This window comes from Stegostoma tigrinum, chromosome 2, assembly GCF_030684315.1.
Source record: "Stegostoma tigrinum isolate sSteTig4 chromosome 2, sSteTig4.hap1, whole genome shotgun sequence".
NCBI classification, from domain to species: domain Eukaryota; kingdom Metazoa; phylum Chordata; class Chondrichthyes; order Orectolobiformes; family Stegostomatidae; genus Stegostoma; species Stegostoma tigrinum.
The window spans coordinates 60167516-60308987 of NC_081355.1; the positions used below are offsets into that span (position 1 = coordinate 60167516).

The 141472-nt window shown below is 41.7% G+C and overlaps 3 protein-coding genes across 7 annotated transcripts in view; 1 reads left to right on the forward strand and 2 right to left on the reverse strand.

Annotated features, from left to right (window-relative positions):
- The window catches only part of LOC125465700 (secernin-1-like), a 191589-nt gene extending 190319 nt beyond the window's left edge, over positions 1-1270 (reverse strand). Inside the window, exon 1 of the mRNA XM_048559439.2 lies at positions 1056-1270. The gene's annotated coding sequence lies outside the window, so the exon portion shown is untranslated. The remainder of the gene's footprint in view (positions 1-1055) is intronic.
- Positions 1271-15629: 14359 nt separating this feature from the next.
- Positions 15630-34594, reverse strand: fkbp14 (FKBP prolyl isomerase 14). Its single transcript, XM_048562202.2, has 4 exons — positions 34254-34594; positions 28387-28538; positions 25463-25590; positions 15630-21681 (listed from the first exon to the last, which is right to left on the reverse strand). The coding sequence occupies exons 1-4, from the start codon at positions 34457-34459 to the stop codon at positions 21523-21525; spliced, it is 645 nt and encodes a 214-aa protein (XP_048418159.1). The 5' UTR covers positions 34460-34594; the 3' UTR covers positions 15630-21522.
- Positions 34595-34845: 251 nt separating this feature from the next.
- Positions 34846-102987, forward strand: plekha8 (pleckstrin homology domain containing, family A (phosphoinositide binding specific) member 8). Of its 5 annotated transcripts, none has more exons than XM_048561506.1 (14): positions 34846-35015; positions 42478-42594; positions 45951-46106; positions 53293-53426; positions 69742-69894; positions 73733-73773; positions 74654-74790; positions 76228-76411; positions 77553-77638; positions 83069-83127; positions 83274-83404; positions 88075-88145; positions 101019-101080; positions 101178-102987. In XM_048561506.1, the coding sequence occupies exons 1-14, from the start codon at positions 34976-34978 to the stop codon at positions 101373-101375; spliced, it is 1569 nt and encodes a 522-aa protein (XP_048417463.1). In that variant the 5' UTR covers positions 34846-34975; the 3' UTR covers positions 101376-102987. The 5 variants fall into 5 exon arrangements, with proteins under 5 accessions (XP_048417463.1, XP_048417474.1, XP_048417492.1 ...); XM_048561517.1 differs by having other exon boundaries at positions 74657-74790; XM_048561525.1 differs by lacking the exon at positions 34846-35015 and adding an exon at positions 36467-36485.
- The last annotated feature ends 38485 nt before the right edge of the window (positions 102988-141472 follow it).

A 141472-nucleotide genomic window follows, 5' to 3' on the forward strand; every position in this document is an offset into this window, starting at 1 on the left:
AAAGGGGGAGGGGGGAAGGGGGAGGGGGGAAGGGGGAGGTGGGGAGGGGGGGGGAGACGTGGGGGGGAGACGGTGGGGGGGAGACGGTGGGGGGGAGACGGGGGGGGGGATGGGGGGATGGGGGGGATGGGGGGGATGGGGGGGAGGGGGGGGAGACGGGGGGGGGAGACGGGGGGGGGAGACGTGGGGGGGGGGGAGACGTGGGGGGGGGAGACGTGGGGGGGGGGAGACGTGGGGGGGGGAGACGTGGGGGGGGGGGAGACGGGGGGGGGGGAGACGGGGGGGGGGGGGAGACGGGGGGGGGGGGGGAGACGGGGAGGGGGGGAGACGGGGGGGGGAGGGGGGGAGACGGTGGGGGGGAAAAGGGGGGGGAATGTGGGGGGGAAGAGGTGGGGGAATGTGGGGGGGAGGGGGGCTGAGAGAGCGGGGCGGGGAAGTGGGAAGGTGTGCAGACCGGAGTTCGGGATGGGGATGGTGTTTCAAGGCTAAAACTAGACAGGGAAGGTTGTCGGGGCGGGGAGAGGACTGCGAGTTGGCGGCTTGGAGGGGGAAGAGGACCTCCGGGGTTGTGGGGCGCGGGTGTTGGAGGGGAAGAGGACCGGGGACGGGAGCCCGGGGGAGGAGTGGGCAGTGTAGGGAAGGAGATGCGCTCCGGGGCTGCCTGTGCGGCCACACCGTAGCGAGTGGAGAGTGGGGGCACCTGTGGGTTGCTGTGAACGGGGCTGTGACCAAGGTCAGGCTGACACCCAACGGGTCGGTGCACAACAATCTCGTTCTTTTTCCTTGCTCCAGCCTGTGACAGGATCCACCCAAACTCGGGATGCAGCAAAAGGCAGAGAAACCCTGCCGCTCACTGTCTGGCGAAAGACAAAAACCTGACACTGCATGGCGACAGTCTCCCCATCCCTAACCATCTTAGGCTGGTCTCGGAGAGAATGCCCAGCTCCCCTGCACTTTGCCAACACAAACCAGCTGCGTTCCCTGTGGGTTGAGGGGTCTGGGGTGGGGTGATATGGAAGGACCTCCTCCGCCTGTACGACAGGGCTGCCCCTTACCTGAGCTCCTGGCAGTCTCTATAGCTCTTGGTCATGTGACCGCAGCATCTGAGTGCGGACGAGACAATGCAACACGGCCAGAGCCGAAGAAATGGTTCTCTGTTTATTCCCGAGCTGCCCCCTTCAATATAGCGGTGCTCTTTCCCCCGTTCATCAAAAGTATCCAGTCGGCGTTCAAGGGGAGGTGCTCTCGACGCCGGAGCGTTGCTGATTACTTAAAACAGACAGCAACTTATTCCACGTCCTGCAGCGCCGTCTGCTGAATGAGCTCGTTTGGAACAATAGGACTCTGCTAATGTAACTTCACTGTTTAATAATATCTCCGCTGCTTAATTAAGGAGCTGGTAGAGAGATAGCGCGGAATGATAGACCAGTTAGCTTGACGTCTGTGGTAGGGTAAAATACAAGAGTCCGTTATAAAAGATGTAACAGCAGGGCACTTTGAAAATAGTGACAGCATTGAACAGTCAGCATGGATTTAGGAAAGGGAAATCAAACTGGATGTTTTCGAGGGTGTAATTTGTAGAGTTTAAGGAGGAAAATGTCGTTTACTTGGATTTTCAGAAAGCGTCAATAAGTTTCCACAAAAGAAATTTTAGAATGCAAAGTTAAAATTTATGGATAAGTGATAATGGGAACTGCGGATGCTGGAGAATCCAAGATAACAAATTGTGGAGCTGGACGAACACAGTAGGCCAAGCAGCATTTTAGGAATAAATGGGTTGTTTTCTGAGTGTTAAACAGTGACCAGTGGGGTACTGCAGGGATCAGTGCTTGGACCCGAGCGATTCACAATATATATTTATTATTTAGATGTGGAAACTAAACGTAATATCTCCAGGAGATAGTATCCTCAGGAGTAGCTGAGGAAGGGTCACCGGACCAGAAGTGTTAACTCTGTTTTCTCCTTCACAGATGCTGCCAGCCCTGCTGAGCTTTTCCAGCAGCTTTGTTTTTGTTCATAATATCTCCAAGTTTGCAAAGGTGGGTGGGAGGATGAGCTAAGAAGGATGCAAAATTTGTGATTTGGATAGGTTGAGTGGCAGATGAAGTACAATATGGATAAATATGATTAAAAACTGAAAAAAAAACTGCTGACTCTGGAAATCAGAAACACAAACAGAAATTTCTGGAAAAGCGCAGCAAGTCTGGCAGCATCTGTGGAGTGAAATCAAAGTTAACATTTCAAGTTCAGTTACTATTCCTCAGAATTCTGGAGATAAATAGATAGATGTGAGATTATCCACATTGGCAGCAAAAACAGGAAGGTGGATTAGTATCTGAATTGCAATAGATTGGGAAAGAGGAATGATTAGCAATGTGACCTGGGTGTCATTGTATACCAGACACTGAAAGTGAGTATGTAGGTGCAGCAGGGAGTAAAGAAGGCAAATAGTATGGTGACCTTCATAGCAAGAGGATTTGGAGCACAGGAGCAGGGATGTCTTACTGCAACTATTGAGGGTCTTGGTGAGAACACACTTGAAGTATTGTGTGCAATTTTTGTCTCCTTATCTGAGGATGTTCTTGCTAGTGAGGCAGTGCACCAAAAGTTTACCAGACTGGTTCCTGGAATGGGAAGAGAAACTGAATGGGCCAGGACTATATTTACTAGAGTTTAAAAGAATCTCATAGAAACGTATGGAATTTTAACAGGTCCAGATAGGGTAAATAGAGGAAGGATGTTACTGATGACTGAGGAGTCCAGAACCAGGGGCCAGAGTTTAATGTTACAAAGTCAGCCATTTATTTGTGAGATGTGGAGAAATTTCTTCACTGAAAGAGTGTAATTCTCTGCCATAGAAAGCAGTTGAAGCCAAACATTAAATAGTTTTCAAGACATTCTTAGAGCTAAAGGGATCAAAGAATATGGGCAAAAGTAGGAACAGAGCACTGAGTTAGATGATGAGCTATGATTACATTGAATGGCAGAGCAGGCTTGAAGGGCCAAATAGGCTACTCCTGGTCCTATTTTCTATACTTCCAACTTGCCTTTACAATTGCAGGCTTTCCCTCCACACACCCCACACTTTTCTGATATGAGTTCAATATGGCCCTAGAAAGTTACGATGGAACAGGAGGAGGAGTCATCAAAGCGAATATACTCAAATAGGGGAGACCTGATTTCATCAAGTTGAAAAAGACTCAGGTAGACTGGAACCAAAGATGAACAGGTAAAACAGTGAATGATAAATGGTAGACTCAAGAACATGATTAGACCATTCAGCCCATCAAGCCTGCCCCATCATATAATAAAATTGTGGTCGATTTAACAGCTTAATGCCTTTCACCCACACTATCACATTGAAAATCAGAAATCTATCAATCTCTATTTTTAAGAATACTCAGAAACTAAGATTTCACAGTCCTTTGTGATAGTGAATTAAAGAAATTTACAACCCTCTGAATTAAAAATAAATTCTCCCTGTCGTGGTCCTAAGTGTCTTTACCTTTAGTAGTTCCCTGGTTCTTCCTGCCCAGCCAGGGAACATATCTTACCTGCATCTATCCTATCTGTCCCTTTAAGTGTCTTTTAGGTTTCACTGAGATCACCTCTCATTCTTTGAAACTCCAAAGAATACAGGCACAGTTTTCCCAATCACTTCATAAGACAGTCCCAGAGCAAATCTAGTGAATCTTCATTGCACTCACTGTACGACAAACCTTCAAGACCCTCAACAATTGTGTCCAGGATCAAATTAGATGCATTTCCACTTGGGATGCAGTTTGGACATTCCATCTTGCCATCTAGTAGAGGTAGGAGATCGCAACAGAGGACTCTCTATGAAAGACTCCATTGGAATCTATACTTAAGAATTTCACAAGGAAGTGTTTCATCAATGGATTTTTAACCAAATTCACAGACTCTCAGGCAGGGATGAATCTGTGTTTAATATCTGTATGGTTGTGAAATGTTGCTGGTCTTGTTGCAGTTCTTTTAATGGGTGCAGTTCATCTTCTGAGTCTACTTCAGGTCGTGATAGATATAGGACAGATGTCAGAGGTAGGCTCTTTACTCAGAGAGGAGTAAGGGTGTGGAATGCCCTGCCTACAACAGTAGTAGACTTGCCAACTTTAAGGGCATTTAAATGGTCATTGGATAAACATATGGATGATAATGGAATAGTGTAGGTTAGATGGGCTTCAGTTTGGTTTCACAGGTCGGCGCAACATCAAGAGCCGAAGGGCCTGTGCTGCGCTGTAATGTTCTAGGTTCTATTTATGTTCTATGACATTCCCGATCACTTAATGCAGTAGATGGTGGGAGGAAAAGGAGGCCACCTACAGGTTTAGTTTGAACATTGCTGTGTGATTGTCCAGCCTTATTTTTGCCACGACGCACTGGAGAAGGAGCTTCTTTGAAGTTATATTTGCAACTTTTGGGTACCAGAGGGATTGAAGAATATGATTAATAACAACATTATGAGGTTTCTTTGTGTGTTTAAACTTTTTTCTATTCATTGTTACCATTTCTACCCTTCTGTAGTGCCTTCCAAACCTACAACTTCTACCACTTAGAAGGCCAAGAGTTGAGAGGAAGCGGTGGTGTAGTGGCACTGTTACTGGACGAGTAATTCAGAACCTCAGGTTAATATTCTGGGAGATGTGGGCTCAAAACTGACTGTGGTAGATGGGGATTTTTGAAATGAATAAAGAAGTTGTCCAACTGTGACCACTGTTCTTTGCCCAAAGGATTCTCCTTAAGGGAATGCGATCTGTCGTACTTACCTGGTCTGACCTACGTGTGCCCTGTATGTCAGAAAAATCTCCAGAACCTGATCAAATGTATCCCAGGACATTTTGGGAAGCTAGGGAAAAATTGTGATGCTCCTAGCAGAGATATTAGCGTCACCTACAGCCACAGGTGAGGTGCCAGAGGACTGGAGAATGGCAAACAGAGTCATAGAGGTTCAAAGCATGGAAACTGCCCTTTGGCCCAACTTGTCCATGCTGCCCAGTTTTCACAATTAATCTAGTTCCATTTGCCTGTGTTTGGTTCATATCCCACCATACCTACCCCATCTATGTACCTGTTCAAATGTTTCTTAAATGACAAAGTTGTACTTGCCTTCACCACTACCTCTGGTAGCCTCACCACCCTCTGTGTGAAAATATTGTCCCACTGGGCCCATTTATAAATTTCCCTTTGCACCTTTAAACCTATGCCGTCTAGTTTTCGACTCTCCTATTGTGGAGAAAAGCTGATGGCTTATCTGCCTTATCTACATTTCTTATGACCTTATAGACCTCTGTGAGCTCACCCCTCAGTCTCCTTTGCTGCAGAGGGAAAAATGTCCTAGATTATCTGAACTCTCCTTACAACACAAACTTTCCAGTCCAGGTAGCATCCTAGTAAATCTTTTCTGCACTTTTTCTAGTTTAGTAATGTCTTCTCTACAGTAAGATGACCAGAACTGCACACCGTGTTTCAAATGTGGCAGTCATACATCTTGTGCTCATATCTCAATGATGAAATGTTGTGTCTTTATTTCAGAAAGACTGTAAGGAGAAACCTGGGAATTATAGTCTGACATCAGTGGTGGGCGAGTTATTGGAGGGGATTCTAAGAGATAGGATTTACGTGCATTTGGAGAGGCAAGGACGGTCAGCATTGACTTTGTGCGAGGGAAAGCATGTCTCACAAATCTGATTAAGTATTTTGAGGAGGTGACCAGAAAGCTAGATGAGGGCAGAATGGTAGATGTTGTTGACAAACTTTGATAAAGCCTTTGACAAAGACCCGAGTGGTAGACTGGCTAGAAAAATTAGATTATAGGGGATACAAAGAGAGCTTGCCAATTGGATGCAAAATTGGCTTGATGGTAGGAGATGGAAGGTGATGCTGGAGGCCTGTGACTAGTGGTCTTCTGCAGGAATCGGTGCAGTATTCATTGTTGTTTGTCATTTATATAAATGATTTTGATGAGAATTTATGAGACGTGGTCAGTAAGTTTGCAGATGACATCAAAATTGATGGCATAGTGGACATGAAGAAGTTTAAATAAGATTACAAAGAGATCTTGATCAATTGGGCCAATGGGCTAAGGAGTGGCAGATAGATCAATTTTGATAAAATTTGAGGTATTGCATTTTGGTAAGATGAACAAGGGACAGAATTACACAATTAATGGTAGCGCCCTGGGGAGTGTTGTTAAACAGAGAGACCTAGGGGATTCAGGTACATTGTTCTTTGAAAGTTGCATCATAGATAGACAGGGTAGTTAAGAAGGCATTTAGCACACTTGTCTTTATTGCTCAGACCTTTGAGTAAAGGAGTTGGGGCAATATGTTGCAGTTGTACAGAGCATTGGTGAGGCCACTTTTGGAGTATTATGTTCAGTTCTGATCACCCTGCTATAGGAAGGCCATTATTAATGAGGAGATGGTTCAGAAAAGATTTACAAGGATCTTCCGGGACTGCAGATTATGGGTCATAATGAGAAGCTGGATACGTTGTGACGTTTTTCACTGCAGCGTAGGAAGTTGAGGGGTGACTTTACAAAGGTTTATAAAATCATGAGGGTTATAGATAAGGTGAAAAGCAATTGTCTTTTCCCTAGGGTAGGGGAGTTCAAACCCAGAGTGGTACAGTGGCTCAGTGGTTAGCACTGCTGCCTCACAGTGCTAAGGACCTGTGTTCAATTCCAGCCTCGTGCATCTGTCTGTGTGGAGTTTGTACTTTCTCCCCATCTCTAGGTGGGCCTCTGCTGGGTGTCCTGGTTTCCTCCCACAGTTCAAAGATGTGCAAGTTAGGAGGACTGGCCATGCTAAATTGTCTATAATACTCAGGGATATGTAGGTTAGATGTGTTAGACATGGGAGACGCAGGGTTACAGGGATAGGGTAGAAGGAAGGTTCTGAGTCGGATGCTTGTTGGAGGGTCACTGAGATTTGTTGGGCTGATTGGCCTGCTTCCACACGTAGGGATTCTATTCTAGAGGACGTATTTATAAGATGAGAAGAGAAAGATTCAAAAGGGACTTGTATGTGGAATGAACTGCCAGTGGCAGTGGTAGACACAGATACAGTTACAACATTTAAAAGACCTTTGGAAAGCTATATGAATAGAAAAGTTTTAGAGGAATATATGCCAACCACAGGCAAAAGGGACTTCTTTAGTTTGGGAAACTTGGTTGGCACGGACGTGTTGTACAGAAGGGCCTGTTTCTGTGCCACATGATTCTATGACTTTATATCTTGTCCACAAAAAGCAGGACTAATCCAACTCAATCAATTATAGACCTAGCAGTCTACTGTTGACCATCATGCAGCACTCACACAGAAAGAACCTCCTCTCAACTCAGTTCATGATTTCATTGATCCAAAAATGGAGAAAAGAGCAGATCTCCAGAAATGAAGCCAGAACAACAATCCCTGACATTAAGGCAGCATTTGATTGAATATAGTATCATAGAGCCCTGGCAAAATTAGAGTCAATAGGATTCAGGGAGAAACCTCACAACTCATTGACATCATACATAGTACAAAGGAGAATAGTTGTGGTTGTTGGTGGTCAGTCAATTGGGACACAGGACATTTCTGCAAGAGTCCCTCAGGATAATCTCCTGGGCCTAACCATCTTCAATTGCTTCATCTTCCCTGTGCCATAAAGTCAGAAGTGGGGAGGTTCGCTGATGATTGTACAATGCTTAGTAAAACTAGCAACTCTTCAGATACTAGAGCATCCTGTGTCCATACTTAGGCCTGAATAATATTTAGTCTTGAGCTTCATATTTAGTGAGAAGTGACATTCATACTACACAAGTGCCAGATAATGATCATCCCCAACATGAAATACTCTACTGGTCAACTCTTGATCTTCAGTGTTATTACCATTGCTGAGTCCTGCTTTATCAATATTCTGGGGATTATCAATGATCAGAAACTAAACTGGACTAACAATGTAAATATTGCAACTATAACAGAAGATCAGAGATTGAAACTCTATGGCAAGTGACTCATTTCCTGACTCCCAAAGCCTGTCCACCATTTACAAAGCACAAGTCAAGACTGTGATGGCAAACTGACAACTTTCCCAGATGAATGCATGTCCAACACTCAAAATGCTTGACACCATTCATGATAAAGTAACCATTTGTTTTATATTCATTTGTGGGATGTGGGTGTCACTGGCTGGCCAGCATATTTTACCCATCTCTAGTTGCCCTTGAGAAGGTGGTGTTGAGCTGCCTTCTTGAACTGCTGCAGTCCATTTGCTGTGGGTTGACCCACAATGCTATTAGGAAGGGAATTCCAGGACTTTGATCCAATGAATGAAGGAATGATGATATACTTCCAATTCAGAATGATGAGTGACTTGGAGGGGAACTTGAAGGTGGTGTTGTTCCCATATATCTGCTGTCCTTGTTCTTCTAGATGGAATTGCTTGTGAGTTTGGAAGGTGCTGTCTGAGGATCTTTGATGAATTTCTGCTGTGCATCTTGTAGATAGTACGCACTGCTCCTACTGAGTGTTAGTGGTATAGGGAATGGATGCTTGAGAATGTAGTACCAATCAAGCGCGCTGCTTTTTTATGGATGGTGTCAAGCTTCTTGAGTGTTGTTGTGGCTTCACCCATCCAGGCAAGTGGGGAGTATACCATCACACTCCTGGCTTGTGCCTTGTAGATGATGGACAAGCTTTGGGGAGTCAGGAGGTGAGTTACTTGCCACAGTATTCCTCGCTTCTGGCCTGCTCTTGAAGCCACTGCGTTAATATGGTGAGTCCAGTTGAGTTTCTGGTCAATGGTAACACCCAGAATGTTGATAGTGGGGAATTCAGGGATGGTAACATCATTGAATGTTAAGGGATGGTGGTTAGATTGTCTCTTATTGGTGATAGTCATACCTTAGCATTTGGGTGGCATGAATGTCACTTGCCACTTGTCAGCCGAAGCCTGGATATTGTTCAGATCTTTTTGAATGTGAACATGGACTGCTTTAGTATCTGAGGAGTCACACATGGTGTTGAACATTGTGCAATCATTGACAAACATCCCCAATTCTGGCCTTATGATGGAAAGAAGGACGTTGAAGAAACAGCTGAAGATGGTTGGGCCTAGGACACTACACTGAGGAACTCCTGCAGAGATGTCCTGGAGCTGAGACGATTGACCTCCCACAACCACGGCCATCTTCCTATGTGTCAGGTAAGCATTTGCCGTTTGATTCCAATTTTGCTAGGGTTCCTTGACGCCACACTCGATTGAATGCTGCCTTGATATCAAGGGCTGTCACTCTCACCTCACCTGTTGAATTCAACTCTTTTGCCCATGTTTGAACCAAGGCTGTAATGAGATCAGGAGCTGAGTGGCCCTGGTGGAACCCAAACTGGGCATCACTGAGCAGGTGCTGCTTGATAGCACTGTTGATGACACCTTCCATCACTTTACTGATGATCGAGAGGAGACTGATGGGGCTGTAAGTGACATCCTATCCATTTTCTTCATCAGTCAATTCCTGCACCACAAATGTATAGTGACAGCAATGTGTGCCATATACAAGCTATACTGCAGCAAATCACCAAGGTTCTTTCAAAAGCACATTCCAAATCAATAATCAGCCAAAAATGTAGCTCGATTAGCTTGGAGCAGACAATGGAGCAACTGAAGATGCGATTCTAACTTAATGTTATCTTTTTATAGATAGGTGATACGTGCTTCAGGACTCTTGGTTGTGCTGCACAAAATGCTATCTATCCCCCTAAATGTTGAATCCCCCATAAGTTCTACATCTTGATTCTGCTCGTCGTATCACTGCCCCCATCATTCCCAAAAGGCACAACCCTTATTTGTATCTTCCTGACAGTCTTTTTCCTTACCCTGGCAGATATAGTCCATTATACCTACTGCACACAACAACTGTCTGTTATCTCTTCTATATCCTCTCAGTGCCTCCTACTTGTTGCTGACAGACCTTGTCTCCTCTTCTCAGCTATGATTATACTCTCGAGACAATTGTCCCGAAATTTCTCTCCCTTATGTGTTTACCTGTTTCTTCTCAAAAGACAATTCGAAGGCTCTGAACTGAAGTGTCTGCAGGCAGATTTTTGGGAGAAGTGTCAATTTAGAGAAGTCTCTGTTCACAAACCACCAGATATTACAGTTAGGTCACACAGCCTGCATTTCTAGCCGATTTATTTTAGTGCCAGTATAATTCTTAATGTCAAAGAATTGTTCGAGATATTTTGAAGGAAAATACTTGGAATCTGAAGAACTTCCTACAATCGTTGTGGGAAACTCAGTTGTTTGCTGGCCTGTAACAAAAACCATTGATCTGAAGGAGAACCGTCCATCGTAATTTAGTTTTTAACATCTTTACCTCCTTCTTCATTTAGCTTGGCTCAGGTTCAGTACAATTATTTCTGCTTCTTCATTAACTACCTGTGCATTGTACTGATGGATCCCATTAGTAATCGAAAGTAATTTTATTAAACACACTGAGTGCCACCAAACAGCCCAGCTCGTCCCCACCTCCCTAACCTGTTCTTCCTCTCACCTATCCCCTCGTCCCACCTCAAGCCGTACCTCCATTTCCTACCTACTGAACTCATCCCGCCCCCTTGACCTGTCCGTCCTCACCGGACTGACCTATCCCTCCCTACCTCCCCACCCATACTCTCCTCTCCACCTATCTTCTCCTCTATCCATCTTCGGTCGGCCTCCCCCTCTCTCCCTATTTATTTCAGAATCCTCTCTCCATCCCCCTTTTCTGATGAAGTGTCTAGGCCTGAAACGTCAGCTTTTGTGCTCCTAAGCTGCTGCTTGGTCTGCTGTGTTCATCCAGCTTCACACTTTGTTATCTAGCATTGCCACTGCAACCCTTTTAGGATTTTCACACAATAACTGCAAATCTTTTTGTTGTGACAAACCTGATAGATGTTAAAGCTGATTTCTGATTGCTTTTGACTAGTAGTTAGATTTTGAAAGTACAGCAACCGTCTAGGGCTTAATATAAAACAATCACTGATTCAGGAAATGTGTACATCGTCTAGGTTGCAAAATCTTATCCATGTTGTCACTCTATGAATGAGTCATGAAAATGAAATTCTATTTGTTTTTCTTTCTTAGATGGATACTAATCCTATGATGGGAAGGTAACAGAATCAGAACTCTGAAAGAACAAAATCAAACAGACATTTTAGCTCACATCTGAATCTATAATTAATTTCTTATGAAGGATTTTGGTTCTAAGCAGTAAATACAATAGCACATTCTCCCCAAGGTGGGGTGCAGTACAAGTAAGTTCATTCCAGAAGGCATGGAGTTATGTAGAATGTTCAGCACATGAAATATCAATTCAGGCCAACTAGTCTTTGCTGGTGCATATAGTCAGAATACTGTTATTCTAGCTATATCACATAAGCCTCTCAGCATATCATTCTATTCCCTTTTTTCTCTCCTCTGTTCATTAAGGATATCTAGATATCTACTTTTGCCATTTTGGTTTTATTTTGACAACCTATGTTAATATATACATCATAAATTGTTGACTTTTAGCAATGATAGTCCCATCTTGTGACTTCGTCATTGCAATCTCGTTAAGTCCATTTTGTCTTTGTTAATTGGTGAATACCGACAATTTATTTTGATACTGTGAGCCTACCTTTCTGTTTGTGATTGGCTTGTCATGATGAAATGTGATAAGTTGCTAAGTTTGATTATGCTATACAGACAATTTTTATTATTTTAAGAAAAGTGAAACTCTAAAACAGTATTTGGCTCAATCACCATCATATTTAAACCCTATGACGATTTAATCTTTCCTTTGCTTTTGGTTTTAAAGTGAGAAATTACCGCATCAACTAAAGAATTAGTCACCAGTGCCTTCAGCCATCAATAATTCTGTACATTCACCAAGGCTTTTAATTGAATGATACATCATTGCCATTCTCTGGAGAGCATTTTCAGAGATTTGAATATTGACATTTTGTTGGGGAGTTATTCATGTGATTGCATTACCAATAACAAATAGGTTGACTGTGCAAAAACTATATGTATTTGCTTTACATGAGAAATAAATACAAGTTATTGCTATTTGCATTATCTGCATCATAGTTAACACAGCTCCAATAATTAATATGAAGTAAACTGATAGGTTAGAGCATCACCTTTGAAAATAGGCCCTGGGCCTCCTGAGAATGGAGTGGGGGCTTAAAATCAAGGGCGATAGATTCAGAATACAGTTTCGCAAGGGTGGACAGCACACTGAATGAGGATGTCACTCCCAAGGTCTAAATGAGCAATTAAAAGTTAATTAAGATCAGTGACAAACCAAGTGAGAGTGATTTTACAATCCCCTCAGAATTTTATGATCAATACATGGGCAATGTGTAGTTGTAGCCTTGGCTGAAATTAAAGGGCTGCAGCTGCCATTGTTGCTGCACTGCTTTGTTCTTCATTTTCTTATTTTTTTAAAGAGAACCAGAGAACCCCCACGGTGTGGAAACAGGCCCTTTGGCTCAACAAGTCCACACCAACCCTCACAGCATCCCACCCAGACCCATCTCACACAATCCATCTAACTACACATCCCTGAACACAACAGGCATTTTAGCATGGTCAATCCACCTAAACTGCACATCTTTGGACTGTGGGAGGAAACCGGAGCACCCGGAAGAAATCCATGCAGATACAGGGAGAATGTGCAAACTCCACACAGACAGTCACCCGAGGCTAGAATTGAACCTGGCACTGGGTCAGACAGCAGTGCTAACCACTGAGCCACCGTGCCACCTGAAGGAAGTTGAAGGGCAATTAGTTATGCATTGTTCATTGAGGCTCAATGAAGCAGTTCATTAGACATCCTGTCTGAAATAACTCTACACAGGCAGGTATCCCAAATTGCCAAGTCACCCTTTATTTACATATGAACAGTCCTTGACTAAAGTCCTGCCTCATTCAGAGTCAGGCACCAGAGTGTCAGTGTCCCTGATACTTGACCTTTTTATGTCAGCCAGGGCTTCCTGATCGGACCAGATTAACAACCCCAATCAGGGAACTCATATACTGCTGAGCTAGCTGGCCTTGTTACAACCACGACTTCCCTCCCTCTCTGAGTCCAAGGACATAGACTGGTTTTTTTTTTGTAGCTTCTCCTGGGACGTTTTAGCACCAACTCAGGTTCCTCCAATTTGGTGTCCAATATGGATGGTCTATAATATACAGGAGCTTGTATCTTGGGCAGGAACACCTCAGTAGACTTTCATTCTCTAGCAGCAAAGGTGATGAGGTAGCTATTTCCATCATGTTCGTCTTTGATTCAGATGACTCAACAATGTTTTATGGAGAGGGTGAATCCATGAGTTTCAGCAGCATTTCTGAAGTTTCCAAGGGCTAGGGTACATTAGGCTCCTAAAACATTTGCGAACTCACAGCCTTCGTATAGTCCACATGCTTATTCAGGACTGTTGCATCAACCCAAACTTTTTACATAACCGGTCCTGACCTTGCATCGAACGTGCCTCTGAGCCAACTCACAAACTATCATGAGCGAGATTCTTCAGAATCATGCTTTACTCTCATTGCCATTGAAATAACTCTACAGGAGGATGATATCCTGTCACCAAGTCACTTTTTATGTACACATGAACAGTTTGCAACTATAGCCCTACCTCATCCAGAGTCAGGCACCAGAGCATCAGTATGTCTGACACTCACCCTTTTCATGTCAGCCAGGGTTTATCCTCTTCTCATCCTATGTCATTAGTTCCAACATGCACAATGACCACCTGCTGGTCCCTCGCCCCTTTTGAGAATATCCTGCACCGTCTCTGAGACATACTTGACCCTAGCACCAGGGATGCAACACACCATTCTGTTGTCTTGCTGTTGGCCACAGAAATGTCTGTCTGTGCCGCTGACTAGACAGTACCCTGTAACAATTGACCACTTGGAACCTTACATACTCCTCGTTACAGTAGAAACAGCCTGAGTACCAGAAAATTAGTTGTTGATGGTACATTTCCTAACAGTGCATCATTCCCTACATTTTCCAAAACAGCATACTTGTTTGAGACGGGGACAGCCACCGGAGACTCCTGCACTACCTGCCTACCCCTCCTAGATGTAACACTTCTACCTGATTGTAACTGTGGTTTTCCTACCTTCCTGATATTGCCATCCATCACAGCCCCATCTCCTGCCAACTGCTCATTGCCTCTAACCGCCGCTCCAACCAATCGATGCGCTCTGACAGGAATCTCAACCAAACTCACTTCCTGCAGACATAATCATTAGTAATCATTAGGAAATGCTCCCTAACCTCCCACATTCAACAGGATGATTGGATTCCCAGCTAAACCTAATTAGGAATTCTGCTTATCACATAGGGAAATACCTGGATGAATGTGAAAGTTATTGTCTTACAATGAAACAATTTTGTTTACCAAAGTGAGCAAAAAAAAACTTTTCAAAAGCTGTTTTACGCCTCCTGTTATTGTTATAGGGTTCATTCTGTCCAGATAGTGAATACTGGATGCATGAGGGCGGAGGCACTGCGGTGAGAACATGAGGTGGCTTGAGAAGTGTGTGAGAGGTGAGGGGGTGTTTCTAATATAACCTGAACAAAATCTCAGAATTAAAGGAAGGCCCATGTGGCTGCTTGCAATTTCTTTCCCAGGTCAGCTGGCAATCTGCATCCAGCACTGACCCACAATGAAAATCCTGTTTTAGCAATCATTTTCACTGAGGCATGCCCAATTCCCGCTACCTACATCAAGGTAATCCCAGCCAATGTCTCGTGCAAAGATAAAATCCTCACCCCTGTGGGTCCTCTGCCATGGATATAAGAGATTCTCTGAATTTATTCAAAAAAAGAGAGGTGGTCAATGTGCCCTGAACTGTGAATCTATACTGGCAGCTGATACTCTCAGGCTATTGTCCAATGGCATAAGGTAGAATACATGGGAGATCTTCACAAGCAATCACATGGATGAAAAACAACATAAACCTGCAGCCTTCATGGTTTTCCAGCTCAGGACTTCAAAACTGGTGGGCTTTTGCTCACATCAAATCAAACCATTCACTCAACACTGATAATGGAAACTGCAGATGCTGGAGAATCTAAGATAATAAAATGTGAGGCTGGATGAACACAGCAGGCCCAGCAGCATCTCAGGAGTACAAAAGCTGACGTTTCGGGCCTAGACCCTTCAACAGAGAGGGGGATGGGGAGAGGGTTCTGGAATAAATAGGGAGAGAGGGGGAGGCGGACCGAAGATGGACAGAAAAGAAGATAGGTGGAGAGGAGAGTATAGGTGGGGAGGTAAGGAGGGGATAGGTCAGTCCAGGGAAGACGGACAGGTCAAGGAGTCGGGATGAGGTTAGTAGGTAGGAAATGGAGGTGCGGCTTGAGGTGGGAGGAAGGGATGGGTGAGGGGAAGAACAGGGTAGGGAAGCGGAGACAGGCTGGGCTGGTTTTGGGATGCGGTGGGGGAAGGGGAGATTTTGAAGCTGGTGAAGTCCACATTGATACCATTAGGCTGCAGGGTTCCCAGGCGGAATATGAGTTGCTGTTCCTGCAACCTTCGGGTGGCATCATTGTGGCGCTGCAGGAGGCCCATGATGGACATGTCATCTAAAGAATGGGAGGGGGAGTGGAAATGGTTTGCGACTGGGAGGTGTTCTGCAAAGCGGTCCCCAAGCCTCTGCTTGTTTTCCCCAATGTAGAGGAAGCCACACCGGGTGCAATGGATACAGTGTACCACATTGGCAGATGTGCAGGTGAACCTCTGCTTAATGTGGAATGTCATCTTGGGGCCTGGGATGAGGGAGGAGGTGTGGAGGCAAGTGTAGCATTTCCTGCGGTTGCAGGGGAAGGTGCCAGGTGTGGTGGGGTTTGAGGGCAGTGTGGAGCGAACAAGGGAGTCACGGAGAGAGTGGTCTCTCCGGAAAGTAGACAAGGGTGGGGATGGAAAAATGTCTTGGGTGGTAGGGTCGGATTGTAGATGGCGGAAGTGTCGGAGGATGATGCATTGTATCCAGAGGTTGGTGGGGTGGTGTGTGAGAACGAGGGGGATCCTCTTTGGGCGGTTGTGGCGGGGGCGGGGTGTGAGGGATGTGTTGCGGGAAATGCAGGAGACGCGGTCAAGGGCGTTCTCAACCACTGTGGGGGGAAAGTTGCGGTTCTTGAAGAACTTGGACATCTGGGATGTGTGGGAGTGGAATGCCTCATCTTGGGTGCAGATGCGGCGGAGGCGGAGAAATTGGGAATAGGGGATGGAATTTTTGCAGGAGGGTGGTGGTGGTGGAGGAATTGGGAATAGGGGATGGAATTTTTTCACCTGGGCCATCTCCAGCACATCCCTCACCTTCCTGGACCTCTCAGTCTCCATCTCAGGCAACCAGCTTGTAACTGATGTCCATTTCAAGCCCACCGACTCACAGCTACCGAGAATACACCTCCTCCCACCCAGCCTCCTGCAAAAATTCCATCCCCTATTCCCAATTTCTCCACAGAATCCCTAAAGTGTAGAAACAGGCCCTAACAAATCCAGACCAACCCAGACAGAATCCCATCCAGACCCCTCCCCTATAACCTATCTAATCTACACATCCCTGAACACTATGGGCAATTTAACATTGCCAATCCCTCTAGCCTACGCAGCTTTGGACTGTGGGAGGAAACTGGAACACCCGGAGGAAACCCACACAGATAGAGGGAGAACTTGCAAGCTCCACACTGTCGCCTGAGGGTGCAATTGAACCAGGGTTCCTGGTGCTGTGAGGCAGCAGTGCTAACCACTGAGCCACTGGGTTGGATTCATACCTGATACAAAGGAAGATGGTTGTGGTTGTTGGATGTCAGATGTCAATCATCTCAGCAGGAGATCGTCAGAATAGTGTGCTCAGCCTAACCATGTGAAACTCATTTTAACTTTAAAGAGGCTTCTCCACAAATATCCCCATGTTCAATGATGGAAGAGCCCAGCACATCAAGTGAAAAAAATAAGGCTGAAGCATTCATAGCAATCTTCAGCCAGAAGTGCCAGGTGGATGATCCATCTCGGCCACCTCCAGTGGTCCCCAGCATTATAGATACCAGTCTTCGGCCAAATCGATTCATTCCACATGACATCAAGAAACAGTTGGAGACACTGGATACTGCAAAGGCTACAGGCCCTGACAACATTCCAGCAATAATACTGAAGACTTGTGCTCCAGAACTTATCGCTCCCCTAGCAAGCTGTTCCAGTACAGTTACAACACTGGTATCTACCAGACAAAGTGGAAAATTGCCTAAGTATGTCCTGTACATAAAAAGCAGGACAAATCCAACCTGGCCAATTACTGCCCCAGTGTACTCTTGTTCATTAGTAAAGTGATGGGAAGTGTCATCAACAGTACTATTCAGCAGCATCTCCTCAGCAATAACCTGCTCAGTGACACCCAGTTTGGGTTCCGCCAGGGCCACTCAGCTCCTGATCTCATTACAGCCTTGGTTCAAATTAACTGAATTCCACGTGAGGTGAGATTGACAGCCCTTGATATCAAGACTACTTTCGACCAAATGTGGCATCAAGAAGCCCTAGCAAAACTGGAATCAATGATGAGTATCAAGGGATAATTCTCCAATGGTTGGAAGCATACCTAACACAAAGGAAGATGGTCGTGGTTGTGGGATGTCAATTAATTCAGCTCCAGGAGTTCCTCAGGGTAGTGTCCTCGACCCAACTGTCTTCAGCTGCTTCAATGGCCTTCCCTCCATCATGAGGTCTAAGTGGGGATGTTGGCCAATGATTGCACAATCTAACCACCACCTCTTGACATTCAATGATGTTACCATCACTAAATCACCCACTATCAACATCCTGGGAGTTACCATTGACCAGAAACTCAACTGGACTTACCACATTAACAGTGGCTACAAGAGCATGCCAGAATCTAGGAATACAGCGGTGAGTATCTCAACTCCTGACTCTTCAAAGCCTGTCCACCACCTACAAAGGCACAAGTCAGGAGCATGATGGAATACTCCCCACGTGCTTGCGTGAGTGCAGCCCCAACGACGCTCAAGAAGCTTGACACCATCCAGGACAAAACACGGTTGATTGGCACTACACGCACAAGTATCCACTCCCTGCAGCACCAACTCTCAATAGCAGTAGTATGTACTATATGAAAGACGCAATGTAGAAATTCACCAAAGATCCTCAGAGAGTACCTTCCAAAGCCACAACTACTTCAATCTAGAGGGACAAGGGCAGCAGATATATGGGAATACCACCACCCCAAGTTCCCCTCCAAGTCTTTCACCATCCTGACTTGGAAATATATTGCCGTTGCTTCACAGTCACTGGGTCAAAGTCATGGAATTCCTTGCCTAATAGCATTGTGGGTCAACCCACTTTCGGAGAAGTGCAGCAGTTTAAGAAGGCAGCTCACCACCACCTTACCCAATGAATGCACCTCCAACACCACTCAAAATGCTTGATGCCATTCATGATAAAGTGCCACAAAGACATCACCACAAGGGCAACTTGAGATGGGCAAGAATTGCTAGGCAGCCAGCAACACCCATATCCCACAAATGTTTAGAAAAACCACCACTAGATTTGCCAAAACTTGTCATTTATAACTTTTTGCCTGTCTCCTACCTGTCAATCATGAAGAATTACCAAATGCAACTTCTGAGAAATCCACATGAATAGAATTTCTGTTTACAGGGTTCAACCTACTGAACAATCTGGAGTCAATTGAGAAGTGTTGTAGGTCCCACATTCCTAGCCCCAATGAGTTTGACTGGCTGATCAATTACCAACAGCGTTCTAGAATACTGTGAAGTTTCCTTGACCAAGTATCGGATTAGTAACACTGCTCTAAAACAAAATCAAATTCCTACTGTTGATTCTATCACTTGGAGTCAACTCTATTTTACAGCTCCTCCTTCACAAATTAATTATTCACCAGTTAATTATTACTCAATGGCAAGTGAGTTGAGTTTTCATTGAGCAGATTATCAGCAACCCCTCACAAGTGCCAAGATGAGAAGAACACTTCATTGTAAAATCTGTGTATCGGCTCTATTCCCTTGATGCAGATATGTCGCTGATCCAGTATTAATTTCCACTTTGTTCTCCATTTCCAGGCAAGTTCAAACAATACAGTGTAAACAGTGCCTACTTTTAAGTGTTCAATTCAGACAGAATTTAAAACCACACTTGCAGCATAACCAATCACATCTATTAATTTTGAAAAGGTAAAATGTTTTCTACTTTTACTTTCCCATAGTGAGCATATCAGAATGACAGTTTTAAAGGTCTGTGGGTACAATTTAATGTTACATGTTTTTCTAATTATTCAGAAAATCAAAGTAGAGTTTGTGTCTTTAGCAGTACAAATCTGTACCATAATTTGTGAATTTTTAGAATAGCCAAGGGGAAGGCTTATAGACTTGACTTGCAACAGATACAAACAGAGCATAATTCAACAAGGCCAGTAAAACATGGAACTATACTGACATTACCAGTCAGAAAGAAATATAGCCAAACAATGTAGTACTCTGGTCAGGCCAAATTTTCAGCATAGCACATGATCAAGCTGGTGAAACAAATCAAAGACACTCAAGTACTTAAGGCAGAGCAGGAAATGGTTAGAAGGCTGATGCTAAAGGTCTGAAGTTGTGAGGAAAGACAAGAGAAATATAAGGTCTTCAGCATGGAAAGGAAACATTTAAAGGATAACCTTAGTACATAAAATAAATATTACTTTAAATTGAGAATGTTGGACAAGGATTCAACCTAATGATTTTAGGAATCTGACTACAAGTCATTTACATAAAGTGAACATGTGGAACAGACTTCAGGCAGGACAGTTGCGTCAAAAACTCTGGTACCAAAGAAGAAATTGGAATGTGATGCTTAGTGAATTGGAGGATCTGCAGGTGGGTGAATTAAGTTAGCAGAATGATCTTGCTCCGTCTATAATTATCTTGGCTACAGTTTAACATGATCAATAATAAATAACATTCATAAATAAGAAAAAAGACAACGTTATTCCAATTAATGGCATCTAATTGAAGTTTGTTGTTGTGGCAGGTAGGGGTGGTAAAAGGCAAAAATCAGTAATAGGATAGTTGTCACATTTTGTACTGCGACAACAAGCTTCCTAGCATATGCTTCAATACACTGGCAGTATTTTTATGTAAAAAAAATTCAATGATAAACTAATTAAAGAGAGTGTATGACTCATTGATAAGGTGCAGATTGGCGTAACATTTTGTTATCTAACACCCTCCTTGATACCACGAATGTCGTAGGGTGCAAAGAATAACAATTTAGCTTTGCAAATGGAGCAGGACAGCAACCCCTTTCAAAATTAATATAAGGAACCAGTAGTGTGCTTGAGGTTCCTCTAAGGTTTTGGAGTAGGTTGTAGCTCAGCTTGTGGGTGTTGAAGTTGGTTGGCTCGCCGAACTGGTTTGTTGTTCTGCAGACATTTCATTACCGTGCTTGGTAACATCCTCAGTGCAGCCTCTGATGAAGTGTTGGTGTGTTCTCCCCCCTGGCTTTTAAACTCTGGGGTCTGTTGAGATGGATTGCCTCACTTCCAGGTTTCCTCCATGGTGGAATGTATAGGAGGTCGAATTCAAAGTGTTTATTAGTAGCCTGCTTTGTGGAGTGCCATGCCTCCAGGAATTCCGTGCTTGTCTCTGCCTAGCCTGTCCCAGGATCTTGGTGTTGTCCCAGTTGAAGTTGTGCTTCCCCTTGTCCACGTGGATTGAGAGGAGTGAGTATTGATCACGTCTTTTTGTAGCCAGTTGGCGTTCATGTACCCTTGTTGTTAGTTTCCTTCCTGTTTGTCGGATGTAGTGTTTCTCGCAGTCTCTGCAAGAAATCTTGTAGATGACATTGACCCTGTCCATGGCAGGGAGTGGGTCTTTAGTTTGGGTGAACACTTGTTGTAGGTTTGATGTGGGTTTGTGTGCCACTCTGATGCCCAGCGGTCAAAGTCTTATGCTGAGTTCTGACGTGTTCCTGATGCAGGGTAGTGTGATGAGTGTGTTGGGGCGTGTAGGATCTTTCTGATGCTGCTCCTGTAGGCATCTCCTGGCCCAGTTCTTTGGATATCCATTATCCTTGAACACTTGGAAGTGGTATTCCTCCTCCTCTTGGTGTAGTTCCATGTTGCTACAGTGTTGTTGTTGCCCTTTTTTCTGGGATTCCTCAACAGTATCAAGATGATGGTCACGTAATTATGATTGATGTTAATTCCCACAGAAATGCCTGCACTTACTGAGTGAATGTCAACATTATTGTATAAAATATCCAAATTGGAGGTAAACATCCCATCCAAATTTATCCATTCCTCTTATAGAATGTATCAGATTAAATTTTAAAATAAGGCTTCTAAAACAATTTCATTTATCAGGCTTATTTTACAGTCAAGTTATTCTTGCTCCTATGAAAAACAAACACTTAAAATCACCAACGTAATATCCAAATATGTAGAAGGGACAGAACCATTGACTTATAGCTCATCATGTTTATACGTAAATTCTCTAGCAGAAATGTATCCATCTTCGTCTTCATCTTCATTCTTAAAGATGTCGTTGACCATAGAGTCCTGTTGCGTGTCATTTTGTGCAACTCTATATTTATCAAATTCTCTGCGGAGATACTCTTTCACCTAATTTATAAAGATAATTCAGGATTAAATTTAGCAGGAAGAAACAATCAAAAGCATATAAAATTTCTACATTTTAGAGATTGCACCTTTAAAAAATCTGAGTAATTCTGGAGCGATGGAAATGGCATTATTAAACAAAATTAAAATATTGCTTAAAAAAACACTATCAAAGAATTTCATCAACACCCATCAGGTCACAATTGCAAGTTTTTTTTCCTTTATTCATTAACAGGATGAAGGCATTGCTGACCAGGCAGCATTTATTGCCCATCCCTAATTGCCCAGAGGGCAGCTCAGAGTTAACCAGGGTCTGTAGTCACATGTAGGCCAGACCAGGCAAAGATGGCAGTTTCCTTCCCTAAAGGGCAGTGAACTAGATGGGTTTTCCAGACAATTGGTAATGAATTCATGGTCATCATTAGATTCTTAACTCCAGATATTTATTGAATTCAAATTCCACCATCTACCATGGTGGGATTTGAACCTGGGTCCCCAGAATGTTATCTGGGTCTCTGGATTAAGAGTCCAGTGATATTACCACTAGGCTATCATCTTCCCTTTACTTGGTTCTGCCATGATAAGTGCAAGACAAAATCTTTTTCCAGCAATACTTAAATTCTGTTTATGAAGTGACTAAAACTAAAATATATTTGTACTTGATATACTTAAATTGAAAGTGTTTTATATATTACAAAATGCTAAACATCTACATACAAAAGCTTTATTTAGTGGAACAGCTTACCCAATAGGTATGGGCTTAACAAATTGTTTGAAATATTCCTGTTGGACAATTATGAATGTGCACATGGACTGCATGTGGGCAGGCATGAAGTGAACATGGTATACCCACTGACTATTTAACTTATTAACACTTAAGTTGTGGATCAGGGGAAACCTACCTTTTTTTAATAGAACTGTGGGCAGCTGGTGCAGTAAGGGGTCTGTTAATGGCACCAATCTACTTTAGTAGCTGTGCGATGCAAGTGAAAACATGGCCTTTGCTGAACAACAGTCAAATCGGACTCAATACAAACTCAGTTTCTCTAAAGATATTGCCATACTCTGCTGAGTTTCTTCAGCACTTTCCGTTTTATTGAAGGGTGATCTGAACTAGTTGAAGGTAGGATGTGATTTATCACCTGAAACTTTGGACTGGACAATATTTTCTAGTTGTTTATTTCGGGTGATCATGTAGGCACGGAGTCATTTTGTACTCTCTCAAAATAATCAATAATTTCAACAAAAAAAGAACTGTTTCATAGGTAAATTTCATTGAAAAATGGCCAAAATCTTTCCACCTACAAGAGTTTGCACAATTTAAGGAACTAAATATTGTTTATTTATAGTTAAATTATTGTATGAAGAATATGTTTTTAATCCAAAACATGCAGTGAATTCAGTTTGCAAAATAAAGAATCCAGTCTGGAAAATTCTGGGGTTGTTGGGGCGTGCGGGTTGGAAAAAAAAGTTACATAAAAAGGTAGTACAAATACTGTTTCCAGCCTGAGCATTTTTCATTGCAGGGTATATGCAGGCATATTGACATAATTATTAGAAATTGTAGTGCAAGAAAGGAAGGAGTGTATTCAATAAGTAGAGAAATTGAAATTTTTACTTTAAGAGCTGGATATACTAATAAGCCACAGACCAGGATGAAACCATATGACCAACTGCAGACCAGAACAAACATGCTAGAGACAGGGTGCGTTTGTGGCTATCTGCAACTCCAAGTTGTTATCTGAGCTGTTAAATAAAGTTATAACTAAACTGAACCTATGTAATTTAATCTTATTTACTAATAGCACAGGAAGTACAATGAGATGTACAGACAAGGAGTATGACAGATCCAAAACTAATAAGAGGATAAAAAGAGTCAACCTGAACAGGGTAAATAGTGAGAGTAGATGGAAGATATTGGTAAAGCAGACCGCAGTTATGAAAAATGACAGGCATGGAACTCAGTAAACTGGACTTTGTGATACAAAAAACATTGACGTTGCCAACTTTTACTGTAATTTTAGAGTAGATCAAACAATAATTTCTGGGTTCTGCACATGCATCTTGGAATGCCAAGATTTGCTGTGATTTCTCTTGCTTCTTTACAAGCTTCACTGCAACGATAAAACCATGAAATTCACGAGCAGAATTAGGCAATTTGGCCCAAAGAGACTGTTTTGCCATTCAATTAAAGTTGATGTGTTTCTCAACTCCATTTTCATGCTTTTTCCTACAACCATTGATCCTCTTACCAATCATGAAACTACCTCAGTCTTAAATACACTTGATGACTTGGCCTCCACAGCTGTGTTTTGCAGACTAACCACCTTCTGGCTGAAGAAATTCCTCCTCATCTCACTTCTGAAGGTTTGTCCCTTCACTCTCAGGCTGCGCCCTTCGGTCCTAGTCTTTCCTAACAATGGAAGCATCTTTTCCATGACAAATCTATCCAGACATTTCAATCAGATCCCCCTTCATTCTTCTAAACCCCATCAGTACAGCCCCAGAGTCCTTAACCACTGCTCATGTGACAAGCCTTTCATCTCGGAAATCATTCGTGTAAAACTTCCTCTGGCATCCCCTCCACAACCAGCACATCCTTCCTTAGGAAAGGAGACCGAAACTGCTCAAAGTTCCAAATACGGACCAGAGCTGATATAGTCTCAGCAATGCACTTCTGCTAATAGATCACTGGAAACGAATGCTAACATTGCCAACTGTATCTGCATGGTAACCTTAGGAATATCCTGAACTAGCTCTCCCAAATCCCTTTGTGCTTTAGATTTCCAAAGCTGTTTCCGGTTTAGAAAATAGTCTACTCATCTATTCTTACCCTAAAGTGTATTTCCCCACAATTGTCTTCCATCTGCCACTTCTTTATCCCCTCTCCTAGCCTGTTCAAGTCCTTCTGTAGCCTCCCCACTAACTCAAGACTAGACCCTCCAATTATCTTTATGTCATCTGCAAACTTAACAACAAAGGCCTCAATTCCTTCAACCAGATCATTAATGCGTAACCTGAATCCTTGTGATGTCCACACAATCCCCTGTAGAATGCCACTAGTCACCCCAGAAAAAAAAACTTATGCCCACTCTCTGTTTTATGCCAGTCAGCCAATTTCCTGTCCATGCCACTTACCATGTCAGATAGGAGATCCTTGTCCCTACTCCCATGGGCTCTTATCGTGCTTAGCAGCCCTGTGTGGTACCTTCTGGAAATCTACATAGATCACATCCACCGGCTGTCCTTTGTTTAACTTGCTTGTTATCCCTCAAAGAATTCTAAATGATTTATCAGGCATGACCTCCCCTTGATGAAGCCATGATGTCTCAGCTCGATTTTACCATGTACTTCCAAGTACTCCGCAATCCCATCTTTAATAACGGACACCAAAAGCTTGCCAACAGTTGACTTCAGGCTAATCAAACTATAGTTTGTCTTCTACCTCAAAATTTCCTGAACTATATAATGAACATTAAAAATATGAAATATTTGAATTTGTGGTCCTAACCAACAGTAACCTGCTAAATTGACGAGTAAACGTTGAAGCCAGTGAATTGGGAGGTAATTAAATTTTAATGGCATGATACATTTTTATTTGGTTAAACAACCTTTTTGATCTTTAATTTAATTTTATAAGCCTGGACTCACTCGATCACTTTCCACCTGCATTCTGTACATTTTTTTAAATCGTTGCATTGCTCCTCCCAGTTTCAGACTTTTTGGGCTAGATTTTCATCTGAATATTAGAGAATACCGATAAATAAAAAAAGATTAGTCTTACTTCATGTCTGGACAATTTCCAGTCATCGTCGAGGTCCATCTCTTGGAAAGAGTCGTGTGACCGTGGTCCATTTCTGATCTCAAGAAGTTCAATTTCAAATATCAAGGTGCTTTCAGGTGGAATTTTTCCTATATAAAAAATTTATTTAGTTGTGAAACAGAATACTTGCGCTCAAAATTAAAAAGAACATAATGACATCACAGAATTTTCCTGAAATTATTGCTTCCACTTTTGCCAAGCAAAGATCTGTTAATCAGAATATCAACTTACTGTCTTGTATCCTTGATTTACTTGTCATGTAATTGACAAAGATATCGAAATGTACCTGGAGACAAGCTAAAATGTGGACATATATTTTTATATTAACTGTTATACTATATACGACTAAATGATTAATCCTGTTTACTTTTTAAACTGTTTATAGGAGTTCTGTAGAAAATGAACACTTCAGATTTCAGGCGTGCTGAAGTGACAACCCACAAGAGTTATAGCATGATAGGAGCTGGTGTTCAGCTCCCTCAACTCTGCCTTATCACACAACAGCACCTGTTTTCACTCTGGGTGAGATTAGCAAATTAGCACTGAATTTAGGGGTGATATTGTATTATCACGTTATGTCCATTGGTAATGGTACCAAAACGAATCAGAATAATTTGATGAATAAAGTCTCTAAACAGCCAAGAATCAAGATTTGTATTCTATTGTTTCTACTTGATTTGTATGTAGGGATGGGAGGAGGGAGGGGGGCAGTAGCTGGTAACTACCCTCACATGTTTTACAGACTCTTCTCACATGTGGGTATCCAGGATGGGCCCAGTAATCAGACACTTGCTGGTGATATCAATCACAAACCTCAATAACAGAATGTAACCACACTAATCTTTGGGGCTATTGAATCCTTGCTGGGTCCTGGTGCACCTCTTTCAAGTTGTTATATTTGGCACGATCCTCACCAGTGAGTACAGACAAGCTATTACAGCTCAGGAAGTTTCACACCTAAAGCTAACCATTTTGTCATCCAATATTCAATGTTTAACCATTCTCAACAGCCTTAACATACTGACATTTAGATATTATGTGGTTCTCAGCTGCTGATGCTAAAGGCTTGACAGGAGTTTCAATCAGAATAAGGATTCAGAGTAGTACTATAATCACACTCATACTCTGGAGGAAGATCACACTTGTTTTATTTCTATGTGGCATAAAATGATGATGCACAATTATGATAGGTTGAATGATTTCATTTGTGGTATCCATTTTGTTCACTTATCACCAACCTTACCAGAAAGTATAAATGACAACAGCATGCAAAAGTCACTGGGTAACGAAGACTTCAATTCAAGAACATGCACTGAGTATGCATGACCATGTTAGCTGTTAACCAAACAGAGAGAGCATGGAATGGTCAGTAATTTAATCAGAAATTTTTTAACAATTTTCATGTTAGAATTATTTAGTACATTAGTTGACAAAGGTTAAAAAAAAGATGCAGGATATTTAGCTTGTAATATTAAATAAAATCTGGTTTTGTACTCTGCATAAATAATATGCACTAAAAGCAATGAGCTCAAACCTACTGAAAAGCTCTCCTAAAGAATATTTGTGTACCACGTAATCTTGGTTACATCAAATCTTACAACAGTATGATTTTAAAATGTTTGTGTTTTAAACTGCCTCTTCAAATTAAAAGGGAGGCAAAATTCTTGGAATGGGAGATGTGACCATCTATGAAAGGTGCCAGGAGCCAAGCCCATTTGACCTCTTTTCTTAGAAATGGAGGCTGAGGCCAAAACCTATTGAAAGTAAGGTGCAAGTTTAACAACTGTACAAAGGAGACAGTCTATGCACAGCAAAACCAGCTACTATCAGAATCAGAGGGGGGTTTGGAGATGAACATGGTGAACAAATGCTGTAATGAGAGGCACAGATAAATGATCATTTTCTGTTTATCACCAAGCAGTTTGTTGAGTTTCTGTTAGAAAGAAGAAGATTTAAAGACCAAGGAACGTTAAAGGCTACCTTACTATTTCAAACCATTCTGGTACTTTTCAGAAGATTAAATAAAAAAACTGCTTCAAAAAGATCATGAACAGAGGGATTAGATTCTGTTGAAATCAGAAGGAATGTGACCTTTATATATCAGACTCCATTGCTCCTGAAAATATACAAATGCAGTGAGAGATTTACTTTATTGAATCTTTTTGAGCTTTAACAGTATTTGTTTGACATATTAGTTGCCTGTTAGATAACGTTTTAATGTTGATTTTCATTTTTGTTACACTAAATGTCTTACAGTGTGAAATATTGTGATCCTTTGCTCTGGTCACTGGAAATTCATATCCCTCTTAAGGGTTATTGGCCTCCACATGGTTAACAACTCAAGCAATTGCATGAAACCCGAGTAGTCTGATACTTGCCTTTTTATACTTGACATGTCTGGGACTAGAGAACTTTCATGCTCTTTCACTTCTTGTACCCTGCAAATGATCTAACCCATTCCAACTGTTGTGCTTTTATTAATTTCTTGAATTGCAGCGAAAATAAACTGGTTGGATGGGAGACTGGTCGGTATACAGCATATTAAACCAAGCACTAAAACACCAAAATTTTTAGGCAGGATAATCTTGCATACATTAAAAGATAAACAGCCAAGGTTTGAGCATTCAGAACTTTCCAAGAATTACTATGTCCCTATTACCATAAATGCTCTAACAGTGCAATTATCTGAGTGTCTGGTATAAGTCATTATATCTGATCCAGAATCATACAAATTTTGAGAAATAATTCCTAAGCTGGTGGTTAAGTATACAGAAAAAAAAAGTTTTAAGTACGAGCAGCAGAAATAAAAGATAAATGTTACCAAATCATATTTCATGGATTAAATGTAATAAAACATTTCATGTAGTTAAACTTGGGTGCAGTACCTCTTCCTTCTTTTCCAAATGCAAGGGCTGGGGGAATGACTAGCTTCCTCTTCTCTCCTGCACACATCTCACGTAAACCTCTGTCCCAGCCAATAAGGGATTCTTTGATCCCAAGTGTGAACCAAATCGCCTGGCCGTCGTTGCTTTTTTGACTGCAATGTAATAAAATAGTTTCAGAATCAAAACTTAAGCCGAGATTCAAGTAGGTCACAAACAAATACAAATCCTCACTAGATACAGGCAAGGTACTAGAAGACCGGAGGTTTGCAAATGTCATACCATTATTCTAACAGGCCAAAAGGGATTGGTGAAATAATTATAGACTGATTTATCTGACACCAGTGGAAGGAAAGTTATTAGAATTAATACTGAGAAGGAGGATTAATTGTTACCTAGAAAAGCAGTAATCAGGGATGGTCAACATGTTTTTGTTGTGGGAAGGTTATTTCTTACTAATTCATTTGAATTTTTGAGGAAGTAACAAGGAAGATTGATAAGGATCATGCAGAGGATGTTGCCTGTATTCATATTGGTAGGGCATTTAGCAAGGTCCAAATGGTTGACTGGACAGAAATTAACCCATGGGATAGAGAAGGGGGGAGAAAAAAGATAATGGTTGACAGATGTTTATGCAAATGGAAAGTAGTTTCTAGCAGTCTTCCACAGGTCAGGTACCCCGCAGGTCGAGATATATAATAGTGACTTAGTCACAGATAGGGTGCCATGATCGAAAAATTTGCACATGACACAAAAGTGAGTCGTGTTGTTGATGGTGAGGAGAATGGCTGTTGACTGCAGGAAGGTATCAACAGTTTGGCTGAATGGGTGAACAAATGGAAAACAGAATTCAATTAAGAGAAGTGTGAGGTTATGCATTAAAGCAAGGGAACACAATAAATTTGAGGATGTTGAGTGAACCAGAGGAAGAGAGACACCATGGAATGCATGACAACAGGTCACAGAAGTTGGCAGGTCATGTAGATAAAGTTGTAAAGAAGGATCATCTGACATTTTCCTTTATTGGCATTGAATATTAAAAACAGGAATGTAATGCTGTAACGATAGAAGACACAAGTTAGGGCACAACTGGAGTCTGTGTACAATCATGGTAACCGCATTACAGAAAGGATGAAACCATTCTAGACAGAGTACAGAGAAGATTTATGCGAATGTTGCAGACCATGAAAATTATAGCTATGAGGAAAGACTGGATAGGTGATGGTTATTGTCTTAAGAATGAAACAGGCTGAGGTTTTAATTGAGTTGGACAAAATAGTGAGATAGTTGTATAAATTGGACAGAGAAATGCCATGTTCCCCTAGTGGACAGGTCAGGTACTGGGGTACAGATTTAAGGTGATCAGGATAGGGATTAGAGGGGACTCAAGGAAAAACATTTGCAACCAGAGGGTGGTGGGTGTCTGGAATTTGCTGCCTGGTTTGGTGGAGGCATAAACCATCAACTCATTTAAAATGAACATTGATCTCTACCGGAAGCACAGCAACCTGCAAGGCTACAGGGCAGAAGCTGGAATTAGGGATTAGACTGGGTGGCTAGTTTATTTAGCTGTAGAAAATATTGGACTGAATTGCCTCTACGTAGTAACTTATCTAAAGGCACTTCACAGGAGTACTCTCGATCAAAATTAAACACCAAGTCATACAAGGCAATATTAGGATTACCAAAAATGTGGTCAAAGAGGTTGTTTTTAAGGAGCATCTTAACAGGAATAAGAGGGAATTTGGGGAAGGAATTCCAGAGTTTTGTTCCTGAAGTCTCAGTCACCAATGGTAGAGTAATTAAAATCAGGGATGCTCAACAGGGCAGAATTAGATGAGCACAAATATCTCAAGGCTATGGGGTTGGAGGAAATTACATAGGAAGAAGCAATGATAAGATTTTAGTACGATGAGAATTTTAAAAATGATGTGGGTCAGCAAAAATGGGATGATAGATAAATTGGGCATGATGCAAGTAAGGAAATGGGCCCCAGAATTTTGGAGCTCACGTGAATAAAATATAACGTTGGAGACCAGTCTAGAATGCTTTTCATAGTGAAGTTTAGAAGCAAAGGTGTGATTGATAGTTTCAGCAACAGACAAGTTAAGATAGGGGAAAAATGTCATTTGTTGTTAGAGGCAGAGATAAGTGACCTTGGTGATGGCATGGATATGTGGCTGGAAGGTCATTAAAAATGACTCATGTCACGAATATCACAGTTTAGTCTGAGTTGCCAGAGATGGATGGAGTCAGTATTGAGGAAACAGAGTTTGGAACAGTGACTTACTTCAATGATATTAATATTTAAATTGAAGGGCATTTTTCCCTCACACAGTTTTGGATATCAGATAAGCAGTCTAACAAGTTAATAAAAATGGAGGAGTCAAGACAGATGGTAATGAAATAGAGTAGGTGTCGTCAACTTTTGAGAGATGATTAATGCCACATTTTCCAATAATCTTATTGAGGGGCATAATTTGGATGACAACTAGGAGGGAGCAAAGGATAGATCTTTTGGGGACATGGAAGGCTAACTGTGAAGTGGAAAGAGAAGCTCCTTTAAACAATACAATTTGATAAGCAAAAATAGAACAAGACAGGCACCATCCAGTTGGACAATATTGGAGCTGTATTGGAGAAGTGTACTGCAGTCATCCATAGCAAAAGCTGCAGACAGATCAAGGATGAGGAGGGAAAGTTTATCCTTGTCACAATCATTCGGAATTTCCCTCCCAAATCTGTTAGCTCTCATTTTATGTTATGCCCCCTTGTTTGTGATTCCTCCATTAGGGTAAAGAGATTTTCTGGAACTATCTTAATAGATCCTTCTGACATTTTAAAGGCTGCAATCAGATCACTGCTTAATCATCTTTATTCAAGTCAAGTTTATATAAACTGGCACCATAGTCTAACCTCTATGCCCCAGTATCACTGACAAACTTGCATGACAGCAAAAGCTAACATTTCATTTCAGAGGTGCAATGCCTAACACTGACCATAGTATTTTGGATGGAGAAATGCTCTATATGAATGTAGCATAACTACTTCCCCTTAAAATAACAGCTAATAATCCCCAAGCTTTTTTTCATAACTTGTAGAAAAAAATGTACGAAAAGTAATTTAAGGCTAGAAGGGCCTTTTGTTTTATTATTTGATCATTGGATGTTGGCATTTATTGCCCATTCTTAATTGCCCTGGAGGTGACAGTGAGTTGACTTCTTCAACCACAGATGTTAAGAAAGGGGATTCGGGATTTTGATGCAGTGACATTGAAGGTACAGCAACACATTTCCAAGTCAGGCTGGTTTATAGTTTGGAGGGCCAATGGGCTGCTTTGTCCTGGTGTCAAGTTTGTTCGGTGTTGTTGGTGCTACACTTATCCAGGAAATGGAGAGTTTTCCATCATACTCCTGATTGATGGCTTGTAAGGGGTAGAAGGCATTGAGGAGCCAGGAAATGACTGACTTGCCACAGAAATGCTGGTATCTGACTTCCTTTTGTTTTCATTGAACTGGGCTGACCATAAATACAATGTCAATGGCAACCTTCAGGACATTGATAATGGGGAATTCAGTGATAGTGAGATTTTGTTCTTGATGGAGATGGTCATTGCCTGCCACTTGTATGGTGTGCATGGTACTCGTCACTTAACAGCAAAAGCCTGAATATTGGCGAGGTCATGCTGCATATGAACACAGACTACTTTTGTATCCAAGGAGTCACAAATGATACTGAACATTGCGCAAGCATCAATGAATACCCCTCTTTTGATCTTATGATGCTGGTAAAGTCATTGTTGAAGCATAGGACACTACCTTGAGCAACTCAAAGGCTAAGGTGCTTTAGTGGTAATGTACCTGCCTTTAAGCAAGGTCTTTTCCCCTGTGGTAGAGGGATTTCAAGATTACGGGGACATATTTATAAGCAAGAAAGACTTAACAAGGACATGAGGGGCAACTTTTTTTTAAAAAAAAACAAACAATGCTTCATGTGTGGAATGACCTTCCAGAGGAAGTTGTAGATGCAGGTATAGTTATAATGGTTAAAATACATTTAGATAAGTACATGAGTAAGAAAGGGTTGGAGGGATATGGGCCAAGTGCAAGCAGGTGGGACTAGTTTACTTGAAATTATGATGGGCATGGACTGATTGGACCAAAGAGTCTGTTTCCACACTGTATGACTATGATCTGGGTTCAAGTTTCACCTGCTGTAGAGGTGTGTATAACATCTCTGAACAGATTGATTAGGAGATATATACCCGAGGAATTCCTTCTGGGATGTCCTAGAACTGAAGTGACTGACCTCCAGCAATCACAACCATCTTACTCTGTGCTGACTATGACACCAACCAGTGGAGACCTCCTGATGATCAATGGGTCAACTTTTAATCAAGCTCCTTGACACTAGCTCTTGTTTTCTACACTATTTTTCCATGTTTAGACAGAAAGTGTAATAAGGTCAACAGCTGAGCAGCCTGGTAGAACCCAAACTCAGTGGACAAATCATTGAGATAACAAAGTGTGGGGCTGGATGAACACAGCATCTTAGGAGCACAAAAGCTGACGTTTCGGGCCTAGATCCTTCATCAGAGAGGGGGATGGGGAGAGGGTTCTGAAATAAATAGGGAGAGAGGGGGAGGCAGACCAAAGATGGATAGAGAAGAAGATAGGTGCAGAGGAGTGTATGGGCGGGGATGTGTCAGTCTGGGGAGGACGGACAGGTCAAGGAGTCGGGATGAGGTTAGTAGGTAGGAAATGGAGATATGGCTTGAGGTGGGAGGAGGGGATAGGTGAGAGGAAGAACAGGTTAGGCACGTGGGGACGAGCTGGGCTGGTTTTGGGATGCAGTGGGGGAAGGGGCGATTTTGAAGCTGGCGAAATCTACATTGATACCGTTGGGCTGTAGGGCATTGAGAAGCAGGTGCTGTCTGGATAGCACTTTCAACAACCACTGTGATCACTTAGCCTGATAAAGTGTAATTGTCAAGTTTGGAGTAGTCCAGCCTTTTGTGGCCAGGACATTACTGGGTAATTGACCACATTGTACTGGAACATCTTAGGTGCACACGTCTGGAGTACAAATCTATGGTAATAAATCCCACTGCTTCCAGTGATAATCCAGAATTCAAAAACTGAAAAAAAGTTAGTTAAATACCCCATTTATAGCAGCATCAATCCCCAACTGATGCCTATTAACTGCATACAAGTAGCATACACTACACCTGGTATGCCTAGCAATTTCAAAATTTGGCAATTAAAGTTTCTGAAGTTATATTGCTGCCAGTTAAACTTTAAGCAATGTTTTAAATGGCTTAACAGAGGGTGTTTCCGCATTACTTGCCGTCCGGAATAATCATTTCAGACGTCGGCTGACTGGAAAACAATGTGAGAAGTGCTTGCACACCACTCATTATAATTCAGTGGTGTCACGGCAGAGTCTCCAGCCGTCTTCAGAAAAAAAGTCTCCCGACCCGAAACGTCACCCTTCCTGCTCCTCTGATGCTTGTCTGACCTGCTGTATTCCTCCAGCTCCACACTTATCTCTGACTGCAACATTGGCAGCTCTTACAATCTCATTCTAAGAATAGAGGGGTTTTCCTCGTCTCCTAACCGCACATTCATGCTTCAGCCAAAAGCTAAAGCATATTACGTGGATGCATATTTCATTGTTGTTTGTTGGATGTTGCTGAGCACTAATTAATTGCCCTTGGATATCCCCAGATTGTAAAAGGCACAGTACAGGCAAAATTTTTGCTTCACCGTTATAATTCGACTCACTCTTGCTTTGCTCATCAGGCAACTCGGAAACTTTTTGACGCTTTAAACTCGGAAATACATACTTAGCCCTGAACCTCGCAGACTTACCTGGAGTAAAACATGGTGCCATTCTCAAAAAATCCAGTGTAATGTATCCGTAACTGGTCACCTAGTTTGGTCTTTCGGTGACAGAGGAAAGGTTTTTGCAGCACGTCAATTTTCACATCGGGCTCTGGAATCAGAGCACTGCTGGCAAAACCCAGCACGAAGGTGAAAACGAGTGCGTGAGAAACGTGTACACCCGTGGCCAACATAGTATGCAAAACGTCCTTTCCTCCCACTTTTTAGCGAGTATAAGTCCTATCTTCAATTACCCCCGTTGTGCTCAGTCCCAAACCCATGTATACGTGGCAGCTCCCACTCGTTCACTCTCACCGCTCAACTCTCATTCCCATCGCTGACGTCACAAAGAAATCCGCACGCTCCCGGAGCGCGGACGCAACAATTATCCCCGCCCGCCAGGGGGCGTGGGGAAATCATCCACCTACCCAGCGCTGATTGGTGTAGGGTGGAGGGGGCGAGACGGCCGTTGCCCGCCGTTGATTGGACATTCGCCTGGATCACCTACCTGTTGCGGAAGGACCTCTGGCGAGTGGTCCATTGAGCTGCCAATCATTCTCGTCATGCGGCTCCACCTCCCCGCGCACACCGGTCTGTTCCGGGTTGCGTTCGGCCCGTTCTGAATTGTTGCCGAGTGTTTCAATGGAGTGGGAATGGTATTGTGAGTGAGTTAGTTGGCAAGTGAATGGCGGGGGATCTGTCCACTTACCATGGAAGGGATGCTTTATAAATGGACCAATTATCTTAGTGGTAATTCGCTGTCTTTTATTTCAAGCGTCGGATTTGACTTTGTGTTCGGCTTTGATTTTTGCCTTTGCTTTTTGCCTTACAAAGCAGGGTGGGGTGTGTGTTGAGTGCTCCTGTCAGCTCGTTGCGTTAGTGACCAAAGCGATGTTTTTCTTCGTCCAGTTGACAGGCTTCCTGAGATCGCGGTAGGGCCTCATAAATACAACAGTTGGACTTAATGTGATTGTATTTTTTAATTGAAATACGTTTTATTAGGGGTCTCGGCTTGAACCTGAAGGCGGTGTGAATAGGTTTTAGTATGAACTGCTCCGAGTAAGCTGTAGCCAGCATTCGGAGTCTGTAGTGAGGTATCTAGGTCACAAGGTGGCAAGCAAAGCTGCTGTTGTCACGTTCGACCTAATCATTTTGGCATTCGTTTGACACTAAAAGTCATTTGAGGACGTATTTCAATAAGAAGGCTTCAGTAGATTTTTTTTTGGTAGAGGCTGGATTTCACCATCTCGCAATGCGCGTGCTTTAAACAAGTATGTTGAACTTGGTCCTTTTTATTAGCACATCATTTCAATTTAATAAGACTGGAAATATCACGCATGCTTAAAAAAACTGAAGCGGTGGAAACTATTGAAAGAATTTCCCATGCTCCACTTCATCAGCATTATGTGTCTGACTTTGACAGTAATTATGCTGTAGATTTCTTTTAAATTATATTTCAATAATATGAGACTGATTCACAAATTAATTTTAGTTAGTGTATAAAATGTAGGTGGTCTTCTATTTACTTATTTTGTTTGGAGTCAATTGAATTGTTTTTTCATACTGAAGTATAGTTTGCAATATACAATAATGGACTTGGCTTGTGTCATAGTGCATCCACCAATCTGAATAGTTCCAGTTTTATTCTGATACCATTCCATTGACATTACCTGAGTGCCACTTGAAATCTGCTGTTCAGGAGAGAACTATGTGTGTGTCTGTTTACACACACCCGCAACTCTTTGTCAGGTGCCATCAATGAATCAGTGTGGCTGATTTTAAAAACATGGAAGTTTGTTCTATGTCATCTCAGAATTTCAGCCTCTTGTAGGTAAACACATAAAGTAGGAAGTCCAATGTTTCATTTGGCACATTTGTTAAGCTTGGTCTTGCATTCTAATAAATTTCAATCATACTGAAGTGAATTATTTCCAGACTGTTAAATACTATACAACAGTAGTTTTGGTAAGAGACAGCTTCATACCAGTGATTTATTCAAACAGTACTTTTAGTCTATTCTTGTCCTTTCATGATCTGTATTCTCAGGAAATTCATTTTACATTTCAGTTTTTCTGACTCACCTGAGAGATTCAGGAGCAAGCTGCAAATGGATTATTGTAAAGTTTTCATGGCCACAGCTTGATGTGCCTGTCACTGATAACTCTGCAGAAGGATTAATCTAACAGTGAGCATTCGCTTTGTTAAAGCCGTTCATCTGAGGTATTAGTTTAAGCAATTGCTCATTAATAATCTTGATTATATATACCATTGCATTTAAGCATCAAGGTGGATTGAGCTGTTGGGTGGAATATGTTTGGGGTCAGATGGTTTCTCCCAACATGTTGGACTGGAGAAACTTGGAACCGAGTTAACTTCTGTGGCTCTCTCAGTATCCTAATATCTCCCAAATAGGACCAGAGTGGCCCAGTGAAATGCTGATAATCAACAAATCACGCTGACTCGCTGGGGGCCTGTAGAGGTGTATCCATTACTGGGTTAGAATTGTTCCAACTCAGATCCAGTCAGACTTGCAGACTAACGTTTTGGTGGATTAGGGAGTTTTGTCTACACAAGCACCTGAAGGCTACTTGAAGTTTGTGCAGGTTGGCTCCATAGTTTATTAACTTCCAGCAATTCCCCTCTATAGATCAATGAGCCTGAGCAAAAACAGGAAATGCTGGAGAGACTCAACAGGTTTGGCAGCATATCTGGAGAGAAACTAGAGTTCACATCTTGAGTCCAGTGACACTGATTTAGCCCAATAGAAGCTCACTGCAGTTTAAATACTTACTGTATTTTCTGTCCTCATATGCTGCTAGATCTGCAAAGTTTCTCCATCAGTTTATATTTTTTGTTTCAGATTTCCAGCACCCTCAGTTCTTTGTTTTATTTTGATGAGCCTTGGCTTTGGTTCCTGCAACCTGCACCTAATCACTCTAGACTTGGATGTTTGCCCATGTAGCTATGGACAGATTTCTGTATTAAATGTGGCCTCAGTTATTATGGATATACTGATGAGAGAAAAGCCTGCCCCAGGATTCACATCACACTGAAAGCCATGTGAAGCAGGAAAATAGTATCAGAGATAATGGGAACTGCAGATGCTGGAGAATTCCAAGATAATAAAATGTGAGGCTGGACCTCCTTGACCTGTCCGTCTTCCCTGGACTGACTTATCCCCTCCCTACCTCCCCACCTATACTCTCTCCACATATCTTCTTTACTCTCCATCTTCGGTCCGCCTCCCCCTCTCTCCCTATTTATTCCAGAACCCTCACCCCATCCCCCTCTCTGATGAAGGGTCTAGGCCCGAAACGTCAGCTTTTGTGCTCCTGAGATGCTGCTTGGCCTGCTGTGTTCATCCAGCCTCACATTTTATTGTCTTGAAGCTGGAAAATGATTTGTTCACTCAGCTAAAAGCAAAAATGCCAAACTTGCTGCGTTTCTCCAGCACTTTGATTTTGTTACAGGAAAATTAATTACTAAGTTATTTAAACTGGCCTGGTAGACAGCTACAGTTTTTGTATCCATGTATGTACCTTTTAAGGGTACAGATGATGATGTTGTATTATTTTTCTGCCTCATGTCTCTTGTGGTATTCGTACTCCAGCTAGCTTGGGAAGTTACTCAGGAAATTCTTTAATCGCCCATGTGAACAACGTATTCTGATAAATGCAACTGGATTGTGTTTTGAATAACAGTTACACTAAAGACTTGAGGACATTAGTGTGAGATATCTTGTCTTTCCACTCAATACCAGTGGTATGTTATAGACAGCACCAGTGGGAATGTTTAAGTTTCCAGATGTGTCAACAAGGGCAGATGCAGCCTTATCATCAATTTAGAAGGTGCTAAGTGTAATCGGGTTATAATAACATTTCTGGCAGAGCATCTCATTTTTCCTGCTGGATAATTTGCATACGCTTCACAAAGGCAAGCAGGTCTTTCCAATCCATTGTGTGATGTTGACATTGATTGTGATGTTTTGTGAGAGAACACTTACCATGATCGCAAAATGTACTTGTAGTCTAAAGTGGTGGATTATTAACTGTAATCAGAGAGAATGTGTCTGAGGGAGCAGGTGTAGCTTGGACCGTGACTTCAGTGTTTTTTAAGTTGATTGTAAGTCTAAAATACTGTGCCACCTGAGCAAAGCAGTTGGATAACAGCTGAATATACTGGACAATGTGGTGGTTGACAATACTTCAGTTTTTACAATACCATGCCCCAATTTATGCCTGCAAGCTACTTCTTTATTACAACCCTATAAAATCTCTTGTTTCTCTAATTCCGGCACTTTCATTGGCTCTGTGCATTCCGTTACCCAAACGATAAGTCTGGAATTCCCTCCCTAAAGCATTCAGAAAGAAAGGAAGAGCACGCCCCCATCTCCATCAACAGAACTGAGGTTAGGAGAGTGAAGAGGATCAAGTTCCTTGAAGTGACGATAACTGACGACCTGTCCTGGACTTCTAACGTAAATGCAACCGTCAAGAAGGCACGACAACACCTCTCCTTCCTCAGGAGGCTCAGGAAATCTGGCATATCCAAAAGGTCCCTTACCAACTTCTACAGATACACAATTAGGGCATACTGTCCAGGTGCACAACAGCCTGGTGCGGCAACTGCTCTGCTCAGGACTGTTAGAAACTACAGAAGGTGGTGTGCACAGCCCAGACCATCACGGAAGCCAACCTTTCATTCGTGGACTCTAATTACATGGCTCACTGCTGTTGAAAGGCAGCCAATATCATCAAAGACCCATCACACCCCAGTAATGACCTCCTACAACTTCTTCTGTCAGGCAGAAGGTGCAGAAATCCGAACACATGCACAAGTAGGTTCAGGAACAGCTTTCTTGCCATTATTAAACTGTTGAATGGACCGTAGCCTCAAATAATGTTACCTGCAATGTAACCTGTATGGCTTTAAGTCTTTTTGATCTGTACCTCCTTTGCTTACTGTGATCTGCTTGTAAACAAAGCTTTTCTCTGTATTTCACATATAACAAGGTGTAGAGCTAGATGAACACAGCAGGCCAAGCAGCATCAAATGGCAGAAAAGCTGATGTTTCGAACCTGAACCCGTATTTTTTCTGAAGAAGTGTCCAGACCCAAAACGTCAGCTTTCCTGCCCCTCTGATGCTCCTCGGCCTGCTGTGTTCATTCAGCTCTACACCTTGTTCTCTCAGATTCTCCAGCATTGGCACTTCTCACTATCCCTGTGTTTCAGTCTATTTGAATATAAAATAAATCAATCAGTCACTCAATCTGTGTTGTTCCCCTCTCCTTTGAAAATACTGCTGTAACCAAGCTTTTGCTCACCTTTCTGAACATTTCTAAATGAAGTTTGGTGCCACATCTTATGATAACACCCCTCTAAAATGCCTTGGCTTGTTTTACTGTGTTAAAAATGCTATTTAATAAGTGGTTATTATTTCAGCAAAAACTGCAAAATTATTGGCAAAAATTATCAGTGATCTACATTACTATTATTTTTATATGCACCCTTGGAAAGTTGAGGATGCCACTACCTACACATTAGTTGATGTATGTGCACCTATCACCATTCTGAAATACCTTGAGCAGTATCAGAGTATATGTATTTTCAGCAGCATTGGGACAAGAACACTTTAGTGCTTAATACTAAACACTGTTACCATATAAATGGCGATGATACATGACACTAATCTGTTAATCCTAAAGGCCAGCTAGATCTGTTAATCGGGCCATCATGTCAACAGGAAACTATCAGACCATATTTACAATTCTATCAGGGCATCCATTGTTTAGAAGAATCTCCTGCGGTGTATCATGAGTCACAAAATCAAATGCTAATATGAATGTATAAAAATTTTGGTACTCTGCAGGGTTTAAAGGCTGAAAAAAAATTCACATTATATATTTGACGCCAAACCTGAATGCTACATGTACTTCCCCCAAAAGAATGTTTTCTGCTAGTTACTAATAGTTGACAGAATATTTTACCTGCTACTGATGCAAAATGAAATTTCCAGTGGCAATTCAGCTTTATGCTTGTAGAAGTGTATTCTGCTGGCTTTTTAAAAGAATTTTATGCAGCTTTGCATTCCAGATTTTTTTTGTTTTGTAGAGTTCAAGGACTGTTTTACTACACTTGTGGCTATGTGATTTGGGTGGCACAATGGTTAGCACTACTTCCTTATAATGCCAGGGACCCAGGTTTGATTCCACTGTTGGGAAACTGTGTAGCATTTGCACGTTTTCCCTGTGTCTGTGTGGCTTGCCTCCCAAAGTTTAAAGATGTGCAGGTGAGGTGGATTGGCTATGCTAAATTGCCTGGTAGCGTGCCGGAATGCGCGGGCTAGGAGGATTAGATGTGGTAAATGTGGGATTTCGGGGATAGGGTGGGGTGCCCTTCAGACAGTTGGTGCAGTCTCAAGGGCCAAGTGACCTCTTTCTGAGCTATGGGGAATCTCTGATTGTGCATCTGTGCAGAGACACCAACTGAACTGATTGGTATTATGCCTAACGTTTGCTAGATTACAAAGCTGGGCAACATTTGAGGAGTTACCACAACCACTATTGCTGTTTGCATTTTTTTCTTCTCGGTTGAAGTTTAAGGTTGAACTTGATGCTTCAATTGATGAAATGTGGTGTTATCCACCATTGATGAGAGCTGAGCAGTATTCATAAAGGCAAGAATCTGTCTGATTTCCTCTTTATCATCAAGTTAATAGTAGCTCATTTTGATCCTTGTGAGAATGGAGTTTTATTTTGAATATTAATTTGGCCGAAGGAAAAATTGTTTTCCTTCATATCTCAACTACCTTGTGCAGGAAAGACACAACTGACTATTTCTATTTGCAATAACACAAATTTTCAATGATGCATAATCTAAATAGGCATAATTTGGCATATTTCAATCGAAAGCATTGACACCAGTTTTAAAAATGATGATGCTGTTGGTTCTTCTCATTACTCGTGACTATACCTCACAGCAATTTGATGCACCTTCATATGTACTGCTCATTGTAAATTGGTGTCAGAAATACTTTGTATGTCCATAGGGTGTACTGTTACACTCCTCACTAAACTTTGCATTGAGATCACTTTATTGGTCTGAACTTGTAATGCTTGCTTACCTGTACTGCACTAAAGCTGGCTGTGAAAGTTAAGAGCGGCGCTTTGGAGTGAGGAACATTTTGACATTGTAATAAGCAATAATTATTGCCAAATAACAACTTTGACTCTGTAAATTTAACGTTGCATGTGTGGAGTCTTATTCCCTGAGAAGAAATTTAATACCAAGGATTTTTAATAGTTAATAAAAACCAAAAGAACTGCGGATGCTGTAAATCGGGAGTAAAAACAAAGTTGCTGGAAAAGCTCAGCAAGTCTGACAGCATCTGTGAATTCAAAATCAGAGTTAACATTTCATGTCCAGTTCTGAGGAAGGGTCACTGGACCTGAAACGTTAACTTGATTTTGAATTCACAGATGCTGCCAGACCTGGTGAGCTTTTCCAGCAACTTTGTTTTTGTTCCTGATTTTTAATAGTTCATTTCTTACCCTCTTGTATATCTCCCTTTAGCCTCACCTGCATGTTTAATTTTTATTTCACTATTTGTGCATGATTTAAATCTAATTTTTATTTCCTGACTGGTAGTGTGCATGTTTTAGCGAGGGTACTTTAGTCTAGTTGAAGAGCCTTGCAGTTGTTGGCTGTGCTCGTAATGTCACAGACACCCTGTAGAGGGCACTGCACTAGATTAGATGGCAGTTTAGTCAAACTCCCTACTGATCAGTCTGTGAAGCAACTTCAGACAATGGTGAAAACTTCTTTAACGCTGCTAGTAGGTTCTAGACTGATACTTTAGTTTGCATTCTCTTGGCTGAACATTATCTTCAATACAATTTTTGATAGGCAAGATACCGGAGACTGTTATTTAGATACCACAAAAAGATTGAGACTTAAAGGGATCTTTCAGAGATATAAATGCTATTCCTAAATTTGAAGTTCAAGCCTGAAAAGAAAGATGTCAATGTTGGATTGAAGACGGAGTTTTCCTTTTGCTTAATTATTGAAGAAATCATTGGCAGAAATAAATTCACTGAAAATTTTGGATAACTCTGAAATTATTGACTAAATAGTCTCAGTTTGTGTTTTTAGAAACGTATGTTTATGCTGTTCAATAGTTTAATAGTGTGATATAATTAATGTTTTTGTACAGGATGGCAGCCACGCTGGTTTATTCTTGCTGGTGGAATTTTGTCTTATTATGATTCACAAGAGGACACATGGAAGGGCTGCAAAGGCAGCATTAAGATGGCAGTGTGTGAAATACAAGGTAAAGTATAAGGTCTTTCTTAATATCTTTGACCTTCAACTTTGATTTCCTCAGCACTGGTTTGGAATAATTAGAAAATTGGACTCAAAAAAGACTTTTAACTGTAAGTTAAACTTGACATTTAAAAATTCTTGCTTTTAGTTTCTTTTGTTATTTAGTATGAGCTTTGCATGGCTTTAATTAAATTTAAGTTTTTTTTAAGTACTAAGTTAAACAGTGAAAACAGTACATTTCTGGAGTTTGTAGTTCAAAATATGGGTTATACCTAGAAGGAATGTGATGAATGGTAACATTAAGTATGAGTTCCAATGACTATAACTGAAAATGACTTGTTGAAGCAATATAACTTAAAATTATTGCACTTAAGATGACAATTCAATATTTAAATTGAATTATGCCAATGGAATGAAGGATTTGATTAAGGATGCTGTTTTGTAATGGTAGTTTGATGCATTTACCTGTGTGAAGAATGGATTCTAATTATAATTACAGTTTTCATCATATTGACTTTGAGTAGATTACGTACCAAAATTGTGAAAAGAATGCTAATAACAAGTGAGGCATCTTCTTTATATGAACTTCTAGGGGTTTTAAAGGTGTAATATCAGCAGAACGATCAGTTTCTGACAGAGGGGCAAAAAAAAATTTGGGTGTAATGCTTAGTCAGTTTTGAAAAGGCACAATGAGACACTGGACTTCGGATAGAAATGTCATACAGAATGATACACCTTTTGTTTCTGATGTTGTTTCATCAGCTATATAGTTTCAGTCATGTAATTTTAAAAATATATTTTTGTTTGTAAATGCTCCATCCTTGTTGACTAATTTATACCACAACTGTATTTACTTTGTTTTGTTTTGTGCTCCATTTCATTATTCTTTTCTGTAAGCTTCAACAGCAAATACAGCCAGTTTATGTTGGAGCTGGAGGAACACAGCAGGCGAGGCAGCAACAGAGGAGCAGGAAAGCTGATGTTTCGCGTCGGGACCCTTCTTTAGCCATTTCTGAAGAAGGGTCCCAACTCGAAATGTCAGCTTTCCTGCTCCTCTGTTGCTGCCTGGCTTGCTGTGTTCCTGCAATTCCACACTGTGTTATCTTTGACTCCAGCATTGGCAGTTCTTACTATCTCTCAATTTATGTTGGTACCTTTCAATCCCAGTGAATGAAGCTGACTTTTCTCCTGAAACACCAAGCAGTTGATATGTGGGTTGAGGCAGTACATGGATTTTGTTTTTATAAATAATCATGCGTCTTCACTCAACTTTTCCCGTGTGACCTCTATTTCTGATCTGTTTCAATGGTAAGATCCAATATAACTGCTGTGCTGGAATCCAGACCACTTGTATTGCAAGAATGTTTTCGAATACCAGAGCAGTTTGTTTGTCAACAACTCTACAGTGCCACGAAAGTTAAAATTGGGAATATTTCTGACTATGAATCTATTTCAGTCATTGAGAAGAATCTATGTGGTCCAACATTGACCCTTGGGCTTTTAGTACCTAGATGCAGATCCTGCATTTAATTTATCAACAGTATTCTTAAAGCCAGGTAACAGGAAACACAAAATACTGCCAATCCATGGACTGTCCCCGTCCATTTCATGTTTTTACAACACAAGAGCCCGGTGATCCACTTTTAGGAACAACCAGACAGTGAACATTTTGGCACGTCAATGCATCTCCATGAAGATGGACCTGGCTGCATTAATAAAGTGGAGACAGATATTAGGAGCCAGGATTTTCCTGATCCCATGATCCATTCTCCATCTTGGAGGAGCTGTGCTACTCGTTTTCACATTGTGGAGGCAGGCATGGGTTGAAGACCTGCTAGCTGTCTCCAGAGCCAGATCTGAGACAGCAATGGAGATGGGCAAGTGGCAAGGTTGGCAGGTTAGAATTTGTACCTATTTACTGGGATATTAGCCTAGTTATAATCTTGACCGTTAGGTTTTCAAGGTCTCATCCTACACATAACTGCCACAATGTTCAATCCATGCTGTCATATTTGGCACTCCTTTCACATCTGCAAGTCCCTTCATATCTCCCCTTTCCCCATGCATTGTGTATACTCATTCTTCTAGTATCTTTGATAGTCAGAACCAATGAGCCATTTGCAAATATAACCAACCTCTATTCCAGAAGCAGACGCTAAATGCAAAGAGACTTTGAAAATCTCTGAAAATAAAATTGTTTATCTTGCAATTTCTTAAAAATGTGAATACGCACCACCACACACAGTGTTAATAACTTTATGTCTCTTAATTCCCTGTAAGTAAACACTTTGACATTGAAAATAAATCTCCAGAGGAAGATTAAGTTATTACAAGAGAATGAAGATGACAATCCACCAGTGTTTGCTCAGCACTGCAAGCTGTGGCACAATCGCCAACAGTGCTAAGTCCGTTGCCATCCTTGGAGCTCAGGCAGGCATTCATATTTAAGGCTATCCGATTACTGAATGTTGAGCAGATGGATAAACATCAATTTTCCCCCAGATGGCTTCTTTATGATTGCTTGGCTGTACTCCAAGAGTGGCTAGTGAGCTGCCTAGGCACTGTAGGCATAGCTTGTACGGAGTACTTGCTTTGTTAGTTCAACATGTTTATTAGACTGAATAACCTTTTTCTCTTTGTGGAATATTTTCAATGTCTGTGTGTTTTCACAAAATTAAATTCGTCATTGAGAGCTTCATGAGAAGGCAAGAGAGGCAGTGTTTCCATTGAATGTAGAATGGCGGTTTTTCTTTTGATTCCTGATTCCTGACTCTAGACTAGGGTTTCCCCATGGTTCTCAATTTCTCTGATTTGCCATGAAGTAAGGCTACTAACAAAATGGGCCTGAACCCCATCAAAATAGAGCGGTATTTGAAATGCTTCCCTGCAATGGAGTCAGCAAAGGTCAGTGTACTATGTGTGGTCTGGCTACATGTGCCCTGGCCCTCAGCTGGCAAAAATTTGCCAGAAATGATCAGGGGACCAACAACTTCAAAAATAAGTCCTGTCCACCGTTTTTTAAAACTTTTTGACTTGACCTGACTGCACAAAAATCTGAGACTGAGAATCCAGTTTTAATTCGTTGCATGTAGATGAATTCTAAATAATTTAAAATCTTGCTGATCATTGCAAATGGATCAGAAATAGAAGACTGTAGATGAATGCTTTTGCTTTGTGCGAGCAAAGGTCGTAAGTAAAATAACCTGAAATTTTTGGTTTAGGTTTACCTTTGATATGAGTGGCAGACTTTGGAGTTAATTGGTCTGCTCATGCTCTTTATAGCTTTCTCTTCACCGCCTTATCATCACTAACAACTTGCCCCCTTCTGCTGGGGATGTTATTATCCATTTCTTTCATCCACAGTGCATAATAGTGACAATACAAGAATGGAGCTGATCATTCCAGGGGAACAACACTTCTATCTGAAAGCTGCAAATGCTGCTGAGAGACAGAGGTGGCTTGTCGCCTTGGGATCATCCAAAGCTTGTCTGACAGACAGTAGGACGAAGAAGGAGAAAGGTAAGTTTTATTTTCACTTTTAGAACCCAACTACTATTTTTGTTTTACTTCAGGAGAGTGTAAATTGCACAAAAGGAATTTGAAAGGATGCTGTCTGAAGTGGAGAGTCATGGTGGTACAGTTTATATTTCCTGCTCCTAGAATCATACAACCCCTGCAGCGTGCTGCTGTCTGTATATGAATTTGTTAAAAGAAGTACTTCATTGTGAAGGTGACACTAGGAACACTTGAGGAAAAAAATAATGAGCTGCTGAATGCAGAAAATAAAGATTTTGTGAAGCCCTATGTGGTGGTTCCTTGTTTACACTTTTAACAAGAGGTTGTGCTCAGTGCAAACCTAGCATGTGGTTTGGGGAGAGAATTGGGAAATTTGTACAAATGTTTGCTTTTGATTGGATACTTCAGGTTTATACAATTTACATAGTTTATTCAGTGACATTCTTGGACAGGAGCTGTTCTTTGTGTTTGAGCAGCAGAAGAAAATTGGATATTTGTCATTTTATTTTATTGTTACAGCTTTGAAAAGGAGCAAAGGAACATATCACTTTGGAGTTGGAGTTAAACTATTTGTCCCTTCCAACCTGTTCTGCCATTCAGTAAGGTCATGACGAATGGGTTGTGGCCTTCACTTTATTTTCCAGTCAGTACCCTTTTAATCTTTGACTCTGTTGTTAACCAAAACTGTAACTCTGCTTTAAATAAATTCAGCAACCCAACCTCCACTGCATTGTGGGGAACAGCATTTCACAGACTGATGACCTTTAGCAAGAAAAATATTCTGTTCATCTCAGCCTTAAAATGGATATTGCCTATCCTTAAACTGTTCCAACTAGTTGTAATTTCTGTCACAAGAGGAACGTTCCTTTCAGTTACCAACATTATCCAGTATCTTCTTGATTTTTTTATGTCATTGAAAAATCATCTATCATTCTTCTAAATTCCATTGGGTGTACTTTGAAACTGTTCAACTTTTCATCAGAGGAATGAGTTGAGTGAACTGTTTCTAATGCTAATAAATATATATGGGGTGAGAAAAACTGCACACAGCTCTCAATGTATTTTCTCTGTGCTTATACTACTGCAGTGAAACTTCCTTTTATTGTATTTCACTCTGCTTTATCATGACCCACTTGAGAAAGTGCATTAATTCTCAAACATCATTACACCCCAGGGTCACCAGAAACAATTTGATCAAAGCCTACAAAGTTCCCAATTTAATTGTCTGCTGGAATCAAGTTAGCAGAAAACACTGACTAGATTCAAATGTGAGGTGATGCATTTTGGAAGATCTAATTCAAGACCGAACTATACAGTAAATGGAAAAATGATGGGGAAAGTTGATGTACAGAGAGATCTGGGTGTTTACGTCCATTGTTCTCTGAAGGTGGCAAAGCAGGTCATTAGAGTGGTCAGGAAGGCATACGGCATGCTTTCCTTCATCGGACGGGGTATTTTTGTACAAGTTGGCAGGTCATGTTGCAGTTGCAAAAGACTTTGGTTCGGCCACGTTTAGAGTGCTGCGTGCAGTTCTGGTCGCCACATTACCAAAAGGATGTGGATGCTTTGGAGAGGGTGCAGAGGAGGTGCACCAGGATGTTGCCTGGTATGGAGGGCACTAGCTATGAAGAAAGGTTGAGTAGATTAGGATTATTTTCATTAGAAAGACGGAGATTGAGGGGGGGGACCTGATTGAGGTCTACAAAATTGTGGGGGGTATAGACAAGGTGGATAGCAAGAAGCTTTTTCCCAGAGTGGGGGACTCAATTACTAGGGGCCGTGAGTTTGAAGTGAGAGGAAGAAAGTTTAAGGGGGATATGTATGAAAGTTCTTTACACAGAGGGTGGTGGGTGCCTGGAACGCGTTGCCAGCGGAGGTGATAGACACAGACACGATAGTGTCTTTTAAGATGTATCTTGACAGGTACATGGATGGGCAGGGAGCAAAGGAATACCGACCCTTAGAAAATAGATGACAGGTTTAGACAGAGGATCTCGATTGGCGCAGGCCTGGAGGGCCGAAGGGCCTGTTCGTGTGCCATAGTTTCCTCTGTTCTTTGTTCTTATTCCTGTACTTAACAGCAAGTACCATTTATTGCAAATAAGCAATATGTAAACATAAATAAGTAGGTATGTATTATCAACATGTGGCTATAGTGTCTAAATCTCTATCCCCATTTTAAAACCCTTTCCACTTATGTATGGACAGATTTAAATCGGTCTTGCAGGTGGAAGGAAAAATCTGGGAACCATAGTTCAATAGCACCAGTCCACAGAGTTTAATGAGATGTTCCTTCAGCTTGCCAAGACTTTCTGTCCTTTGATCTTCTATTGTAACCTCATTTAATAATGGATTCCAGCAATAGCTGTATGGCAGTTGTTCGATTAACTGAACAGTAATTTCCTGCTCTCCTTGAACAGGAGAGATACATTTTTTGTGCATGCTGATACATGCTGTTTTGCATTGGTGGCATTATTCCAGAATCAAAAACAATTTGGAAGATTTGAACCAAAGCAGTTGCTATCTCTGCAGCCATTTATTTCAAGAATCTACACTACAGTCCATCTGATCTTGAGGATTGTCACCCTTTACGTCTAGTAGTTTTTCCTGTACATTTCCCTGTTGTTAGTGATTATGCAGTCATACACACAATATCTATTTTCCATTATTAATTCCCTAGACTCATTCTGTCACACCAGATTCAGTTACTCTTCCTATTTAAATATTTGCAGAAGCTATTACTATGTTTTTGTATCACTAGCTAGCCATAGTATAAACATGTTTGAGGGTTAGAATGCAAGTGACATCAACCACTGTGATGTCAGATTACAAGATAAGGATTTCTTACCCAGCCTTTGGCAACAGACCTGTCTCAAGTACCTCATGTAAATATATAGCTGTCGGTAATAAGTTAATTGCTATTCAAAATATAGAAGACTCAACATCTTTACTGGGTGGATCAGTTTAATTATTAAGGCTATCGACTTTGGCTCAGAACCTTAAAAAACTATCTTGCTTTCTTACCCCACCTTTCCTGCCTTTGCTTTTAGTAACTTTTCGTTGCTATTTAAAATCTGATCAATCTTATGACCACCATTAGTCAGTGTAGCTACTATTACGGAGCCTGTAAACTGCTTCCACATGTAACCTCTTATTTTTCCTTTCATTTATCTGTACCCAAACTGATTCTACAGTTCACCTGGACCATCTCCAGCACATCCCTCACCTTCCTGGATCTCTCAGTCTCCATCTCAGGCAACCAGCTTGTAACTGATGTCCATTTCAAGCCCACCAACTCCCACAGCTACCTAGAATACACCTCCTCCCACCCACCCTCCTGCAAAAATTCCATCCCCTATTCCCAATTCCTCTGCCTCCGCCGCATCTGCTCCCACGATGAGGCATTCCACTCCCGCACATCGCAGATGTCCAAGTTCTTCAAGGACCCAACTTTCCCCCCACAGTGGTCGAGAACGCCCTTGACCGTGTCTCCCGCATTTCCCGCAACACATCCCTCACACCCCGCCCCCGCCACAACTGCCCCAAGAGGATCCCCTCGTTCTCTCACACCACCCCACCAACCTCCGGATACAACGCATCATCCTCCGACACTTCCGCCATCTACAATCCGACCCCACCACCCAAGACATTTTTCCATCCCCACCCCTGTCTGCTTTCTGGAGAGACCACTCTCTCCGTGACTCCCTTGTTTGCTCCACACTGCCCTCCAACCCCACCATATCCGGCACCTTCCCCTGCAACTGCAGGAAATGCTACACTTGCCCCCACACCTCCTCCCTCACCCCTATCCCAGGCCCCAAGATGACTTTCCACATTAAGCAGAGGTTCACCTGCACATCTACCAATGTGGTATACTGCATCCACTGTACTCGGTGTGGCTACCTCTACATTGGGGAAACCAAGCGGAGGCTTGGGGACCGCTTTGCAGAACACCTCCGCTCGGTTCGCAATAAACAACTGCACCTCCCAGTTGCAAACCATTTCCCCTCCCCCTCCCATTCTTTAGATGACATGTCCATCATGGGCCTCCTGCAGTGCCACAATGATGCCACCCGAAGGTTGCAGGAACAGCAACTCATATTCCGCTTGGGAACCCTGCAGCCCAATGGTATCAATGTGGACTTCACCAGCTTCAAAATCTCCCCTTCCCCCACTGCATCCCTAAACCAGTCCAGTTCGCCCCCTCCCCCCACCGCACCACACAACCAGCCCAGCTCTTCCTTTCCACCCACTGCATCCCAAAACCAGTCCAACCTGTCTCTTCCTCCCTAACCTGTTCTTCCTCTCACCCATCCCTTCCTCCCACCCCAAGCCGCACCTCCATCTCCTACCTACTAACCTCATCCCACCTCCTTGACCTGTCCGTCTTTCCTGGACTGACCTATCCCCTCCCCACCTATACTCTCCTCTCCACCTATCTTCTTTGTCTCCATCTTCGGTCCGCCTCCCCCTCTCTCCCTATTTATTCCAGTTCCCTCTCCCCATCCCCCTCTCTGATGAAGGGTCTAGGCCCGAAACGTCAGCTTTTGTGCTCCTGAGATGCTGCTGGGCCTGCTGATTCTACATCCTGTTCTGTTAAGCTGATACTGAACAGTCTGCTTTGTGAAGAATGAGAGATGATTTATTGAAACTGTCAAAATTCTTACAGGGCGTGACATGGTGGAAGGTTGGTAGCATGTTTCTGTTGCTGGGCAAGCCCAGAACGAGGCATTTATTCTCAACGTTTATTGTCAGACTAGTTAGGACAGAAATGTGGAAGAATTTCTTTACTTGCGGGTGTTGAATCTTTGGAATTTTCTGCCCCAAAAGGTTGTGGAAACTCAATAGATGAGCATATTTTGATGGATTTTTCGAGCCTAATATTACCAAGTGATATGGAAATAGAACAAGAAAGTGACCTTCGAGCAGATGATCAGCTGTGATCCAACTGAATAGCAGAGCAAGTTTCAATAGTCTGGATCGCCTACCCAGTATACCTGTTTTTCTACCACAACAACCCACTGCCTTTTTCTAGCTTTCTTTCCTATGTTTTGTCAAATATTCTTCAATTCACAGGTTGCAGCCTTGTCTCTGACTGTTGGGTCATACATGTTGATTTGTATTTGTGCTAACAATTCATTAATCTTGTTTTGAATGCTGCATAGATTAAGATGTAATATTGCTTTTTTGTTTAAAATTATTTTTGAAATGTCCTCTTTAAGTTTGGTTGTATGCACAGCTTGCAGCTGGTTGGTGATGCAGACCAACACCAGAAATGTGGCTGTGTTTACCATGAAGAACGCTCCTTGTCAATTTCTCCCCTCACTTGTGTCTCTTGGGTTAAACTACCACCAGTTATCTCTCTCTTTCCTTTCTTTCCCTCCTCCTCATCATAGAACCATCATTGAATCCCTACAGTGTGGAAACAGGCCCTTTGGCCCAACAAGTCCACACCGACCCTCAGAGCATTGCACCCAGACCCATCCCCCCGTAACCCACCTAATGTACACATCCCTGAACTCTACGGACAGTTCAGCCTGGCCAATCTGCCTAGCCTGCACATCTTTGGACTGTGGAAGGAAACTGGAGCACCCGGAGGAATTCTACCCGTAGACACGGAGTGCAAACTCCACACAGACAGTCGCCCATGGGTGGAATCGAAGCCGGGTCCCTGGAGCTGTGAGGCAGCAGTACTAACCACTGAGCCGCCTCCTTCTTTTCTTTCTCTCCTTCTACTTTTCTTTTCCCCCCTTTTCTTTCCCTCCTGTCCCTCTAATTACCCAGAGAGCTGCCCTAGTAAGACTGTGGTGAGTTACTCTTACCTTTCCCCTTTATCTTCCTCCACTTTTGTTCCTTTCTCATGACCTTCTACCCCAAATTTGAGTAATTTGGCTCATGATTCTGTAATTTGAGGAATTTCTGATAATACCAGTTCTAAGCAGGCTCATTTTCAATCTCAAAGTATTATGCTACGTTTATCTTTGCTCCTTAACCCCCTATCTACCTGCAATACCTCTTCATTTGGTCTTACACTCTCTATATTGAATTTTGAAGTAAAAAGGAGTAAAAAGATTTCGATTTATATGGTCCTTTTCACAACCTGTGGCGGTGTCAGGACACTTGTAGCCAATTAAGTATATTTAAGCGTAATCACAGTGTTATCTCGGAAATGTAGCAACCAGTTTTTGTATGAGAAGCCCCCACAAACAGCATTGCGATAATGACCATACAATCTATGCAAGTGAAAGCTTGTGGTTCCTCATGCAACATGTATTTGTGTCAATTCTTGGAATGTCTAGTGGAATAAAGTCCTCATCATATCATAGCACAACCTTTGCTGAGGTTTGAATAAAAATTGAGTCCTGACAAAGATGTTTTCCTGAGTTTATACTCATGTTGTTTTTGAGTTGTTGTGCTCAAATTTAAAATGACACAGCTCTACCTAATACTGTTAATGCAACTTTTTTTAAAAGTAGAGACATTTTTATTTTGCTACAAAATTTTTTTACAAACATCCAGCTTTACTGGGGATGGAATATGATCCCTTATTTTTCCACTACATACAATTGAGTGGGATTATTCACTCTAAAGTGCAGATACTAATTAATGGTTTCAAGGTGTCTCTATCAGCCATGCCTTATGAAGCCTGCTTTTTCATTTTTGGATGATTTATTTTATCTGTTCTGTTAAATTTATCTGGATATATGAGATAAAGATATAATGTGTGATTGTGTTGGGCAGTTAAGATTGAGAACACTTCTGTCCAATTCTGGTTTCTGAAAAGGTCAGGCATCATGCAGGTGGCTTCTACAATAATACTCCAGGCTCTCTTTTCTCCCTAATGAAGTTTACCTTTGTTGATGCTGAGTAAGGAATAGATTGACTTGAGTTTTCATAACCCCCTGTGAACGAATAATCTGCCAATACTATCTGAGGTTTTTCTTCACAAAAAGAATAACCACTTCTGAGCAACGGCTGAAAAATTGCTATGATTGTGAAAATATATTTTAGAAAATTGGTGAACTGTTGTTGCAAGAAGTAATTGAAATTAGTTTTACAAGATTCTCCGTCATCTATTTGTATTTTAAACAACTTATCTTGAAAAACATGTGATTGATAACACAAACCAGTTGGCCATTAAAAATGTTCAGGGGAAAGCAACTAATATTAATTTTCTTTTTTTTGAAAGAAATAAGTGAAAACACTGAATCCCTGAAAAAGAAGGTCTCCGAACTGAGATTGTATTGTGATCTTCTCCTTCACCAAGTGAATAATCTAAAAGAGAGTGCACAATTCAATCAGTCTAATCCAACTGATATAGAGGTATATATTAATTTTGTGGCATTGCATTACATATATTACTCAATAGATATATCCATTGCTGTGAATGTTTTTCCAAATATACAGTGTCTTGAAGGCTAATTTCTGGGAAAATTGCCAGGTTGATCTAATGGGATGTTCAATAACTCAATGGAAACAAAACATTGCAGCAGAACTTGGTTAAACACAATTAAGACCATTAGGCTAACAGCAATTCTAGCCGTCAGGGAGAGATGCCATTAATAAACAGGCCATGAAAATAAACAAGTGACAATATGCTGGAAAGCCATTCAAATTGGCTAATGCCCTTTTATCATTTGCCCTGCATTCTAACAAATTGTTCAAATTACACTTGTCCATCCTGTTTTGATAGAACTATTTCACAAATCTAAATAAAAACTGAAAGAACTGCGGAAGCTGTAAATCAGGAACAAAAACAAAAGTTTCTGGAAAAGCTCAGCAGGTCTGGCAGCATCTGTGAAGAAAAATTGGAGTTAACATTTCAGGTCCAGTTCTGAAGAAGGGGTCACGAGACCTGATATGTTAACTGTGATTTTTATTTCCCAAATTCACTTATCTAATCAAATTTTGAATGATAAGAACAAATTTGCATCTTTCTTGAACTTGGGACATCCCAAGAGTGTTTCACAGCCAGGGAAGCACTTTGAAATATTGTGACTATTGTCATTTAGAAAATGCAGCTGCCAGTTTGGGCACAAGCCCACACAAACCGTGCTGAATCAAAGACCAGACGATCTATTGTGATGAAGGGTCTAAGTCCAAAACGCCAGCTTTCCTCCTCCTAAGATGCTGCTTGGCCTGCTGTGTTCATCCAGCTCCACACCTTGTTGTCTTGGATTCTCCAACATCTGCAGTTCCTATTATCTCTGATCTATTGTGATGTTTGTTTGTTGCTAATATTGACTAGGACACTGGGTATAACTAACTTGTTCTTCACATAGTGCCAAGGGGCTGCATTTCCCCATCTTACGTGGAAGTATTAGTTTTAGGTTGTTGCATAGAGGGTTCCTACCATGGCCCATATTTTCTCACCCAAATGTCCACTGCTCATTTCAATAGTGATGCTTCTGGGCTCTGCTCCTGAATCCATGTTCAGTCAATTGGCAGCAGAGATCAAAGTGCTTGCCAATGCTGGTATCTTGCGATGTTCATGCCGCAGGTGGCAGATTTGAAGTGCAGCTACACACCACTTCAAATACTGCAAGCCAGGAACTGCCTTTTGCACTGTGCTTTGCAGCCATTGTCATTAAAGATATGGCCTAGAAAATAAAGTTCCACCCTGTTTCTGTGACAGAGACCTGGCTGTGGATTTTTTTTAAACCAAACCCTTAATGTTCAACTGTTTACATTGCTCAGTCATAAACTCTCCTTTAGTTCTACAAGCTATTCCTGCAAGTTGTTTAATAGAAGTCATCATTGCGGCAGAAGTGCCTGCAAGTGAACCTTTACGCTCTTCAGACACACATGGAAATCCATCTGCCACTAATTCAAAATTAAACATAAATGATATATAAAAAAATAAATTTCACAGTCTGTATGACATCACTCACCAAAGGTTGAACAATGGTAAGGAGGTCAAAAGGATCTGCATTAGCATGCCTTTCAAACTTTTAAAGGTCATCGATCGATTCAGTAGATAGTTTTCAGATACATGACTCAAGCTTGATTAGTTAATATTCCTTTATGCTATGCAACATTGTAATGCTGTCTGAAAAGACTGCAGTGCTCTCCCTGACACCCATCCGATCATACAATGTTAACCTGCTTGAATGTGCGCACATCTATTATAAGTCACAACATGTTGAACAAGTTTTTAACAGTAATGTCTTTGCCAAACAGGAAAGGCAAAGGAACACCAAACAAAGAAACCACATTTGCTTTTGCTGTGACACAGGGGCTGCAACAACATACTATCTAAATTAATTGAATGATAGCTTCAATCTCTTGGAGTTCGGTATGAATTACTTTCTGTCTGACTTGTTGCCCTACAATGATGCTGAAGTGAAGATTCTCCTGGTCTCTGTCCTTGTTTTCTTCCTTGGAAGACTGTTACCACTCTTCCAGCTCCTCAGCTTCCTGAACACCCCTCTTTACCTGCTCCAGTTGTCAGGATTATGCAGGACACTCCACCCAGAGTATACTGCAAGGCTCCTCCCGCGTGATTCAAGCATTGGAGCCTCATCTTGAGGAATCCAGTTGGCTGTTCCACAAAAAGGGTATTGCATCCTATCTGCATTCTACCTCAACATCAGTAGATTTCGGAACGGAGTCAGAACTCATGTTGGAGAGGGTAGCGTTGTCTCCCTGCAGCCACTCATGTATGGTATTTGGCTCTTGCAAAAAGGCAGGAAGTTGAGAGGTATCAAGAACAGGGGCATCATGTTAGCTTTCAGGACATTTGGCACAGGCCTCTAAGATGTAGCAGGGATAGTGATAGATGAGTTGGACATTGGCTGATATGAACCCTTTACTGCTAATGAGCTTAGTGATGTTTTAATATGAAGCTCACAACGTGACGTATATGCTTGAAAGCCCCCTGGTCCCTGGGGAAGCCAGTGATGTTGGAAAACCCCCCTGCTTGGGCTGTAGTACTGACCTTGTCACAGGAAAAATAAATGATAAGTTATGATCTTGCGTAAACTGCATTTCTACCATCCTTAGCACATTTGTGGCTTGAGGACTGGGAGATCCCACATAGGCCTCCCAGTGGATTCCTGGAATGAGCCAGCTATGTAAAAATTAAATGTTGCTGTTATCTTGATGGCCCCTGGGACAGATGGACACCCACCCCTTCGGGGCAGAAATGCTGTTGCATCACGGTTCTGCTATTGTGCCCTAGGTCATCCTCTGTATGTGACTTCATTGTAGTTCGATCATCTGAAGAAAATGACATTGAGGACTGTAATCTAGGGTCATCAAAGGCTACAGCAGAGAAAATGACCCCACAGCCGTTCAAGGCAGTGCTGTTCAAAAACAAGCACCTAACTTTTCTAAGATAACAAAGTGTGGAGCTGGATGAACACAGCAGGCCAAGCAGCATCTTAGGAGAACAAAAGCTGACGTTTCAGGCCTAGACCTATTATTTCTGATACAATTTTAACCTAACTTTTCTAATCCCATTTTCCATTAGCTGGCCCTGGCATCACAATGCACATCCAACTATTACTTCAATGTTAGGAGGGTCTCTGCCTCTACCATACTTACAGGCAGTGAATTCCAGATTCTCACCACCCTCTGGTGAAAAATTCTTTGCTGATATCCCCTCTAAACCTCCCACCCTTTCCCTTAAATCCATTGGTTACTGATCTCTGTAACAAAGGAAAGATTCCTTTCTATATACCCTATCTGTGTCCCTCATAATTTTATACATCTCATTGGTGTCCGCGCTCAGGCTGCTCTGTTCCAAGGAAAACAGCTCCAGTCTATTCAATCTCTTTTCATAACTAAAACTCTCCAGCTCAGGCCATGTTCCTGTGCTCTGTCTCCAGTGTGATCACATCCCTCCTATCATGTGGGTTCCAAAACTGCATACAGTTCTGTAGCCATGACCTAACCAACATTGTATACAATTCCAACATATTCTCTCTGGTCTTAAATTCTTTGACTGGGCTACCCCATATGCCACTTTTAACCCTTTAATTACCCACACTAATACCTTACGGGACTGGTGGGCTTGCGCTGACTCCCGGTGCTTCCTGACATCCTATCCCTCATCATGAATTCCTTTGTTTTGTTTTCCCAGTCCAAATGCATCATCACTCATTTATTTGGATTGAATTCCATTTGTTGCAGAACTGCGCATCTGACCAGCTCATCTATATCCTCTTGTAACCTAAGGCTATCTTCTTCACTGTTTACCTCCCTCAAACGAATTTTGCATCATCCGTGAACTTACTGATCAACCTTAATGTTCAAGTCTAAATTGTCTATGTAGGTTGCAATTTCAGGTTTTCCCCAGTCATCCTCCACTTTCCAAAGGGACTTGCTGCTGCAGTCTCTCTTAAATGTGTCTAATTGAGATGCAGTACCTACCTTCCTGTCTGTGATTAAAGTCAAGGCAAGACAGAGATGCTGGGAATGTACAAGTAAGCACAAATGAGTGAGCACTAAGAATACAAGCACAGAAACCTGAGATGCATCCTGGGCAGATGCAGGAGGTGCGTGTGTGTCCCTGGGCAGAGAGCAACCTGGCAGGACTGTTATCATGTAAGATATCAGTGAGGTCCAAAGTGCAGTAGTGAAGTGTCTTACAGTTAGTAGTGGAGATGTTTTGCTGATGTTGCCCTTTGTGGAGGTGCCAGGAACTACTGTGTCTTTCATGGTAAGAATTGTCGCACCATCTAGTTTCTCACCAATGCATGTGAGAATCACAAACTGCAGTTAAATAAGGTGAGATTAGCTATTATTGAGAGGCAAATCCATGGAAATGAGCTGTTTGCCACTTATTAGCGAGGCTCACGTAGCTTTCAAAACCTTAAGGGCAAAGTCGGGCTTGTTTCCTCAACATTAAGAACGCAGACTTCTTTAAAATCTTTCTATCTTTTCCCAAATTTCTCGCCATTACTCACATTGTTAAAGGGATGGAAAAACGCTGCCTATAGGATCTTTCACTTATTCACAGGCCAGTTTAATGCTTCATCTGCGACAGCACCTCAGATAGTGCAAGACCCGCTTGGTATAATGCAGAAATGTTGACTTAGATTGTGGCGAACCAGTGGATAAGGCCAAATCTATAAGCTGCCGTGCTATTGACTGCATTTTCTAATCATTTGCTTTAATTGAGAATAGGATTTAATCAACAGGAGGTGACCTGGCAGAAAATAGCAAAGTGTCACTTAAAAGCTCCTCCTTGAAATGGAAATCAAAGGATTACTGAGACAATGTGAAAAGAGCCTTAAACAGCTGCCGCAATTTCAAACCAGTGAACAGCAGCACAGTTGGATTATTCAGGGAATGTGAGCTCCATGTGTCAGCTTAGACAAAAGTACGAAGTTACTAAATAACAATGTTTTGAAGGAGGGTGTAAAACTATAGAAATATCCGTTAAGTTAATTGTAAAATCTTAAGATTTAGCAAAAATGGAAATTTTAAACAATTGTTGTGAAATAAAATAAACTGGTGACAAACTACAACATAGTTACACAGTTCCTACAAAAGCAGACTGAATTAAATTTGTTTTTTATAGGCATATTTTCATACATTCATTGGAGGTTGGTGCAAATGTTGAGCATGAAGTGGAAACGTTAATGCTTCTTTCAGCACTGGAAATGTTACTTTAGTTCTTGAGTGACAGTCATAATGTCCAAAATCGCTTGGGTGAACACTTACTGAAATTTTACAGAAGTGAAAAGAAATAACTGATTGATCAGTTACAGGCAAAGAAGGTTCATGTATGCCGTCCGAAGTACAGTGAGAAATTATTTGTAGCTTAGAAGTCACTGGAAGCACCATGCACATCAACTGAAGTTATCATGCCACTGAAAGCTGAAGCAAGTGACTGGCACAAGTTGAAGGCTATGAAGTAAGAAAATGTGTATACGAAATACATCTGTACTGAGAGCAAAGCCATTGCAAAAGGGCTTCCGAAGTTAACAATAGGATCTCTATGAAGAGGGCAGTTTGCATTTCCACATAATAAACAATGAAAGCCAGCAGCTGTTTATGTTTGTTTTCCAGTCATGAAAGAAGGCATTCATACTGAGCTTCTCATAGGTGATGCTAATTTTGAGGTTGAGAGAGCCAGAATTTATGTGCTTACCTTCAAACAAAAAAGGGATGATACCTGTTTCTGAAGAATGACACAGTGGAATTCAGTTATATGGGGTTGGAGTTATGTTTCCCCTGCTGTAGGCTTTGAAGGTAGGCAGTATGTAAAACCCAGTGGATAGCCTTTCCATTCCCTAACTGCCTGCCCATTTGGGTCTGAAACCTGATAGCAGGATTGGCAGGGGAGTGGTGGGGGGCCATGTTGAACAGCCTGTCTGGATTGGAACACTTGACTTGCCAATTAATACTCATGTAAGAATCTCATCCAGCCCCACCAGTATTTTGCCGCACCTTTAGCTCAGTTAGCTTGCCTTGGACAAAGGATGCGGTGATCCTCCTTTGGGGTCTGTGAATTCATCGGAAACACCTCCAACCTTAATGTTATACCCGACTTTAACCCTCCCTTTCCATCTCTTGAACCCAGCCCCATGCTCTTTGCTGAAACCCTGGGCTTACCAGCAGTTATTGGTGAGCTGGGAATAGCTGTGATATAGTGGCATAGTGGTTATGTTACTGGCCTGGTAATCCAGAACTTTGGACCAATTATCCAGTGCCATAGGTTTAAATTATCCAGTGGAGGAATTTAACTTCGATTATTTTAAAAAAAAGGTGAAAAAGTGTGAGGATTAATTGGTGGGCCATGGCACTGCCAGATTGTTGTAAAAAATCAATCTGATTCATTAATGCGCCTTTTAGGAAATAAATTGTACATAGCAGATTGTAGTTGACTTCTAATTGTTGCTGAACAATTTCAGAACACCTATTCGGTTGTAACAAATAGATACAACGGAAGGTAGAGTGACAATGGGGCTACCTTCACCACATTACTGAAATGATTTAAGAAATAATCCCTATTTCTGCAAAGGCAATTATGAATGGATGATAAATACTAGTTGTGTCAGTGATGCCTGCATCCTGTGATTGAATTGTGAAAATAAAAGGCAGAACAAGGATAATTGGACCAAGGCATGGAGACATTATTCAGCTCCTATTAGGAGAATCAGTTTGGAACTAAGAATAGAAGAATGTATGCAACTGAGTATATTCGTAAAGGGTAACAAATGATGGTGGAATGTGTTTATGAGCTCCCCCCGCCATAATATATTCATGCAATGTAGTGTAAGGCAAGAGTACAGACAGAAAAATTAAAGGCTGATTTACTGAGGAAAATACAGCAATTGTGGGAGACTTGGAACCTCATAAAAACAGAGCAAACCAAATCTGCAACATTAATGTGGAAAATTAGTCAACTGAATGTATGTACGAGTTTCTCTATCACTGGTTTCTAAAACACGAAGAACTAATTAGAGAACAGACTATATTAAATCAAGTTTTCTCTACTGAGAAAATGTTACTGAAATATCCTGTAGTATAGGGGTCTGTAGGAAAGAATGACCCGTAATATGATAGAATTATGTATTGAATTTAACATTAACTTAGTTCTTCCAAAAGAGGGATCATAAATCAAAATAAAACAATCTATGTATGAGGGGTGAGTTTGCTGAAGTAGATTGGCAAAATGCATGAAAACATATGATAGTAGATAAGCAGTAACTAACATCTAAAGCATTTGCTAAAATGAGAAGTAAACCAGAGGATTCAAAAAGGTGTAGAACTCCAATATGGAGGATCAAGGAATTAATGAGGAAAGAAAATGAGGAAACCAGAGGAAAGTAAATATTTACAATGTGTTTTTAAGTATGCATTTGGGAAGTGAGTACAGAATTTAAATATAGAACCATTAGAGGCAAAGATAGGTGAAATTGTAGTTTTGAATAATGAATTGACAATGACATTTAACAATCCTTAATACTTGTAAGAAAGTACAAAATGGGAGCAGGGACAACACTTGCTCATGGCCGATCTGACTATTGACACTATTTCGCTTTCCTTCGATCTCTTATTGCATCCTTCACTCTTGTCGATTTGCAGTAGGATATAGTAAAAGCTTTCCAGAAACAATGGGATGCAAGAAGCCTGGCAAAAAGAAGAAAATTTAAAGATATCAGAATAAGAGAGTGAATGAATAATACTGGATGTAGCTGCAGAGAAATTGATGCATTTAGTTTTGACATTTCAGAATTGCCGAAATTACAACTGTTTCCAAAGATCAGAAGTTTACAAACGTAATTCTGCTAATAATGATAAAACAATGAATTATATTAGATAGTCTGATGTAGAGTCTTAGTTTCTTATTAGGGCACATATACGATGATCATGTTAAGCAAGATCAATATGGAATTATGCTTTTTTTTTTCAAAGGAAACAACTAGTAAAACACTTAAGGGGAAGCCAATGGATATGTGTATATGGATTTTCAAAATGCATTCAACAAGGTACCTCACAAGAAGTTATAATTCAAAACTAGGACTTGTAGCTTGACTGTATTGGGTTAGTATGGAATGATGTTTAGTTAATGGACTGAAAATGGAATGTAGGAATAAACGGAACATTTTCAAGTAATTGACAGATACTACAAGTATCAGTTCTTAGACATTAGCTACTTAAAATCTGTATTGATGGCTTAAATTAAGCATTTGAGTGTAATAAGTTTGGTAATAATTTAGGCAGGAATATAAGCTGTGAGGGGTGCACAAAGGGGCTGTAGAGGAATGTAGATGGATTTGTTGAGTGAGGAAGAACATGGCACTTGGAATATAATGTGGTGCACTATGAAAGTATCCACTTTGGCTGGAAGACCAAAACAATTTATTTTTTGAGTAGAGCAACTGGAAACGTTTACTTTCAGAGGGAGCTGGACATTCTTGTTCATGCCCCGTAGAAAGTCAACACGCAGGTAAGCAGCAAGCAATTAGAGAGGCTAATGGTGTGCCAACTCCTATTACAGTACACCTCTGTTCTAAGTTGCCCCTTTTTAAAGTGTTCAACTTTAATGTCACTTTGTTAATGAGGCCATTATTTGAGTTTATTGTCCCGAGTTTTCACATTGCTGGATCTGATACAGCATTATGTGACCTCCGGACCCTCACGTTACTGTGCTCCCACATGGTGTCACCAGTTCTCCTGATCACAGCTGATTTCCTTCTCACCAAATCTCTCCAGCTAGCGGCTTACCTCTGAAACTCATTAATGAGAAGGCAGTGGTCTAGTGATACTATTGCTGGATCATTAGTCCAGAGACCCATATACATTCTGTGAACCTGGGTTTGAATCCCGCTATGGCAGATGGTGGATTTTGAACTCAGTAAATATCTGGATTTAAGAATCTAATGATGACTGTGAATCCATTTTTAATTGTTGGAAAAACCCATCTAGTTCACTAATGTCCTTTAGGGAAGGAAACACCCATCCTTACCTAGTCTGGCCTATATGTGACTTCAGACCCACAGCAATGTGGTTGAATCTTAACTGCCCTCTGGGCAATTTGGGATGGGCAATAAATATTGTCTCATCAACAACACCCTTATCCCATGAACAAATGAAAGGAACACTGCAACTTGGCATTGTTCTTCCTGACTCACTGCCCATTGCCCAAGCCATCACTTAGTGAGAGTTCAGGAGAGGAAAGCAATGAATGGAAAGGCAGGGCCAATAGACAATAGGTGCTGGAGTAGGCCATTCGGCCCTTTGAGCCAGCACCACCATTCATTATGATCATGGCTGATCATCCACAATCAGTATCCTGTTCCTGCCTTATCCCCATAACCCTTGATTCCACTATCTTTAAGAGCTCTATCTATCTCTTTCTTGAAAGTATCCAGAGAGTTGTCCTCCACTGCTTTCTGGGGCAGAGCATTCCAAATATCCACCACTCTCTGGGTGAAGAAGTTTTTCCTCAACTCTGTTCTAAATGGCCTACCCCTTATTTTTAAACTGTGTTCTCTGGTTCTGGACTCACCCACCACCGGAAGGATGCTTCCTGCCTCCAGAGTGTCCAATCCCTTAATAATCTTATACGCCTCAATCAGATCCCCTCTCATCCTTCTAAACGCAAGTGTATTCAAGCCCAGTTGCTCCAATCTATCAACATATGATAGTCCCGCCATTCCGGGAATTGACCTCGTGAACCTACGCTGCACTCCCTCAATAGCAAGAATGTCCTTCCTCAAATTTGGAGACCAAAACTGCACACAATACTCCAGTTGCAGTCTCACCAGGGCCCTGTACAGCTGCAGAAGGACCTCTTTGCTCCTATACTCAATTCCTCTTGTGAAGGCCAGCATGCCATTAGCTTTCTTCACCGCCTGCTGTACCTGCATGCTTGCTTTCATTGACTGATGTACAAGAACACCTAGATCTTGTTGTGCTTCCCCTTTACCTAACTTGACTCCATTGAGATAGTAATCTGCCTTCCTGTTCCTGCCACCAAAGTGTATAACCGCACATTTATCCACATTAAACTGCATCTGTCATGCATCAGTCCACTCGCCTAGCCTGTCCAAGTCATCCTGTATTCTCATAACATCCTCCTCACATTTCACACTGCCACCCAACTTTGTGTCATCAGCAAATTTGCTAATATTACTTTTAATGCCTTCGTCTATATCATTAATATATATCGTAAACAGCTGCGGTCCCAGCACCGAACCTTGTGGTACCCCACTGGTCACTGCCTGCCATTCTGAAAGGGACCCGTTTATCACTACTCTTTGCTTCCTGTCAGCCAGTCAATTTTCAATCCAACTCAGTATTTTTCCCCCAATACCATGTGCCCTAATTTTGTTCACCAGTCTCCTATGCGTGACTTTATCAAAGGCTTTCTGAAAGTCCAGGTGCACTACATCCACTGGTTCTCCCTTATCCATCTTCATAGATACATCCTCAAAAAAATTCCAAAAGATTAGTCAAGCACGATTTCCCCTTCGTAAATCCATGCTGACTCTGACCTATTCTGTTACTGCTATCCAAAGGAGTTGTAATTTCATCTTTTATAATTGACTCCAGCATCTTTCCCACACTGACGTCAGGCTAACCAGTCTATAATTTCCAGTTTTCTCTCCCTCCTTTCTTGAAAAGTGGGACAACATTTGCCACCCTCCAATCTGCAGGAACTAATCCTGAATCTATAGAACCTTGGAAAATAATTACCAATGCGTCCACAATTTCTAGAGCCACCTCCTTAAGTACTCTGGGATGCAGACCATCAGGTCCCAGGGACTTATTGGCCTTCAGACCTAGCAGTCTATCCAACACCATTTCCTGCCTAATATAAATACCGTTCAGTTCGTCCATTACCCTTGGTCCTTCAGCCACTACTGCAGCTGGGAGATTGCTTGTGTCTTCACTAGTGAAGACAGATCCAAAGTACCTATTCAACTCTTCTGCCATTTCCGTGTTCCCCATAATAAATTCACCTGTTTCTGACTTCAAGGGCCCAATTTTAGTCATAACCATTTTTTTTCTTTTCACATGCCTAAAAAAGCTTTTACTATCCTCCTTTATATTTTTGGCCAGTTTTCCTTCATAGGTCATTTTTCTCTGTGTATTGCCTTTTTAGTTATCCGCTGTTGCGCTTTAAAAGCTTCCCAGTCGTCTGGCTTCCCACTCATCTTTGCTATGTAATACTTCTCTTTTATCTTTATACAGTCCTTAACTTCCCTCATCAGCCATGGCCGCCCCTGCCTCCCCTTAGGATCTTTCTTCCTCTTTGGTATGAACTGATCCTGCACCTTCTGCATTATATCCAGAAATACCTGCCATTGTTGTTCCACTGCCATCCCTGCTAGGGCATTGTACCACTGAACTTTGGCCAGCTCCTCCCTCATAGCTCCATAGTTCCCTTTATTCAACTGCAATACTGACACTTCCGATTCTCCCTTCTGCCTCTCACACTGCAGATTAAAACTTATCATATTATGGTCACTACCTCCTAATGGCTCCTTTACTTTGAGGTCCCTGATCAAATCCAGTTCATTGCACAACACCAGATCCAGAATTGCCTCCTCCCTGGTAGGCTCCAGTACAAGCTGTTCTAAGAATCCATCTCGGAGGCACTCCACAAACTCCCTCTCTTGGGGTCCAGTACCATCCTGATTCTCCCAGTCTACCCGCATGTTGAAATCTCCCATAACAACTGTAATGATACCTTTGTGACAGGCCAATTTCAACTCTTGATTCAACTTGCACCCTACATCCTGACTACTGTTTGGGGGCCTGTAGATAACTCCCATTAGGGTCTTTCTACCCTTAGAATTTCTCAGCTCTATCCATACTGACTCTACATCTCCTGATTCTATGTCCCCCCTCGCAAGGGACTGAATATCACTCCTCACCAACAGGGCCACCCCACCCCCTCTGCCCACCAGTCTGTCCTTTCGATAGCACATATAGCCTTGAATATTCATTTCCCAGGTCCTGTCCACTCGAAGCCACATCTCAGTTATCCCCACAACATCATACTTGCCAACTTCCAACTGAGCCTCAAGCTCATCGACTCTATTTCCTATGCTTTGTGCATTCATATATAATATTTTTAATTTGATTCTCCCCTCACCCTTCCTATCAATCCCTATTTTACTTGGCCATACTGTACGATCCCTTCTTGAGTTTTCTGCTCTGTTGATTCTGTTGCCCTGCTTAACTTCTCTTATTCTCACTTTCCCTTTAACTTGCTTCTTAAATTTCCAGTTTGGCCCCTCCCCCCCATTACTTAGTTTAAACAGACTAAGAGCAGTAAGTTCAGAAAGAAGGAGAGTCAGCAGCGACTGGGAGGCTAAGGAAGAGGAGGAGGTCTATCTGTGCATTTTGACAAAATAATTAATAGGTGGGGCCACAGGATTGTCTTCTGTATGGGGTTGAGCAGGTGCCTGGTCTCTAATGATCTTCTGAGTGCTGGAGGCCTGGTGTGTTTCTTCCTTGATCAGCTCTGGAGACGTATCAGGGATGTATTTACCAGATTGTGCTCCCAAGCCTAATCTGCAGAGGTGAAAGTCCGAGCTTTTGGAAGGTGCAGTGAAAGCCTTGTCAGTGCTTTCTGTGAGAGTTCAGTGGCTTCCACCCCAAAACTCGAAATGGAGCTGAGGATCTCTGATGTTAGACCCTTCCAAGTGGGGGCAGACTGGGTGCTGGTAGTGCCTGAGTAAAGATGAAGGCGAATTAGTTTTGTAAGAGGGATTAAAGCCTGTACAAATTAAGAATGAATTAGCACTCATTAATATTAATGGGATACCAGTGTAGTACAGCATAGCACAATGAGGTTCACTTGGTTGGTTGACTATTGGGATTTCTCTGTCACCACACAAGTTGTGTTCTTCAACCAATCTAAAATATCCTCTTCATGACATAACGTTCACCACCTACCTGCTGGTCTTGGCTTGAGGGAGGTGTCACCAGTGAGTGAATAGGAAGTGCAGAGAGCAAAAATGGTCAGTAAATTGGGAAGATGAACTGGATTCCAGCCATTGAGTTGACAAGTTGCATACAATAGTAACAGTTGTTGTCGATGAGATGTGTGTGCAATGGCATTGTTAAGAGCGAGTGAGTATGAGGTAGAAGAGACATTGGTGGCTCTTACCCTTGTGGAGTGTAAAGATCCTTGACCACCTGCTGCCCTGCTGGGTATTGTTTTGACCATTGGACAGAGCACTGACCTGGGCCATAATCTGAGTCCAGGCTGGCAGTGTGGTGGTGTGGCCTCCTGTGGACACCAGATGGGTAAAGGATAGCCTTCCTATTCACTGCCCCTGTCTGCTTTCTTGCCTGGGCTGTGTATTCTGCAATAGTGGTGGAGCACCATACTGTGAAGTGTCCTTCCTGGGGTGCAGCGAATGAAGTGGAGTGCAGCTGGATTTTAAATATGGCATTAGTGGTGATTGCACAGGAAGGGCATTGAAGAAGTCCAGCTGCATAATTAATGAGATGAAGACTAGAAGATTCCATTAGAAAATTTGTTTCAAGCTATGATGCACCGTACACCATTATCCTCGCTCGAAAACAACAGTGAATACAGGAAAATTCTACTTCGTATTTTGTAACAATTTTGAATGTTTCAAACAGATTTCCTGAAACAGTGCCTTTGGGGAAATTTACAGCAGAAATGGGAGGAGAAAGATTAGTTCAATTTACTTCAAAAAATCTGACTTGTTCAAGGAAATACAATCGGAGCAAGGTTCAAACATTTTTGTCACAAAATTCAAAGAAATATTGTGCAGTTTGGGAATAAAACAATTTACACCTTGACTGATTATCCACATTCCTGTGGAGTATTGGACAGATGGCCTCAAATTTTCAAGAACGTGATTAGAGATTATTGTCAAGAGTGCCCTGATACTTATTTGCCATTAGGGATGTCCCTAATGAATCCCCAGGATTAAGTCCCTTTGAACTGATACGTGGTAATGAGGTGAAAGCAATCCTTACCTTAATTAAAAAAGTACACATGAATGAAAGCTTAGAGACTACACTTTTAACCTGTGTACTAGTTTCTGAACAATAACAACTAACCAAGGGATGTAAGTTGGCCAAAAAATTTTGAAAATGCTTAACAAGCAATGAAAACCAGGTCAGATAAAAAGGCCAAAAGCTTGGAAATTTTTTTTTTGCCACAATGTTAATACTGTTGCTGTCTCTGAGGAACCACTAAAAGCAGGGTTCACTGGGCCTTATAAAATCAGAATGAAACTCTAATAAGTGAATTATGCGATGTGTATTCCAGACAGGAGATAAAATTAGGGAGGATATGTGTTAAAGTGATACCACAGCAAGGAGGACAGTCAGATTACTTTTTACAGTGGCAAAAGAAATATGGAGTAAAATAACAATATCAGGATGATTCATGACTAAAGAATTAATCACTTATTACTTTAAAGCTCAAACGTTGACCCACCAGCAATCAGATTGAATTGTTGAGAGGTTGAAAGGAATATTACGCTGTCTCCCAGAGAAAAATGAAGTGACTTGGAGGAGCTATTGCAGAACTATGAATTGATTTACATAAAATAACTGAATTTGAGGTAGTGCCAGACGCACCCCCTCACCCCACAGATTCCAGCTCCCAACACCTCCAATCCTGCTGGACCCTATTTCTCCCTCTAAATCTGACTTACCTTAAACATTGCATCACTTACCCTGCCTAATCATTTGGCACCATACCACCTACCCACCTGCCAACCAGCTTAACTAGTACTCTACTGAACTGGCATGTTACTTGACTGGTATCATACATTCTGCACGCTAACCTCACACTTATCTTATGTCTCTACCATTTGATAGAAACAGTCAAAGTGACTGTCTATGGTTCTGGACCTTTCAAATGATAGAACATGACAGATGATTGCTGTGAAAAGGGGGGTGTTGTTTGCACAATGAGAGAACAGTCAGTCTGCGCATATGGCTCCAAATTTCCAAATGAGCCCTGACTGGAATCTCTAGTCAGAAATCTCAGCGTGAGTTGCCACTCCTCTCAAAATTTGGCTCCATTTCTTGTGGAATTCTAATTTCTTTCCAAGGCACTGATAACAGACAAATAACACAGAGAAATTTAGCTGCACTGCGGATGAAGAAATCACAGTCAGACCTACAAAGATAAAACAAATGAATGTCTCAGCGCTTGAACTGTTGAACCAAAATTGGCAAACAGTACTTGAGGCAAACATTGCTGTCCTGACGTCACTGCTTCTGGAGCCAACAGACCAAACTGTCTTTTGTAATTGTTCACTTCCTCAAATTAATTAACGTGCCATAAAATTACCTAATGAGAACAGCCAAAGGTACCTCATTGTCTTTGAGCCAATTTGAAGAGGTGACTTACACATCCCATCCTATTGTTTTGTGTACTGTCCCATCAAAGGAAATTGCATTTTCTTGAATAGTTACTGAGCCCTGAATGTTGGGGTTTTTGGTGCCAGTCAGTGCTTCCTTGATTCTCTGCTGTTGGTGGCATAAAGCGTTATAAGTTTACTGAAGATGAAATTCTGTTTTCTGTTCACTAACACCTTTTAAAATCCCAAAGGTGGAACCAAGAAGAATGAGTAATGTATCATTGGTCTTTTTCTTAAATTTGTTCTCCTGCCCTACCCATTGTGCATTCCAGTAATTTTGTAGTTCCTTTGTTGATGGCAAGACAAATATCACTGGTTGCACTTTAACCTTCTATTTCCCATGTTTCTTCACAATCTATGGAAACCTAACTCTTGCTCTGATAATCACAATCAAACCTATGCAAATAGTTATTTTTCACGCAGTTTGTATTGACAGTGACCTTTCACTACAAAATAAAAGTTATTTAAGATAAAACAATATTAAATACATGTATTTTTACTGATTCTTTTGTGGTAATAGAACAATCAACCAATCATGTAGCATTCTCCTGTGTATGTATTTATATTCTGACTTTCGAGAGGGGGTTCTTACTGTTTTAGGAGGTAGGGAATCCCAGAATAATTTTATTGTGATTTGCATGCAACTCTGTTTTTGAGACTGTGTTTGAGGAACCCATTAATGTCATGACATCAGAGGTTGACAAGCGCAACCAATGTAGTGTCCTCCATCAGAATCTCACCTAAAGCTTCAGACTCCCTAAAGCAAAATTATAATATTGTTCTTTTTTTTTTGCTCTTCTTTCTTCATGAAGATTGACATGGCAACTCTTCTAAGATCAACTTGCAACACCTTTATGAAGACATTGGACGAATGCATGCAAATTGCAAATGCTACCTTGCGGCCTGAGCTGTTGCAACCTACACCTCCAGGTTCCCCACATGTGACTGTCATAAAATCAAACAGAGTATGTTTGATTTTTAAGCAAATATTTTTATTTATTTTCTATCTAACTTCACTATCTGTAAAGGGTCTCTCAGATGATACATGCTGAATGTCTGTTATATCTCTGTCTCTTTAATTTCATCTTGCAGGTCCAAATTGAATGCAGTTCAGTGTCCTGCAACCATGAGCTATTTATTAATAAATTAGTATCACAAATACATCCTTCTTACTAAAGTTACAGATAATTAATTGCATTTATTTCTTTGGCTTAGCTCCAGCTCATAAATAGCATCCAAATTGCAGACTAAAGAGATTTTTAAAAAACAGGAAGAAGTGAAATAAGAAAGCTTTTAATAAAGAGCGAAAGAAACTAATCTCATTTCATAGAATCCCTGCAATGTGAAACACGTCCTTCAACCCAACAAGTCTACACCACCCCTCAGAGCATCCCTCGTAACCCACTTAATCTACATATCCCTAAACACTATGGGCAATTTAGCATAGTCAATCCATGTGACCTGCGCATCTTTGGACTGCGGGAGGAAGCCAGAGCGCCCGGAGGAAACCCACACAGACACGTGGAGAATGTGCAAACTCCACATGGACAGTCACCCATGGATGGAATCAAACCCAGGTCCCTGGCGCTGTAAGGCAGCAGTGCTAACCAGTGAACTATCACACCACTCTTTTTGTCCCTTTGCTAATTCACTGGTCTCTTTGTGACAGAAGTAACCACAAAACCAAAAAAGGTATTCAAGAAGGAAAATTCCTAAAATGGTTGTGTTTTTAATGCCTTTTAATATGCATGTTTTTTAAAAAAAGGAGTAACATATCAAATAGACTGAGCGGCAAATTACCTGAAAAGGTAAAGTATCTCAAAAATTTGAACAACAGATTAAGCAAAAATTTTCATGCTATAGCTATGCAGTGGTAGTGTGTGTTTTACTTTGCACTGATAGAAGGCTGTCCTCAGTCCAAAATGATGTTCGGCCTACCTCATAGTTGATCAACATTGTGTATAAATCTGTGCCAGTGTTATAATTCACATCAATGCCCTTATTTGAAAGTACCTACTATGGCAACACAATTAAATTAGCATAGTTTATGGTTATTGGTAATCTTGCCTGCCTTGTACTACAGTTTCTGGCTATTTTCAGGGTCTAAACATATAACTTGTTCCTTAAATTATCTCAAAGTCTTTTATTTTGTACATTTGCAACCTTCGTAAGCCTTGATGAACATTTATTTTGGCTTAGGTAGTCAAAGATCCTGCAGATGCTCGCCTATACATGGAAATTCTCTTCCCTAAATTACATGATAAGACTACCTTTTTCATACAAGCCAAAATTATTAGATTTTGTGGTATAAAGTGTGTAATTTATATATGAATTTTAATATAATTTATTTTTGAGTTTAGGTTTTTATGTAGTGGCATGTGGGTTTTTGTCTGTGTCTCTGAAAGGGTCTAGTTATTAACTTACAAAGCTTTCTGAAGCCTTTGCCCAAAATAAAAGTGTGGGGGCTAATGAGAATTTGTTTATGTTGGAAAGGTTTTTCTCAAGTGAACAAAGTAAACCATGTTGTGCATTACGCTTCATTTAGAAGGGTCTGGAATTGTGTTGTTTTTTGACTTAAGGAAAAGACCCATTGCTTGGAAAACCATTTTAGGTTCAGTTTGCAGAAGTCCTAATTGAAGCTGAATGTGTGAACAGTTTGTCTTGAAGGAAGCAGATAGCTTTGAACGACTAAGAAATAGGCTACCTCAGTGTAAAGAATTTAGTTTGGAAGTGTTTAGCTACAACACCAACGGGCTTAATTGAAGCTGTGAAAGTCTAGATCCAGTGTTTCCAGGCTCAAAGGGATGCTCGGAGATGTGCATCCTGGGTCTCCTCCAGTGCCACAAAGACGCCACACGCAAAATAGAGGAGTAACATCTCATATTCCGCCTTGGGAGCCTACAGCCCAATGGCCTGAATGTAGAATTCACCGGTTTTAAAATCTCCCCACCGCCACCTTAACCCCACATCCATACCTTCCTCTTGATCTGACGCAACCTGTCCATCTTTTTCTACAGCTATCCACCCTACCCTTCCCACTGACCAATCCCCCAGTACCCTCTATCTGCATCCACCTATCACCATCCCACTTACCTTTCCCCAGTCCAACCCCTCCTCCCTCTTTAGTTCCCAGCTCCCTTCCCCTCCCCAGTTCTGATGAAGGGTCCCCACCCGAGTTGTCAACTTTCAGACTTCTCTGATGCTGCCTGACCTGCTGTGTTCCTCCAGCCCCACACTGTGTTAGACTCAAGGAAGAGACTATCAGTTTCTCTAGAGTGGGAATTGAAACATCAATTAAGTTGATTCTTTAGCTATCGATGTGATAAAGAAGGGAATTCTCTCTCAAGTATAATTGTGATAAATAGAATTGTGTTTTACTGTGTGCTTCAAAATCTTTAAATTTGTGTCGGAATGTAAATAGTTTCATTTATTTCATTTATCTTCGTTTTTTGTGTAATAAACTTCTGACTTATTATGAAAACCAAATCTGCAGCATTGCATGCTTGCCTACATAGTTAAAACAAAAAAAATCTCTACCAAGACAAATTGCGGTTTGGGATCTTACTTATTAGTAATAACATCAGTTGGGATCATAACAGTTTATTCTGAAGGGGAAATTGTGATGAGGTTTGTATGGTTTATGTATAAATATCATGTGTAGACTTTAGATTTTAAAATAGTGGCCTATGAGTTGGTTACTTTTGTGGAAGGTTAAAAAAATTATCATAATAACTGTGTCAGACAGTCTTTCCAGGATAATGACTAATTCAGAATAAATCAGAGTAGGGACCCTGGTAATGGAGGATTATTTTTTTATTGTGGTTGTTTATTACTGATGGCATGAGCACTGAGGGCCCTTACCTTATTTTTGTTTAAAGATAGCCAAGGATTGATTTTATCTTACAACACCCAGGGAATTAAAGTTTTTGGTTAATTGAGATGAGACCTGACTGGTGTCAGAAACAATCATAGTTTCTCTCCAAGAAAATGAGTACAGAATAATTCAGTTAAAGTGCATATATCACAGTTGGGGGGAAACTTTAGTTTGTGCAAATTACTTGGTTAGAAATTTGCACATTATCAAAAGCTGGGAAATCTAAACTTCGGCTTTTGAGAATATTCATGTGAAAAGGCTGTACACTTCACAGGAAACAACACCTGGGGTGTTTGATGTTGAAGATTTGTTATAGAGAATTAGCTTTTCTGGATCTGAATGACAGTAAAGCAATGGCATTGGGGAATAAATTCAAACTTTGCTCACTGTGTGTTTTAAAAGTGTTTTTCTCATTTTGTTTTGCATCTATATAACTTTTGATTTGTTTTGTTTTGGTAATATATTGCTGTTCTGTGAAAGAATCTCCGTGGCCTCATGTGACTATGTTTCAGTGACTGACCCCACACTAACTAGAGTAAAAAATATGATCTATTAGGCCAGATTTTATTCTGGGATCTGATTTGTCCAGTGATCCCACCAGCTGGGATCATACCAAAGCGTTCTAATTAGACCTTAGTTGATGAACTCAACAATCTGAACTTGTCACATACTTTGTAGCCTCATCAGTCTACGAAGTTGGAAATGTGGAAAATTTAAGAACCAAGTTATTATTGTACAAAACATGTTTAAACTTGGATTGAGACTCAAAAGATTTTGGTCATCTATCTTTTTGAAACAAACAATTGAAACATTGAGGTCAGGAAGATTGTTACTGTAAAACTCATCAGCAACATTTTATCGTTTGTTGACTGAGGAGTTAGAAATGTTACCATTTTATTCTAATTTGTGTTCTTTTATCATCTTTGTAGATTAAACACCATCATCAATCCAGTTACAGTTGCACAAGAAGGTCAGAACTTATTGGGAATGGTTCCATGCCGAATGTATTGCATAGATCAGCAACATTTGGAATAAAATGTTAGACTCTCAGTGTCTCCGTTCCAAATTCAGATTCAAATTCACATTCAAATTTAGCTGCCCATAATTGTTGTTAATGTCAGAGCTCCATACTATGAATTTCTTTTTTAGTGACTGATGACTTAGTAAATGTGGCAAGTGTTCTGAGTCAACGGTGTTTCACAGAATAAAATTAATAGCCAAGGCTTTCTGGGGGGCAAAAAAAGACTTGATTGAGTTGCTAGTGTCAAACTATCTTGCTGCTGCTATTAGGGTAAAAACAAGGAGTGTCATTGTAGATTTAAATTACCGGTCAGTCTTCTAAAAATTGTTTTTGTGTGTTCCCAGTTTTGATCAATATGTAAGGTCAGTGGTTGAAGACAGATCAGTGATGTAATACCAAGTGAGAGCTAGTGCTTTTCATTTCCCCTTCTCTGATATGGAGGCTTAATTTCTTCCATTCAAATATTTCCTTGACATTGGAAAGATGTTACTGGTGTTGGAAACCAGTAATTTGCTTCTCCTCACTTGGGTAGTACATGAAGCAGTTACCTGGAAACATGTTGGAAAGATACTTTTTCTAAACAATAGAACAATGTCAATTTATTTAAAATTCATTCTTTGCTTGAAAATGCATAACTTGGAATTTGTTGTATGGTAGAATCATATTAATGATGAAGTAATATTGAAATGATATTGTCATTACCATTAAAGTTCCAGATAACTACATTGATTGTTAATGAAAGATTATTTCCATGATTGCATCGTTTTGTGTGGCTTTGACAGAATGTGGAAAGGATAATTATATAAATAATAATCTTTATTGTTTATAGCAGGAATGAGCCAAATAACTTTCAAAATGGCTCAACCACAGAAGAGGCCAACTTCAAGACTCTGGCAAGACCACAGTCAGAAAATGACTATCAGCATCTAGTAAATTCAAGAGCAGAAAGCACAGAAAATATGGAAGGTATGGTTTTTCAATGAAATGAAGAATAAACGTAATGTCAAGTTGTCTGAGAGCCATATGGGTTACCTGTTTGTAACCTTCATTGGAGATTGAACAACCTAATGAATGAAATTCCTGATGGGAACATACTTGACTTTCATTTTACATTAATACAAGTGCATTGCAGTAGAAACACTCAATAGTTTGTTTTATTTGTTGTACACAACTGGGTGCAGTTTTCAGAATAAAGTTAAAAGAATGAAATTGAGCAATGATGTTACTCAGATTTGTAAAATCCAACGAAGTAGGCCCAGAGTGTTCCTCGAAAGCACCTTGTGATTCTTCACTTATTAAAATCAGTGGGTGAAAGCTGGTGGCACGATGAGTGTGCAAAATCCCTGTCCCTGCCTACTCTGTCTTTGACCAATGAATACATTGTAATACTGCTTTATGTTTTGGAGTTTTTTCTAAAGTTCCTTAGTCCCCTTGGAATGTGCATGAATGGAGAAACTACTTTTAATGTAATTTTTGCAGTGATCTAATGCCGCTACAGAAAATTAACCTTGATATAAGTAGTTTGCGTAAGAACCTTAATTTTTTGAAGTCTTAGATATGCTTTTGCATATTTGTTGCTCAATGCCTCTTGCATGATAGTGTGACCATTTTATGAGACAAGTGGATTTTAGAGCACCATTATGAAAGTAGTAAATATTTTTATATCAGTATTCAAAGCTCAGTAAGCTCTTGAAGAATATTACAAGATTTTCAAAGCAGCTCAACAAAAGAAAAACTATGCAACCTAAGTCATGTATCCTTCTAAACAATTACATTTTCTATTCATTTACCATTATCTTTTGTTCTCAAAGGATGAGATAGAAGAATGAAAACACTGTGCTTCATACCATCATAGTATGCAAATTCCTAAGCTGTGCATGGTGCAACTCAACAGCACACTGCATCTCTGAAGCTGTCATTCAATACAAGCTCTGCTGTTGTTATGAATGCTGGCCTTTGTCTTCTACAAAAGATGCTGAACTAAAACTGAATGGAGGCAGTTGTAGCTCAGCATTTTTTCTTAGTAATCTTCCCAGCTACTCCGAGGTTATAAAGTCTGCTTCTTTGAATAGCAACATTTCACATGCAAGCAAAACCTGGTCTAATCAGGATTGCCGCTGAAATTCTTGCAAAGTATGTTAAAAGTCATTGTCTACACAAAGTTACAACAAATGAGTTAGTGATCTTGAGTTATTTTGGGGGAAATGACTCTTTCTGCAGGATATGCCAGATGTTTGTATCAAAACATTGTTCCAGAAAATAGATATTGGGTATTTAATTCAGCGTCAGTCTATAATTTATAAGTGGCCTAATCCAGATGAATATTTTTTAAATAATGAAATCTTGTCATTTGCCAAGTCTTTTCTAATTCTATGCTTTTCTTTCCTGTTGTCATATAAACAGAGAGGATGGACAACTCTGAATTAGTGGCTGCCGCTTCTGAGAAGACTGATATGAATGTTGAACTTCAGCCTTCTGAATTTACAGATGAAGTTCCTGATAGTGGTGAGGCACTGGGTGATACAAATGCAACGCTGGAAACAGAGAATAGAGAGATTCAGACATTCTTCAGTGCAATGGAACAAAGGTACGTTTAGTCTTTAAGAGAATCCCCTTGCATTTCAAAAGAATTGCTTCATTCCATGAACAGGATTTCAATCATGAACAAAAACAAAGTTGCTGGAAAATCTCAGCAAGTCTGGCAGCAGCTGTGAAGGAAGAAACAGAGTTAATGTTTTGATTCCGGTGACTTTTCCTCAGAACTGGACCCGAAATGTTGACTGTTTTTTCTTTTACAGATGCTGCCAGATCTGTCGAGCTTTTCCAGCAATTTTGTTTTAGTTCTTGATTTGCAGCATCTGCGGTTCTTTTGGTTTTTATTTAGGATTTCGATCATTTTGTTTTTGTAATATCTCTACTTGTCTTTAAGCAAAAGGTAAATTTTGGTTCATTTGTCCTTTATCTGGTTTTCCCCTTTAAATAAAGAACATCTTACTGGTTATTGATGCTTTGGAACATGGACAAACTTGTTTTTTCATAGTCTGAAATGTTCTGAATATGGTGAGATGTTAAGATTACAACTATAGTTCCTTTTGATGTCTTCATCTGACGTACTTCCTTAAAAGACTCGTGACAAATTTGCAATGGAAACAATCGAGTTAGGATGTGGTCCTCAATCTGTCACCGTAATGTCAATGAAATTCTCAGAAGTAGCATAAACTATGACTTATGTACTTTGTGCAGAGTTTAACGAAAAACCGATATTGAAATTACTGGTGATAAATTAGCATTTTCAATTGTCAATGAAAATTGCAATTATTTAGTCAGGAATTAAACACTTGGATAAAAAGTTTCAAAACTAGCTTCTACCAACTAAAGGCTATAATCAAACTGGGGCATACATGTTTCAGTTGATCATAACACTGACCTAATACTTGAAACAGACTTCAACAGACTTACAAGTGAGCAAATTCTGATTTTGGCTACCCAATGTAATTTATTTCCTAAATTTATTCATATAGGTGCTACTTTTTAATTACCTTGTTTTGTTTTGTTATTACTGATTACACATGATATTCGCCCAGATTTCACTGCGGTGGTACTGTTTCAACTTCTCCATGATAGCATATCCACTATTTCATCAGCTTCCTTTATGATATAGTGTTTCCTGAATTTTGTTTGTATAATTTCCAATATTTACCAATGGTTTGCACTGTTTTCATTTTCAGATTTAATGATATCGAATTTGAGGAAGAGAATGGTATTCCTACTCTACCATTTCTGGAATCTTGCTATGCAATAGTTCCAGTGTTAGGTAGGAAACTGCACCTTCATTTTAGCAATATACTTATGGGTGAATGTGAAGGAGCCTGCTTGCTCTGTCATGGGGAGGGAGTTGCAAGCAGATTATTCTAACCTTCCTTTAATTTCAAGATGTTGTCTGTTGTTGGAAGGTAACTTTTTTAAAAATCTCACAGCCTGTGGCATAACCCAAATATAGTTGTGGTATTGTGGTATAATATTTTGTGTGAATCATTTAACTTTCATTTTTTTTTGTTAGTTGTAAGCCTAAGGAAAGCAAGAAAAAGAAAATGCAAATAGTTTGCAAATGCAAAAAGCATACAACGTTTGGGATTGATTTTTTGTCATACTGCAGACTTTTCTGCACTTTTGAAAATGACCATTTCTTGTAAGCAATATTGTGTAACTAGTTGGAGGGCTGTTAAGGTCATAAATGATGTAACTAACTAACCCACTATTTGCCGGCCCGTGTAGGAGGTTGTTGCTGAAATTTCTGCAGCATATTCCACAGCTATTGGTCCCATCTGAAGACAGGAAATCTCAATTTGGAATTTTAAAATTTGTTGCTATAACTTATAATCAGTCTGTTCATAGCATGATTTCTAGGATGGTGAGCATGTTGTATGAGGAAACAGTGGATCAGCTGGGCCTGGATTCACTGGAGTTTAGAACTGTAAGCGATCTCAGTCGAACATAGAAAATTCTGACAGGAGTCAAGGATGATATTTCCCAGGAGGGTGGGGATTGTAGAGCTGTTTGCCCAGAACAGGAGGCCACTGTCTCAGAGACGTAGTTTTCAACTGTGGACTGAGGGCAAAGAGAAATTTTTGCATTAAGGCAATGAACTTACGAATTCTCTATCACAGAAAGCTGTGGGTGCCAAGTCACTGAACATAATGAAGAAAGAAATCAATTATGAGAGGCTAAAGATGCCAAAGGGTATGACATATGGCATTGATATAGAGCATCAACCATGATCAAGTTGAGTGGCCTAGAGTGGTCAATAAGACAACTGATTTTCTCATGTTCCTAATTTTAATGTCTATCTCTGTTTCTATATAACCCATTTTCCATTTGAATATTGACTTGTTTGTGTGCTGTAAAGTCACTCAGCTCATCTAATGCATGCTAGGGTTTATGTTCTATACAGAGTCCCTTAAAATTACTATGTCACACATCATGGGAAATGTATAATAATATGTCATGATTTGTACCACATATTAGTGCTTTAGAACATTTGATTGAATTACATTTGGGACAGCAGGTGGCTTTCTATCATGTTGGTGCAAGGTGGTGGGGTTGTAAATGGGGGTGAGGTTGATTGAAAATATTGAAATCTGTTTCTTTCCCCAAACTCACTTGAATTTGCGCATTTCAAGTTTTAACCAAATCTGGAAGGTGGATGGGCAACCAGTCCAATCCAGGGTTGTAAGTGGTAACTTCAAATTCTGTAACCGGAGCAAGCCTGACAGTTGTGCAGTTTCCAGACTTTTATGCTGGAAGCTGGGTTTCTGAAACTTTGTGCCAGCCAATTATTTCATTAAGGTGTGAACTTGACAGAACAGCAGATGAATGCTTATTCTGTGGATCCAGGGACCTGCCTGAGGAGTCTCTGTGGTTTACAACTCTTTCCATCCCTCTCAAAAGGTCGCAGTATCTCACTTTCCCTCCATAATGAGTCCTCTGATCTTTCCATCTGCCAGCCCACTTTACTCAACTGCACGCACCCTGTGGTCAATCTCTATTCCTGGCATGGTCATTCCTCTTGTCACAGCTTTCAGTGGTCTGCTCCCAGTCCAATTGAAGACTCCGCTCTCAACCCTGATCCTGGTGGAAAACCAGTTACTGACATCCCCGACGTGCAGGGGTTTGAAGGTCCATAGGATGGCAGGGAAAGTGGTGTCAGGACAGTCCCAAATGATGGATTCCCCATTACCCTGACCTTCTGACCAAACTGCTTTGTAAGCAAGTTAACCCTCACAACTCAACTTAGCAAAATTTCGCCAGTATAGCAATGATTCCAACCAATAGCGCCTGTCTCTAGATGTCCAGGGTTCGTTCCTTGTGCAGTGTGGCTCTTCGAAGTTCTGCAATTGAAGAATCCTGAAGCTAATCTCTTAGAGCATTTTCTTTCTTGTAAAGTTTTATGATGTAACATTATTGATGACTGTTCAGATCCATTCATCCACAACATGGATTACATATCCAGAATCATCAAGTATGTAGCTTTCTGCCTTATCAAGGAGTAGCTTCTCTGTTCCTTGTTTTTTTCAGTGTTAACTATGTGTTCATAACACAGCTTATCCTGTCATTAACCTTTTCGCCTTAGAGCATTCGTGATGTTGATAGTCTTAATTGCCTATTTGTCACAAGGCAACAGATTACCAAGCAGTTGTTACCACCTCTTTCCCTGCACACAGTTTGATTCTGTTTCTTCAACTCCTTCTTCCCAGAGATGATTAATTTGTCATGTTGCTTTCAATTTCTTTTCAACAGTTTCTCCTTGTCTCTTTCATCACATGAAATGGTTTATTCCAGAAAGAGTTATTGGTAATTCTTGTAATCCCTGAATAATTATTCATGTTCTGAAGTTTATAGTATCGCAGCTGTGTACAATATGCTTTGCAATTTTGATTGCCTTCAATTATCTCCTGGGATTTGGAGATGACCGGAGAAACAGGAGGAGGAACAAGAATCAAATCCATCAATTGCAATCAGTCACATTGAAAAGAACAGTATTGAGAGTCTTAGTCAAAAGCAACTTTGCTATCCTGCTTGGACTTGGCATTCCCCAATTGTACACTCACATCAGAGTCCCCGTTGCAATGTTCCGATGCTTAGTATCTAGTAGAAAAGGCCGCTATCAAAAACAATTATTCAACAGCTTCAAACAGCAGGTCATCATAAATACAAAAGAAAAGGAACTACTCACATATGTGCAACTCCTTAGTATCAATGTTTCTGTGCAGTGCTTACTCAAGTGACTGGTAGCTGATGAAAGGTTGCTGACTTTTAGTTGGGGTGCAGGGATGGATGGCCTTTCAGGTTGTCCTTGAGCATCTCTGGGCACTGTGAGGGCCTGACTTTCGATTGCATCATCTCAACATGGAAGGCAGTAGCTTTGGCAGCTGACTGAGAGGCAACAGCTTGCGTGCTGACATCTGTGGTTCTCGCATCCTCCATCTGAGAGCTCTGCTGTGCAGCTCTGAAACATCAGGGAGCCTCTGCCTCTGCTGCACTTGGAGCTGGGACAGTAGCTGGCATTTGTTGCATTGTTCATTGAGACTGTGCTGCCTGTCTCTTCCATGGTAACATGACATAAAACCTGATATTGGGCTGGAATGGTCTGTGCTCCTTGTGAGTCACTGGACACTGTCCTGCCAGTGCACCAAGAATCTCAGTGTGCATTGTCATCTGCATTTTTGTGTCTTCATCCCCTATAGAAAACTCATCTGTGATCTGACCATTCAGGGAGTTTGGACACAAACTGTCCTATCCCCTCCATTGGTCTCCACTTAGTTTATGTCGAATAATTCACTGCATCCTGATCGTAGTTCTGTATCAGCTTCTGAGATACAAGAGTTTCACCCCCAAGCTGGTGGCTGCATGTATAAAGTTTACTCAGCCCATGAAGATGCCTAAAGAGGAACAAACCAAGGCCCCCAAGCACTGTCACCAGCATGTTCCTGTAGTCCAGCCGTCAAAGTCTTTATCCGCATTCCATGTGGCAGATTTTGTCTGTGATCTCATTCCCACCCCTCCCTATCCTTTACTTCAGCCCCCACCACAATCCTACCCCAAGCCATTTCTGATAATTGCACGTACTCCTTGTGATTCTACACTAGCGTCGAGAAGTTCACACAGTGTCAGTACACAAAATGACACTGTGTGAACTTCTAGAGGCTAGCGTAGAATGAGTTGTACTAACCTAAAATTTGGTCTTTTAGTTTCTTCCAGGTAGAATGGAAGTTTGAAAATTTTGTCTGCTGATTACCTCACAAGACTTTACAAAAAGCATGCTTTTTGTACACGCTTTCATACAGCAGTCAATTCTAGAGTATTGAACAGGTCTTTTGTCCACTCTTAGTGCAGTTGATACAAAAAAATCTCGGGAATAAAGTCATAGAGTCAGAGAAATTTCCAGCACGGAAACAGTCCCTTTGGCCCAACTCAGCCATGCCGATCAGATATCCTAAATAAATCTAGTCCCATTTGGCGCACATCCCCCTCAACCCTTCCTATTCATATACCCATCCAGATGCCCTTCTAAATGTTGTAATGGTACCAGTCTTCACCATTTCATCTGGCAGCTCATTCCATACATGCACCACCCTCTGTTTGAAAAAGTTACCTCGCAGGTCCCTTTTTAAATCTTTCCCCTATGCCTTCTAGTTTTTTGGATATGCTACCCTACGGGAAAGACCGTTGCTATTCACCCTATCTATGTTGTTCATGACTTTGTAAACCTCTATAAGGTTACCCCCTCAGCCTCCAACTCTCCAGGGAAAATGGCCCCATCCTATTCAAGTTAAAAATCAACAAGTAGAAAGGATGAAGGTAATTGAAACAATCACAATCATGAGGTAGAAGGTGCCAAGCAAGGTAGAAAATTGCTGGACCTAATGGCCTGTTCTCCAAAATTTTAGAAGACTGCAGAGTTTGCAGAGATAATACATGCATTGGTTGCAATATTCCGAAGTTTTCTGTATTCTTGAAGGTAAAAATTGCAAATGTAGCTCCCATTTAAGGAAGGAGGGAGACGGGAAGCAGGAAACTATAGACCTGTTAGCCCAACATCTGTCAAAAGGAAAATACTGGAAACCATTATTAAAGAGGTGTTTAAGCAAGATGTTTAGAAAATCATAAAATCTTGTTTACTTTGCTTGTTTGTATTGTGAAAGAGTCATGTTTGACTAATTTATTAGAGTTCTTTGAGGAAGTAACAAGCAAGCTAACCACTTGGATTTCCAAAAAGCATTCAATATGTTGTCATATCAAAAAATACAGCACAGAATAAGAGTTCATGCTGACAGTTAACCTATTAGCATGGAAAGAAGTTGAGTTAACTAATAAGACAGAAAGGGTACTGTGAGCCATTTTCAGGTTGACAAACTGTAAACAGGTGTGGCACAGGGATCAGCGCTGGTGTCTCAAGTACATATAATCTAGCTTCCAATTTGTATCGATGAAGTAACTGAAATATTGTAGCTAAGCCATTGATGATCTGGTTAGTGATGCACACATCCTGTGAATGAATAAGTAAAACTAATCCAATGTTCCATTTATTTTAATTTTGAAATAAATATTTGTCTATAGCCTGCCTAATTATTTTCAAATCATAAAGCTGCTTCAAGTGTTTATTAAATACAGAGATAGCCTCTTTTAACCTTTAATTTCAGTTTCAGTGTGCCACACTAAATCTCTGTCACTTTTCCCCATGCAGATAAACTTGGCCCAACAGTCTTTGCTCCTGTTAAATTAGATTTTGTTGGCAATATTAAGGTAGGTGATTTTTTATTTTATTCCTCAAGATGTCATTTATTTATTATATGTCAATGATTACTTATAAAATTGATCATTTAGATTACATTGGCTTTTTAAAACCATTTAAGTTTGATCATGGTTGCAAAGAAGTATTCTGTTTTCAGAAAATAAATCAGAAATACATCACTGATTCCATAAGGTTCACTACCCTTCAGAAAATAGTGCTGTATGAATTGGAAACTGATGAGGCTACAGTTAGGAATTCTGCTACTGAGGCACTCCTTTGGTTGAAGAGGTATGTATGTGCGATTTTTCTGACCATTTAAAAAAAAATCTTGATTGTTTCCCTCCTGAAGACATTGGCTTATAAATGGCAATGTGGTTCCTTGCTATGGTGCTAGCGGATTCCCTGAACCTTTTCTAACCCAAGTCTTCATCTATCTCTGACAAATGAGGAGTATTGGTCTGATTGAAATGAAGGGACATTCTAACTGAATGCTGGAAATTTACAGGCTTTTTTGTTCAATAACGGTCCCTAAAATGTAGTAACTGTGGTTGTTATTTCCACTCTTCCTTCTGTTCCTCCTATTCCAAAAAGGGACTGCAGCCATTCTTTCATATATGAGCTACAATAAATTAGCTCCAGAAACAAAATTTGAATTGGAGAACTTTCTCAACTGTTACTCTGTAATCGATCAATTTGTCTACTGAACTACAAAGTCATACTAATGAGAAAATGGTTACCTTGCAGTGAGCGTGTGGATATGTAACTGGATATTTTCATTATGCATTTTGACTGTTATAAATAATCATCAGTATTGCTCCAAGAAAGTAGTAGATAATTGGGAAGGTTTAAGCAGCTGTATACTTCAATTTTTTTTCAACTGTGACTGCTGTGTGTTGTCAGATTATATATACCCCACAGCGACCACAATGTGAGATTAAGAGGCCATCATGTGAATTCTTTAAATCTGATAACGATGTTGACCAACACTGAAGTAATATCTAGTTGTCATTTATGAATGGAAGTTCCTTTCCTTTTGACTTCTCTGTCTTCAGTCTTTTAAGGACATTTTACTCCTGCTTAGATTCTATACAAAGTGGCTGTCTCTAATAGCTTGCACATAGTTAGACCCATGAATACACACAAAAACAGATACTGCTGGAGAAACTCGGCATGTCTGCCAACTTCTATGGAGGGAAAACAGAATTATTGTTTCGAGTCCAGTGATTCTTCTTCAGAACTTCAGATTATTGGGAGGTGGGAGGAAGTGAACAACGGGTGGAGATGGAGACCAGAGAGAACAAGAGAGAGAGAACAGCAGTTGGGTAGATAAGGGCATGGATAATGGTAAGCCAGGGAGAAAGAAAAACTGCTAAAGGGGACTATTAATGGGTGAAAATGGGTTGGCTGTGGTGAAAGGAACCCTTGTAATGACAAGGCAGCATCAGAGGAGGCGGTAAGTTGACGTTTGGGTTGGGACTCTTCTTCAGAAATGGGTCCCAACCCAAAACATCAGCTTTCCTGTTCCTCTGATGCTGCCTGGCCTGCTGTGTTCCTCCAGCTCCACATTGTGTTGTCTCTGACTGTGGCATCAGCAGTTCTTACTATCTCTGTGTAATGACAAGGCTGGTGGTGTGGGCATGGAAGAAGGTGCTTGAAGCCCTTATTGGACCACGAAGGCTGGAGGGTCCACAAGTGGAAAATGAGGTTCCGTTCCTTCAGCTTGTGCTGAACCTTACTGGACAACTGCAGTTGGTGTAGTTTTCCCAGGCATTGAAAGATTTGGATACCAATGAAAATGTTGGGAAAATTTGTACATGATTGATAGTGAGACACTTCTCCATTCTGAAGCAAAAAAGCCTGTTTTCCAATCCAGTGTTTAACAGTGAGATGTGATTCTTGCAAGTGAGCAACTAGAAGCCCACTTGTACACGTTAGCAAGTATTAATGTCAAATTAATTGATGTGAGTTAATCTCACGGCATTTCTTCCTAAATTCACACTCTCCCACCTGCCAGACAACAATTAAATGCCAACAATTCCCAACAACAGTGTCAGACTTGGTGACTTGAGCTGGCTGTTTACCCCCATTTTGGACACGAGAGATGAACATCTCAGGGCATTCTTCATGGGAATAACCATATGCAGACCTTGTTCACAGACCTTGGCATTGAACATGTACCAGCCTCACTGCATTCACATGGCACATCTCTGACCACGTACAATTCGACTGTGTATTTTAGTGCAGCACTTTGGATGATATGGAATACTGCAGAGGGAGGGGGATCACTGACAGTCAGAACTACCCTGACCACAATGAAAGGACAGTGCAGGATGATAGTTGGCATGGTGAGGGTTAATTTTGTCACATGAAGTTGTAATTAAGTATCAGAGATAATGGGAACTGCAGATGCTGGAGATTCCAAGATAATAAAATGTGAGGCTGGATGAACACAGCAGGCCAAGCAGCATCTTAAGTATATTGTGTGGGAACATGTGAAGGCTCAGTACTGATTGGCCTGACAGGGAGGGTCAGGAAGAAAGTAATATGAAGGTTTTGTGTGGGTGTCCTTGATCACCAGGCTGAGGATTTAAGTCACCGAACTGAGTGTGATCTGCATTGCCTTCCATACAAATGGGAATTGTAAATATGCACTGAAAATGGCAGATAGCTGTGACCACATCTGTGGACAGCATATGTTTTGTTTTCTGTCTGACAAACAGACTATATGCCAGTAATGCCAGGCCCACCAAGCAGCAATTGCTTTAAGATGCTAGGAAGCCTGCAGGAAATACATCACCCCTGACTCCCCAAAGCCTGTCCACTATCTACAAGGCACCAGTCCAGAGTGCGATGGAATATTTTCCACCTGCCTGGATGTGTGCAGCTCCAACAACACTGAAGAAATTTGACACCATCCAGGACAAAGCAGCCTACTTAATTGGCACTACATCCACAGACATTCACTCCCTCCACCAAGGCTCAGTAGCAGCAGTGTGCACCATCTACAAAATGCACTGCAAACATTCATTAAAGATCCTCAGACAGCACCTTCCAAACCTCGTGACTGCTACCATCCAGAAGGACAAGATCAGCGCAAGCATAGGAACATCACCATCACTCCTCCAAGTCAAACACCATTTTGACTTGGAAATAATTGCTGTTACTTCAGTGTTACTGGCTCAAAATGCTGGAATTTCCTCCCTGATGGCATTGTGGGTATACCTAAGCGAAATAGACTGCAGAGGCTCAGCAAGACAACTCACCATCAATTTCTCCAGGGCAACTAAGAATGGGTAATAAATGCTGGCACAAGCAAAAATGCATACAAGCTGTGAGTTAAGAAAAAGGACAGCACGATACTGTCACTGTTACTCTGATGCAGCAATGGTGCAGAGAAAAGGAGATGGAACAGGCACATCAGCCAGGCCAGTTTAAGCAACATCCCACGAATGCTGGACATCCCCCACATGACATCACAGCTGAACGTCTCCTCAAGATGCATAGGAGGCACAGAGACTTTCATCCTCATTGCCATTTCTTCCAGACGAATGAGGCGCAGTGTTGCTGCAGGGTAAGGATTTCGCAGGAAACTGTCTTTGAATTATGCCAGCTGCTACAGCGGGAATTGCAACGTGGAGTGAATGGCCAAATTATCACATTTGTTTCTGTTCTGAGAGGCCAATGCACCTTCTGTTTTGTTTGTTTTTTTGTTCGCTTTTGCTGTCACTGACTAAAAATGAATGGTTCGAATCATTTGAAAGCTTTCCTCCATGTTATTGCCTCCTACTGAAGGATGCTGGGCTACACTTAGTACTGGGGATGGCATAGCAGTGACTTCAACAGGGTTCCAAGTTGGGATGAGGTGAAGGGTGGGTAAATTATGTTGCTTATGTCTTAAATTGGAACATGTATAAGAAAGCAGGCTTGTATGTACAGAGTGTCAGCTGTGCCACCTATTTGACCTGAAAAACATGTGTTTTCAGTTGCCTTTCCATACTGTATGCATGGTGCAGGGCAGCTCTGGGCTGCCAGTTCTTGACTGGGTGCCCAGCCGGACTTTACAGATAGCACCAGGGAGCTGGGAGGTCCTGGAAGTGGTGACTGCTTTCACCAACAGCAAGTGTGAGAATACAAGGAGCAAAAATGTGAGGTATTGAAGCAATTTTGGGAAGATAACTTGAGAAAACAAGCTAAATATCACTTATTTCTGTTTTCTCCCTGTGACAAAATACCCGGAAATAAATTTTGGGTATGGCTGCGGTTGATGCCATTACCATGCCATGACCTCTGTACTCCCACTTTATTCTTTTTTACATGTTGTTCATGAGGACCTGAAGGTGATTTTTCACAGGAAGCAGCATTGTGGATTGTGAGGCCAGGTACTAAAAGGCTTTTGGAACCCAACGGGCTGAATGCAGTCACAGAATGGTCCTTCACAACCAATGTCAGCTCTTTGAAAGAATTATCTTCTCAGTCCCACTCCTCTGTTCTTTAACCAATGCTATCCCCTTCAAGGACTTCTCCAATACACTTCTGACAGCTGTTATTTAATCTGTTTGCATCACCCTCTCCACTTAATAAAAAACTTAATGTTAATAAAAAAATCTCCATGTTCTTTTGCAAGTTACATGAAATAATATCATTTTTTACGTGAAAATAATGGTGCTGTTTATATGCCTTGGTTTAGACAGACTTTGCACTTGTACAATGATTTGAATCATGAACTTTTTGTGAATAAGATTGTCAAAGCTGTTTGTTAGCTTTTCCATTTTTGTAGATTGCTGCGTGTTTAGCTATTCCACCTAGTGGCAACTTTCAGTATAGCCCAAATCTGCAGAACCACCACAAATAACTTCAGTGAGTAAACTAGTTGTCATAAGCATTGTTTTAAAAAAAATCAATAATTGATAATCATGTGAGAATCACCATTCTTTTTGCCTTCAATGTTTACGTGACAGAGGGTTAAAGTTTCTGAAAGGATTTCTGGAAGAAGTGAACAACGGAGAAAAGGATATCCAAAAAGCACTAAGTAAGTTTGCGTAAACTACCACTTCTGCGGGAATGTTTTTTTGTTACTCTGCTTAATCAACATGATGAAAGGGAGATAGAAAATGGCTAATCAACAAGAAGGAACTTGCATTAAATGGTGCCTTTCTTATTCTTGGAATGTCCCAAAACATTTTATAGCAAATGAATTACATTTTTAAGTGTGCTCAACAGCTGCCAAGTAAGCAAACAATGGTTTCCTGCAGCAAGGTCTCACAATTATCAATGAGATGCATAAAATCTAGTTAGTGCTACTATAGAGGGGTAAACCTTGGACACGACAACAGAAGAATATCTGCTGTTCTGATATCTCCTTTGCATTCTTTATGTTCCCCCACAGCCGGATGAGGCCACCATTTATAATAAGTCATTTTAAAAGTGTGCGTGTGAATGAACATTCCGCAGTGTTACAACATGGAGAAGGGCAGCCAAACCAAATCAACTTTTCTACCTCTGTATTTGCAAAACAGTAAAATTAAATCTTTCAAAGACCATCAAAATTGACCCTAGTAGTTCTTAACCATACTATTTGAATAACTAATCCCAGACTCTGAGAAGAATTGATACTAGGCTCCAGTTCGTACTTTAAGCAAGAGATTTAGCAGTTTTTTAACAGTTCAATAACTTTAGTAGAGCAAAATTAAACAACAGTGATCTAATTGGTATATGGTGTTAACCCAAAGACAGCACTTACGCCAGGGACCCAGGTTCAATTCTACCCTCTCATGACTGTCTGTGTGCAGAGTTTGCACATTCTCCCCATGACTGCTTGGGTTTCCTCCCATGGTCCAAAAATATGCTTAGGTGGATTGGCCATGCTAAATTGTCAATAGTGTCCAGGATGTGTACGCTATGTGGATTAGTTATAGGGATAGGGTTAAGGGTCTACGTGGGATGCACTTCAGAGGGTCGGCACTGACTCAATCGACTGATTGGCTGTTTCTGCACTGTAGGGATTCTATGAAAGACCCTTGGTTTTCAGCCCCATTCATACAAAGGACATACAGACAAACAAACACAGTAAGAGTCACATAGAGTCATACAGCACAGAAACAGACTGCTCTGCCATCATCAACCTTTTCAGTAAATTCCTCAAAAAACTCCAAGTTTGTGAGACACAATTTTGTTCACGTAAAACCATGCTGATTATCCCTATCAGTTTTTGCCTCTCTAAATGTCCATAAATCCTATCTTTTATAATCACCTCCAACAATTTACCCACGACCGAAGTCAGACTCACAGTTCTGTAGTTCCCTGGTTCTCCTCACAACCTTTCTTAAACAAAGGCACATGAGCCACCCACCAGTCATCAGGCACCTCACCTGTGGTTATAGATGATGCAAATATTTCTGCAAGGGGTCTCATAATTTCCTCCCTTACTTTCCACAACATTGTGGGATCCATTACATCAGTTCCTGGAGATTTATTCACCTTTATATCCTCTACGACCTCCTGAAACACCACCTCTGTGATGTGAACTGTTTTTAAAACTATTTCTCTGCATTCTCCAGATCGATTTGTTGGTCTACCGTAAAAACTGACAGGAAATATTCATTTAGTATCTCTCCTATCTCCTGGGGATCAACACAAAGACAACCTCTTTGATCTTTAAGAGGCCCTACCCTCTCTCTAGATATCCTGTTGCTCGTAATGTATTTGAAAAATCTCTTTGGATTACGCTTAACGTTATCTGCCAATGCTATCTCATATCACCTCTTTGCCTTCTTGATTTCTCTTTTAAGAATGCCCCTACACTCTTTATATTAATTGAATCAAGTTGTCTATATCTAGAAAGGGATTCTCTTTTATTTTTGACTAGAACCTCAATATCTTTATTCATCCATTGTTCCTTAATCTTACCAGCCTTATCCTTCACTCTAACAGGAGCGAAATGCATCTGGGCTCGCACCATCACTCTCTTGAACACCTCCCACTTGTCATACGTCCTTTTACCTGCAAACAGTCTACTCCAATCAACTTTTGAAAATTGTCTCATAGCATTTAAAATGTGCCTTACTCCAATTAAAACTTTAACTTTGATGGAAGGCTTATCCTTTTCCGTAACCATTTTGAAACTAATAGAATTATGATCGCTAGACCCAAAGTGTTCCCCCACTTTTACTTTGGTCACCTGTCCTGCCTTATTGCCCAAAAGAAGGTCTAGTTTTGATCCTTCTCTCATAGGAGCATCTGCATATTGATAAAGAAAATTTTCTTGAGCACATTTGATAAATTCTTCACTGTCCAAACCTTTAACACTGGTAGTCTTGGTCAACGTTTGGAAAATTAAAATTCCCTATTATTGCAACCTTATTATGCTTACATGTACCATGTTCTCTCTTACTTTTGGGGGAACCTGTTGGACAACCCCATAAAAGCGATCTTCCCTTTCTTGTAATTTTTACCCATATATTTTCACCAATCTTTCAGAAATATTTTCCGTAGTTACAGCAGCAATGTATTCCTTAATCAAAAATGCCACCCATACACCCCACTTCCTTTCTTGCCTCCTTTTCTATCCTTGCTATCACATCTAAAACTGGGAACATTGAGCTACCAGTACCGTCCATCTCTCAGCCAAGTTTCTCTAATAGCTATGACATTCCAATCCCATGTTCTTAAACATGCCCTGAGTTCATCAGCCTTACCTGTAAGACTGCTTGCTTTGAAATAAATGCAATTTAGTTCTTCAGAGTTACTACATACTTTGGCTCTCTGTTGTTTTTCTTTTCTAATTGACACGTTCTCCTCACATTTAGAACCTACCCATCAAACCTTCCACTTGCATTACTGCTTAGAATTCCTCCTGTTGCCTTCTCTATCATATGACGTCTCCCTTAATAGAATGAGCAGATCTCCCTGCTAAGATATTGGCCCCTTTTCAGTTTCGTTAAGAGATTAAAAAAAAACAACAAACTGGCCAGATTGCTTTAGTGGTTTTCATGACATTTTGTTCCACAGGTAAAGATGTTGGTTTCTTGGTTGATTTTCCGAAAATGTCAAGCAGGGTCATCTTTACAGTTCACTCATAAATTTAGTTTACTATTCCCTGAGCTTTGAAGAGCTGCTCATGGAAGGTTAAACAGGGAGCTTTCGAATCTTCATGCTGTGGTATCCACAGCTAGATTCCTTTTCCAGAGAAAACACAGTCCCAAAATCCAATACAAACTCTGACCACTCCCTGACAGACTGACTGTCTCCTCCTCAAGGTTCCAATTTCCATTCCAGGTCTGCCATCTGCATGAATGTAAGGTCTTTTCCAGACTTGCTAGAACCAATTCTCAGGTTCTGACCTCATTAATGGCAAACTTCTGTTATCTCTTTAAATACACTACTTTTCCCTGGTAACACTGTGTCTACAGAGCCTTTTGACCAGGAACCAACTTGCAATTAACTTTCAGGCCTGGCCTCATGAATATCCCAAAGCTTGTGAGTTTTGAGAAGATTTGTAGCTCAGGTTGAGGTTCTGGATGTGAGTTTGCTCGCTGAACTGGAAGGTTCGTTTTCAGATGTTTCGTCACTTTTTTTTTTATTTGAAAAAATATACTTTATTCCTAAGATGTACAAAAAATAAAACATATTTACACACCTACCCAGTCATGCAGGCCGCTCCGGGTTACCCAGGGGGTACATACACCAACTAAAAGGAAAAAAAAAAACCAAAGCAAAGAAAACACCCCGGCAGTCGTCACCCCACACAGTCTCCGTTAGCCCCCTGACCAGTTGGGGAAGGCGCCAGCTGGGCCCAGTTACCAGATAGGGTTCTTTTTCCTATTCTGGATGAGGGGTTTCATACGGTGGTCTTTCCCCACCGCGCCTTGGCGGCAGCTGCCCCAAGCTTTAACGCGTCCCTCAGCACGTAGTCCTGGACCTTGGAGTGGGCCAGTCTGCAACACTCTGTCGGGGTCAGTTCTTTCAGATGGCAGACCAGCAAGTTGCGGGCAGACCAAAGAGCGTCTTTCACCGCATTGATGGTCCTCCAGGCGCAGTTGATGTTGGTCTCGGTGTGCGTCCCCGGAAACAGCCCGTAGAGCACGGAGTCCCGTGTCACGGAGCTGCTCGGGACGAACCTCGACAAATACCACTGCATCCCCCTCCAGACCTCCTGCGCATAGGCACACTCCAGAAGGAGGTGATCGACAGTCTCGTCCCCCCCGCAGCCACCTCGAGGGCAGCGTGCGGTGGTGCAGAGATTCCAGGCATGCATAAAGGATCTCACTGGCAGAGCCCCTCTCACCGCCAGCCAAGCAATGTCCTTGTGCTTGTTTGAAAGTTCTAGCGATGAGGCATTCTGCCAAACAACTTTGGCAGTCTGCATGGGAACCACACGACGGGATCCACCCTCTCCTTTTCCCGAAGGGTCTTGAGGATACTACGTGCTGACCACTGCCTGATGGCCTTGTGGTCAAAGATGTTTCCTTTCAAAAATTTCTCCACGAAGGACGGGTGGTACGGAACGGTCCAACTACTCGGAGTGTTCCGCGGCAACGAGGCCAGGCCCATCCTTCGCAACACCGGGGACAGGTAGAACCTCAGTAAGTAGTGACACTTGGTGTTTGCGTACTGAGGATCGACGCACAGCTTGATGCAGCCGTACACAAAGGTAGCCGTTAGGGCGAGGGTAGCGTTCGGTACGCCCTTTTCCCCATTTTCCAGGTCTTTGTACATGGTGTCCCTGCGGACCCGGTCCATCCTCGACCCCCCCAAATGAAGTGGAAGATGGCCCGGGTGACTGCAGCGGCGCAGGTCCAGGGAATAGGCCAGGCCTGCGCCACATACAACAGTACCGAAAGCCCCTCGCACCTGACAACCAGGTTCTTACCCGCGATGGAGAGGGACCGGAGCGTCCACGTGCCCAGCCTCTGCTTCAATTTGGTGATACGCTCCTCCCAAGTCTTAGTGCACGCCCCAGCTCCACCAAACCAAACACCCAGCATCTTCAGGTAGTCTGTCCTGACGGTGAAGGGGATGAAGGAGCGGTTGTCCCAGTTCCCGAAGAACATGACCTCGCTCTTACCCCTATTGACTTTGGCACCCGAGGCCAGTTCAAACTGGCCACAGATGTCCAATAGTCTACTCACCGACCGACTATTGGTGCAGAAGACGGCGACATCGTCCATGTACAGGGAGGTCTTGACCTGAAGGCCTCCGCTGCCTGGGATTGTCACACCCTTCAGGCTCATGTCCTTCCTGATCGATGCGGCGAAGGGCTCCACACAGCACACGAACAAGGCAGGAGAGAGTGGGCAGCCCTGCCTGACTCCAGATCTAATAGGAAAACTGTCTGATTCCCACCTGTTGATTGAGACTGCGCTAACGATGTTGGCGTAGAGCAGCCAGATCCAATTGCGGATGCCCTCCCCGAACCCCAATTTGGAGAGGATATCCCTCATGTAAGCATGAGAGACCCTGTCGAAGGCCTTCTCCTGGTCCAGGCTGACGAGGCAGGTGTCCACCCACTTGTCCTGTACGTAGGCGATCGTGTCCCTGATGAGCGTGAGGCTCCCAGCGATCTTCCTGCCCGGCACAGCACAGGTTTGGTCAGGGTGAATCACTGACTCCAGGACAGACCTGACCCGGTTGGCTATGACCTTGGCCAGGATTTTGTAGTCCACGTTCAAAAATGAAATGGGACGCCAATTCTTAATTTCTTCCCTCTCCCCCTTCCTCTTGTAAATGAGGGTGATGATGCCCTTCCTCATGGACTTGCACGTTTCCCCTGCCCGAAGCGCACTATCGTACACCTCCAGCAGGTCCTGGCCGACCAGGCCCCACAGAGCGGAATACAGCTCGACCGGTAAGCCGTCGCTTCCGGGAGTCCTATTCCTCTCCAAGGACTTGAGGACTCTGGTCAGCTCGTCCAGGGATATCGGCCGGTCCAGCCACTCCCTCGTGCCGTCGTCTAAGACCTCCGTGATAGACGACAGGAACGACTCGGAGGCTGTGCTGTCCGTGGGCTTCGTGTCGTACAGTCCGGCATAGAAGGATCTGCTGATCCTCAAAATGTCGGGCCGAGACGACGTCACCAAGCCGTCGTCCTCCTTCAGCTGGCTAAGCACAGAGCTCTCTTTGTGCACCTTCTGAAAGAAGAAACGCGAGCACGTCTCGTCCTGCTCCACGGAGCGGACCCTGGACCGGAAGATTATCCGGAAGGCCTCCGCGGCGAAGAGCGAGGCTTGCTGGCTCCTCACCTCGCGGAGGTCGTCCGTGACATCGACCCCCATCAACTGCAGAAGGAGCAGGTTCTGCACCCTTTTCTGGAGTCGCGACAGCTTTCCCCGCCTCTCTCTTGCCTTCCGAACACCCTTGAGAACAAAGAACCTCTTGATGTTCTCCTTCACTGTCTCCCACCAGTCGCCCGGAGACTCAAAGAGGGGTTTCACGGTTCTCCAACCGGCGTACTCCCTCTTAAGCTCCTCGACGTTCTCTGGGGTCAACAGAGTCGTGTTGAGCTTCCACGTCCCCTTGCTGGCCGGCTGGTCATCCTGTAAGTGACAGTCGGCCAGCAGGAGGCAGTGATCAGAGAAGAACACCGGCTCGACGCTGGTGGACCTGACCGAGAACGCCCGTGACACAAACAGGAAATCTATCCTTGAGTGGATATACCCGTCTGGCCGCGACCAGGTGTACCTCGGCTGCGCTCCGTCTGCAGGGGTGCTGAAGACGTCGAGCAGCTTGGCGTCCTTCACCATGCCCATCAGGAATCTGGACGTGACGTCCAGTTGACTCCCCCCACCCGCTGTCCCCACGTCGGATCTTCCATCTGCATCGATGATGCAGTTGAAGTCTCCGCCTAGGATGACCGGCCTGGACGTAGCCAGCAGGGGTGGAAGCCGCTGCAGGACGGCCAACCGCTCACTCCGTACCGCTGGGGCGTACACGTTGATCAGCCTCAGGGGAGCATTCCTGTAGGTGACGTCAGCCACCAGGAGGTGCCCCCCCACCACCTCCTGAACTGGAGAGATGGTGAAGTTGCGCCCCCGCAGCAGAATAGCCAGGCCCGAGGAGCGACAGTTGTTACCCCCCAACCAGATCGAAGGCCCACAGGTCCAGGCGCCGGACCATTTCCCGTACCTGCCGAGGTGCGGTATCCCGCACTCCTGCAGAAACAGGAGGTCCGTCTCGATGGTGGTCAGGTAGGCCAACGCGGATACACATCTTGTGGTGGACCTGACACTGTGCACGTTAATGCTCGCAACTCGTACCCCCATTTTGGGCAGTGACCGCAGTACCCTCCCCAAGTCCAAAGTCCAGCCCCTCCATCTGTCCCTTCATGCCCATTAACTGGGTTAACTGCTGGACACTCTCCGGGCTCAGGAAACCGTCCGTGCTGCCTTCCGGGTGGCATCCCCCCGTCAGGGGTGCGGAGGTAGGAGGGTCCGGCTCCAGGTCAGGCTGGGGACGCACTGTTTCCTCCTTTCCGCCTTGGAAGCTCCGGGTGGCCCTCCAGTGCCCCAGCGGCACTTGACTGGGTGTCGGCGGGAGCTTCAGGACGCCTCCCATCACCTGGAAGCGGGGTGCTGCTTTCCTTCTCCCTCAAGATGTTTAATTTCTGCTTTGGGCGGGCCCTCTCCAAATCCCCCTTGTCAGAGGAGCTCTTATAGCCCCCCCTGTAGCTGCCTCTTCCCGCCTGATGGTTGCGGTTCCTGGGCCCGTTGACGCACCTTCCTCCTCGCTTTCCGGACTGTTGTCCACTCCCCTGGGTTGCCTGTCGCCGCCTCCATCGGCTCCGGGTTGTCGGGTGGGAGCGGAGCCTGCAGGGGCGCTTTGCTGGCCTCGGGCCCATCCTGCAGGGCTGGGCCCTCCTGCACATTAGTGGGGTCATTGCTGGGCCCTGGTGCCTTCCTCTCCTCCGGGGGCACTGGCCCCGCATTGCCCCTGCCGGCGACCTGGGCTTAGGTGGTCCCCCGCTGCGGGCATGCCCTATAGAGGTGGCCCACTTCCCCACAAAGGTTGCAGCTTTTCTCTTGTGGGCAATCCTTTGCAAGGTGTCCCTCCTCCCTGCAGATGGTGGCTTTGCAGTCGGCCGCCATGTGACCTGACCTACCACAGGCATGGCAGACTTTAGGTCGCCCTGCATAGGTCAGGTAGCCCCTGCTCCCGCCGATCGCGAAGCTGGACGGTGGGTGTACGACATTCCCATCCGCGCCCATCCTCAGCGTCACCTTGACCTGCCTCTTATTCGGTCCAGTTGCCAAAGGGGTCCACGATGTTGGTTAAGTCCCCTTCCACCTTCACAAACCTTCTGAGGAAGGTCAGGACATCAACTGCTGGCACATGCGGGTTGTACATATGTACAGTCACCATACGGCTCCTCTGTGCTGGCATCACAAACAGCAGGACAGCGGTCAATACAGAGAGGGGGCCCTCACCTCCTTTCTCCTTGAAAACCTCCAGGAAGCACTCTCAAAGCTTGGCACTCCTGAAGGTCACGTCGTAAAAACCTCCTCCGGGGAAATCCTGCAGGCAGTAAATGTCTGCAGCAGCGAACCCGCAACAGTCCAACAGGACCCTCTTCACGAAGAGGGTGCGGTCCACAGGTGCACCTTCATCCACCTTCTTTACAGAAACACAGATGGTGTTCCGGACCCCCTGACCTGGGGCACGAGAACTTGCCGCAGCCATCGTGCAGGTTGGCTGCTCCCCTGAACCAGCGTTAGGCCGAAGCCAGCATTAAGATCCACTGGTTGCAAGGGTGCACAGCCAACCTGACATCCTCCTTTCACCTCCTAGACAGCACTCTCCTCCTCCTGGCCCACAAGAGAGTGGGTCTTTATTGTGTTCCAGATATAAGCTGATCCACTGAGCTTGCCAGTTTGTTCCCAGATGTTTTGTCACCATTCCAGGTAACATCAACAGTGAGCCTCCAACGAAGTGCTGGTGTTATGTCCCGCTTTCTATTTATCTGGTTAGGTTTCCTTGGGTTGGTGATGTCATTTCTTGCATTGGTGATGTCATTTCCTGTTCTTTTTCTCAGGGGGTGGTAGATTGGCTCCAAATCAATGTGTTTGTTGATGGAGTTCCGTTTGGAATGCCATGCTTCTAGGAATTCTCGTGCGAGTCTCTGTTTGGCTTGTCCTAGGATGGATGTGTTGTCCCAATCAAAGTGGTGTCCTTCCTTATCTGTACGTAAGGATACGAGTGATAGTGGGTCATGTCAGCAATAAACCCAAACAAACAGACAAAACGGGCTCAGAAACCATAACCACTCTCCCCTACATCAAAGACATTTCCGAAATGACTGCCAGACTACTCAGACCTCTTGGCATCACGGTAGCCCACAAACCCACCAACACACTAAAACAGCAGCTAATGAACTTAAAAGACCCTATACAGACAACAAACAAAACAAACATCATCTACAAAATACCTTGCAAGAACTGTGACAAACACTACATTGGACAAACTGGCAGAAAGCTAGCCACCAGGATACATGAACATCAACTAGCCACAAAACGACATGACCCACTATCACTCGTATCCTTACGTACAGATAAGGAAGGACACCACTTTGATTGGGACAACACATCCATCCTAGGACAAGCCAAACAGAGACACGCACGAGAATTCCTAGAAGCATGGCATTCCAACTGGAACTCCATCAACAAACACATTGATTTGGAGCCAATCTACCACCCCCTGAGAAAAAGAACAGGAAATGACATCACCAACGCAGGAAATGACATCACCAACCCAAGGAAACCTAACCAGATAAATAGAAAGCAGGACATAACACCAGCGCTTCGTCGGAGGCTCACTGATGATGTTACCTAGAATGGTGATGAAACGTCTGAAAACGAACCTTCCCTCAGCGAGCAAACTCACATCCATACCAAAGCTTGTTTGGTTCATTTTCTTTTTAACACAAGCTGTTACCCATAGTCCAAATATCATATTTAGCTGTCAGTTTTTAGTTCACAGCTCCAAACCAAAATTGATTTTTAAAAAATGAGAAATTAGTGAGGGCTCTAACAATAAAATGAGTTGTTTTTGCAGTGTGCTAACAAATTGGGGGAGTTCTGTACTTGATATTAGGAAACATAAATCTGCTTTTGACTTGTTGCATGTTTCAAGGGATACCTTTGTCTAATAGTTGAGGGAGATGTAGCTCACTAAGTCAATCAATGAATCAGTGAGTCAACGAATCAAAAGTACTAACATTGTCAAAATCCTGTTGCAAATTAAACTGGACAAGATCCTTTTTTCATTTCCCTACATTTCGTAATCTAGTAACCTGCGCTCACTCTTCATTTTCATTTTATTTTTGTATCCTGAACTTAATTAGATTCTAGTGATTGTTTACTCAGTCTTTCCTTACATTAAGGCTGCAGGTGTGCTCCCATTCATTCGACACATCCCTAAAGCTATTACAAGTTGTGTTTCCTTTCTCATTGGAGTAGCAATATTGTGGGGACGTTTTTTTTGTAAAGTCCGACGTTTGATGATTAGGAGTTGGGCTAAAGGTTCCTAATCTATAAATAACAATATTCAGGCTCTGTGCAGCAATCAGGCTCCCCATTGTCTTACTGTGAATGTTGTCGTCCTTTCACTCTGGCAAACAGACCAAACAAAGCAAAAATAGTTTCTTTCCATGACTTTTCTGTCATTCAAATGGTTTTCTCCACCTATTTTTTGCTTTGTTAAAAATCTATAATTAAGACAGAAATATTTGTGTTTACATATTGCTATTTGTAGCCTTTGAAAGTTCAATTGTATTTTACAGCTTATGAATTGACCTTAAAGTGTAGTCAGTGTTATTACAGGTGACAGTAGGAATGAGCTGTGACCTTAAGGGGCTGAACAATAAATGCTGCTCTTTGAATGGTAATGTGAGGCATTTATATCTACCCAAGCAGGCACAAGGCCCCCATTTATCCTGTAATCCTTAAAATAATCAGTCTGATGATATGTCTCCTCCATATAGTTCTACTGTTTAATATAGTATTCTTTAATTAGCTTAAAAGATTTAAGTGGGCCAGCGCAATGTGATTTTGTTTTCTTTAGTCTTTAATGGGATGTGGTTATCAGCATTTTCTGCCTATCTCTCGCGGCCCTTGAACTGGTTGGCTTGCTGAGCCTTTTCAGCAGGCAGGAGTCAATCACATTACTGTGGGACTGGAGTCACATGTAATCCAGTCCAGGTAAGGACGACAAATTTCCTTCCCTGAAGAACATTAGTGAACCAGATGGGTTTTTAGAACAACTCCTAGTCTTGTGATCACCCTAATTAAGACAAGCTTTCAACTTCAGATTTATTGATTGAATTAAAATTGCACAAGCTGTCATGGTGGATTTTGAAACGATACCCCGAGCATTAGCCTGGGCCTCCAGATTACTAGACCAGTGACACTGCCATTGCACACTAGTATAACATGATAAAAAGTGATCTTTCCTTTTTGCATTACTGTCTTAAAAAAAAGATTGGATGTATCTACGCCAATTAGAATAGTGAGGATGGGGTCACAATTTTCCTCTCTGGGTCTGTGGGAGGTACTGAGGGAACCAATCTAATAGTTATGTCTTTTAGGATTCAACCAAAAGGGTTTGTGGTGGTGCTACCATGGTACCTTTGACAATGTACATTGAAGTTTCCCACCCAGAGAACAATCCGTGCCCTTGCTACTCTCTCTCTCTAGTGGTACTCATTATGGAGGAGACCTGATTCACTAACCAAGGAGGATAATAGGGAGTAATGAGAGGATATTTCCTTGCCCATGTTTGATCTGAGGCTGTGAGATTCCACAGAATCTGGATTTATTGTTGAGGAATACCAGGAATCTCCCTCCTGACTCCCAACTCTGGTTGGACTGAATTGCCAGTGGGGTGTGACATCTCAAGAATGGTATGGTAGTATTGAGGCCATTGTCAAATTCTCAGAATCCTACTTAACTGACAATGTCAGACTGTCACTTCTTCTTCTAATGTTGGCATAAACCGTCCGATGTTAGTAAAGATGTCTATTCAGTATTGACAGTGCCGGGTTTTAAGTTGTCATTTCTGGCACCTGGCTCAATGCTAGGTGTTCATTCCTTTCTTTATACTTTGTGGCTGTTTGATGCAATTGGATGATGTGCTAAGCCATTTCAGAGGACACTTGAAAGTCAACCATATTTCTGAGGGCCTGGAGTCACATGTAGGATAGAACAGGTAAGGACTGCAGCTCTCCTTCCATTAAACACATTAGTGAACCAGATGGATTTCTCTGCAACTACCAAAGTTGATTTCATTGGTCATGATTAAACTAGCTCATAATCTTAGCTTTATTAATTGAATTGAATTCTCACTCCTGTGTTGAGAGTTGAACCCATGACCTCAGACTAGAAACCTGATTGTCTGGAGTGTTAGTCCAGTTGTGTTACCACTACGTCATTGCACATAATTTTTAATTGTTATAATTGACTGTTTAAGAACAAGAATATTAAGTTGATCTACTCTACTCTTCTACAGATGTATTCAGTTCAAAAGTTGAAGAATGGTTCATTTTCTTGCAATCTCAGTCCTGTGATCCTGGGGGATGCCATGATCCAGTCACAAGTTGATTATAAATGATGACAGTGATTAATGGGAGATTTGATAACTCCTTTATGTGACTAAATTTACATATAATTTTATTGTTGATTAATTTTAAAGCCAGTGCTGTGTGCAGTACATTCTGCGTACTGCCTCTGGACTTTGGCAATAGCTGTAGGTTCTGCATTTGTTGATTATAATTTTTTGTATTTCACGGTGTCAGTTTATCATTTGACAGATTGTTGATGTGCTTCAAACTGAACACTGGCTCCTTCAGTTGTGTCAACTTTTATGTATTGTACGTTTTATAATCTCCAGTCAACCTTTTTTTGGTTCCCTTGTTTAGACACGTCGTATGGTAGAACGTTGCGTCAGTATCACGGTTGGGTCGTTAGAGGTGTCTTTGCAGTAAGTTTTTCTTTCCAAACATGTTTTGTACATTTGAAAATTCTTTTTTCCAGTGAAATAGTGAATAAATGTGATTGCTTTATTCTCACATTCACAGTTGGCATTAAGAGCAGCTCCATTTTATGAAGGGTTTATGGCAGCCCTTGCTGTGAATGAAGGAGATGAACAGAATGAGGCATTCTATGAAGGAATGAAGAGAGATTTAAGCCAATATCTTCCAGCCATGGGGAAGCAAATAGAGATTTTAGATGCTTTGTACGAAGAATATAATTTAGAATCTGATGAAGTAGTATAATGATAAATTACTTCTCATAATGTTGTTTGAAAAGGAAGAAATATGAGATTTTTGGGTCATCTTTCACCACAAATGAAATATGCAGCAAAATATTAGTTTGTTTCAGTTTCAGTCAAGCCCATTGCTTTCAGTTGAACTGCATTCTGTTAAATCTCAAAACTTTAATGTGTGTGTTCTGTAATGGACAATGGAGGTACATTTCTGCATGCATGTTTGAAGGTAGTGGCATATTTAGCGGGTGTTTTTAATCCAAGTATCTTGGAGTTCAAATATGTCAACTTATTCCTTGAACACGTCCTAGCTAGCAAAATGACCACCAGGGTCTGACTATTTACAAATTAACTTGAAACACTGATCACCCTTTATGATTGATGTCATTGAGTTTGTCCTGAAAATAATTGCCTGTTCCGTATTTTGTAAATTTGAGTTCTTAATGTCATCTAAAAGTGATTGATACAGAGACTTTTCTTCGTGCAGAATCTGCTTGAATTTGGTACATTTTACATGTTAGGGATCGTGCAAAGGCACAATGGGCTTAAACAGCTGAGAGGTGCCCAGCAATGCTGGAGAAATCTCAGGCAGGTCTGGCAGCATTTGTGCAGAGAAAAATAGAATAATGTTTCAGCAAATTTAGTTCTTCGCTGAAGAAGAACCAAATCAAATGCAAAACATGACACTGTTTTTCAGTCCACAGATGTTGCCAGACTTGAGTTTCTCCAGTATTTTCTGCTGGTTTTAGATTTACAGCATCTGCAGTATTTTACTTTCATTTGAGCTACTAATTAATATAATCATTTAAAAAAAGCACCTGAAAGCAGATCCAGTCAGCCCAAATCTAATAATGTATGAATTTAATATAATTTATGATGTGATAAATAATTTTGATGATGAAAGCAATGGATTTAATTTTAATCTATTTCAGAACCTATACATCTATAATGTAATTCTGTTTTAAATCTGATCCATAGAGAGTGCCACTGAACTTTATTTAGCGTGTCAGCTAATTTGAGGATGTTGCAACAGAAACACTTCTCACCTCTGTTTTTAGCAGCAGAGTTGTTTCTGCTTGGTCTGTACACACTAATCCATGCACCTATCATTATTTTAGCTGTTCCAGTCCAATGTTTCTGAAGTTGAAGTGATAACAAGTTGAAAACAGTATTGTATCTGATTTTGTGAAGGGGCAGAAGAATTAATGGCCAAGATATGTGCCAAAAATAATCCATTTTGAATGCAATTTGCATATGTAGGCTTTGATAAACCACTGACTGGAATACAAGATCAACTCTAAACCTGCTTTGGGAAAGAGCCTGGGCTACAAAAGGACCTATAGAATAAGTTGACTTGAACATTTTAAAGTAATTACTAAATGTAGAGAAGTTGCCAACACTGGCAAATTTATTGTCATGCCAACTTATCAGCTGGGGTAACTGAACTAAACCTAACCTAATCTAGATTTTAGAAGTCTTTGTATGGCATTAAATGAACTTAGCTTGTAATTATAGCCATAAGAATTTATTTAACTGAAATTGCACTGTGTACCCATGTGTGTATATACATATATATGGATAAATTTTGTACTTATTTAATAAAGTGTTGCATTTTTATTATATATTGTTTGATATAGTTGGATTGTTAATGGGAATATTAGTTGGCAATCATAGCATCTTGAACTTGTAAGGAAATTCTAATTTAGAATTAAATGATTGCTAGAAGTGCAAGAGACAACAAATTGGAATTCAAATGTACTTACATCTTCAGGCAATCTGCCTCCTTTTCATATCATTACGGGATGAAGAAACAGACCCAAATTCAAAGGGGGTCTGCCCCTTCAACACAAATCTAGTCCAAAATTACAAGGTGCTAATTAACTTAAAGGAGAAATGATTTTTTAAGGTATTGTCAATCTAGAGGCTCGATGCTAAATCCACTATGGCAGCTGGTGGAATTCACATGTTTGAAGGGAATTATTTATATTTTAGAATCAAAATGCTGGAGAAATTATTGGGGCTGAAGTCTGATAAATTTTCAGGGCCTGATTATCTACATTCCCAGTGTGCTAATAGAGGTGGTCATGGAAATAGTGGATGCATTGGTTGTCATTTGCCAAAGTTCTATAGATTCTGGAACCATTCTAGTGGATTGGAGAGTGGCGATTATTACTCCACTATTTAAAAAGAAGGAAGGGAGCGAATAGGGAATTAGTGGTTAGCCTACGATCAATCAGTAATAGCAACAACACTGGAGTTTTATAAAGCATGACATATCATGACACCTAATAAGTAACAACATGATAGCACAAAGTCAACATGGATTGGTGAAAGGAAAATTATGTTCGACATACCTACTGCCATTTTTTGAGGTCACAAGTAAAATAAATGAAAAAATGAAAATCAAATAAAATAGAATAAATGAGGGAGCACCAATGGATATGGTGTATTTTGATTTTCAGAAAGCTTTGATGAAATCCCACATGAGATTTTTGTGTGATAACAAAGCAAATTGTAGATGATTAACCAGCATGGGTTTAGAATCGGTTAGCAACCACGAAATGTAGAGTAAACGTAAGAGTGGAAAATGGTGACAAGTGGGTGCTGCAGAGATAAATGCCTGGGGCCCCAACTATTCAAAATATATATCAACAGTTTGAATGAGGGAATCAAATGTAATATTTCCAAGTTTGCTGATGACACCAAAACATTGAGAGTGGTAAAGTTGATTTAAAAATCTTCAAGGCTATGTAGACAAGTTTATTGAGTGGACATATGCATGGCAAATACAGTTTAACATAGATAAGAGTGCATTTGTCAATACTGGTAGGAAAAACACTGGTGGAGTATTACAAAATGTACAAAGTATCCAGCATATTCTTGTACACCAGTCGCTCAGAGCAAACATGCAAATACAGCAAACTGTTAGGAAAGTCATGGTATGTTGGTTTTCAGTGCAAGAGGGTTGGGTACATGAACAAGGAAATCTTATTGCAATTGCACAGGACCTTGTTGAAATAAGACCTAGATGGTGTAGTTTTGATTTTCTTACCTTAGACAGAATGTACAAAGAGTCATGACATTAAGATATGAGGTGGGTCAAATTAAAGAGAGATCAGGGGAGATTGCTTCAAACAGAGGGTGATGACCCTGTTGAATTCTGTACCATAGAAGACTGTGGAGGCCAAGTTACTGAAAAGAAGAAGATTCTTAGAAATGAAATGTATTAAGAGATATGGGGGAAGAGCAGGAATTTGTGTTGAGATAGAGGATCAGTCATGATTATGTTGAATAACGGATTGGCCTCCATAGGTTGAATGATCTACTCGTGTTCCTATTTTTTGTTTCTGCGTGGGGCTGATGAGCAAATTTCAAAAAGACAATGTTTGCCAGACAGTAAACACAAATTTTGTGAAAGAAATAAACAATTCCTAAGCAATAAATTGATAGTTTAAATAATGAATTTAATAACAATGACAATTTATAAAGTACCAAGCAGCAGAACTACCTAATTAAACCATTTTTGTATTTTCAGTTAAGAAGTAGAGCAAAGGAGAGGAGAAAAAACATGTCCCAAGTCCTGATTACCAGAGGAAAAGTGGGAACCAGGTCTGAGCTAAGAACTTGAGTTTAGCCAACACTATTGCTGTGACTGCATAGTAGCAGCATGAAACAGTTAGCTTCACTTGTTCTTCAAACATTTGAGATACCTTTCCCCTTCAGGGCAAGCTGAGGTAGACTGGGCACTTTTCAAGATCAAAAGTTCACTTTGCAAGCTTGATCCTGAAATAGGGTTTCAACACCAGATCAAAATTGCCTGACCGGATCATTTCTCACTTTACCTTGTGGAATAGTTCAAGAATAGTTCTAAGGTCATATCTGGCAACATGAGTGGTGTTTGCCACCAGCAAGATGCTGCTGTCCAGCCAAAAGACACTGTGCATCTTTCACAGTTAAGTGCTATAATGTATGAATTTCAGAGCCAGTGTGATACCAGGTATGTGCTGTGCATCATTAAGATAGAGCTTAGCAAACAACATGTCTATTTGTCTCAGTGATAATGAGAACTGCAGATGCTGGAGAATCCGAGATAATAAAATGTGAGGCTGGGTGAACACAGTAGGCTCAGGAGCACTAAAGCTCCTGAGATGCTGCTGGACCTGCTGTGTTCATCCAGCCTCACATTTTATTATGTCTATTTGGCTATTCTCAATCAATCAGGTACTGACAATAACAAACAGCTGTCACTTACTAATGGCAAACATTAGATGTCACTCTGCAATTGGACAGTTTTTGCTACATAATCTTGCATGCGTATAAATGTATGTTGACAACAAATTTAGGGTTGTAAATCAGACTCGTAGTATGGTGGACTTGCAGGTATTGGAAGCTACATATTAAAACACAGGATATTTTTCTTTGAAGATTTAAAAGAAATGCACCCAAACACTACCTGTTTCAAAGCAGTAAATTACTTCAATGCATCAAACTACAGCCATTCAATGGATCATTTCTCAAAGCAAAATCTTGAGCAATCGGAATCAAAAGTAAAATTGAAACAAAGCTTGTCAATTACATAGAAACACAGAAAATAGCCGCAGGAGTAGGCCATTCGGCCGTTCGAATCTTCTCTGTTATTCAATATGATTGTGGCTGATCATCTAATTCAATAGCCTATTCCTGTTTTTCCCCCCATATCCTTTGATCCCTTTACCCTCAAATGCTTTATTCAACGCCTCATTGAAAACACAAAACAATGTTTTGGCCTCAACCGCTTTCTGTGGTAGTGAGTTCCATAGGTTCACCATTCTGTGTGAAGAAATTTCTCCTCATCTCAGTCCTAAGATGTTTACTCCATATTCTTAGAATGTGAGCCCTGGTTCTGTATTCCCTGCAATGGTGGGGTGGGTGGTGGTTACGGGAGGGACATCCTACATCTACCCTGTCAGTCCTTTTAGAACTTTGAAAGTTTCAATGAGATCACCACTCCTCCTTTGGAACCCCAGTGAAAACTGTCCAAACCGATTTGAATTCTCCTCATCTGCCATTCCAAAAATCAGCGTAGCAAGTCTTCACCACACTCCCTGTACAGCTAAAACATCCTTAGATAAATAATCCAGAACTATACACAATATTCCAAATGTGGTCTCACAAAAGACTTGTAAATTGTAGCAAGAAATCCCTGCTCCAGCATTCGAATCCTGACACTCTGGAGGCCAACATACCATTTGTCCCCTTCACCATCTGCTGTACTTGCATACTTAACCTCAGCAATGTGTGTGAAGGCACCGAGGACTCGTTACACATTGGCTCTCTCGCAATTGCCTTCCTGTTTTTGCTACCAAATTGGATAACTTCACATTTATCCACATAATACTGCATCAGTATAGCATTTGCCCACTTTTTCAACTTCTCCAAATCACATTGAAGCATCTCTGCATGTTTTGTGTCATTTACAGATTTAGAGATATTGCATTTAGTTCCCTCATTGACATAATTTCGACGGATTGTGAATAGCTAGGGTCCAAGTACTGATTCCTGCAGTACAACTACCTGCCATTCTGAAAATAACCTGTTTATTCTTATGATTCCTGTCTGTCCACCAGTTTTCTGTCTATCTTACACCATCCCCAATCCTATGCTTTCTAATTTTTCATGCAAATTTCTTATATAGGACTTCATCAAAGTCCTTCTGAAAGTCAAAATAAATGGCATCCTTTGATTCCCCCGATCAACTCTGGTACCAGTTACATTCTCAAAAAATTCCAGTGTTTTATTCAACATGATTTCCCTTTTAGTGAATCCATGCTGACTGTCAAATCCTGCCACTGTTTTCAAAGTTAACAAGGTGTAGAGCTGATGCTGCTTGGCCTGCTGTGTTCATCCAGCTCTACGCCTTGTCATCTCAGATTCTCCAGTATCGGCAGTTCCTACTATCACTGTTTTCAAAATGTTTTGTTATGAATTCTTTCAAAATGGACTGTAGCATTTTCTCCACTACCAATGCCAAGTGACTAGCTTCCCCTCTCCCATTTCTGATGAAGGGTCTAGGCCCGATACATCAGCTTTCCTGCTCGTAAGATGCTGCTTGACCTACTGTGTTCATCCAGCTCTATACCTTGTTACCGATGACTGGTCTGTAATTCCTAGTTTTCTCTCTACTTCCTTTTTAAATAGTGGGGTTACATTAGCTACCCTCCAATCTGTAGGAACTGTTCCAGATTCTAAAGAATCTTAGAAGATGATCACCAATGCACCCAGTATTTCTAGGGCCACTTCCTTAACTATTCTGGAATATAGATTCCCAGGTTCAGGGAATTTATTGGCCTTCAATTCCACCAATTTCCTCAACATTTCCCTATTAATTCTTATTTCTATCCGTTCCTTCCTTTCACTAAATGCTGTTTCCTAACATTTCTGGTATGCCCTATGTGTCCTCCCTAATGAAAACCAAAGTTTATATTTAGTTAATCAACTATTTCTTTGTCCTCCATTATAAATTGCCCTGCGAATGACAGGCAGGGACCTACATTTGTCTTCATCAAGCTTTCTGTTGACATATAGACATTTCTGCAGTCAGTACTTATGTTTCCTTTACACTTACTCTTGTACTCTCTTTTTCCCATCTTAATCAATCCGTTTTGCTTCCTTTGCTGAATTGTGCACTGCTGCCACCCTCAGATCTGTTATTTTTGTTCTAGCCAATTTATAAGCCTCTTCCTTGGATTCTGTTTTCTCTGTTATTTCCCTTAAACCGTGGTTTGGCCACCTTTCCCATTTTACTTATGCATCAGACAGAAATGAACAATGGTTCCAGTTCATCCACTGACACTGAATGTTTGCCATTGCCTTTCAATCAACAATCAGTCATCATTAAATAGCACATTCTTCATTGGCAATACCTCTACCAATCAAGGTGCATTTAGCAATGTAGCAGCACTCTTCTCTCATGCAATATGAATGTTGTTTACTACTGCATATTTCATGCAAGTTGTTTTGATGAGTGCAAGATGAAAATCTTTGACAAAATGCCTCCTTTGTCAGTATTACTTAAATTCTGTATTACTAAAGAGTGCTTTATTCCCATTTTCGCAAACCATTTCTCAAATGCAACCAACCATATTGAGAAGCTGGATGGGCCTCTGGCAACCGGCCACAAGCAGGAAAAGGGGAAGGAGGCAAAGATTGGGTATTACGATGAAGGTGCAGACAGGATTTGCTGCAAGAAATAAGTGGGACGTTGTTTAGCATCTTCCAATCTCTCTTGGCTCTGGGCTGGTTCAGACTGATTACTCCTTTGAAGAACATTGGGGAGGAGGGCACAGAAGGGAAATGTAGGGAGGGAGGGAGACAGTGATGCAGCAGGAGATGTCAGGGTTAGGAAGGCATTGATGATGGTAGCACAAAGAGGAGCTGGAGAAGTAGGCAGTCAAAGGGGTCATTTATTGGGAGGGGGACAATCCAGAGAGTTCAGAGGCTGATTGGTCTATTGATGGGGGAGGGGAAAGATTTTGAAATGAAAATCAATTTGAGAGGGCTAAGGCGGTTATTGATTTGTGAGGGACCATTGGAGGGGTCTAAGAATAGGGTAAATAATTGACATTTTGGCCAGATAAGGACCAATTGAGGCTGATTGCTGACAGGTTATATCAATCAGCACTGTCATTTCATATGACTGCACCATAATAGAAATCAAACTCGCCAAAACTGAGATTGCATTCTATTCTGCATCAAATCTTATTCTCCATTCATTCACTGACCTATAGTGGCTCCAGGTCCTTCAACTTTTCATGTCAAAAATCCTAAAATCATAAATCGATGCAATGCAGGAGTCAGTTGACGGCTCTATGTATTTATACAACTCTTCTGAAAGTTATTGATGTGCTTTTCCCATCCTTGCTAACCATACATTCCAGATCATAACCACAAAATATTCAATGTTCTGATTAAATCCCTATGACCTTGCCTCTGTCAATCTGTGCAAACTCAATATAAGATTTGCTAGTGATAAAAGAACATAGACCACCCAGTTTGCTTTCTGTCATTGCTGCAGGTCATATGGATTCTTAGCTATTCTAAAAGGTATCAATTTTATTCTGTTCCTTCAATTTTGTGAAGTTATTTACTTTCTTTTCTCCTGGAGAAAAAGAACCACATGACAGCTTTCAAGTCTCCATTACTTTTAAGCCAGGTTCAAGTTTGGGAAAGGTTCTCCAGATGCCATAGAAAAGAGTAAGTCCGTACCCTTATTCCTACCACTTAACATGTCACACAATCAAACTGGTACCCTTACATGACACAAGTTGTCGCAAGTAGGGACAACACCAATGCAGTTTTCAAAGCATCATTTATAATAATGTTACAACATTCAACTCCGTAATCAAATCTTCAATAATTAGGCATCTGAAAACAAGAGGAACCACTTGAATGTGTAAGCTGACATGTTGCTCAACTTCACCTGGGAGCCAGACATCACCCCATTGATGTCTCACCAAAAGCAATGGTATTCAGCTCATTAATTAGATGAATTTTTTGTGGTGGATTCCCCCATAAGAGGAAAATTCTCTCCTGTCATTACTCCAGATGTGATCTCCAGTGCCTCATGTGACTGAAACATAACGTCCATACTGTTGTATTCAACTCCGCTAGTGATAAATGATAAAATTTTATTACTCTTCCTAATTATTTGCCATACCTGCATATTAACCATTTTTGATTCATCCGCTAGGATGCCCACGTCCTTCTACAGGTATTTGCATTCCTCTAACTCTGGTCACGAAATATGTTCAATTTTATTTGGCTAGCCTTCAGTTGTTTCACCCAAAACCCTGAAATTCCCTTCTTAAACTTCTGCATTTGTTTTCTTTCTCAGGCAAGTTCTTGAAGCCTACTCGTTTGAAGCAAAAGAAATTCAACAATTTGATAGTGGTGTAGAAGATTATGACAAGTTCAGAGAGGATTAAAACAAAGTGCTGTTTCCATTAGCTAATGCAACTAGAACTTTAATCCCTGTGGAGACCAATATCCGAAAAGAACCAAATTACCAACTCATCCCAATTTCTACTTCAATAAGAAAATCAAAATCAACGTCAAATAAAACAGACATTTACAGACAAATTGTGTTCAATGGAAACTCAAAATTACACTTTAAATAACTGACATAACTGAGATAAATTTCATGGATTTTCTGGCCATCTCCTCAATACTTGGTACCTTGTGCAATCATAAAATGGATCCATTAAAATTACTGTATGACACAAATTACATATACAAAATACAACAATGTAAGCTATCCATCCATTGAAAATTGGCACCATCCATATCATAAATCAATCCTACAATGATCCAAAATGTGAATTCTTTGCATTTGAGTTAGATGTCTGGCGCTAATGGTGAATTATTGATGTCCATTCGGTTTAGTAAACTTAATTTAAAATAGTTTCTACTTGGCTAATCATGCAATTACATCAAATGATAGTTTTCTTTCAATCCTACTCTAGAATAAAGTCACTAAAGGTAAAGATTATCATTTGATTGCTTTAGCAGTAATGTGACCTGCAGCCAAAACTGATTTAAAAACATATTTGTTTCAATAATGGGAAGTGTTTTGAAATCTCCTGTTTAATTTTAACTACAGAATTTTAACTTTATTGTAAAATGTAAAAGCTATATTTTCTTGTACTACTCTGATATGATATAAATGATAGATGGCAGGACGGGTATCATGTCTAGAGGCAAATTGAAGCCCTTGTACATGGTCAAATAATGGTCACATAAAAGATATTATTGGTAGAGTGCTAGCAGAGAGGGTCCCTACAAGCATGTGAGGAGGCCACCAGTAAAAGCTTGCAACCTTGGGGTAATTACCTGGGCTCTGGGACCTCCGACATCTCCAGGACAGCACCAGTTACCAGTATTGACCACCACTACCACTGCCACCTGCTTGGCTTGAAGAGTTGGTGGTTCTCTGATTGACTGCCAGCTCTTTTAGGTGGGAGCTTCACTTATAGGTGGATAGAAGCTACAAAAGTAGGCAGTTGACTGCCTGATGGTTTGCACTGAGGCTGCTGAAAATGAATATGGTGGAGTAGCCGCCAGCTTTTTGATTGGCAAAGAGTCACCACTCCTTCTGTAATAACACTTCTACATTTAACCACCTCCGATTTCTACTGAAGCATTTCACAGGCCGCTCTATTCCTTGTCTACGTCTGTGTGCCTTGTGTTTACTGCTTTTCTTTCCCTATTTAAATGTTGCTTATGCACGTTTTCCAATTTTGACAGTCTTCAGAAAAAAAGACAGGAATTTGTCCATTCCCCTTCATGTTACCCAGTCTGCTGAGTGTGTGTATTTCAGATTTCCAATATCAGCAATTGATGAACTAATGATGTGAGCAGTTGATCTGTTCTGATTCTTGAAGGCAACATTTATGACTGAAGCCCTTGACCAAAAATATTTAAACTAATTTAGCATCTGTTCCAGTGCTGATATAGCCAGCTCATCTGAACTCATGAGAGAGCAACGTGCCTCACATAGTTTTCTATAGGTCACAGTTTTCCACTTGGTTTCACTTAACAGCTGGTACCCAGGCTTCTTCCTGCAAATAATCTGCTCAATATAAGTACAACTCCGGGCCTCTATTTTCCTCACTATTTACAGCTTTTTACAGCTCTGTCTTATGACATTTGAGACTGCCACTCTGGTATGCAACACTCTCCTAGAATTTACATAGGACTACTTTCCTCCACTCAACAGATGGCTCTCTTCTCTGATATTATTACTGTTCAAGGCCAATGGGTCAAATATTAATCTTCCATCTGTATTCTAGCATCTTTAAGTCAGCTGCTCACAAACTCTTACAACACGCGTGGCGAAATTCCTGGCTCACAGGGCAATGATTGCTTTAGATGTTATATTTAGATATCTTGTGTCGTTATTCCTTATTTACTCCTAATTGTTGAACGATATTTTTAAGCACTCTTCCTACTTTGTAATAGGAGCACCAATGAATTCAAAGACTTACGTTATTAGCCACATCTATGCATCAATGCAAATTTTTATATTTTCTCTTACCTGACCAGCATAAAGTATTCACAAATGTGGATTACAGTATACAATGATTAATGAAACCTAATGCTGGTTAATTAATGTATTTGTAAAATTATATTGTTCTGCTATATTGAATGACCAATAATAAAATACCTTTGATAGGATCAGCATTGCACATCATAAACTGACCCAGTTATGGCTATAGCAGTGTTGGCGTGAATGATCTTTTAGAATTTCTTTTGTTGTTGCCTTTAAGCCAAATGCTTGTATTATCCACAGACTTCAAAACTATGTCTCCAAAAACCAGGTGATTTAGCTGTCAAAGAAGGAAATCAATATATCTAAAACTGATTTGGGTAGGGATGGGATTATGGTTAAGTAGTGGTGGGAATTTCACTGTATACATCCCACCATTAGAACAATATCTGTTCAATAGTACTCTCGTTCTTGTGTCCCTTAGCCATTTTCAAACCAAGTTACCATTTACCTTTAATGCCATGTGCTTCTATTTTCTGTATAATGCTGTTGCATGGTATTTTAACAAATGGCTATTGAAAGTCCATCGTCACAGAGCCGCACAAGAGAACTGTAACATCACAATGCAGAATTATCCCTCATCCATCTCTTCAGATACAGACAGCATGCACACTTTGTGATGCCTGCTGGTTTAAATGATTGTATTATCCAACCATGGGTAATTATCCTGTTGAGTGGCTTTAGGCTTGGGTAAAAGGATGCAAAGTTGTGAAAAGTGAGCACAAGAGACAGCTAACTTGTATAACTGAACCCAGCCACATCTCTGAAAGTGAAAGTGCATTCTGTCTGTGCCAGATGCTGGTAGTCGTTCTGAAAGTGAGAACGCCAAATAATAATGCACAATGGCAGCGAGCAGGTTCCACATTTTATGACACTAAGCCTGTGAAGAAAATGGAAAAAAGAAATGTTCTCTATTCACAGGGGGCCAGGAGGATCTCCGTTCAAACTTTTTTTTATAAAGGCAATTTGATCAAAGAATTGTGATGGCCAATTCCAGGAGTATAGTCCTGAGGATGTAGTGCAATAAAATGTTCCATGACCAGCCAAGCACTGGATGATGACTTCTGAACCAGGAGCCCAGGCTCAAGTCACCCCTACCCCACTGATGTGTTATAACATCTGTAACCCTGCATTACCTATGGCTGATCTACCTCACCTACACATTTTTTGGTCTGTGGGAGGAAATCCCCACAAACATGAATAGGATGTGAAAAACTCCATGCAGATAATTGCCCAAAGCTGGAATTGAACCCAGCTCCCTATTAACTGTGTAGCAGCAGTACTGACCACTGAGCCACCATGCCATCCAACTCTCAAGCAACCCTCAATAAACCACATCCTTACCACATTGTACAGCATTCATAACACATTCATAGCAACTGGAGGATAGGAGCAATCAATGTTTCAGGTATTATCCTCCTTCAGGACTGAAGTAGGGTAATTCCCAAAATGTTGATTGCTCCTATCCCCCAGATGCTGCCTGGCCTGCAGTGTTCTTCCAGCCTCCTGTTTGTCTACTATAGGTGGTGAAAATGGGTGATGCAGCTATTACTGTTAGTGCAGGTGGGAGGTGCCTTTGGTGAATCATCAGGCAGAGCAGAGGGCATGCAAGGTTATAGATGTGGGGTGGGGGTACATGTGCGAGGGAAGATGTTTGAGGCAATAGTGAGACTGATAGAGCACAAACCTTAGAAATAGAGGGAGTAAACTTAAAGCGGAAATGAGGAGACCTTTCTTCAGCCAGAGAGTGGTGGGCCTGTGGAATTCATTGCCACAGAGCACAGTGGAGGCCGGGATGTTAAATGTCTTCAAGACAGAGATTGATAATTTCTTGATCTCGCAAGGAATTAAGGGCTATAGAAAGAGTGCAGGTAAGTGGAGTTGAAATGCCCATCAGCCATGATTAAATGGTGGAGTGGACTCGATGGGTCGAATGGCCTTACTTCCACTCCTAAGTCTTATGGTCTTATGGTCTAAGCCTTGATCGGAGGTGGCACAGTAACAGGGATAGAGTGAATGCATGATATCAGAGAAAACCATCTACCACCTAAAAAACTTGCGTGCACTTTTCCTTTAAACTTTCTCCTTCTCACTTCAAACTGAGGCCTCTTAGTATTTTATATTTTCACCCTAGGAAAAAGAGTATCCATCCTCTCCATGCCTCTCATCATTTGGTGTACTTCTTTGCAGTCATCCCTCAGCATTCAATGCTCTAGTGAAAACAATTCAAGTTTGTCCAACCTTTCCCAACACATGCCAATCCAGACATCATGTGGTAAAGAAGGGTCGAGGCCCAAAACATCAGCTTTCCTGCTCCTCTGATGCTGCTTGGCCTGCTGTGTTCATCCAACTCTACAGCTTGTTATCTAACATTGTGGTAAACATTTTTTGCACCCTGTTCAAAGCTTCCATATCCCTCCTAAAGTGTGGGGAACAGAACTGCATGCAATACTCTAAATGTGGCCTAACAAAGGCATTACAGTGTTGCAAGTTCTCAAGTTTTATAGTCAATGCTCTGATTGTTGAAGGCAAGCATTCTGTATGCCTTCTTTGTCATCTTCTCCAATTGTGCTGCCACTATCAGAGAACTATGAACTTGTGCTCCAAGATCTCTTATCAATGCCCCTAAGGGCCTGGCCATTTACAATATACTTGTATTTGACCTCCCAAAAAGGCATACTTGCCTTCAACAATCAGAGCATTGAGTATAAAAATTGACAACTTGCAGCACTGTAAAAATATTGTTAGGCCACATTTAGAGTATTGCATGCAGTTCTGGTCCCCACACTATAGGAGGGATGTGGAGGCTTTGAACAAGGTGCAAAAGAGGTTGGTGACACCTCAAAGAAACTTTCCCCAGTACCACGTACAAAAACAGTGCAAATTTATTCAACTGAATGGTCATGTTGGAAACCAGGCAAAAACAAGTCCTCAATCCTGTCAAGGTTAGGGTGCTGTCTGTCCAATTTGAACTAAAATGCTGATTCTTCTGAACAGAACTCAGGATCTAACATCAGTGGCTTTCTGGTCTTCTGAAGACTAAACGGCATAAACATTTCATCCAATAATGTCACAGCAGCCTTGCCAATACTTGACATCAGTCACATGCTTTCTTGAAATAGTTGCACTTAGGAGCCACAGTTTCAAATCACTTTCTGGCATTTTTAAAAACAAACCTTCACAGACCAGAATTACATCTGCCAGATTGGAGTCATATTTATTACAAAGGAGTTTAGTTGCCGTCGTTTACTATCAATTATCTCAGCAGGGCATCTCTGCGTGACTTCCTCAGATAGTGTCCCAAGTTCAATCGTCTGTAATTGCTTCATCAATGACCTTCTCTCCACAAGAAGGTCAGAAGTAGGGGTATTTGTTGACGATTTCACAATATTGAGCACCATTCATGACTCCTCAGATACTGAACTAGTCCCTGTCTATGTGTAGAAAGTCTTACAAAACATCTAGGCTTGGGCCGATTAGTGCAAGCACCGCACAAATTTCACAACTGTAGGGCTGAGTTTTCTTTCAATAATCTTGACATGATTAAACAAATGAGTTAAAATATTTTATGTTTCAAGTCAGGTTACTTGCAAAACAATTTCTGTAAGGATAAATAGCTTTTGGCCAAGTCAAAAGTAAAGTTATGGGTTTATGGCTGTTTTTAATAGCTCAAGCTAATATAAACTCCTGCTAACAAGTGTGAAGATGCCTTGAGGCAAAATGTCTTTTACTCAAGGATACAGCAATGTTTTAAAATAGTTTAGTTTTGCAGAAGGTATATAAAAGGCTGTTATGAATTTTCGATGTGTCCATTTTAAGTTGTTTTGCTGTATCTTGCAATGGTATTTTACGATTCCAGCATGGTGATATAATATGTTTTTTGGAGAAAAAGACAAGAGGTAAGCTTCTTCAAAATAATTTTAAATTGATTCAGGCATCTGTAGAGTTACACAGTTCTGTCAGTATTTTTTAAAATTTCATTCATGGGATGAGGGTATTATTGGCTAAGCCAGCATTTATTGCCCATTCCTATTTGGCCAGAGGGCAGGTAAGAGTCTGTGGGCCTGGAGGCACATATAGGCCAGACCAGATAAGGATACCAGATTTCTTTCTCTAAAGGACATTAGCAAACCAGATGGTTTATCCTGACAATCAGCAATGGATTCATGACCATTTTTAGACACATTATTCCTGAATTATATCAAACTTAAATTCTGCCACCTGCAATAGCAGGATTTGAATTCCAGTCCCCAGAACATTACCTGGGTCTCCAGATTAACAGTCTAGTGATAATACTACTAGGCCATTGCCTATCGCTAAGATATTAATTTGTTTTGGAACTTTCCAAAATGTTGAGATATTTCAGATGGGTTTAGGTCAATATTAAATCACTAGGGAGTGGCATTACATATTGTCAAAAAGACAAGCAACTTACACTATTGATGCCCATTATTTTAGTAGAGCTTTATGAAGTTAGTAAATTAAGAGGGACAAGCTGTTATAAAAAGGATGTAATTAACATTTTAAGGAACAAATCAGGAAATCAGTAGTAAGTGACATCAGTAAGATGTCCAAAATATATAAAGAAACAAATCGCGAATTGAGCATACACTACCTAGCAAATCCCAGTTTGGTGATAAGAACCAGACCTGCTGAGCTTTTCCAGAAACTCTCCTTTTGTCCCAGATTGGTTATGCTCTGACCATGTGTTGGACATGGCCATTAGAGTTCAGGACGTCTTTGCTCATGATCAGAGAGTAAAAACTACAGAATAATGAAGCAGTGACTCTTAATAGTTTGGAGTACGATGAGAAGACTGAATACTGAAGAAAAAGTTCAGTCAACAGAACAGAGCAAGAGGCATGTGGCCATTCAACCAGAAACATTAAACTGGTATTCCATTCACCAATCCTCCTATGTTTTTGCTTTGTCTTGGGTAGTGATCAGTGGAAGAGGACACTCCACTGTAAACCCACCGTTCTTTGACAACAAGAAGGTTTATTTCTTGATAGCAGTAAATGCAAACACATTTGGTCAGCTACAATTACTACAATCCCTCTAAAAGTGGAACATCTTGACTCAACTTTCAAAATTTGTGTGACATCCATAGAAGAATTAGGCCAATATAAAGTGAACATTAACCCCTTCAGAACTATAACCTTATACCACAGTAATGATCTAAAATTGTTGAACTCCCTGTTGAGTCTGGAGTGCAGTAAAATGCTAAGTTGAAAAGTAAGGTGCCTTTCTGAGAAGTTGAATTCTCTGTTTCCAAACCAATATTTGTCCCACAAATAGTGCCATGGGGAGGCAATGGCCTAGTGGTGTTATTGCTGGACTGTTAATCCAAAGATCCAGATATCGTTCTTGGGACCCATGTTCAAAGTCCGCCATGGCAGATGGTGGAATTTGAATTTGATTTTTAAAAAATCTGGAATTAACAGTCCAATGATGACCATGAATCCATTGTCAATTGTCAGGAAAAACCCATCTGGTTCACTAATGTCCTTTAGGGAAGGAAACTACCATCCTTACCTGGTCTGGCCTACATGTGACTCCAGACCCACAGCAATGTGGTTGACTCTGAACTGTCCTCTGGGTAGTTAGGGGTGGGCAATGAATGCTGCCCAGTCAGCAACACCCTCATCCCATGATTGAAAAAAAAGGATCAATTATTTGATAACTTGTCAATGCTTGGGGCCTGCTGTGTGTAAATAACAACCACATTTCCCAACATTGTGGTAATATCAGAGCTCTTTTGTAAGGCCTTCAGATACAGAAAGGTGCTAAATAAATGCATGTTATGTGCCTTTTTCATCCTGTCAGTGCCGCTGTTCTATCAACATTGACATCTCAACACTTCATCTCTATCTCTTTATATCTTTCATATTTTTTCTGATCATGATCCATTCTAGATTTTTCTTTCCTTATAATTAATAGGTCAAACAAATGTTCTTTTTAATACTCATTAGGATTAATTTTCTGGTTACAGCTCAGCCTATGGCTTATGACCACTGTAAAATTAATTCAGATGAGAAACATTTGCACTCAACTAAGAATCAATAATTTTACAAATATTTCCTGCACTGTCAGGGTGCTTGAGGATATAAGGAAATCTAGTGAAATCTAATTATTACCAAATTCAGAGAAAATAAATAGACCAAATGTACAATTTAGTCCCAAGAGTTTTCTTAATATCAATAAAGAAATAAATAAATCCAATGTAACTATTATTTTATGACCAGACTATGCATACTATATGGATTATATAGTACATTCAGCACAGACCAGCAATATCCAGTGATATTAAATAATGGCTGATATAAATCATTAAATTTTACAGCATTGAAGAAGACCAAATGACCAAGTGTCTGTGACAGCTAATAAGTCGCCGTCCAATTTTATTCCATTTTCCATCTCTTGATCTATACCCTGGTAGATTACAATGTTTCAAAGAGCATATCCAAGTACTTTTTCAAATGTTAGGCAGGTTTCTGCATCTGGTGCTATTTCAGCCAGACTCTCGTGACCCTCTGGATGATAAGATTCTTCTTACCTTTAATCTATACCACTTGTTATGAGACTCTCCGTTGAGGCTCTTTCTAGTCACTCTGCCTAGATCCCTCACAATGTTATACACTTCAATTCAGTTTTCCCTCAGCCTTGTCCATTCCAATGAAAATAGCCCAAGCCTATCCAATCTTTCCTCATAACTAAAATTTTTCAATAGCGGCAACATCCTTATGAATCTCCCTGTACTTCTCAAGTACAATCGTATCTTTTCTAGAGTGTAGTGACCAGAACTGCACACAGTACTACAGTTGAGGCCTATCCAGTCTTTTGAACAGTTTCAGTATAATCTTCTAGCTATGTTATTATTATACTATGTGCCTCAGCTAATGAATATGAATAAATGCATCGTGTATGCCTGTTTGGCCACTTTATCAATCTGACCAGCAATTTTCAGGGATCTATGTTCATGCATTTCACAGTCCCTGTGATCCTCCCTGCATTTCAGTATCCTACTATTCATTATGTATTTCCTCATATAGCTTTTCCCAAATAGATCAGTTCTCAGGCTGAATTCCTTTTGCCACTGTTCAACCCGCTTGACTAATCCATTGACATCTTCCTGTAGTCTATAGTCTTCTTTATCATTAGCATCCATACAGCTACATTTTGTATCTACTGTAACAAAAAAGTTGCTGGAAAAGCTCAGCATTTCTGACAGCATCAGTGAAGAAAGATCAGAGTTAATGTTTTGGGTCCAGAGACCCTTGCTCAGAAGTATCTTCTGTAAACTGTTTCTGTAAATCCTCCCATCTCATTCAAGTTGAAATCATTGATGTACACAAGTAGCTTGAAAAGCAAAGGACTTAGTACTGACACTCGAGGATCCCCAGTGGAAGCAGCCTTCCAGCCACAAGAAAAATCATGTTAACCATTACTCTTCACTTCCTGCCCTGAGCCAATTTTGGATTCAACTTATCACTTTACCTTGGACCTGATGGCCATTTACTTCTGTGACCAGTTTGTCATGATCCTGTGACCTCACCAAAGGCCATGTTGATATCTGTTTAGATTGCATCAAAGCCACTATGCTCCTTAATCCTTTTTGTTATCTCCTGAAAAAAATCAGTCATGTTAGTTAATCATGACCATCCCTTAATAAACCTATACCAATCATCTTTGATTAATTTGTGTTTTCCTAAATGAAGAGTTATGCATTCCATCAAAACTTTTTTCAAACCGAGCTGGTTTCTTGTACCGCAGACGTTTTGTTACCGTGCTGGGTAACATCCTCAATACAAGATACGAGAAATCAGCTGGGAAAGCTAAACAACCCCAACACCCACAACCCAAGCTACAAATCTACTCCAAAACCTTAGAGACCTACGGGCATAGCATGCTCAAATTGGCAAGAAAATGGGAAAACTACGCCAAACGAGAGAGCGCAACCAGTGACTAACCCTACTTCCAACATGGATGCCAGAGGAACCAGGTATTACCACGCAGTGCGAAGTACAAACCACCCATCAACAACCCACAGGCCCGGAAAATAGCAGAACAAAATGGCTGCAAGATGGTAAGAGTAATGATAAACGACTCACACAACCGGCTCCACAAATACAACAGAGAAATTAAGCGCTAAGAAACATTATTCCTGGAAGCTACCAATCAAAACTGGATAATGGACATGGAATGAACCATCAACATCAGCTGACAGACCACAAGAACCAAGGAAAGACAGACCCTTCGAGACAAGCTAGCCACACTTACCCACAAAAACGACAACAACGGAACAGAAACACGGATAAGAAAAGTCTCCAACAGGAAACTGACAGACATGGAAAAAGCCGTTCTCACCCGAGGGCTGAACTACAACTGCAGGGACGTCAACAAAATGGAATTCCTAGCTACACTGGAAGCCACACTAAAGACCAACAATATCAACAAAGAAACACAACAAATGATAAGACAGACAGTAGTCCCGACACTAACCAGAAGGAGCGAACTCAACACCCTCAACACACAGGAAACACAGGTTCTGGACGGATTAAAGAAGGACAAGAACATCACTCTACTACCCACAGACAAAGAGCGCATGACAGTGATATTGAATAAAAGGGACTACATCTCCAAGGCATAAGCACTGCTCGCTGATGAGAACACATACTGGCCAGTACAAACTGACCCGACACTGCAACTAGGCCACAAAATCCGCCACATGCTAAAAAGCCTTAAACAAACAGGACAGATAAATAAAGCAGACTTCTTAAGAATAAAACCCGAAGGAGCCAACACACCCTGATTCTACGGCCTCTCTAAAGTACCCAAGCCAGAAGTACTCCTGAGACCCATAATCTCCCTACCAGGCCCCCCATCGCACAGATTAGCCAAGGAACTACAAAGGAGATTCAGGCACCTGGCCAACAAATCACCCCACTCTATCCACTCACCCCAAGAATTCCTCAACTCCATCAAAGACATAAGGACAGACGTTGAAGAGACCATGATATCGTTTGATGTCACCGCCCTACTTACATCAATAAACATACCACTAGCAAGGGAAACAATGACAACACTACTGGAACAAGAACAAGACTCTAGTGAAACCATCTCTAAAGACAACACGCTCAAACTATTGGACCTATGCCTCACAACCCACTTCACCTTTAACGGTCAAACATATGGGCAAATCATTGGGAGACCCATGGGATCACCTATCCCCGGACTCATAGCAGAGGCAGTGATGCAAAGAGTAGACAGGACGGCATTTCCACAAATCCAACCAAAACTATGGATATGCTACGTGTGCGACAACTTTGCCATTATTAATTGGACCAAATTAGAGGAAACACACAAATTTATAAACAACACCCTCACCGGAATAAAATTCACCTGAGAGGAGGAGAAGAGCAAACAGGTCCCATTCCTCGACGTCATGGTAGAGGCAAGATGAATGGGGAACTGCAAACGAAAGTACACAGAAAAGCACACACACAGACCAGGTACTGAACTTCAACAATAACCATCCCAGCACGCACAAATGAAGCTGCGTGCGAACACTATTTAAGAGGGCAACAACACACTGCAACAACACAGGACTATGCCAAGAGGAAGAAGAATATCTCTTCCAGGTTTTCAGGGATAACGGATATCCAAGAAACTGGGTCAGGAGATGCCTACACAAATAACATCAGGAAGCTCCTACACACCCTCACACACTCAGCACACTACCCTACATCAGGAACACATCAGAACTCACCACAAGGCTCCTACGGGCGTTGGGCATCAGAGTGGCACACAAGCCCACATCAACCCAACACCAACTGCTCACCCGAACTAAAGACCCACACCCCCCGCCATGGACAGGGCCAATGTCATCTACAAGATCCTCTGCAGAGACTGTGAGAAACACTACATCGGAAAAACAGGAAGGAAACTAACAACAAGGGTACATGAACACCTACTGGCTACAAAAAGACGTGATCAATACTCACTCATCTCAGTACACATGGACAAGGAGAGCCACCATTTCGACAGGGACAACACCAAAATCCTGGGACAAGCTAGGCAGAGACAGGCACAAGAATTCCTAGAAGCCTGGCACTCCACAAAGCATGCTATTAATAAACACTTTGAACTCAACCCCATATACATTCCACTATGAAGGAAAACCGGAAGTGAGGGAATCTAGCTCAACGGACTCCAGAGTTTAAAAACCAGGTGGGAAAACACACCGATGCTTCATCGGAGGCTGCACTGAGGATGTTACCCAGCATGGTAACGAAATATCTGCAATACAAGTATCCAGCTCAGCAAGCCAACCAACCTCAACATTAATTGACAATCAAAACAATCCATTTATGGATTGCCATCTGGTCTCTAACATTTTTCTTTATTCATTCACAGGATGAGTGCATTGCTGGCCAAGCAGCATTAATTGCCTTCCCTATTTGCCCAGAGGGAATTTAAGAGTCAACCATATTACTGTGCATCTGGAGTTACATGTAAGCCAACCAGATAAGGATGGCAGTTTCTCTCCCCAAATGGCATTAGTGAACCACGTGGGTTTGTTCTGACAATTGACAATGGATTCATGATCTTCATTAGATTTTTAGTTCCAAATATTTATTGGATTTAAATTCTACCATCCATCATGGCAAGATTCGAACACAGGTCTCCAGGACATTATCTGGGTCTACATTGCCACTAAGCTACCACCTCCCTGTAAGGTCCCACAGTCTTTCTTTAGTTATCAAAATTTCTGATTCATATTTTCCAGATCTTCCACAATTGAAGGAAGATTTCACACTGGAAAATTGGCTATTAAGATTTCATTAGAAATTGAGATGCTGAGAAACAGAATGACAAAGGTTGCACCAGAAGCCATCAGAACCTATCAACCTCAAAGCACAGGCATTCCAGTTGATCCAACAGTGTTATCAACACAGAGCATGCCCGCATTTCTTGAAGCTTGGAGTCACTGTTCTGATTGTGCAATGATAAGATCCAACACAAACAAAAGCAACATCCAATTCAAGCACGCAAACATCACTTTTTGCAAGAATATGGAACATTATCAAAAAAAAATGCAAAAACCAGAAAAATGTTTTCAAGAACAGAAAAAAAAGGTTACATTTGCAAAGAAGTTGACCCCTCATACCAAACACCACTAACAAATATTTCTGACCCGCAAGGTATATTTCCTGTCGTACATATAATTTTACACTTTGACATAGCTCTTCAGAAGGTTTTCCACAGCCATTCTTAAAGGATATAGGTAACCCATCAGAACCAGATGTAACAGAGCTCATCTATGTCACTGGATACCTCAGCTTAGTAAAATTAACATTTCTCCAATTTAAAATATTAATTTCCTGTCTATTGTTGTCATTTTCCACAACTATACAAAAACTATACAAAAGGGTGGTATGGTGGCTCAGTGGTTAGCACTGATGCCTCTTAGTGCCAGGGACCCAGGTTTGATTCCACCTTCAGGTTACTGTCTGTGTGGAGTTTGCACATTCTCCCCACGTCTGTGTGGATTTCCTCCAGGTGCTCTGGTTTACTCCCACAATCCAAAGATGTGCAGTTTAGGTGGATTGGCTATGCTAAATTGCACGTAATGTTCAGGGATGTGTAGATTAGGTGGATAACAAAGTGTGAAGTTGGATGAACGCAGCAGGCCAAGCAGCATCTCAGGAGCACAAAAGCTTCGGTGCTCCTGAGATGCTGCTTGGCCTGCTGCGTTCATCCAGCTTCACACTTTGTTATCTTGGATTCTCCAGCATCTGCAGTTCCTATTATCTCTGATCATAGATTAGGTGGATTATAGGGGAATAGGTCTGGGTGGGGTGCTCTAAGGGTCAGTGTGGATTGTTAGGCTGAAGGGCCTGTTTCCACACTGTAAAAATTCTATGATAAATTATAATCACTTTCACCAAAGTACTCCGAAATGATATCCTTCCAACCTCCCCAGAAACTAAGACTTGAGCCTTTGCTCTCTGGTTTGCTACATGCTGGTAACCTAAAAGCCTTTTAAATGCACATTAAGAATTCTGCTCCCTCTGTGCTTTTCTTACAAATTCTATCACAGTTGGTAATAGGGGGTTTGAAATCACTTGCTATTAGTGCTGTAATCTTTTTGCTTTTCTCCGAGATCTGACTCCATATTTGTTCTTTTATCTTCCTTTGACTGTTTGGTGTGCCTGGTACACTCTCAGTAGTGTTACAGCCCCTTCTTTGTCATTCAGTTCAAATCTATATGGTCTTATTTGATGACCCGTCTACTTCATCAACACTCCACACAGTTCAAATTGTTTCTTCAATTAACACTGCATTCAATTCTGCACCACATTCCCTTTTGTATAACCCTCCCTGCCTCATCTGAAAACCCTATAATCAGGAATATTGAACTGCTCTTTATTTCTTTCTTTCAGTTGTTGGGAAAATATAAGACTGGTCACTTTGGCAGGAACAACTGAAATGCAGAATATTATTTGAACGGAGACAGACTGCTGAATGCTGCAGTACATAAGGATCTGGATGTCTTTATACATGAATCACAAATAGTTGGTATGCAGATACAGCACGTAATTAGGACGGAAAAGTTGCGCTCCCATATCAGCATGAACGAGACAGGGAGGAAGATCGATGAGGTCCAGAAAGCAGAATTGAGGATGAAGGTTAATTAGGAAGACCTTTAAGCAAGAGGTTGAAATATACACATGACGAAGTCATGTTGCAGAGTTATATAGGACACTGGTGGGACACACCTACAATACTACATACAATATTAGTCTTTTTCAGAAAAGGATATAACTGCGTTGGTACCAGTTTAGAGAAAGATAATTAAATTGATTCTTGTAATGAAGGATTGTCTTACAAGGAAAATGTGAGCAGATTTGGCCTACACTCTTGGTCATTTTAAAGAATGAGACATGATTTTATTGACACATATAAGCTTTTGAGGGAGTTTGGCAGGGTAAATGCCGAGATAATGTTCCCCTTTTGTGTAGAATTGAAAGTAACGGCATATACTTTCAGTGTGAAGAGTCTCCCATTTATAGTGGATATCAGGAAGATTTCTTTTCTCTCAGAGTGTTATCCAGTTTTAGAGTTCTCTAGTCTAGAGATCAATGGAGGCTATGTTATTGAATATACTACAGGGTCAGTAAGACAGATATTTAAGCTGCAAAGGAGTCAAGAATCATGGAGGTGTGGGTTCAAAGGGCTGAAGGGCTTACTTCAGTTCCTATTTCTTCTGTTTTAATGTCCTTATATCTCGGTAATGGGTTGGATATTATACTCTGCTTAAATCTGTGCTCATCTGCCTTCTTACCTTGACTGCTTGTATAGAAATATGTACCTTTTAGCACTGTCAAACTCCCTTCTTAACTATTTTCTAAAGTTTGTTTTGTTCACATTGTACTGTCAAATTTTATTCTCCCTCTTCTTAATCCGTTCTTATGGTACTTTACCCTGTCAAGCTAATGAAAACTCCTTCCCATCACTAGACGTCATGCCAGGATGTTGATCCCAGCCCTGTTCAGATGAAATGCATTTAGCGTGCACAGGGCAGACTTATCTCAGAAGCAGAATCACTGCCAGGGATCTAAAACCCTATGCATTTTATCTTGTCACATACTCATCACCTTAATCTTTCAATTTCTGAACTCACTGGTACAAGGCAATAGGACTACTCTGGAGATTACTATCTTTGAGATTCTGCTTTGCAATCTCGCCTGCCTCCCTCAATTCTGCTTTCTGGACCTCATGTATCTTTCGCCCCATGTCATTGGTGCTGATAAACACCACAGCCTCTGGTTTTTTTGTTTTCCTGCCTCAGAAAGCCCTATATTTACTCATTGACATCCTTATCCTGGCACCAAGTGGCAATATACTATTGTGCATTTCCTGTAGAAACCATCATTCTTACCAATATTCAGAACTGAATATCAGTTGGACAGCAAGAAGCATTTATTGGATCCAGTCTTGCCTAGTCATCCTCTTTACGATATTTTGCTCATCCAGAAATACAGTGTTATAAAATTCACTGCTCCTATGTAACTCCAATAACTGATTATAAGTCAAGCCTAACCCCTCTGTCTGATTAATAATACTGTACAGCTGAGAGTCACAATAGTTTAATGACAGTACAAGTTGAACCTTTGGAATTTGATGTATTACTCTTGTGTGAGTTTGCTAACATTTACAGCATATTCCATGTTGTGTTTTAATCATTCATATTCATTTAATAGAATGTGACTGAAAAACTATTCAGAAATCTCTGTCCTCAAGTTAATCAAAAGCTTGCGACTAGTGACCTTATAGAGGTTTATAAAATAATGAGGGGAGTAGATTAAGTGAATGGCAGGTGTCTTTTCCCTGGGGTGGGGGCTTTCAAGATTAGGGGGCATATTTTTAAGGTGAGCTGAAAAGATTTTAAAAAGACATGGGAGGCAATATTTTTATACAGAGAGGGCATCATGTGTGGAATGAACTTCCAGAGGAAGTGGTGGATGCGGGTACAATTGCAACATTTAAGAGACATTTGGATAATGACGTGAATAAGAAATGTTTGGAGCGATATAGGCCAAGTGCAGTCAGGTGGGACTAGTTTAGTTTGGTGCTATATGACTAGAATGTGCACTAATCTCCAAATAAGGAATTAACGTTGCAGCTCTCACCTGATTTTTTAGCTGTGACATTCTGAAAATGTTCAATTAATGCAAGTTGCAAAGAAATTACTTTGGACTGAAGGGCATTAACCTCATGGAAGAATGAAGCAGAATAAATAGTGATTCTGGTGGTGGGCTGCCAGGCTGGAAGCCACAAGCTCAAAGCCGATCATGCTAATTTGAGAATCTGAATTTCAACCACAGTTAATTGATCTATAACAAGCTCTAGAAAATTTATTTAAGACAAGAGAACTGTGCATGCTGGAAATCTGCAACTGAAACAAAAATTGCTGGAGAAACTCAGCAGGTTTCGCAGCAATTGTGGAGTGGAAACATTTTGAGTCCAGTGACCCTTCTTCAATTATTATACTTAACTAAGGTGATTGACTAGGTTAGATTAGATTCCCTACAGTGTGGAAACAGGCCCTTCAGCGCAAAGAGTCCACACTGCCCCTTGGAGCATCCCACCCAGACCCATCCCCCTATTCACCACACACCCCTGAACACTACGGGCAATTTAACATGGCCAATCCACCTAGCCTGCACATCTCTGTGGGAGGAAACTGGAGCAAACACACGCAGATACAGGGAAAATGTGCAAACTCCGCACAGACAGTTACCCGAGGCTGGAATTGAACCCAGGTCCCTGATGCTATGAAGCTGCAGTGCTAACCACTGAGCCACTGTGCATCTGTTGTGCCTAGATAGTAAACATTGTACTCTTTGATGTTACCTGCTAGTTAATAACAAGAGTTTGTTCAAAATGTGAAAACTATGAAGTACATTTAACTAAATATTATCCTCCTATCCTAAATCTATTATGAAAGAGTCCTAATGGAACATATTGTATCTTAAACAAAGTTGATCTATTCTCCAGTTTGAACCCATCTCATTAGTACCATTCTAGTTTATAAATCCCTTACACTGCTACCTCCTTCGTATGGTTATCTCTTTCAATATAGAACTGTAATGTGATATAGAGTTGTGCTTTATAGTATACATGAAAATGTCAAGAGACTACAATATTAATCACAAGGAAGATTTCCAAGATGGCAAGTTTTTATTATCCTTTAATTGACCTTAACTTAAAACCTTAAAGCTGTCCTTACTTCTAATATCATCCATTTTTTAATCCCCCAGATTAACCTATCACGTTAATTGAATTACGACATTGCTTCCCTTTGCTCAGACTTGTCTCTTGTGCTTAAGGTGCTGACATTCCTCAATTGAGAAAGTTAACAGAAGTATAACTGATAATGCAGTTTTATCACCAATAGTCTTCCAATTCCCATTGCATTTTTAAATTCTTACAGTATGGTAAATCACTGGGAAATTGCAAATATTCAAGATTACTTTTAAAAGATTTCTGTTCGCTCACTGAACTCTACAGTAATAATTCTACTGTGATTTTACCCGTCTTCCCTGAGTTGTTATATTAGAGATGAGCGAAAAGGCAAGTGCATATGCTTTTTTGGACACCCAGGTGACTTGGGCATAGCTGGCTGGGCTAATATTTATTGCCCATCCTTGAGAAGATGGTGGTGGGATGCCTTCTTGAATTGCTGCACTCCAAGTGCTATGGGTAGAACATCAATACCATTAGAGATGAAGTTCCAGGATTTCAACCCAGCTACAGAGAAGAAACAGCAGTATATTTCTAGTCAGGATGGCAATGGCTCGGGGAGGATTTTATAAATGGTGGTGTCCCCATGTACCTGCTGCTATTGACCTTCTAGATGGCAATGGTCATGGGTTTAGAAGATGCTGTCTATGGAGGCTTAGTAAATTTCTACAGTGCATCTCGAAGATAGTGCACACTTCTGCTCTTAAGTGTTGTTGATGGAGGGAGTGAATGTTTGAGGATGCAGTGGCAATCATTGGTAAGGGTCTTTTGCAAAATTCAATACATCAGAGCTCTTTGACTAATTTCTCCTGTTCAAGTAGGCGCAGTGATTAAAGACAATTTATTTTTCTTTGCTAACTTGTGTTGACACAATCTCCAACCTTGTGAAACAAAATCGCAAAGTTTGTACTTCTCACCTTTCTCAGGCCCTTTATGGATGGTCACTATGTCCCTCACCATCGACTAGGTCCCAATCCAGTTTCGCAATCTCACCAAATCCCACGCGATTCAAAGCTGTAGGTGGGGTTAGAGGTGAGGAGGATGTGTGTGGCGAGGTGAATGTTCAACTGTTGAAATTGCTTATGAAGCATCAACTGACACAGTCAGCTATGTTGATGGCACATCCTCCTCTAGACTGCTAGGAGCTTCTTTTCCCCAGTCTCACTTGGATGGAGGTCATAGAGGAGACCAGCAGTGGTGTGCTATCCACAGTGCTGTAAGCCTGTCAATGCCCTTATGCATTAAGCTGGGTCCTTCAAGACGGTGGGAGGGTTAAGAAATAGTTATGTGTGAGGTTGTGACTTCAAGAGAGAGAGAGTTCACGGTGTCAGTGGAGATGGGGTGAGGTTGCAGCAGCACTGGCGAAAGGAGTGGATTCTGCTCAGTCAAACAGCACTGGTTTGGCAATTGTAACACTTGGAAAGTATCTCCAGATTGTGACCAATGCCAGATCTGACATGAATGGCCCCAAAATGAACAGCTAAGATTAACTCCAATTAGGAATTATGCCTGTTAGCATCTTTCACTGACCGCAGTCTCCCTAGCTCCTGCTAAAGTAGAGAGCCCGTAATGTTGAAGAAAGGACCCAGTCCAATGGTGTGATCCCCTATCTAGTGTTCCTGATGATCTGGCAGAGCATCACAGTTGATACTCTATTGGTGAAGTGTGAATGTAGACATAAGAGGTTGGACATAAGGAAGCCTTAGGCAAGTACAAAGCATGATGATACAACATCCAACACTGTGCTTGCATCAGGCTCATATTTGGAAAGACAATATCTTTGATGTTTTCTGTTCTCTCACGTAAATCATCCAGAGATCAGGGGCTACCACCTCCAGGGCAACTGACTACCATTGAAGTGAGACAATTATCTTGGAGGCAGTGGCATCATTTTTTTGCCCCAAGTCTCCAGCAATGAAGATACTTTGAGGCCAGTGGGTATGTACACACACCAAGATTAGAGGTCACACATTCCTGAGAGTAGTACAGCTGAACATTTTTTCTTAGTATCCCTACAGTCTGGAAACAGTCCCCTCAGCCCAACAAGTCTACACTGACCCTATAGCATCCCAACCAAACTCATCCCCCTGTAACCCACCTAATCTACACTCCCCTGAAAACTATGCACAATTTAGCGAGGTCAATCCACCTAACCTGCACATCTTTGGGCTGTGGGAAGAATACCCAGAGGGAACCCATGCAGACACAGCGAGAATGTGCAAACATCATACAGACAGTTGCCTGAGCGTGGAATCGAACCCGGGTCCCTGGTGCTGTGAGGCAGCAGTGCTAACCCCTGAGCCATCATGCCGCCCACAGTAGTGGAAGCTGTGACAGCAGAAACCAGGGACAATGACAGGAATTTGGGAGACGATACCTGGGTTAAACTGCAGGCTAAGGAAATGTCACTGAATTTGTCCATCAAGTAGACATTCAGCATCATGAGAATTCAGAGGGTGTGTGCATTCTGCTTTAATAATGGTGTCCATTGAGGTCACAAATGGTGCCATCTCCCTTTTAACTGTATAGATCACTTCTTCCATTACTAACTTAGCAGCGCTCATGGAGACCAGATCCTGCTGACCAGTCAGTGGCTGCCAGTGATGTACTCTGATCTACAATCAATCTCCTTGTTCCTCCCCTCAAGAAGGCAAGTTGAGAGGGAGAGTAGGGTATTTGGAATTATCACCAACTCCTGTTCTGTCTCAGGTAAAAACAAAGCTACAAGTTTAACTGACAAGGGAGAAAGAGTGGTTGCCTTCTAAATCTCTAGGCTCCTTTAAGACTGCTCGTGCGGTGGTGCTCCTTTCCCTCTCTGTCAGTACCTCATGTTGCCCCAAGGATGAGCGAGGTTCCTGCACCCATGCAGGAGATCCCCAGCATTCCAGGCTCCCTAGATCTCATGCAGCCAGAGAATAGCTGCCAAGGTCATCCTAGGTCAATTGGAAGCAAGGTCAGTAACCTGCTACTAATGAAGCTGGCAATGAAGGGGGAGGAAACATATAGAAGCACATGTAAAAAGATTAGAAAAATGCATTGATTGCAATCGGCTTCATTGATGTAAACTTGTTAAAGCATTACAGTTTGCATCTGCTTATGTTTGTCATGAAGTTATTATTTACTTTGTCGAAATTTTTACCTTTTATTGAAGGCTTTTCACAAATGCAAGAGTAACACTGAATGGTGGAGTAGACTTCCAGGGCCAAATGGCCTGCTCCACAGTGCTGGTGATCATTGTGTCAATTGTAGCATTGGACGCAGGAGCCTGAGCTTGCTATTAGGGGTAAACCCCAATGGTGGAGGTTGATGGTGGTCCTTTCATTGAGTGGAGGGATATTGTTGCAAAAGATCATTTGACCCATGTATACATGATTACACCCTGAAGCCTTCTCATCGTCATCATTGTCTCAGGACACTGCATGAATCATTAGAGTAAAATTTCCAGGCCATCATCCCCGGATCGCTACATTGTGCAAAGTGCAGCAAGCCACCAAGATCTGACAGACCCTTTGCCGGGGAAATGCTCCAACAAACAATTTAGGCACTTGAATCTCATCTTTCGAAGACCACAGTCTCCTTGATGGTGGCTAGGCTCAATGCATGGCTTCCATCATATTCCTCGCTGCCTCCGTACCAACTGGAGTCTGTTGATGGTAGGCTTTATCACCAAGAATCCAACCTTGAAGGTGCTCTGTGGGTGTGAGAAGATCAATACCTGAAATTGCCTGAGTATATAGACAAAGTGACAGTTTCAAGGTTCACAAGCAGGAAGTGTTGACAGTGGTCACAGGCCACTGGAATGGAGCCCTTTCTGCTAATGAAGCTGATTGCTTTGATGGCTCATATCTGCAGTCTATTCTAGCTTCCACCTGTGGAAATTCCTACCTACTAACCTCATCCCACCTCCTTGACCTGTCCGTCTTCCCTGGACTGACCTATCCCCTCCCTACCTCCCCACCTATACTCTCCTCTCCACCTATCTTCTTTTCTCTCCATCTTCGGTCCACCTCCCCCTCTCTCCCTATTTAGAACCCTCACCCCATCCCTCTCCCTGATGAAGGGTCTAGGCCCAAAACGTCAGCTTTTGTGCTCCTGAGATGCTGCTGGGCCTGCTGTGTTCATCCAGCCTCACATTTTATTATCTTGGATTCTCCAGCATCTGCAGTTCCCATTATCACATTTAAATACAAGATCTTGCTTTTCTTAAAATGTAGGTATTATTAGATTAGATTGTTATCATAGTGCTGCAGTTCAAACAAATGATAATTTGATTAAAGGGGTAAATTGGCTTATGGAAGCTTGGCACTTTAACTATTACAGCAAAGAGGTATTTCATATTTATCACTGTATGTACACTTAAGTAAGTAATTTGATGCTGAGCAAAGCAGACTGAAAAGGTCAGGCAAATATAATAGTTTTCCATGTCATGCCAAAAAAGCCGTAATGTAATTTGTAATTAGATTTTCTCCAGTTTTGTAATATAGGCTCCATGCCATGTCGTAAGTACCTCATCTGAATGACTCCATTTTACTTACCTCATTGGGCTCCAATTTCTTAAAAAAAAATTGTAATTCATTTCAAACGGAATCTCAATATTCCAGCAAACTATAGCATCAGATAATTATATAGAAGCTACAATGTTCAATACATAATAAATACAATTGGCTTTAGTTTGTTCATTTGTTGACATTCATTTTCCTCAAGTTGTCAAATCTACCATTTTGAACACTGAAGGACAGCTTTCATCATACAAATCTAATAGGTTGTTTTGCAAACTATCTCAGTAGTTTCATTGACAGCCAAGAGAAATTTCCACAGCAGCTAGAAATGATTAGGAACTTTCTGTTATCTGGAATCCATTTTTATTATAAAAATATGTCACCTTAGCAAAACTCACAACCAAATTAAATCCAGAAAATTTCAATGATTGTTCAATTTTCTTGCAAAATCAAGAGGAAGAGTCAAGACCATGCTTCATGCGTCATTTGCAAAAGGAGATCAAAGGACATCAGATATTAGTTACTGCATCAATGCAACTTTGTATTGTAAAAGCCTGAACATTGTGAGAGAAAGAGAAGATTGAAGGAGGTGAGAAATCTCAGTTCTCCAATTTTGGGTATTTATGCTCGTATGAGAGAATGTGTAATGGATCTTGACATAAAAATAGAGGAGTGAGGGAATGGAAGGTATCTGTACAATTATACATATACCGTTTAGACTGAAATATAGAAGTAAATAGAAAGAATTAATGCCTAAAATAAAACAAAGATCTGCAGAATTAATACATGATTGTTTTGTTGTGATAGTTTTAAGTCCAGTCTTTCTGCTGATTTGCGTAATTTGGCAGGCTCTATTTCTCCCATATGATTTTAATGAACAGTAATCTTATCCACCAACCAGCTGGATTGATTTTGACAGCCTCTGATCCCATCTTCTGACTGAACTGATTAGCTGGTATTAGTTAGGAAGGAATGGATTTCTGTTGTGAAATATCAGCGTGTGACAACAGGGGAGATTTAGAAGTTGGAATCAACAAGAGTCTATACTTGCAGTTAGCTGATGTATTTACAGTGGAATCATCAAAAAATGGACAATGAGTATTGAAAATCCAAGATGGGACAATGAGTAATGAAACCATATTGCCATGAACTGTTCAGAGATGAGTCAAATCAAATTTTGCTTCTCTTTCTAAAAGTGCTGCAAAACCTGTTGTGCTTCTCCAGCATTTTCTGTTTTGTTTTCAGATTTCCAGTATCTGCAGTATTTTGGTTGTATTTGTCATTAATGTTTTTGATGGTTGCCTTAGTCTGAAAGCCAATAAAATATTATACATTGTTAATTACATATTCATAGACTACTGTGCATATGCTTTTGGTGTCACTCAGTCAGCCTACCTCCAGTTCAATATGATTTTATAGCAACTGTGCAATATTTATTAAGTAGACTCAAATGTAATATAATGAGATGAGGACAATTTTAAAACTATTCATTTGTTTCTTTTGCGCTGACTGTGCGAATGAATAAAAACTGATTTTCTGTGAAATTGAAACCTATTGACTAACAGATCACAAAACAATAAGCCGTGGAACTCTGCCAGTAAAGAACGCTAAGTTCATTTAAAACAGAGCAGTCTTGAACTTAGGTTTTCCTGTTACAGGACATACATCAACTGTTGGTCTAATTCTTTCCCCAATTCAAGATCAGGCATTTTGAATTAAGTTTTATAGCTTGACTCAAAATTCTTTCTCTTTTACATTTTATGTGTAATTAAATGAATGTGCTTGGTATCATTGTCTGTCGTCTTCTGATTCATCCTTTGAATATTAAATGTTGAAGGCATTCCATTAATGTACTATTTTCGAACCAAATCACCTTGTATTGCTTGAGCAAAATTTTCTATTTCTTTAGTTGTTTATGAGATGTGAGTATTGATGACAAGGCCACCATTCATTGTCAATCCCTTGTTAGCCCAGTCTATAACACATCTACCCCATTGGACAATTATTTTTGACTCTTAGTTATGATTATTTTTCAATAAGTTTTTTGCTTAAAAATTCTAAATAAAGATTACATACACATTAAAATAACCTTTTTTTAAATTCACTCATGGGATGTGGGTATCACTAGCTGGGCCAGCATTTATTGCCCTTTGTTGAGGTGACAGTGAGCTGCCTACCTGAACCTCTGCAGTCCACATGCTGTATGTTGACCCAAATGTCCTGAACAGTGAGTATTCCTGGATTTTGCCCCAGAAACTGTGAGGGAATAGCGATATATTTCCAAGTCATGATGGTAGCTGGCTCGGAGGGCATCATGCAGGTGGTGGTGCTCCCATGTATCTGCTGTCCTTGAGCTCAATGCAAGGAACTTAAGAGCATGTGAACAAGATATCAATATTTGTACAAAATGTAACATAATACAAACCCGCAGCTGGGATCTAGTAAAGAGAGAGTAATGTTCATGGGTAATGGACCAAATAAATAATGCTACATGAGGCAGAGCGAACATTGTATCAAGCTCACTTATTTCTGTTACTTAGTTGAGAGATGCTTTATTCTGAGAGTGCAAGAAAGATTTGTTTACTGTTAAAAGTAAGCATTTATACATCTGTTAAAGATCAAATTTATGAGTTGTAATAAATTACTGGCCAATCCCTATAGTGGCAGAAGCTAATGATTTAGCTGTACTGAGGGCCACAATAGCACTTCAACCCCTGGGGAAGCCATTACTTGAATTTAGAAGTCGCCGTGAACCTGAAAGAGTTCTGGGCGAGTCCCCATCAACACAAATACTTCCCCTGTCGTGGTACTTACAAAGAGCCATTGGGCTAGGCAGCCCTTAGCTTCCCTCCTGATATCTCTAGCTCTGTTTCTCTCCTGTGTCCTATCATTTTGCACCCGTCACCACCTCCTTTCACCCTAGGTCCAGCCACACCTTGCTTTCCCTGTACCACAGATTTTTCTACCTCTGCTGGCTCTTCTGCTTTCATCACCCCCACCTACTGTCATCCCCACCAGTCCCTCACCACACCACTGTTCATCTCCAGCCCGTCACTTCAGTTCTGGTGATATTAGAGAATAACTGGGAGGGAATAGAGTGAGGAGAGAAGATGGAGTGCTGAGCTGGCAGCGGTAGTATTGTGACATGGTAGGGCTACCAGGCTGGGCAAAGAGCCAGCAGAATCTTGTTGGGGTCTGGGTGCAAAAAACAAATAAATGGTTGAAAATGTTCAAGAACCACTTGCCAAAGGTTTGCAGGCAGGCTGGTAATTCAGAGGCCATCATGAGTTAAGGCAGGGCTCAAGGTCTTGTCTTCCGCTTGAGACATGAGAGAGAGTTTGTCTTCACCAATGCAGCACCTCACCACTAGAACACTCCAGTTATCTCTTTGACTGATCCATGTTGAAGCTCAATGGGAATACAAAATGCACTCTGGGTGGGGTATTTCAATGTCCACTGCCAAGAGTGGCTCGGCAGCAGTACTACTGATCAAGTTGGTTGGGTCCTAAAAGACCTAGCTGCTGGACTGGGTCTGCAGCAGGTGGTGAGGGGACCAACAAGAGGGAAAAAACATACTTGAGCTCATCCTTACCAATCTGCCGGCTGCAGTTGAATCTGTCCATGACAGTATCAGTAAGAGTGACCATTGCACAGTCCTTGTGAGGCCAAGTCATACCTTCACATTGAGAACAGCCTTCATCATCTGTGTGGAACTATCACCGTGCTAAATGGAACAGACTTTGCACAGATCTAGCAACACAAGGCTGGGCATCCATGAGGCGCTGTGGGCCATCAACAGCAGCAGAACTGTACTCCAGTACAATCTGTAACCTCATAGCCTAGCATATCCCCTAGTTAACCATTACTATCAAACCAGGGAATCAAACCTGATTCAATGGAGCGTGCAGGAGGGCATGCTAGGAGCAGCACCAGGCATACCTGAAGATGAGGTATCAACCTGGTGAAGCCACCAAACAGGACTACTTGCACGCTAAACAGGGAAAGCAGTAAATGATAAACAGAGCTAAGTGATCCCAAAACCAACAGACCAGACCTGAGCTCTGCAGTCCTGTCACACCCAGAAAGGTGGTGGACAATTAAACAACTCACTGGAGGAGGAGGAGACTCCAATATCCCCATCCTCAATGATGGAAGAGCCCAGAAAATCAGTCCAAAAGATAAGGCTGATGCATACGCAGCAAACTTCAACATTCCCTCGCCAAGCTGTTCCAGTACATTTGCAACACTGATTCCACATCTGCCTGACAATGTGGGAAATTGCCCAAGTATTTCCTGTAAACAAAATGCAGGGCAAATCCAACCCAGCCAAATACTGCCCCATCAGTCTATTCCCAATCATCAGCTGGAAGGTGTCAGCAAAAGTGCTATCAAGCAGCACCAGCTCAGAAATAACCTGCTCAGTGATGCCCAGTTTGGGTTCCACCAGGGCCATTCAGCTCCTGACCTCATTACAGCTTTGGTTCAAACATGGACAAAAGAGCTGAATTCCAGAGGTGAGGTGAGAGTGACAGCCCTTGCTATCAAGAGTACATTCAACCGAGTGTGGCATCAAGGAGTTCTAACAAAAATGTGCTCCTAAGATGCTGCTTGGCCTGCTGTGTTCATCCAGCCCCACACTTTGTTATTTGGGAATCAATGGGTATCAGGGGGCAAACTCTCCCGTGGTTGGAGTCATACCTGACACATAGGAAGATGGTCATGGTTGTTGGCAGTCAATCATCTCAGCTCCATGACATCACTGCAGGTGTTCCTCAGGGTAGTGTCCTAGGCCCAACCATCTTCAGCTGCTTCATCAATGACCCTCCCTCTATCATAAGGTCAGAAGTGAGGATATTCACTGATGATTGCACAATGTTCAGGACCATTCGTGACTCCTCAGATACTGAAGCAGTCCATGCTCACATGCAACAAGATCTGGACAATATCCAGGCTTGGGCTGACACATGGCAAGTGACGTTCATGCCACACAAATGCCAGGCTATGACCATCACCAATAAGAGACAATCTAACAACTGCCCCTTGATATTCAATAGTGTTACGATCACTGAATCCCCCACTATCAACATCCTGGGTTTTACCACTGACCAGAAACTCAACTGAACTCACCACATTAACAGATTTGCTACAAGAGCAGGCCAGAATCTGGGAATACCATGGCAAGTAACTCACTTCCTGACTCCTCAAACCCTGCTCACCATCTACAAGGCACAAGGCAGGAGTGTGACAGAATACTCCCCACCTGCCTGGATGAGTGCAGCACCAACAACCCTCATGAAGCTTGGCACCATCCAGGACAAAGCAGCCCACACTTGACTGGCACCACATCCACAGGCATCCACTCCCTCCACAACCAATGTTCAGTAGTAGCAGTGTGTACTATCCACAAGTTGAACAGCAGAAATTCACCAAAGATCCTCAGACAACACCTTCCAAATCCATGAACAATCCCATCCAGAAGGACAAGGGCAGCAGATATATGGAAACACCACCACCTCCAAATTCCCCTCCTAGTCACTTGCCATCCTGACTTGAAAATATATCACCATTCCTTCACTGTCACTGGGTCAAAATCCTGGAATTCCCTCCACAATGGTCTCCTGGGTCAGCCTAAGCAGGAGGACTGCAGCGGTTCAAGAAGGCAGCTCACCAACATCTTCTCAAGGGCAATTAGGGATGGGCAAGAAATGCTGGCCAGCCAGCAATGTCCTCATTCCCACAAATGAACAGAAAAAGAAAGTTGGCTTCATCAAGATTGTTTTCTCCATATTTAGTCAGGCTTTTGCCTGGCGCCAGGAAGAAAGGTATGAATGTAAGGGTTATAATAGGAAGGGTCTAACATCAAGAGAGTTCAATTTCTGTAACAGAGGGCAGGTTGCAAATTTTTTATATCTAATATTTTGTGAACTAGCTCCAAACACGATGGTCAAAGCTTCTCTGGGATTTTGTTAGCAAATATCTGAGAGAAAATTTTAAACGCAGTGGACTGCACCTCCCAGTTTGTGAGCCATTTCAACTCCCCCTCCCATTCCGTGGCCCATCTGGGCCTCCTGCAGTGCCACTATGATGCCACCTGAAGGTTGCAGGAATAGCAACTCATATTCCACCTGGGAACACTGCAGCCCAATGGTGTCAATGTTAATTTCACAAGCTTCAAAATCTCCCCTCTCCACCACTGCATCCCAAAACCAGGCCAGCTCGTCCCCTACTCCCTTACCTGTTCTTCCTCTCACCTAGCACCTCCTCTCACCTCAAGCGACACCTCCATTCCCTACCTACTAACCTCATCCCACCCCCTTGACCTGTCCATCCTCCCCGGGGTGACCTATCCCCTCCCTACCTCCCAACCTACACTCACCTCCACTGGCTCCATCCCCACCCCTTTAACTTGTCAAAATAATAAAATGTGAGGCTGGATGAACACAGCAGGCCAAGCAGCATCTCAGGAGCACAAAAGCTGACGTTTCGGGCCTAGACCCTTCATCAGAGAGGGGCATGGGGAGAGGGAACTGGAATAAATAGGGAGAGAGGGGGAGGCGGACCGAAGATGGAGAGTAAAGAAGATAGGTGGAGAGAGTGTAGGTGGGGAGGTAGGGAGGGGATAGGTCAGTCCAGGGAAGACGGACAGGTCAAGGAGGTGGGATGAGGTTAGTAGGTAGCTGGGGGTGCGGCTTGGGGTGGGAGGAAGGGATGGGTGAGAGGAAGAACCGGGTAGGGAGGCAGAGACAGGTTGGACTGGTTTTGGGATGCAGTGGGTGGGGGGGAAGAGCTGGGCTGGTTGTGTGGTGCAGTGGGGGGGAGGGGACGAACTGGGCTGGTTTAGGGATGCAGTAGGGGAAGGGGAGATTTTGAAACTGGTGAAGTCCACATTGATACCATGTGGCTGCAGGGTTCCCAGGCGGAATATGAGTTGCTGTTCCTGCAACCTTCGGGTGGCATCATTGTGGCACTGCAGGAGGCCCATGATGGACATGTCATCTAGAGAATGGGAGGGGGAGTGGAAATGGTTTGCGACTGGGAGGTGCAGTTGTTTGTTGCGAACTGAGCGGAGGTGTTCTGCAAAGCGGTCCCCAAGCCTCTGCTTGGTTTCCCCAATGTAGAGGAAGCCGCACCGGGTACAGTGGATGCAGTATACCACATTGGCAGATGTGCAGGTGAACCTCTGCTTAATGTGGAATGTCATCTTGGGGCCTGGGATGGGGGTGAGGGAGGAGGTGTGGGGACAGGTGTAGCATTTCCTGCGGTTGCAGGGGAAGGTGCCAGGTGTGGTGGGGTTGGAGGGCAGTGTGGAGCGAACAAGGGAGTCACGGAGAGAGTGGTCTCTCCGGAAAGCTGACAGGGGAGGGGATGGAAAAATGTCTAGGGTGGTGGGGTCGGATTGTAAATGGCGGAAGTGTCGGAGGATAATGCGTTGTATCCGGAGGTTGGTAGGGTGGTGTGTGAGAACGAGGGGGATCCTCTTGGGGCGGTTGTGGCGGGGGCGGGGTGTGATGGATGTGTTGCAGGAAATGCGGGAGACGCGGTCAAGGGCGTTCTCGATCACTGTGGGGGGAAAGTTGCGGTCCTTAAAGAACTTGGACATCTGGGATGTGCGGGAGTGGAATGTCTTATCGTGGGAGCAGATGCGGCGGAGGCGGAGGAATTGGGAATAGGGGATGGAATTTTTGCAGGAGGGTGGGTGGGAGGAGGTGTATTCTAGGTAGCTGTGGGAGTCGGTGGGCTTGAAATGGACATCAGTTACAAGCTGGTTGCCTGAGATGGAGACTGAGAGGTCCAGGAAGGTGAGGGATGTGCTGGAGATGGCCCAGGTGAACTGAAGGTTGGGGTGGAAGGTGTTGGTGAAGTGGATGAACTGTTCGAGCTCCTCTGGGGAGCAAGAGGCGGCGCCGATACAGTCATCAATGTACCGGAGGAAGAGGTGGGGTTTGGGGCCTGTGTAGGTGCGGAAGAGGGACTGTTCCACGTAACCTACAAAGAGGCAGGCATAGCTGGGGCCCATGCGGGTGCCCATGGCCACCCCCTTAGTCTGTAGGAAGTGGGAGGAGTCAAAAGAGAAGTTGTTGAGTGTGAGGACGAGCTCAGCTAGGCGGATGAGAGTGTCGGTGGAGGGGGACTGGTCGGGCCTGCGGGACAGGAAGAAGCGGAGGGCCTTGAGGCCATCTCCATGCGGAATGCAGGTGTACAGGGACTGGACGTCCATGGTGAATATGAAGTGTTGGGGGCCAGGGAATTGGAAGTCCTGGAGGAGGTGGAGGGCGTGGGTGGTGTCACGGATGTAGGTGGGGATTTCCTGGACCAAAGGGGAGAAAATGGAGTCCAGATAGGTGGAGATGAGTTCGGTGGGGCAGGAGCAGGCTGAGACGATGGGTCGACCAGGGCAGGCAGGTTTGTGGATTGGCGCAGTGGTAGTATGGCGCACTGACCTCTACATCGCCGAGGCCAGACGCCAACAATCCGACACCACCTCCTACCGCCTCCTCGATCATGACCCCACACCCGAGCACCAAACCATCATCTCCAACACCATTCACGACCTCATCACCACAGGGGACCTCCCACCCACAGCCTCCAACCTCATTGTTCCCCAATCCCGCACGGCCCGTTTCTATCTCCTTCCCTAAATCCACAAACCTGCCTGCCCTGGCCGACCCATCGTCTCAGCCTGCTCCTGCCCCACCGAACTCATCTCCACCTATC

Coding starts and splice junctions, on each gene's coding strand:
- fkbp14 (XM_048562202.2), bottom strand. CDS start 34,459: ATGTTGGCCACGGGTGTACACGTTTCTCACGCACTCGTTTTCACCTTC. Junction 28,539..34,253: donor GGCACCATGTTTTACTCCAG/GTAAGTCTGCGA, acceptor ATTACATTGCAG/TCAAAAAAGCAACGACGGCC. Junction 25,591..28,386: donor ATTTGGAAAAGAAGGAAGAG/GTACTGCACCCA, acceptor TTTTTTATATAG/GAAAAATTCCACCTGAAAGC.
- plekha8 (XM_048561506.1), top strand. CDS start 34,976: ATGGAAGGGATGCTTTATAAATGGACCAATTATCTTAGTG. Junction 73,774..74,653: donor AGTTACAGTTGCACAAGAAG/GTCAGAACTTAT, acceptor TATTGTTTATAG/CAGGAATGAGCCAAATAACT. Junction 74,791..76,227: donor AAGCACAGAAAATATGGAAG/GTATGGTTTTTC, acceptor TCATATAAACAG/AGAGGATGGACAACTCTGAA.